Raw genomic sequence first — 144,179 nt, forward strand, 5'->3', positions numbered from 1 at the left:
ATATCAATTTGCACACATTTTTTTAGCTCGCACATCAAGCTTTCATTATTTTGTTTTTTTTTACACAAATTGTTAATGTGTATCAAAATGTTAGGCTTGCGCTGCATGATTGATTTGTGAGAAACCTATGCTCTTTGGAAATTCTTACCAAAATTTGTCAAAATGCTCCTTTATCATGTCAGTATATCAAAAAATTAAGCTCATGCTTCGTGCTCGCATTTAATTGTTTGAGACACACAGCTTGTTTATTTAAATAAAAACGCGCTTAGACTGTTCATTTTTTTCAGGTCGGAATATCAGAAATTTTGAACTCGCGCTTCGCACTCCTATTATATAATTGGTGATACTTGTATCCTCTTCATTAATCACTAAAACAGTCCTAATTGAGTCACTTTTCACGTTACTATATGATAAAATTTCGGCTCGCGCTTCGCGCTCGCATTGTTTAGTCGGATACTTATCTTTGTTCATGATTATAAAAACTGCTCTGAATCTTCAGTTCTAAGGACATAAAATATCAAAGATTTTTAGCTCGCGCTTCGCGCTCGCATTATGTATTAAGACCACATGAGATACCTTATATTGTTTATAGCAATAAATACTAAATATACTTAAAACTTCAGTCTTTAGTTAGGACTACCCCCTAAAAAACAACAAAAAAAGCTAGATTGTAGCGGCCAATCAAAAAAATGTTGATCAAAATATTTTTCGGCCCCCCCTATTGACGAAAGCTGGATCCGCCCCTGTATCTAATTTTTTTGCTAGCGCTACGCGCCAGAATTGCCTGTTCAATGAGATTCATATCTACTTGCTCAATAGGCTGATATGGAACAAGTTTTGAAATCAATACACAAAATATATTTTAGCTCGAACATCGAGCTTTCATTATTATTTTTTTTTCATTTACTAATATTTAAGTGCTCTGTAAAATGTCCGTTTAATGGTCTACATATCAGCATTTTAGGCTCACGCTGCGTGGTAACATTGTTTGATTTGCCAAGTTCCTATATATATATATATATATGTCTACGTGTATACCTTAAATAAATGTTCCATTAAACAAATGTATTCATAATGCCCAGATTTTATAGGACTAAATCTAAAACATGCACGATAGTCTGCATGCTCTTTATTTAAAGTGTACTTAAATCATCCAGTTTCACATCAGAATATCATTAATTGTCTGCTCACGCTTCACGATCGCATTATTAATGATACCCTATTAAATTACTACATTCTATTTATGATTTACAAAATATGAATAGAGTGTCCATGCAGCTTTTAGGTCTAAAATCTCAATTTTCTTCCTCTCCCGCTTTAAATTTGCTCGCGCTATAGCGTTCGCATTATTGAAATATACTACCGTCTTCATGGGTAACTGTAAGCTGTCCCTAACAGGTCCCTTTTCGATAATGCTAGAACAGTTAAAAATTTCTGCTCTCGCTTGGCGTTCGCAGTAACCATCTAGTTACATAGGAATCTTGTTCAGGATCACACATAACATTGCCCAGATTATTAAATTTTCAGGACAAAATACATGAAAGTAAAAAAAAGTGATAAAACTAAGAAGTGATCTGATCGTGGAAAATATAGGTGAAGATAATTTCAGGTCCCGTCCCCTATTGACGAAAGTCGGATCCGCCCCTGTGACACATACACAAATTACACACACACCGCAAAAAGTGCCCCCTGAAAAAGCAGGGACCCCCGGTGCCCCCAGGCCAAATCTATACGCCACTACTACTAATTGCTCGCCATGCGCGCTCACGTTATATGATTTGTCAAGTATATTCTCTTCATCAGGTTTAATTGTGTGATTGTCAAAACGTATCAGGTAGCGCTGCGCGCTCGCATTTTTATTTGTGAGATATACCTCCATAAAATCCCCTTGTCATGACAGTTTATAAAAAAAAATGTCGGCATTAATTGTAAAATAAGTTAAGCCTATGCAACCCAGAAGGCTTAAAGCAAATTTTCAACAATTGTTCGCGCTCTCATTATAGGCTTATTAGATTGATAATAAAAAAGATAACATTTTCATGAATTCCTAATAATATAGGTTGTCCCGTTTTCAGATCTGAATATCGACAATTTTTTTTTCGCTTATCGAAAGATAATCAAGATGGTTCACTTATGACAAAATGCCTTGTAGTATCTGGTCAAAATAATAATAATACAAAATCAAATAACGGGGGAAGGGCGGCCCCTGCCCCCTCCCCTCTAGACTACATGAAACAGGAAAATCAGCTCGCTCACAGTGCGTTCAAATTTTGGTTGTTTATTGAGATATACGGCTTGTTCTTTATTCAAAGTCATAAAATGTCCAGATTGTCAGGTCGCGGAATATTTCAGGTCGCACTGTCAGTGGCGAACCGTGACCCGGATGAGACAAAGCATTGGGGGGGGGGGCACAACATTGTTCACAGACAATGCAGTGCCCCCCAATGCTTTGTCTCCTCCGGGTCACGGACTCACGGTCCGCTACTGGGTCGCATCATTCACATCAGAAGGTACCCATAATTTATATGATTATAAAAATTGAATATATCTGTTCCCCGTTAAGGACTATAAATCTCTACTATTTCTGCTCGCACTACATGCTCGCAATATATGTTTCACTAGTTGAGACATTATCTTGTTCTTTATTGTCGCTTAAACTGTCCATTTTTTCATTTCATAGAGTCTGCTATAGCTTCAACTCTCATTTGTTTTATTTTATTAGATTAAGATGATATAATATTTTAAGTCAGTGGTGGATCCATGATTTTAGGAAAATTTGACAAGCAAAAAAAAAGGTCTGTTTCTGTAGTCACGACATTCCAATTTTTTTTTTCTAATTAAAAATATTTCCTGTGAATCTCAAAGGGGGGGGGGGGCACACTTGTGTATATACGGCATATTTACATAAAATATTTTTACTACATGCTCTCAAAAAGGTGGGGGTACGGAGCGGATGTGCCCCCCTGGATCTGCTTTCAGGGATTTCCCATTCCCCAAACATTATTTAGATATGCGCATTTAAAAAGATACTTCATTTTTCCACATACCTCATGTTGCTTCAGGGGGAAGGTAATTAACTATGACTGTCAGTTGAAAAACAAAATCCACTTCATTTAAATAATATTGAAATATCTCTGTTATAATTATTGATAACAATGTCCAAGATGATATACTGCATACAGAGATATCTCTGCTTGGGACCCGGGCTTGGGAGCAGAAGTAATGACCACAGCACTGCATTTTAATCATTTGTTATTTAGCACATCATATTTTACCATTTATCGTACGCTGAACAGTGTTATCATGTGATCCATGCATCTTCAATCAAACAAGCACGCTGATTGGGTAATTTTCCTCAGGTTCCATGTACTGTAACCAATTAAATTATAGTTGACAGTATTGATGTTTCGGGTCTACTGCTTTTCCCTCGTTATTCGCGTAGATTCTACGCTGTAAAGTTTAAAAGATTGTCATACACTTAATTCAATATATGTATTAGAATAAGCTTGTATTGCTTGCGCTTTTCGAATCTTCAATAGTGCGAAATTGCGTTATAACATGAGTTATTCCTTCAGAGAAAGAGCCAGCGCTAGCTGTGATTTTTGGAGGTGTGTCAAAATGGGCGTGGCTTATGCAAATCAGAAAGATGAAAATGCCGAGGATCTTCACGGCTCGACCTCTTTCGCAGTCTGCCGTCAGTGAGCAAGGACGTCCACGTGCTAATCCTCTTCAAAACTGTACTGCTACATAAATCATCATGTCTAACTCTAAGGCTAAGCCTCCATACAAAGTTGGTACGTATACGAGCATTTTTAACAACTCAATGACAATATGATTCGCAGTGCTGACATAAAACATCAGAAAAGCATGAAACAAGACTGGCTTTTTATTATTTTAAATCTCCCAGGCAATCTTCTGCTCGACGACGTCTATATTTGTGGTATAGCGCCATCTTGTGTTTCCATCTATATGTTTCTATATGTTATTCTACCCAACTTTGACAAAAGGAACAGTGACACAACACATCAATTGTTACTGTTTTGTGTTCCAGTTTTCATTTCTTTTCATATCACGATGGAAATGAGTAATTTTGATATTCACATTATTGTATTTTGGATATGTACCATATGTAAATTATCGCTGACTGTCATTGTCAAACTTAGTCACTCAATTTTTAGAGGTCTACACGGCCCTATAATATATCCTGGTCTTGTACGTTTCCTAATTTTTAAATTTCAGTTAAATTTTGTTCCCCCAAATTGGTAGGCCTAGGATGTACTATCAATATTGGAGCATTTTTTTGTGAGACACTAGGCCTAATTTTTTTTCTAAAAAAAAACAATTGTAAGTGGAAGTTCACCCCAAGAAAAGGTTTATTGTAAAAATTACAAAGAAATATTTATGAAGATATGAGGAAAATCCATCAAAGTTTAAGAAACTATTAGATTTTTTTTTCCTGACGTCATCAGCAGCTTCCCATTCGTTATGTACTGTGGCATACCTAGGATTTTCCAGGGGGGGGGGGGCAAAACTGTCCGCCCAAAACTTTGACAAGCAAAAGTCTTCAATCACAAATAAAGGATTTCGTACCAGAAAAAGAAAATTGACAAGAAGAAAAAACGAACCAAAAAAGGTCTTGAAAGCTTGTCAGGGGGGCAATAAAGGTCTGTTGGGGGGGGGGTCTTTCAAGCTCGTCGGGGGGCAGGGATATGTCCTTTGCATGGGTTGTGGCTCGTCAGGGGGGGCAGACTGCCCACCCCCCCACCCCGTAGGTATGCTAGTGGTTATGTGATATAAAATGCATAATTTTCTGAGAAAATGTCATTTTTTTAATGTACTGTATGATATGTTGGGGGAATCGAATCTGCTCTTATGAACTTACGAAATCAAATAATTAAAATTCTAATAACTCTTTGATAAAATTCTTTGATGGATTTTCCTCAAACTTTCACCAATATTTTTCATTGTTTTTTCTGTTATTACAAAAAAACTTTTTAGGGAGAATTTCCCCTTTAAGGAAGAAAATCATCATTTGGCACAAAGGCATACATTAATAAATTGTAGGAACTGATTGTGCCAAAGTTTTCTAGGTCTTAATATCCTCTAGATCAAGAAAAAAAATTAGGCCAAAATTGATAAATCCATTTCATGGTTATTATTCCATTGAACAGTTGATGAGTGATAATTTAGCTGACATTGATATTGCAAGGAGTCTTTGAATGTATACTTTATACATTTATATAGACTATAAGTTGCAATTTATGATATTTGTCTACTTTATATTCCTGTATTGATTTATTAGTATTAATGAGAAGGTAATGAAGAATGTGTATTGTTTTTCCAGGAATTTTTTTGTTACAACATTGTATTTCATTGGTGCTTCTGAATTGTCATCAAAATGAGTCAATATAAAATTAGAGACAAATGTAATGCAATTTGTTTGTAAATGAACTTTTAATAATTAATAAAAAACAGTCTAAAGATGGGTATTTTTGTTTGACAAAAGCAGCAAATCAGATTTAGAAACATTGCCATGATATCATCATGACAATGTTCCTGTTACGTGCAACCCTCCCCTTACACAGCTCAGAATTATTTTGTTGGAAAAAAATGGAAGTTAAATGATCCCATATTGACTGCATTTCTTTTGTACAGCTGACATCAATTTGGCCGAGTTTGGCCGCAAGGAGATGGAGCTTGCAGAGAATGAGATGCCTGGTTTGATGGAAATGAGGAAGAAGCATGGACCCAGTAAGCCACTTAAAGGGGCTCGTATTGCTGGATGTCTTCACATGACCATTCAGACGGCTGTTCTTATTGAAACTCTCACAGAGCTCGGAGCCGAGGTAAATGATTATTTGAAATATATTTGTGTTCTCCTGAAAATGAAGCTTGTTATTTATCCTTGGGAATAAGGAATCATAAAAGGGTTGAAGAAACATATAACGCAGGAATGCATACTAATTAAGTGTGTATTAAACATGCATAATATCTGATTGCTTGGGACTTCTGAGGCATAGGCCTATACAAAAATTCTTTGGGCCGGCAGAAGTTTTCAAAGCAGTGTGTATATAAATAACAGGTTTCTCGTATTCAGTCATCAACAAAACATCACTTGCAACAGGCTAGCAAAATGCTGAAACATTTTCTTTTGGGCAAGCGAAAGTTTTCAAAGCAGTGTGTTTTAAAAAACGGGTATCTGATATTCAATCATTTACAAAAGATCACGAGCAACAGGCTAGCAAAATGCTGAAACCTTTTTCTTATTTTTTTTCAAGTTCCAAATGTGTATCAACGTTGAATAGAATTAAAACAAAAATGTTCTCTATGGTTAGGGTTTTTTTTTATAATTTATTTTTACAGATAGTGCTTCATACAGGGCCTGGTTCAAGAAGATACTTCATACTATTTGTGTTTTATAAACACCAGCAAAAAATGCTGACCTGGCAGTTTTCATCCTTACAAAAGACCTTTGTGCAATGCCCTTCAAGCAAACATTGCATCCACGACTCACCTATAAATACTAGAATGTTTGTTTTAAAGATCACTGCAACCCTAGATTAAAGTTGGAAGGAAGGGACTTTGTACATCACTCGATGCTTGTTTGGATTTGGTCTTCTGTAAACAGCATTACAGAGCATTTTTAAGAGATCGATCAGATTGATTTAGAAAGACAAGAAAATACTTGCCTTTTAAACCTTGGTGTACATGACAAAATCCCATTTAATCAAAGATGTAAATTTTCCTTTGCTAATATAATAGTAGTTACCATGGGAACTGCTCAGCATGCATTAAACAAATAAGTCAACTTTGTTAAAAAAATAAAACAAAAGGGTTGTTGTAAAAGGGGAAGTGCACCCTGCTTTCTTCAGGCCCTGAAGAAAATTTTGATCTAACAACACTAGAAAAAAATGATATGAAATATTGGTGAACGTTTGAAGAAAATCTCTTAAAGATTAAGAAATTTATTAGAATTGTAAGTAGTTAGTATTGTGATGTCATATATGAGTGGAGCTTGCCCCATATAAAATGCATATAAATTTATTTCCTTTTTGGATTTGGTGTGAAATAAGTAGGTTTACTGAAGTTAGAATGAAATTGAAAACCCATTCTAATTTTTAGAAGAAAAAAAAATTATTGATTTTTTACCACATGATGTATACATTGGAAGTTGCTTGCCGCATATGAGGTGACAGATTAAAAAAGAATTCATTCTAATAACTTATTGATTATTTAATTATCCTCAAACCTTCAATAATTATATAATATTGACTGGCCTTGAGGGGAACATCAAATATATTGCCAGCAAAAGAATCATATTGGCCCGAGTCTTTAGACGAGGGCAATATGGGTCTTTTAAGGGCAATATATTTGATGTTCCCCGAAAGAAGAGCCAGTCAATATTTTTATTATCATCCAAATCAGATATCTAGAGCAAAAATAGTGATATTGGTGATATTTCTTTTTAAAATAGTTATATTGTGTCTTGTTAATATCAGGGTCTAGGCTCTGCACTTTACCATTATGACGTACTTGCAAGCGCTTGGATCCAGTGATGAATTTATTATGACGTATATTGTTGGCGTGCAGTTCCTTATGAAGCGTATCTCTTTATACGCATCCTCAAATGCTTGGATGTGAGACTAGGGAAAATACAAAGACCTGTATATTTTGCGTCGTCTCTGCATGCAAAGTAAATATGCGAATTGAGACCGAGGAAAATACAAATAATATACCTATCCCTTCCCGATATTTATGAAACTAGGGCAATACGGTTTTGTAAATGACCAGCTCAGATGTCTGATACGGGTGATAATATGTTTTATTACTTTTCTGCTATTTTTACAATAAACTTTTCTTCAGGGTAAACTACCCCTTTCATTGCTTCAGCTCACATGAAGATCTACTGGTAAAGAGGAATAATTTGAACTTCCAGAAGTTGAATATTCCTGCTCTATATTCCATTCCGCCACCAGCCTCATGAAATCTGGTGCCAATAGTTCCCATATTCTGTGAATATGCAGGTTGCAATTAATATTCATTTCATTGCCACTAATAGTTTCTTTCCTCCACCTCCTCCCCCCTTCCATAATGGATAGGTCACATGGTCCAGCTGCAACATATTCTCCACCCAGGATCATGCAGCCGCCGCCATTGCCAAGACGGGGGTGCCAGTGTATGCCTGGAAGGGTGAGACCGATGAGGAATACATCTGGTGCGTTGAGCAGACCATTGTCTTCCCCGACGGTCAACCACTTAATTTGATTCTTGATGATGGTGGTGATCTGACCAACCTTGTACACACCAAATACCCACAATTCCTTCCAGGTAATTCTATATACTTCTGATTAGACTAATGCTGCTATTAGCCATCTGTTTCTTATCTAGATTATTTTGCTTTCTTTGCTTATCTTTAAGTGCATAGACTAGATTACTAGTCTAGAGAAAACAATCTGTATAATATTCAATTACCCAACAAGGAATCTGCCTAAGTTTAATCGTTCATAGAACATAGAAATTTGTTAGACTTTGTGGCAAAATTTGACCTAGAAGGTGTAAATAGCAGGCGGATATGCTATTCTGAAATAAATGCTTCAACTTGGATGATTATTCGTCCTAAAGAACATTGACACTGAACACAGTCTTATCTAATGTTCTTTGACAAGAGCAAGTCGTTGCTTTTTTTCATCTTATTTTTTGCTCAATTTTGAACAGTATTTTGTCCTTGCCATGCACCTCAGTACATTTCTTGCCTAGCAATAGATATTTTAAATACTTTGTCTTAGCTTTATTCATTTCTTTACATAATCTTTCATTCATTGTTTCTAAGGCACTAACAAACATAAAAAACCCCACAGGATTATCGAAAATAACAAGTTATGAAGGTCCGTATTTGCAGTAAGTTAACCATTCCGTGGAAGAGGAAAGAAATAATTGTGTTAAAGCATACTGGTCCTTTTGACAAACCATCTGTCTGATATGAAAAACAAGTGCAACAGCCCAATAAATCATAGAATGGAAGCTTTATGTTCAAATTATATTTAGACATATTACATTAATTTATGTTAAGTTGTTGAGTGTCATATGGAATTTCAAGTTTATTTCCTGTTCAATTCCTAATGTGAATTATTTAGTCACAGACTTACATCCAAATGAGGCGTAGACTAAATAGACATCTGTTTATTTGCTTTTATTTCCATGTCATAAACCATGTATATAATTGCAGGTATCAAGGGGCTGTCTGAGGAGACTACCACTGGAGTCCATAATCTATACAAGATGATGGAGAAGGGAGAGCTCAAGATCCCAGCAATCAATGTCAATGATTCTGTAACTAAGGTGAGATGATCAACATCAATAAGAAAATTCTCTTTAAGAATTTTATTTATTACATTTATTATTTATTACATTTGTGCTTACTGAAAAATCTAAAAGAAATTGAACAAGAATTTTGAAAGCAAATAGCAAAAAAAGTTCATTTGTAATTATGAATGGGAAATTATTTGGAGCAAACTGCATTTTGTACTAGCCATGTCTCAAAACCCACTTTTTGAAGTGTCATGGGTTTGCCCCTGCAGACTAGCCAACATTTCCCATCATGCACTGCAAGTATTACATCATGTTTTTCATCCTCGGCTTATGCCTTTGCCAATTAGCCTAAGTGCCAATTTCTCATTCTCTTTTGTGAGCTTGTTATTAATGAAATGCTTTATATAGTATTAGCCTCGCAGGGGCACTTTGAAATGTTTTATGAAATCTGTGAATCGGATACAAATAACACCACAATGATAAACATGCATACATCTGATTTATTACAGAGCAAATTTGACAACCTTTACGGCTGCCGTGAGTCACTCGTCGATGGCATAAAGCGGGCGACGGACGTCATGTTGGCTGGAAAGACCTGTGTCGTTGCCGGTTACGGTGATGTGGGCAAGGGAAGCGCACAGTCTTTGAGAGCTTTCGGTGCCCGTGTGATCATCACAGAGGTCGATCCAATCAATGCTCTCCAGGCATCCATGGAAGGTGAGATTCAGTTTGAAGCTTTTATTTTAAGATTGAAGTTTTAAGTAGTACTAGTTTTAAGTTTTTCTAAGCACAAAACACTTAAAAGAAATAAGGATATGTAAATTTTGTTCAGGAGGGGTCTTGAACTTCTATGATTAAACATCAATTCTAGCTTTGGTGAGACCTCAAACAAATTAATACATTTTCTTAGGACTCTTGACTAGTAATTAGCAAGACCAAGGTCAAACAGTAATACTGTGGCATTTACCCCTTCCCCTGATTAAGGTAAATAATAACCTATAATAGGGCAAAAATAGGCCAGGTTTAAAAATTTATTCTAAATGTGTTTTCAAATGAAAGAAAGTTGCTTCAGCATTCTTTGCCCACTTTGAATACGATGAAAAGAAAATCCTTAGCATTTTTTGGTTGAAAGTCAAATTTTTTTTTTTTAAAGGACAAGTTGACCCCAGCAAAAAGTTGATGTGAAAAAAAGGAAAAAAAATCCAACAAGCAAAACAATGAAAATTTCATCAAAATCAGATGTAAAATAAGAAAGTTATGACATTTTAAAGTTTCGCTTCATTTCACAAAACAGTTATATGCACATCCTGGTCGGTATGCAAATTGGTAGACTGACGACGTTACCCACTCACTATTTCTTTTGTATTTTATTAAATGAAACAAGTGAAACAAATTTTTATTTCTCCCTGAACATTTGGAATTACCATTATTTTAAAAGTTTATGGTTAAGTTAAGTTGGTCCTTTTTGTCAAATATTGTATTATTCAAACAATAGAAAACATAAGAAATAGTGAGTGATGGACATCATCAACTCTCTCATTTGCATATCGCTGAGTTGTGCATTTAAAATGAAATTTGCAGCGTTATGCTTGTTCGATTCAAATAAACAATTTTCTAGGGTGGACTTGACCTTAAATGAAAATTTGAGATTAAACAGTCCATGGAATTCAAAAATCAACTACCAGTAACCAAATGCAATGCAGGTCACACTCGCAGTCTGAGTTTTCTTCTCATTCAGCCTGGGTGTGTTCACATCTGCGAGATAAAACTCCGCATAGAACAGGAAAGCAAGCAAGAGATACTGCATCATCCATTGCACTTGTCTCAGAGTCACCCTGTTCACATTGCTGGTTATAACCTTAATCTTGCTATTGATTAAAAAAAAACAATGTAATTTTCAATCTGTGTAGGGACAGTGATTTTCCGTTTAGAAAAATGGCCTTTTTCCATTTCTGGAAATCTGCTATTCCATTTCAAACATGTTCTGAAATGGTAATTCTGTTTCCTCATAGAAAGTTCACACAACTAAAACATGAATTCAATTTTGCAAATGTATGGCCAAACAGATTTTTCATTTTGATTCATGGGTAAACGGAAATCACTCCCTACTTTTACCAGTGGGCAATTCCATACGTGTCGTACGGGACGTTTTGACCATAATTTCTAGTTTCCTAGCTAAATGCTTGAGCAATAATATATTCTTTTTTTGTCAATGATAAAGTTATAGTGGGTAGTCAAGTGAAAAACTAATAACCAATACAAAAAATAATAATTATGGGTAAATTATAGGCGAAAATGTAGTGTGTCTTATGGGACACGGAAATGTCCTGTACGACACGCAAAATTTTAAGCTCTAATTCACCTATGGACAACTTATTTTTGTTGGTTTTCGTTTTTTTGCATGTCTACCCAGTAGTACTTTAATATTAGCACAAAGTAAATTGAAGTTCTTCGTTCGTTTGGACAGCAAGTTGAAAAATGTTGTGAAAATGGCTGATTTTTCTAGCATGGAATCTCCCCAGTGAATAGAGAGGTGTCATTGTGTTAACAAACCATCATCTCATGTTGCTAGGTAAGAAGAAAACAAGGGAATGTAAGAATACTGAGCGAAAAGTAGTGTTGTACTTGTAATATCTGATAATAGCTCAGCCGAGACAGAGAGGCATGTCAATTCCTAGATCAGAACAGAGATAGGACTATTCAAGATGAGACCAAGACCCAATCTAATAGGCATTTCATTGCTTGAAATTCTTTACCAATCCAAAATTAACCATTACCTCCTTTTTTTTTTTTGGTCAGGTTATGAAGTGACGACCATGGACGAGGCATGCTCAAAGGCTCACATCTTTGTTACCGCCAGTGGCTGCAGTGGAATCATCGAGGAGCGTCACTTCCTTCAGATGAAGAACGACTCTATCGTCTGCAACATCGGCCATTTTGACTGTGAGATCGATCTTGATTGGCTCAACAAGAATGCCAAAAAGGACACCATCAAACCACAGGTTTGTTGCTTTATCTTTAATAGGCACAGCCCTAATACACTATAAACTAATTATCAATGGTAAGAAAAGGGCTATTCTAAACAAACTAGTGAAAATATAGCATTGGATTGGCTCAGAGCAGATTTGCCATTTTAATTCCAGCATTTGAAGTGATAAAAATTTTTGTGAAACTGGACAGAGTGGTTAAAAGTTATTAGGCTTGGGGAGGGGTATGTGGTACAGGTGGATAATACTTGGAAATGTGCTTTGAATCGCAAATCAAAACAAAATTCATTTTGCGCTTGTTTGTTAGAGGCATTGGCAAGCAGTGTTTTGACTTTAATAGTGGCTCATCAAATATCCAATCAGGGAACTGGCGATTCTAAGCTTACATGCAAGCATAAACAATATATTTCTATGACAACCAATTTGTGCACAGTGTATGATGCAATGAAAAAAAAAAATTCTGGTGTTTAGTGAGGACCCACTAAAGATGAATTTATTAAACTGTTCTCTTGAAAAAGAAAAGGTGTGCCTCAGACATTCATATTGTATATATGAAACTCAAAAGTTGGAATCTACTTCATCAACTTCTGATAGCTTTGACTCGTTGACAAAGCTGTTCATGATCATCATGGCCAAACAGAGGATATCGTGTGTCAGGATTTCATGAAACATGAATTGGTCATTTTTTTAAAATGTGAATTTGTTCTTTTCCCATCCAAGGTTGACCGTTACACCATGCCCAGTGGGAAGCACATCATTGTCTTGGCCGAGGGTCGTCTTGTCAACCTTGGCTGCGCCATGGGTCATCCCAGCTTCGTCATGTCCAACTCTTTCACTAACCAGGTCTTGGCCCAGCTTGAGCTCTGGACAAATTCAGAGAAGTACAAGGTTGGAGTTGTTATGCTGCCCAAGACGGTAAGTTCATTCTTTCGGTTCCATGACATTTCCTCTGGCGACAGTTGCTCCAATAGAAAATCTGCATCTTGTGCCAAACATAAAATCTAACCTTCAACGTTGTTGTAGTATCAGATTGACATATACACACAGGGGCTACTATTGTTGCCTCAAAATTTGACATATATGAAGTACTTTCACACACTTTATCTTGTTATACTTTGAGGGTGTATGTTATCATCTCTATTGTCTTTGTCTTTTCCCTTGCAGCTTGATGAGGAGGTTGCCCGTCTTCATCTGGACCACCTTGATGTCAAACTGACCCATCTTACCGACGATCAATCCTCATACCTGGGACTGAAGAAAACTGGACCATTCAAACCCGATCATTACCGATACTAGACCCAGCGTGCATTCACATGCTCCATTTCTTTCATCCGAGGCGCGCGGTGGGTTGCATTTACACTGCACAAAATCCTGCGTTCGGAGAGGGGTTCCTCAGCGGGATGAATGGGAAGATGATTAGATCCTGATATCTGCAATTATTCAATCAATCTTCGTCCTCCTTATTAGAATTTTAGTTATTGTCTGTGGCACTGTTGCCGAAATTGAATTTTCTATCGTAGTTGTGATTACAGTATTCATATGAACACGATGTGAGTTTGTCTAACAACTCTCAAGTGTGAATTTAAGATAACTTCTGATATCGAAGATGTCATTAGAAAAACAAATAACTTTTTTGGTTTCTTCATCATCAGATTTGTATTCCTGGAGGAGGTTCTTCTCTCTGTAATTCTTCATCAATAGGAAAAGGTTCTCTCTGTAATTGTGTTTAATACAAGATCAAGTTATATGACACACAGTAGCATTGAATTTATTTTCTGTTTATTTCATTGATGATCTCCATGAAAATTGCTTCATTTATATGAAATAACAGCATTATACTATCTTTGCTTACATTCCAGAGATGTACCATATGAAATACCATACTTTTGTAGTGAACTATTCTGTAAGTGATAAAATAAATACTAAGGTCTATTTGAATAATTACTAAAACATGAAGCTAGATTAAACAGGTTTTATATAGTTCTATTGATATTACTTTGCATAGATATTTCATCTCTATGAGACTGTTTTATAAAAGACGGTTGACAGCTGATTTATGTGGTATTCACATATGTATGTTTATTATTGACAAGAAATGATGTACTATTTTCTTAGCAGTTCCGCGATGAATCCAATTTATGTGGAATTGGTGGTATCAAGATTTTGAAAATGATTAAATCGTGGACATAATTTATTATCTGACTTGAGTGTGTCAATTCCTTTCTTTTGAAACCATGGTTTGCTTTAGTGAATACAAAGAAATGTTTGATTTAAGCATGGAGGTACTAGACAGCTGCCAGCCGTCTGTTTCAAGGAGTTTTTTAAAAAACATTTTTAAAATTCCTACTCCTTGTATACAGATGCTCGCGATCGTGCAGGCGCCATGAGGGGGTTAACAATAAAAAAACAAAACAAAGGGGCTCTTCAATTTTTGTCTCTATTTCATAAAAACGCATAAAAAGAACTGGACCAAAATTAAGATTAATATTCCGTTTTGGCCTTAAATGCACCAAAACAGGAAAATACTAACAAAAAAGGAAAAAAAACAGTGACTTTGGCTGTTGCACAGCTCCCACTTCCCTGGTTTTTCTGAACTTAATACATAATTGTATGTCCATTGAGTCCCTGTATAGATCAAGTTAGAACTTCGGTCTCTGTAATTGGTGGGTGGAGCCAACGGAGTTCTGTAGAGCAACCAGTGAAAGAGAGACCAAAGCTTTTGGTCTAGGAGGTACTTGAACCTTCATCATTTGGGGACGATAGTAGGAACGTGGCTTAGCCTGAAAACTTCATGCTGAGCCATGAAAATCAATACATACATACCAAACGATATGGTCTTAATAATTGTATATTCTTACCCATAAAACCCTATTTCAGAATAAAACAATGCTCAATTTGGGGCTCAAAATGATTAAAATGATAATGCAATATGAATATAAGTAAGGAGAAAGGCAAGTACAACATGCAGATTGTGTGCATGGGTGTGTGTGAAAGAGAGATGGAGGGGGGGGGGGATTGGGAACAAGGTTGAATCCCCAGACCTGTTCAGATGATCAGACAGCGTTTCATGAAAGGACTTGGACGTTTTATTCGGCGAGTCCTGTTTATCCGACAGTTGCCATAGGAAAAGCACCTCTCAGCCAATCAAAATCAAGGAAAGATGTCGGAACTGACAACTTGTCAAACATGTTGATGAAATGCTCCCCAGGGCCTCTGTCATAAAGCTTGTTATATGAATAGTCTAAAGCTACTGAAATCATTTATTCTGATTTTCTAATAGTGAACTTGTATACAGAAATTGTCAATTTGTTATCAAAACAAGTTTTTATGAAACGGAACCCTTTTTCTCAATTACTTCAGTCTAATTTAGAGTGATGCTACAGTGAATCAGTGTACTCAAAGTAAAATTAAATATATATATATATATATATAAAATCTGAGACAGGTCTGCTGAACCCACCCCCCCACACCTTTCTGGCAGTCACGGTTTCAAGCTGGTGATAGGCCTAATTCTGGTTAAAGCTATGCTTTTTAATCTGTATCATGCATAAAATGATAGTGTAAAACATTAATTTAGTACTTCTTGTGCAGTTTAATTCAAGATATCTGTGACAGAAAAATCATTTGATTAATGTCTGGGGAGATTCATATAACACATGTCAGCATATGGAGCAAAATTAATATTCACTTTTGCATTTTTTCAGGTTTTAAGATTTTGAACCGATTTCGTAGACCATGTGAAAATGGGATGGACTTGCTTGCAGCTCAAAGTTTTTAAAGTAAATGAAAATCTGTATGTTTCTGGCAAAATCATTATTTGCGACAGTTTATAACACATCAAGAAAATGATTTCATATTTTACCGCTTTCCTTTTTATTTTCTTTGCTTTTCTTCGCTTCTCTTTCCCCCCTCAATTTTAAACATTTTATGGGGAGGCAAGTCCCTCATCTGTACGCTGGAGATTTTCAGAGTCAGTGATTTGTATCCAGGCAAATTGGAAAGTTTTCAATGTTGAATATGATAACAAATAATTAAATAAACAAATTATTTAAAAATGTTAAGATAATTTAATCACGGTCTAGAGCTGTGGTATGCGCTACCGGGGTTTAATTATCGAGAAATCTTGTCGTAGAGGGCTTCCTCAAACAGCGGCTGCGCCAGCTGCCGCGCCAAACATGTAATCTACGGTACATACACTGTCCAGCTCGCTCTATCCACCGGGTTTGTGCTTCGCCTGGGCGCCGGCACTGCTGGCCAGGGCCAATGGCAGAGTCCCGATATAGCTTCTGTACTCGACACTCCCGTACTTTCAGCCGGCGATTCGACGACGTGCAAGATGCTGCGCTGACCCCTTTATCGACGAGGATTTGACTGAATTGATTGAGATTATTGTTTGGGACAGCTCTCTGGATCGACACTCTCACCTGGGGTCAGGAAATTCGATTAAACCATGGCTGGAGCACTGTCACCTGAAAAACTGACCGAACTGAAGCAGATTATTCATAACCAGCTCAATCAGGTAGGTAACCCAGCCCCAGGGAACTCTCGCCCGCTGTACGCGGGCGGGAGCCCAGGATCGTATACCCAGTTGTTGTATGTCCGGACAGGTTGTGTGTCCGGACGATCAATTTTAGACAGTCATTTGGTCAAAAAATACAAGCCAAGTTTCATCAATAGTGCAAAATGTTAACAAATATATAGAGAACAATATAGAAGATGATTGCAACTATTGAATTCATATTTTTAGTGTAATCCAAAGACAAAAAAAGAAGGCTTTAAAAATATAGTGTCCGGACACCCGACCCCCCATCCTACGTGCAATTTGGCATACTCACCTGACAAGCGTGAAGTATGGTCAAAATAATTCTCCGAATAAATAGTTAAAACAGAAATCAAGCACTTACCAGGATTATATGGATGATGGTCTAACAAGTGGCAGTTTTTCTGACGTCTGGGCACAGACTGGAACCTCAAAAAACGAAAAGTTCTCTCCTAGAGTCCTACCCCCGTCTCGATCGGCCATTTTTGTTATGAGTTCCCTGGGTTATCAGGTAGGCTGGGGGTCGGGTGTTTGGTTACAGTTTGGACACTATTTTTTAAGCCTTTTTTTTCTTTGGATTACACTAAAAATATGAATTTAATATTTGTAATTGTATTCTAATTTGTTCTCTATAATATTTCCTAACATTTTGTACTAAAAATTGATGAAACTTTGATTGTATTTTTTTCCAAATGACTTTCTTATTATATTATAATTTGATATGATTTTAATCGTCCGAACACACAACCTGTCCGGACACACAACTCAATTGGGTATACTGAGGTAGATCTAGATGAATAACTTGAATGTTAAACCTATTTCAGGATTCAGAATGTCATGCATTGAATGTTTTTACACCTCCACTAAATTGCTAAAAGTGGAAAAAAGAATGTTTATCAAATAATCAAGTAATCAAAAAGAGATTTAGGAAGGAAAAGTTGGGCCCTTAACCTTAACGTCCAAGTAAATCATGGGGACGAACTTCAGACACACGCACCTCATCACTTATCTCTTAATATCGGCAATCTTTCTATGGAAGTCATGGTTGGAAGGTTTTGAAAAGTAAGCGACACAGTACTAATAGATTAAAAGCTTCTGTCTATATTTTCTATTTGGTTGTTCGATAACCCAGGGAGCTCCTGCCAGCTTCGCAGGCCGGAGCCCAGGACTCGTCAGTGTAACATAGTCATCGTCCGTGTAACATACAATAGATATACGATGGGGGGTCGGATGTCCGGACAGTTTATCTTTTTGAAGCCTTCTTCTTTGTCTTTGGATTACACTAAAAATATGGATTCAATTCTTGTAATCATCTTCTATTTTGTTCTTTATAATATTTCTTAACATTTTCTAAGCTTAACATTTTCTACTAAAAATTGATGAAACTTTGCTTGTGATTTTTTCCAAATGACTTTCGAAAATTGATCGTCCTGACACACAACCTGTCCGGACACACAACAACTGGGTATACTCTCCAAAATGGGGTAGAATGGTGTCGCAATAGCACTCCAAATAAAAGGGGGAAAATAAATTATGCACTTACCTCGACTATATGGATGAAGGTCTATTGTGACTCACTAATCATGTCATCGAGGCACAAACTGGACCCACTTAAGAGGAAACGTTCTGTCTCGTTCGTTCTTCTGTCAAAATTAAAAACAAAATGGCAGTGTGATAACAATACGAATGCAACATAGAACAACTTTTCCCTTTTATGAGGGTCCAGTTTGTGCCTTGATGTCAGTGTCAGGATTAATTTGTCATGAAAACCTTCATCCATATTATCGAGGTAAGTGCATGTAATTTATTTTTTCCCCTTTTATTAGGAGTGGGCTATAAATGGGTGATTTTTGGATTTACTGTGGGAACTGTTTTTTGTGTTCCTGTTACTTTATCTCAACATGAATTGACAATATTTTTTGTTTCGGGTCCGAGAATAAAGTGCTGGGCCAAGAAAATCCAATATGGCCGCCCAAACCCCCCAAATCACAGTTTTGTCCACAACTTTTTTATTTGGTGGTCAGTTTCTCTAGTTATGGTGTCTATTCATATGTTTTGGGGGGCAGACAATTTTTTTTTCCTATGATTAGTACTTTTAAACCATTATTTGTAGAGTTAAAAGGTAATTTTGTAGCCTCTTTTCAGCCATGAAGTAGGTTTTATCATCCTGGGGTTCTGGGATATTAGATGGTAAGAGGTCAACAATAGCAAGCAGCTTCATAAAGCTATATTGCTTTCATTCCTCTACTTCGGGTTTTACGGATATTTGTGAAATATATCTTATCAAATAAAAGAAAATGTAATTTATCCATAGGGGCTATACGGTATACAATGCACTGTACATACTACAGTAAAGCTTTGGTCTAAGCCTAGGGATGCCACAGTCAGGCAGTAAAGTTAACTTCAAATGTCAGATGTAAACTTTTGTTTCCTTTTCTGTTAAACTGGGCCTGAAACGATTTCAAAATGAGTTTGTATCTAGAATCCAATTCAATCAATGACAACCCTGGCTAAGATACATGTAACAAGTAGGGGAGATCGGGGTTGGTTGGAACGCTGGGTAAGTTGAAACATTGTAATTTTCTTTAACGCCTTTAAATAAATTTATGCAATACTGCCCTCAATTAATTTCTATTCTCAAAAGCCATCCATCATATTATTATTACATACTAGCCTGGTGAAGTTAGAAATTTTTTTTGTTTTTTTCACCTTCTGAGTAATTTTTTTTCTCTTTCAGAAATTTTTTATTATCTTAGAAGTTTATAGATCAAGTTTGCCTGTTGGGGGGTATAATGGACACTTGTACCAAGCTACAAGGACACGCTATAATGGACACTTGTACCAAGCTACAAAATATTGTTATATGCCATTACATGGTGAAGTCCCTTTTTTGTGTTGTAAGCTTATGTCAAGTGAGCCTCTGGGGTTAGTTAGAACAAAATTGAAGGGGCTAGTTAGAACATGTTCCAACTACCCTAAGGTATTTTATGAATAAAAAACATTAGAATATGAGAAAAAAAACGTATACAGTATTTCACACTCTTCTAAACATGTATAGTTTACCGTGCTTGTTTCTCATAATAGGTCTGAGTGTGCATTTTAGGCCTATTGTAGGCCCCTAATGCAATATTAACCCTTATCAAACTGGTTATATTACGTCGCTACTACTTTTAAGTCTTGCGCATCTTTTGAGACCAAATTTGCCATGCCTGGGTACGCAGTTTCCTAAGTCTTTGAATAAAAACTGTTTTGGATGGCATTTTAAAAAAAAATTTGTTGAAAAAAACGACAGGCAAGCATGATATTCTCCCTTTTTATTTTTTTAAATCAAATTTTATTTTTTTTTACGTGAAATCCTATGCCCAAGAACATTCTCAGCCATTTTGTACTGCTTTTTTAAGTCAAATGATAAAATTATCATGCAGACCCACTTTGAAAAATCACTTTCGATTTCTTTACCATGCAACAGCTTGTAACCCCACCTCGGAATTCGGTGGTGACGTAGTGACCCTCGGCTATTTTCAGATTTTATTTTCAGAGGGGGATATCATGCCTGCACAGGGAATCGTAGTCAATAAAAATCAAGAATTAATGTGAGACCTGAATGTATATAGTCTTCTGCATCAGACGTAGTGCTGACGTTCTGCATAGCAGCATCGTACAGACTCGTAAAGGCAAAGACAGAAGCTGCAGTCTCAACCTAACTTATTTCCCCCAAATCCTTAATCTTTTTCCTTCAATTGTCCTTTGATATTTATAGATGGATGTCCAGACGCGCATCCGAGACATTCTATCCGAATCCCTACAAGATGATGGAGAAGGGACTGGGTTTGGAGAGACAGAGCTCCTGGATGCGGTCCGCCAACGAGGCTTGGTCGAGGAGATCATGGCAAGGCTGGAAATCGGTGGAGAAGGAAGGAGCAGTATTGGGGCAAAGGTCGTGGGTCAGCCTTCTAGGGGTCAAGTCAAGAAGCCAGCTACTCACTTTCTTGATAAGGAGGGCCCATTGACTTCAGTTCCCCTGAAGAAAGGTTTGTATGCTTCAGTTGTGTCTGAAAATTTGAAGAATGTCTGTAGACACAGACTTATTTTCAAGTTTGGTTCATTATCTTAAAGGGGAATGAAACCTTTGGAACAAGATAGCTTGTGTGAAAACAGAAAAATCAAAGAAACAGATCAATGAAAGTTTGAGAAAAATCGGACAAATAATGAGAAAGTTATGAGCATTTGAATATTGCAATTACTAATGCTCTGGAGATCCTCGAATTGGCAATGCGACAAAGATGTGTGATGTCACTTGTGAACAACTCTTCCCATTACTTTAGTATATATTTTACTTAAATTGCCTTTTTTATCACATCTATCAGTAAATCATGTGTTCTTTCTATAGGAGGGCATTTAATACTGATTTTTAAAGAAAACATTATGGATAAAGAGATTGTATCACAATAAGGAAAAGCAAAAGAGACATTTTGAGGGTATTTTATAGTCCATCAAAGAGAAAGTTGTTCACATGTAACATCAAACATCCTTGTCGCGTTGCCAAAGGAAGTATCTCCATAGTATTAGTGATTGCAATATTCAAATGCTCACAACTTTCTCATTATTTGTCCGATTTTTCTCAAACTTTCTTTGTTCTTATTCTTTGAATTTTCTGTTTCGACACAAGCCTACTTATTCCAAAGGTTTCATTCCCCTTTAAAAAGATGTTGAAGAAGAGTTTGTTTTTGAGTGCTTGTAAACTTGAATGAGTTTGAATCGAATAAAATGGCCAATTATGTATTGAAATACAAATAAGTATGTGTCACTTGATTCTGATGCATTAGTGTGGAGAAATTATATTGCATAGTCCCACGTGTGATTGTCTGCTGTTGATTTTTCTGTGTGCTCAAAGTGCAATCCTGTAGAGATATATGATCATTCATGTAGAATGGGGGTTGGGCGTCTGGACACTTAGACCCGATTTCACAAAGGTGGTTTTGAAAACCCACTGTTGAGTCCATGGTTTATGCAGATTTCCTGTATAAATCACGCTTATTTTACCGCGTATAATAAAAAATGTCCAGTGCTGATGCGCGCTTTTGTCTCAGTGCACCAAATTGACGCCTGTTGCCGTGGTTATCCACGATATTTTATTCATTAGTCTACTGTTTTTATTCATGAGTCCACTCTTCACACAGTGGACTCATGAATAAAATTGCGCATCTTACCATGGTAACAGGCGTCAATTTGGCGCTCTGACAAAAGCGCGCATCAGCATTGGACATGTTTTATACACGCGCCTGATACGCGCTATATTAAGCGTAATTTATACAGGGAATCTGCATAAAACATGGATTCAACCTTAGGTTTTCAAAATCACTTTTGTGAATTCGGGCCATAATGATTATTGAGACCTCCCGTTTTTTATTTTGATTAAACAAAAACTATGAATTGAAAAACTGTTATTGTTTTTAATACATAATATAATGCCTAATAATTTGTACTAAAATTATAGAAAATTTGTATGCAAATTTTTTTTAAATGGCTGTTTAAAATTGACTGTCCGGATACACGACCTGTCAGGACACGCAACTGGGCATATATTCTTCACATTTGCTCGTATAATGGTAACTATCTCACCAGGCGAACATCTATGATCCACTGGTGTAAATCCGTGACGTCACACTATGCAAGTGGGGAATTATTATATATCATCCCCCTGAAAAATAATTTCACAGCTTGGATTCACATTGGCTCATATGGTAAAGTAACTATCCCACTAGGCCAAGACCTATGATCTGACTTTTCTAGAATCGAGGAAAAAAAAATTATGGATTTGGTGATATATACCCTGCTATTGGCTGAGCCGATGTAGATGCAGCTATATAACAGATTTCTATTCATTTTTAAAAAGTTTGGTGTCAGCAGATTGTAATCTGCTCCCATGAAATCTTATGGCAGACTTTTAATACTCTAAAGTTTGGTAAAATACTATTCATACTTGATTGCTTTGAAACAAGACCGAGCATACTGAAAGCAAGGTAACTGTTTCTGGCATGTCCAAATTAGATTACTTGGTCACATAGAATGGATGTGTTCGATTGCTCAATAATTTGTGTCTATGCCTTCATTTCCTACAGCCAACATAGACCCAACTCGACGCCAATTGTACCTCCAGATCCATGGTGGCAAGGCATTCCTGGAGCACTTGCAGGAACCAGAGGCCTTGCCCGGTCAAACCACGTCAAACTTCTCAATCCACATTCACTTCAGGGGTCAGAGGTTCAAATCAAGACCGGTCCCTTGTGCCTGCGAACCAGACTTTCAGGAGGGTTTCGTACTCGAGGTGCACAGGTGGAGTGGAGGTAAGAAAGAGACTCTGATAATCTTCCTCTGGTTGAATTTTCCTGTCATATCTTCAACTCATGACATGTTGCTATTCTGAATGTTTCTTCACCTATATGTGAAGAAACTTGGTTTGTAGTGTTCTTTCCTACGTCATTCTCCACTGCTTCAAATGATACTGTTTAGACAATCCTACTGGATGTAGATGTACCTGCAGTACATGTCTGATAATACACAAATGATGTAAAGCTGTGAGATGGGTTTAGTGCTGATACAGCTCACCTGTGGTCACTTACAATGTCTGACAATCATGAGGCTTTTGCCATTAACATTTGCATAACGTTGTGCATTGTGACAAGCTTGCATCACAAATTCAAACCTGGGTATTATTTGTTTTATAAAAATGTGTCGGCAGTAGTAATTTGTAGTGGAAAATTTGTTACAAAACCACTCAGAATTTCCTTGAACCACACAAATGCCCCTCTAAATTCATATCCAGGTATGATTGATATGAATGTTTAGCCCAAGGAGTAATACAGTTCAAATGCAATAATCGTCTTCACAGGAGATGCTGCAAGAATGGCCGATGCTGGAACCCTCCTTTCACTTGCTGAACCCATCCACATGGTACTCGTCAAGACGGATCCTTCGGGAGAGACGTCTCTCTTGTCATCACACTTTCTTGAGTGGAGAACTGTTCTTAGCACCCCTACCGGCAGTCAGAACATTCCTGTCGAACTTTTAGGTGTAGGTAAGTTGACAGGGGTGATCCGGCATCTTGCTTTCATGATTACTTAAGAACTACAGGCTGGTATTAGTTTCAGGTGAGTTTTGGAGGTCGACATAATAAGGAAATATTTCATGGGAGCAGCTTGTTGCTGGATTATTCGGATTAATGTTCATGAAATTTTCAAGCCAATACTATATGGTTCAGGTCCAGGTTCACCTGATGGCATTCAACAGCAGCCATCAACACTGACTGCCAGAAATATGCCGCATTCCCAATGCCAATTGAACACCAGCCTCATTTTCAAGTACGGTGTTGGTGTCAGTTCTGCCATCACCAGATTTCACTACTTGTCGTTTACATAACCTGTTGTATGTTCTCCATTTTTATCCAGGTTCTGAGTCTAAGGTTCCAGTGGGTATTCTCGAAGTCAAGTTAGAATTGCTGCCTAAAATGGACCAACTCCTGACTGACGAAGTTGTTGCTACTCAGGTAAGATATAAACCATTGCCTAAGGATCAGGATGAGGCTTTGGGTGTATAAGACCTTGGGCCAAGTAACACAAAGGTCAGTGATTAATCTCTAATTTGAAAAGCAATGTTCATTGGTTCCCAGTCAGTCTATTGAGCAAAATGCACATGCAAAGATGACCTTAATAGGCCATTTCATTTAGCGATTAATTGCTAACCTTTGTGTTACTGGTTCATGGGGATTGTTTCATAAAGCTGATTGTAAGTTTATATTTGTCTTTACAATTGGTTTTTACAGCTCCTTTTTGTGCTAAATCATATGCCCAAAATTTTCAATCTGATCATAGCACAAGGGGAGTGCATTTCCTGGAAGCTAGTCAAATTTTGAGAAATATGGAGTTGTCCATCCAGATCCTTGTGAACCATGCAACTTTTAATCTAAATAATGATCAATTTCATTTTTTGCTTAGATATTATTAGATTCTGAAATAGCACCTAAGAAAGGGTCACCAGCCACGCGTAAAGGGGAAGTTCACCCTGGCATGAAGTTGGTTTTAATAATAAGCAGAAAATGAAAACGATGTTAAGGTAGATTCACTGTGTTTATTGTGTTATAGATGTTTATGTTTGGGTTTTGTGATGTCATATGCAAGCAGCTCCCCATTGGTAATGTGAGAAACAAAATCCATAGATAATTGAGAATGTTTTTTCTTACCAATAAATCATATCATCAGACACATTATTTTGTATGTGTATGCTTCTTCAGTATAAGCAATTTATATTTCATTATTGTGAGCTTGTATTGTAAGTATGCATTTTAGATCAAATTAACCACTGCTTGTGAGGATCTATCAAGCTAATCATATCAAGTCATGTAAATAAAAGAATCTCAAATTTCAGATATCGTTGGAGAGAAACCGAATCGCTGAGCGAGAGCGACTGTTCTTGGTATATGCCAAGCAGTGGTGGAGAGAGTTCTTACAAATCAGACCTACTCATCAGAACAGACTAGTCAAAATATTTGCTCAGGTTAGTATCAATTTTTATTTGTTCTATTTTACCAAAGAACAGGATCTTGAATCACCATTGCATAAAGCAAATGATGCACGTCAGCCTTCGTTCATGACAGCTCTATCTGCTCTAGTTGAGGCTCTGTTTAATCCATGGCACTTGCCCCAAAATTTTGTGCAGTAGTTTGAAAAGAGCTCGAGTTTGTATAGATGGTATAATGAACTCAATTGTTAGCATTATTTGTATGATCATTTCAATAATTTTGTTGTAAGTTGATGATGGGGATCATGGTGGTGAAGGCTGCTGTGCAAACACTTCACTTGAATTAGGTGGTCTGACTATGTAGCCTACTGTGACTTTTATACTGAAGGCCCCCTCTCTCACGGTAATTTGCCAATTCGTCTACTGCCTACTCGTCCACTCACCACATGGTTTAATTTCATTTAGTCTAATGCCATTCCGTCCAACATTTCGTCTAACAACCATTTGGTCCAATCATCACTTCATCTAATCACCATTTCGTCTATGACCATTTCATCTCAACCATTCCATTTTCATTCATGCAACAGCTAACACTTTGTCCAATTAGACCAAATTGTATATGGACTAAATGGCTATTGGACCAACTGGTTATTAGAAGAAATGGTGAGTGGACGACTTGGCAATTAGACCTTGTGGATAGTGGACGAACTGATGGTACACCAAATGATACAAGACGAGTTGACAATTGGAAGAATTGGCATTAAAAGAATCAGAAATAAACCCCTCTCACAAGTTTTACATACATGTGCTAGTCTTGTCTTGTGTGAGGACCCACTTATTCATCAAAATTTCACTCAGGGTCTGTGCCTGCAGACTAGGTGAAGACAATAATGATAATTCTGGTTCTAAAGGGTTTACATCCTCATGCAGAGCAATCCAGTATTTGATCAAGCCCAATCCTTTTACTTTATCCTTTTACCTAATTCCTTTTCCTTTTTCTTCTTTTCTGTAATCAGGATGAGAATGGTGTGAACAGACCGGTGTGTGCCTTCGTGAAGCCAATGCGTGGGGGACGTCTCCTCGACTCAGCCCGTCATGCAGCCCGCTTTGTCAGTATCATAGGCTATGAGAGAGTATCTGCTGTAGGGGGTGGCCAATCTAGAGAGATGTGGAGTAGTGTCCATTCCTTCCTTTCCAAAAACAAAGGGGTATGTTTTACATGGTGGTTGTTTTTTTTTAGTACACTGTCCAGTAGACCATCAGTGCTGACATCACATCATGTATTTTGATTCTTGTCGTTCCGGGGGGGGGGGGGGGGGGGCATTATGTCCCCCTTAAGATCTCAGCCGCGGATTGCGCGATCACAACAAAAATTTGCATGACCCGGGCGTCATAAATTTTGTCTCAAAATTTGTGCGAGTTGAAAGTAAAAAGTCAGTGAGTGGCGAGGTCAAAAAATTTTGCGCAGTAGATATATCGTGAAAATTGTCGAGGGGGGCCATAACCCCCCCCCCCCGGGAGAGTTAGGGTTAAACAGAAATGCCAGTTGTAGTATTATCAATCTCAAAATGAGTTCAATCATAATCCTACAAACTGATCATCCAAGTGATGGTATATAAATAAAAAGTATTATATAGAAAAATATGTGCCAAATGGCTCTGGAAGAAAAGTGTGCAATTACTGAGAAATGAGTAAAACAAACACGTGTCTGGTACTTTCCCAAGCAAAATTAATACACTGTACCACATATGCTTTTCTATGTTAGTGTTGTCAGTTTTTTCTTAAGATTTCATGATTTCACAAAAATAAGTTTACGTTTATGTTTATGAGAGGTCTATGATGAAAGGGTGACAATTAACATTGCTTTCAAAGACTTTCTTATGAATTAATTTTTGGCTTTAACTGCAATCTTTAACCTTTTAAGTTTGGCATTTTGGCAGGTGTTAAAGCTGCCTAACTGAAAGTCATATTTTCTATAGTCACATAGTGTAGTAAGGAAAATTGAAAAAAGATTATTGTGTAGCTGTTATTCTTTTAGCCCGACAGGAAATGATCAGCTTCATAAAATGGTGTTTTGTATTTAAGAAGGAATGATTAAAAACAGTATTTTTCAGAAGTTAGCTAATGACATTACATGTATATGTTGTGATATGAAGTGTCTTTGCATGATGTTTTGTTTTTTTCCCATTGAGTAATGTTTGCAGATAATTCATATGATATCATAACAAAACAAATTTAATTTTGTAATAATTACACTATACATTCGTATAAAGTTTGATTATTTTAGTGATTATGTCATTGTAAAATTTCCCTCAAATTTACAAATATTTCAAATAAGTATCGTCACTGTCCCATTCTTTCCTCAGAGAAAGAAAGTACATATGCTCCCACTTCATTAATTCATATTTTATGTGTCAAATTCTCTTTCTGTCTTATCCAGGACTGCGAGGATCATGCTGTTTTACTGTGTAACTTCCTTCTGGGATTTGGTCTCAATGCCTTCGTTTGTGTAGGCACAAAGGGCAAAGGTCAGGCTCATTCTTGGGTCATGACCTTGGGGTCAGATGGCCTGGTCACTTTTTGGGAAAGCTTGACCTGTCAGAGGTAATATATCCATGCTTCTTTATAGCGACATTATTAAAAATTTGCATATGTTTATTTTATTCATATGATTGAGATTTGAAAAGGAGAGGAATTGCTCCGCATCAGAACGATTTCATGTCAGATGCAACATTCTTGAAGATGAAATGAAATCAACGTTAGTTCAGGGTATTTTATAACATTCCTTAATCAAATACCAGCTGATTCTAAAGTCTATTGAAGCCTTGGTATTTTCAGTCTATGCAACTGAATTTTGCCCTCTTTTTATGCCCTTTCTGTCATTGTATTCATCTAAAACAGCTCCATTTGATTGTAATTCTGTGGCATAGTGAGTAGGATTTATTCTATGTAGAATTTATTTCTTGAATGCATTAATTTTTTAGCTAGGTAATTTGATATTTGCTAAAGTGCTTACGAAGACGTAACTCTATGGAAATCCATCAGTGTCATAATTTTTCTATGAAAAAATTGCAGTGTCCTTTTTATGCAATGAGAAGCGCAGTGAATTTTCAAAAAAAAAATGAATGCATGAATATACATCACAGCTAGAAAAATATTTTGAAGAAACATACATAATAGATGTTGACGTTGCTGGCCGTCCATAGTTGCAATTTATCGGATCAATATCAACTCTTTGTACAACAGGGCCCTGATGTGCCTTGTAGATGGTAGATCATTATTAGGAACACTCCTTCATTAATCCATGTGAATTGAATGCATCATTAGATCATTATCAACAATGTTACATCATTAATCCATGTAAATTACTAAGTAAATGTAAATTCTGCGAGGTTGACTCACTACATGTATTGATGGACAATTCATGTTTGCACATCATTTATTTCTGTCAAGGTATATTCATCAACGAGTGAATCCAAATGATCCCCCATCAGTAGAACAACCTAGACCACAGTACCCTTACAGGACAGTGGGCTGCATCTTCAATCACAAGAACTTCTTTGCCAATTGCCAGGTAGGTAGAATATATGTGACCAACCACCCCCAAACCACCAATAAGTCGCCAGGGAAGGTTCTTGGTCTTCAAAAAGCCAAAATTAAAAACATAGCTGGTCTGAAGGAGTATTTCTTCATCTTCATATTGTAAAAAATTTCGAGTTGTAAAGTTGAATAGAAGACAAGATACAAGAGTTTCCTTGACACAAGTCTTTTCGGACTGCTTGGAAGTTTCATTGAAATGGCACAGTATGCACATCTCATGCTTTAGTGAACACAAACTTCAAATGTTGTTTTTTGCTTATTTTCTGAAGCTCTCGCTTTGTTTTCCCTGCATTCAATCAAGTATTTGGGTGAGTTATTGTTGATCAAGTTTGATGAACCATATATCATTTTAAAGCTTAGGATGTGCTTGTTCAAACTCAATAAAATTCTCCAAATTCATTTTGGGAAACTAATTGTGGTGGCTTGTTACATATACAAATATTCCATGATGTCTGAGGATCTGGCTAAAACTATTCACAACGAAGGAACATAAATAGAATGGTATAATCCATCTTCCTGAGTGTTATATTGGTGTTCTTGAGCTTGGTTTATAAACAACTAGTCAAATTAAATAAAACAAAAAAAAACCAGGGCTTTACCTTCTGGTTGCAAGCGTTAAAACCATTTCCAAGTCATCTATTACAGTGTAATAACAACACATTTCTTGTATAGCGCATATCACATTATGTCATAACGTCCCTATGCGCTTCCAAAGATGTCTTGGATATTATTACCATGGCTTTAGTCCTGCAGCTTTTTACAGCACAGTTGCATTTCAAGGAATAAATTCCTGCCAGGTACCCATTCATCTCACCTGGGTTGAGTGCAGCACAATGTGAATGAATTTTTTGCTGAAGGAAATTACGCCATGGCTGGGATTCAAACCCACGACCCTCTGTTTCATAGTCAGAAGACTAATTAATCCACTGGGCCACAACGCTCCAGTGTATCATCTGTGCAAATCTTGACTTTGGCATTATTTTGCTATCTTGTGAAGTATGAAAATAATTCAATTCAATTCAATTGAGAGAAGACTGTATTCTGCAGTGCTTTGTACAGTACAGTGGTATAATAATGGGTTATGTCGGTTAAGTTGTGGATTATAATTGACATTGTGCTTTGATTTTTACATCTTGTTGCAGCCATCTGATAACGTTGACCTGTGTTGTTTTGATCTGCAAGATTCATCACTCTGGAAAGCTATGAGTGCTGATGCTCTAGCATCTGTCTGTGCGTCATCAAGCAATGTAAGAAATTCCTCTTTTATATTTCAATTACCTCTGTCCAAGAATCTACTTCACTTTCATCGAACAATCACTGTATTACTTTCGTAGTCTTTATGCGTTGACCTGTGATACCCTTTTGTGTTGACAGTGACACAACATTGATCTCCAAATGAAGATGTGTGAGAGACATATTTCAAATTTCTCAGGTACTTTGTTGCCATTATAATGGAAAATGGAGGTAACTACTCTTCCTTATTGCTTGGGTAAAATTGGTACACATTGGCCTTGAAGTAAATATGTACATACATGGGTTCTAGGACAATTAACCCCCCGGACAACTACCCCTCGGACAATTACCCCCTGGACAACTACCCCCGGACAATTACCTCCCGGACTATTACCCCCCTAGGACAATAACCCCCAAGGACAACTACCCCCCCCCCCCCGACAACTACCCCCGAGGACAATTACCCCCTGGACAATTACCGTCTGAGGAAAGCTACCCTTCGAGGACAATTACTCTCCGAACAATTGCCTCTGAGGACCACCCTCCTCTCCGGCATCGATGTTAGAATTGAGTGGGACCCATTGTAAGTCTTGGCCGGTGGAACACGTTTTCAAAATATTTTCTACTTCATCTTATCTTAGTAACTTTCTCTTTCCTTTTTTCTTTTATATTGCTCTTTCTCCTTTTCTCTCTCTCTTTCTCACTAATTTTTTTTTTTACTTCAGGGCTTGCACCCCAAACCTCCCATTTGGTTATGCATATATGCATCAGACAATATGTAAAGTGTCCCTCATACTAGTTTTCATATTTTTTATAGAACAATTGAACATTCATGAAAGGACACAATTACACATAATAACCACAAATACTGAATATCACTGATTCAAACTGATCTGATTTTTAAAAATTGATTTTGGGTTTAATTTCAAGAAAAAAAATCAGGAAAATAGATAAATTGTTCAAAAGACACATTCATAGGTAGAAATAATGAAAGTCGATAACGCAACCATCAACACTAACACTGCTATTTAAAACAATTCAACAAATAAGAAGCTATGAATTATGAAACAATTGGTGCACATTTCCAGATTAAAATGTGACTTTATACAGACCTCCCAACATTTCCAAAAGAAAAATCCTAAAATAATTGCAACTGTACGAGGGAGCACAGCATCAGAGCGGTAGGGGCATTTTTTTTCGATTTTGGCCCCCAAATAGTTCAATCTAGTGCATACACTTGCATTAAATATATGCCTTTGTTACACAAGCAGGTTTCTCATGTATATCCTTAACTTGAACTAGTAAACAAAACCAAAATGAAAAGGTGAAAAGAGTAGAGCATGTATTAGAAAAAATTAATGAGAGAATTAATTTGAAAGACACTTTGTAAATCTTAACACTTGCCTTCATACCAATCTTAGTTTGAACTAGAAGTACTTGCACCAGCAACTGTTTGAAGATCCCTATAGGTTGCACTCTTGCACCGCTGTAACAGAGATGATGAGTGAGTTTGCCTATAGCAGACAGTACCTCGAGCAGCAATGAAGTACTTCTGGATTACAATGTCTCCAAGTGTTTCAGTGCTCATACTATCTCAGAATTTCGTCTGCCTTGGTTACAAAACTAAAGACTCTCTCGCAATCAGCATTGCTATGAAACACTATTAATATTGCCTTCATAAGTCCAGATAGTAAAGGGTACTTTATCTTCATGTTCAGATCTTTGAGCTGTCCTATCAGATGCCACTGTTCATCATCACGAGGGCAGTCAATCACTTCTTTTGGCAAGTCATCCACTTGGAAAGCTAGAAATTCTTCCTCCAGTTTGTCCATTTGAACATTAGTGTTCACACCAAGGCAGCTGAATCTTTCAGCAAAGTATCTAACACTCAAAATTCACATTCTCTCGTTTCCTTATATCTGCAAGCTCTGCATTACATATGACAGGATCCTTATATGGGAATTTCTGTCATAGCATCGTACAGACTTGAAGAAAGCTGCTATGTCTATGTTCCCATTTCCTTGCTGCTTCTCTAATAAACAAATCTTGATCATCTTTTTGGTGAACTGGGTCATCAAATGGTAGCTGATAAAATTTGTCTTTGTATGCATTCATTGCAACAGGTGTAAGGAACCTTACAAACAGAGTCTTCAGTATTTTTCCAGTAACACATTCTTCATCACATTTATGCATGGGGCATCAGTTTGCAGTGTTGTGTTTACCTTCTCAAAAATTGGTAAAGATGCAGATAAAAGAGACAGTAAAGTTTAGTACTGTCGGTACTTAGTGCCTTTACAACTCGTTCTGGTCTTGTCAGAGCAGGTTTATGGTCCACTTTCTTCCCTTCAGTTCCTTTAGGTTTTGCCTTCTCTCTTGTGTCCATCATTTTTTTTCTTTGTACCTTGCACAGATTTATTTAGAGATGCATCCTTGTTAGAACAAGCTCTCACTGATGACCTGGGTTTAACTGGATTACTTTTATTACCTGGAACAATTTTTTTGGTACATGTACTTGTGGTAGAAGCAACTCCTGGTGGATTTTTTGCAAAGAATGATATGCAAGATTGAGCTGGTTTGCTTTTCATGCCAGTTCCCTTCGTAGTACAGGTGCTAACCTTCACAGAAGTAACAGGTTTAGCTTTTACTGCTTTCATCACGCCTTTCACGGCAGATGTAGTTCTTGATGTAGTTCTTGATGAACCTGTAGAAGCAGCTCCTGAGTGAGTCTTACTTGTACTTGATGATAAACCTGTAGGAGTAGAAGCAGCTCCTGAGTGAGTCTTGCTTGTACTTGAGGATAAACCTGTAGGAGTAGAAGCAGCTCCTGAGTGAGTCTTACTTGTACTTGATGATAAATCTGTAGGAGTAGAAGCAGCTCCTGAGTGAGTCTTACTTGTACTTGATGATTAACCTGTAGGAGTAGAACCATCTCCTGAGTGAGTCTTACTTGTACTTGATGATAAACCTGTAGGAGTAGAAGCAGCTCCTGAGTGAGTCTTACTTGTTGTGCTTAATGACATATGATATGAATGATATACCAATCCTAAGGCAACATAAACATGATCAATATGTAAATCAATTGAGGTTATGGGCCATGCCCCTAAAGAAATCTAAAATTTCTCTTTGGTCATAGTTTGTCACCAGCCTGACGAGTCTTTTGGTAACATCTTGATAGACCTTCCTACTTGGTGGTGGTGGCATCCCCGCCTGTATTTGGCTGATCTGGACTTCGTTGACTGCCTGTTCTTGTTTGAACGCGGTCAGAAACCTCCAAAATGAAGGGTGGACACCGACACCCATCTGGAAACGTCGGTGCCAGCCCTCGACATGGTTGTTTGTCCTTAAATGTCCATCTTGAGTTGCCTGGTGCATGTTTCACATAAATGTAGGAAACCTCGCTGCCTGTCTTCCTCGTGCTGCATTCCGATGTGGTCGACCAATGTACGTAGGATGGTGTAAGCTGGAATATTCTTTATTCAGCATTTAAAAAACAATAACAACAACAACAAAATCCATTGTATCACTTTATACCTTCTTAATATAGTTGTACATTTTCATTCAAATCTCTTGTTCTTTCCCCCTCCATTTTAGCACGCCTGAACGCACGGGAAGTAGTGGTTATTGAGCTGCGCGACATTTACATTGCTTTTACCCAGCACATGGCGAGCCATGAAAAAATATAATAGACAACAAATTACCACCCATACATGTATTTAGTTCTTCATTTAACAAAAACAAAACTCTTCACAAATATCCCACACGTCAAATCAGATGAATTCCATTTACCACTACCCCGGACCATCTTTGCAAAATCAATTTTTACTTTTGAAGGCCCTAGACTCCGGGCAACGATTAATAATAACATCAAAGAATCACCAAGCCTTAATTCTTTCAAATATAAATTCCAAAAAATTCTCCAAGATTGAATTTAACTCTTCATCACTCAAACTCTTGTATTTTTTTAATCAAACATGATTATCATGTGACATACACTTTTCCATCTCGTTTGTTTTCCTGTTGATCATCGAGGTCTATTTGTGAGTGCTGGGGCTGGATTCTGGAGACCTTTAAACTCTCTCTTTTTCTTATTTCCTTTTTTATTTAATTTCCCCTAATTCTTTTTAATTTAACTGGTTCATGCTCAAGTTGTTATTTTGTTATTTTGATTTTTATATGCTATGTAACTACAAGAATATTTATTAGGAAGATGCACTCTACAAGCTCCGCTTTTTAGCAGCCTCCTCCATTATATTCAATAATCTTGAATATAATTGTTGTACATAGTAGAGCGGATTAGCCGAACAATTGTGCAAAATTTGACTAAAGCATGAAACTTTCACAAGTATTAGTATATGCCGTAAGATTTATTTTAAAGATGGGAGGTAAATTTAAAAATGCCATTTTCCGCCGTTGCCATGGCAACGGAATAATTTCTCAGAAATGACATACATTCCCATGTAAATGGTAAATAAACATGATATAGATGAATAAAATGATAATTTTCAAGCTTCTGATAAAATATATATAGAATTTAGAAACATTCAAAATCAACAAGATAGTTCCATTTGGTACGTTGCCATGGCAACGGCTTGTTTTTCCCCAGAAAAATAAAATTTTGATTAAAAAAACGTTGTAGAATATGATTTATCTTTAATTTCCCCTAATTTTACAGTGTTAAACAAAGATATTTTGGTTGCTAGATGTTAAATTATATCTCAAGCCATTGCCATGGCAACCAAATAACAACTGATTTACAAAAATAACATGGTTGACAAGACAATGGGCAGGTGGAAAAATCAACTGGAATTGACTTAATCTGTATGCTTTAGTTTTGACCCCCTCATTTGAACCAAAACTACAGAAAGTGTTCTGCAGGAGTTCTTTATAAAGATAAAACTTTATGTTGCATTGGTAATGCTTGAATTAAATTTAAAAAAAACAATGTTGCAAAGATCCCGTTGCCATGGCAACAGCTTATTTCCCTCTAGTAAAGTAAAAATATTGATAAAAATGTAGAATACATGTATGATCATCAGTCCATTTTCAACCATTTTTGAGGTACTAATCGGGATATGCTTGTGACTAAATTATAAATATAACATCTTAAGTCATTGCCATGGCAACCAGATAACATCTAATTAAAAACAACAACAACAGGGATGACAAGGTTATGGAAAGGTGAAAAGTACAATAAACATTAACTTATATATACATGCATAAGGTTTGACCTACTCAATTAATTTAGGGGAAATAATGCAGTGAGTGTTCTGCATGAACTAATTGGAATGATACAGATTGATGTTGCCTTGGTAATACTTGAATTAAATAAAAAGAAACAATGTTGCAAAGAACCCGTTGCCATGGCAACAGCTTATTTTCCTCTAGTAAAGTAAAAATATTGATAAAAATGTAGAATACATGTATGATCATCAGTCCATTTTCAATCATTTTTTAGGTACTAATCGGGATATGCTTGTGACTAAATTTATAAATATAACATCTTAAGTCATTGCCATGACAACCAGATAACATCTAATTAAAAACAACAACAACAGTGATGACAAGGTTATGGAAAGGTGAAAAGTACAATAAAAATTAACTTATATTTACATGCATAAGGTTTGACCTACTCAATTAATTTAGGGGAAATAATACAGTGAGTGTTCTGCATGAACTAATTGGAATGATACAGATCGATGTTGCCTTGGTAATACTTGAATCAAATGAAAAGAAACAATGTTGTAAAGAACCCGTTGCCATGGCAACAGCTTATTTCCCTCTAGAAAGGAAAAAAAATGATAAAAATGTAGAATACATGTATGATCATCATTCCATTTTCAATAATTTTTTAAGTACTAATCGAGATATGTTTGTGACTAAATTTATAAATATAACATCTTAAGTCATTGCCATGGCAACCAGATAACATCTAATTTAAAAAAAGAAACAACAGGGATTACTAGGTTATGGACAGGTGAAAAGTACAATAAACATTAACTTATATATACATGCGTAAAGTTTGACCTCATCAATTAATTTAGGGGAAATGATACAGTGAGTGTTCTGCATGAACTAATTGGAATGATTCAGATTGATGTTGCCTTGGTAATACTTGAATTCAAGGATAAAAATCAATGTTGCAAATGGCCTGTTGCCATAGCAACGGATCATTTAGTACCAATTTTTATTAAAAAAGACTATAGAATCTTATTTTTCTTGCATTTCCCCTAATCTTAGTGTGTTAAACATCGATATGTTTGGTGCAAAATGTTTAAATAACATCTAAAGCTATTGACATGACAACCAAATAATATCTAATTTACAAAAATATTAATTTGGATGACAATATCATGGACAGGTGGAAAATACAATATAACTCAATGTGTGAAAGGTTTGGCCAGTCATTTAATTTTGGACAAAAAAAGTATTCTGCAGTTAATTAGAATAATAAATTGATGTTGCCTTGGTAATACTTGAATTTAATGATAAATATTAGTAATTCAAATGTTAGTAATTCAAATGTTCCCCTCCTCCCAGAAAAGTATAAGCAACTTTGATAAACAAAAACATGGTAAAATTTGATTTTTCTTTCATTTCACCTAATTTTAGGGTGCTAAGCATATGTGCTTCTTGTTAATATGTAGATAACATCTTCAGCCATTGAGATTAAGATGTAATTTATAAATACAAAAAAATTACACTGTTGAAATGATAATGGTCAGGTGGAATGTAAAATAAAATTTTACTTAATCTACATAATGTTTGAACAGTCATTAAGTTTTGAACAAAAATTACAGTGAGTGTTCTGCATGAGTACAATAGCATGATAAAACTGATGCTGCCTTGGTAACGGTTGAACTTAATGATATCAATGTTTGCAAATGTGTGTTCGGTTGCCATGGCAACGGATCATTTTTCCTCCAGAAAAGACCATCTTTGATTAAAAAAATACCTAGTAGAATCTTATATTTCATTTATTTTTTACTAAAGTTAGGGTGCCAAAGATACGCGTACATTTTTGTTGTTTATAAATAACATATTGAGTCATTAATATTGCAATAACATAACATTTAATTTACCAAAAAAAACTATAGCTGACAAAATAATGGACAGACGGAAAATACAATAAAATTAACTTAATATGCACAAGATTGGACCTGCTCTTTTACATGTAATTTTGAACAAGAGTTACATTAAGTGTTATGCATTGTTCCATTAGGTTGACAAAAATACTTATGTTTTGGTAATGCTGAACATAAAGATGAATATTAATGATGCAAATGGCTCCAAAAAAGTACCGATTTCGATAAAAATATGTTTATTTATTTATTTTTTCCTCTTTTAGGGGGGTGCTGAACATAAAAATGCTAAATGATAAGCACAATCTTGTTTCATTATACATGGCATCGAAATAAGACCAACAAAACTTGTATCAGAGTTTTGTGGGCTCAAATAAATGCCCGAAACTCGATGCTGGACAATTTCGTTCAAAGTATTCGCAGGCGGCCATTTTGAAGAAGCGTCTTGGGGTGATATGTGTTTTAAAGCTGTTCAACATATCAATATATAAGGGGATTATAGGGGTTGATAACTCAAAATCTTAGGTCTATGTAAGGAGTCGACATGGTCTTGATATCCAAATCAAGGTAAATACAGTAAATCATCTTTTACATGGAGATCATTGAAATCATGCCTTGTCTGACTGTTTTAGCATACTTGGCTTGAAATATGATAGCAAAGCACTATTAAGCATCATCTGCCAGGATATGCCTATTTCCTGCATATAAATATCAGAAAATTGTTACTTTTTGAAAATTCCCATCATCTTTTTTTAATTCCTGAAAATTGCCAAAAATTAAAAAAAATTCCCACAAAAGTCAAATTTATTCCCATGGAAAGTTTCCATCAAGAAAATTCCCAGTAATTTAGCAACCCTTCTCCCCCCCAAAAAAAATCATTACTAAAAAAATAAAGAGAAAGTGAAAGAGAGATGGATGAAATATTATTTTACGAATAATGTACCCAAAATGAAAAACAAAATGAAATTTTTTGCTTTGTCGCTGGCTCGGTGAGAACATTTAAAGTAAATTTTGCTCGATACGTCATATCTGGCCCCCTCAAAATTACACTGCTGATTTTGACGAAGAAAATTTTGTAATACTGTGATAATTTTTAAAGTAACGTTTGAATCTATTCAACACGAAGTTTAATCTATTCACTGGTTATTTTACATGAAAAGTAGTCTGGTCAAATACGATAAAAATACCCTTACTGGTTGAAAGGTTAAAAATAATTTAAGCACTCAAGGGTGTTCCAAGATGATGCCCTCACTGGCTGCCGTGAGCTAAAAATCCACAATTTATCCATTACTTGATAAAATGGCTTTAATTTGGTTTCTATTCATTGGTTTTAAGGATCAAGTAGTACATTTGGCCAAATACAAGGACAGCCAGTGGTTTGGAATGTCCAAAAATCCAAGATGGCTTCGAAAAATTGAATCTAGAGTGGTTGCTGATACCTAAAGCGTACATAGCTCATTTCATATTGGCCTAGAGGATGATATATTGGTGTCTAAATCATTGGTTTCAAGAGTCTAACAATATTAGGACAAGTTACAATGACAGGTGTGTTTGAAAATCCAATATGGCTTCCAAAAACTATTCTAAAACGGTTGCTGATACTTGGAAATGGAATAGCTCCTTTTATATTCACTTGTGAGATATGATTTTGGTGTTGAAACCATAGCTTCAAGAGTCAAATAATAAATTAGGATATAGTTTGCTCAATATCTGTCTGGGGAATATGATTTGTTATTTCAACGGTAAATACATAAGGACAAGCTACATGGACAGTCAGTGGTCTAGTATGTCCACATTTCCAAGATGGCTTACAAAAAAAGTTTTGTAAAACCATATCTAATGTTACTTACAAATAAACATTGGTTGTTCAATATCTGTCTGGGGAATATTATGTTGCTGTCTAAACCATAGTTTTAAGGGTCGAGTAATGCATTAAGACAAGTTACAAGGACAGTCATTGGTCTGGTATGTAAAAAAACGCAAGGTGACTTACAAAAATGGGGTCTAAAATTGACTGTTTTTAATCAAATCTGACGTAGATCATTCTATATCCGCCTGTGAAATGTGATTCTGGTGTCTAAACCATAGTTACAAGAGTCAAATAATAAATTAGGACATAGTTTGTTCAATATCTGTCTGGGGAATATGATCTTGATGTCTCAACCATTATCATAAAACCATTTTTTAATGCATTAGAACAAGTTACAAGGACAATCAATGGAATGATATGTTAAAAATCCAAGATGGCCTACAAAATGGGGTCTAAATTGACTGTTGTTACTTCAAAATGGACATATAGTTCATTACTAATACACATTGGGGATATGATTTTGGTGTCTACAGAAGTGTTTCAAGGGTCAACTAATACTGTACATTGTGTCCAGTTGAACAGACAGTCAGGCGTCAATATGTGTCCAAAAATTCAAAGATTGTTTGAAAATGGGGGTTTAATGTTACTTAAAAGTGGACATAGTACATTAAATACACATTGAGATGTTGTTTTGGTGTCTACACTAGGATTTCAAGGATCAAATGATACGTTGGGACTAATTGTCCATTTTGCCTGAAAATCCAAGATGGCTTCCATAAATAGATTCTAAAATGGCGACTGTTACTTTGAAGTGGATATGATATCCACTTGTGAGAATCTACCTTGGATTTTGGACAAAATTGAAAACTAACCATCCTTGTTACTTGTCCTAATGTAATAATGGACACTTCATACCACAGTGTAGACACCAAAATTGTTTCTTACAGGTTTTATGAACTCTGATAATTTTTGAGTGATAGAAGTCATTTTGGATGCCATTTCGGAAAACCCCTCTTGGATTTTTAGGCAAAATGGACAACTGGATATCATTGTAACAAGTCTAAACGTATCTTTTAAAACTTGAAACCAAAGTGTGAACACCAAAATCAGTTTTCCTTGGTGGATTTAAATGAACTATGTCAATTTTTAAGGAACAGGCTCCAATTCAATAGACCCCGATTGTTTGAAGCCATCTTGGATGTTGGAACATACTGGATTACTGACTGTCCTTGTGTCCTTGTAACTTGTTCCAATGTACATGATGTATTTACTGACTTTTAAAACCATGATTTAGATATCAAAATAATATGCACTTGGCAGATATTACACGAAATATGTCCATTTGTTAGTAACAGGGGCTATTCTATATTCCATTTTTTGAAGCCACCTTGGATTTTTGGACATACTTGAACACTAACTGTTCTTGTAACTTATGTATAATTTGACACATTTCACTATGGCATAAACTTATTCCAGGATATTAAAGAAACTACAGTGGCAGTCAGCAATCTTTGAGCATAGTTTACACTCGAATTTACACTCGAGTCCAGAACAATAGAGTGACCAAGCCAGAACAAAAGGAGAACAATAGATTCACTGGACCATTTCCTTTGTTCTTGCTCGAGTGTAAAATCAAGTGTAAATTATGCTCAAAGATTGCTGACTGGGTCTGTACGCTTTTTAATGCAGCAACAGCAATTTTAGACTCCATTTTCAAAGCCATCTTGGATTTCTTTTAATATACAGGACAACTGACTGTCCGTGTAACTTGTCATAATGTATTACTTGACCATTGAAACCATAGTCTAGACACGAAATCATATAATTATCCCAGACGGATATGAAGTGAGCTATGTCCATTTATATATCAACAGCCGTTTTAAACTCCATTTTTGGAAGCCGTCTCAAGGTCTTGGACACATCAGACCACTACAGTTTTTTTAATCAAAACTGGTACTTTTCTTGGGAAAATGAGTAGTTGCTATGACAACAGATCATTTGCAACGTTGATATTTATCATTGAATTCAAGTATTACCAAGCCATCATCAATGTTTATCATTCTAATTAGTTCATGCAGAACACTCATTGTATTGTTTCCCCTAGATTGAGGTCAAACCTTATGCATGCACATTAAGTGAATTTTTCACCTGTCCATAGTCTCCATACCCTTGCCATCCATGTTGTTTTTGAAAAAAATAGATGTTATCGGGTTGCCATGGCAATGGCTTAAAATGTTATATTTATAAATCTAGTCACAAACATATCTTGATCAGTACCTTAAAATAATTGAAAATGGAAAGATGATCATACATGTCTGTATTCTACATTTTTATCAATATATTTACCTTTCTATAGGGAAATAAGCTGTTGCCATGGCAACGAGCCCTTTGCAACATTTTAAAAAGAATTTAATTCAAGCGTAACCAAGGCAACATAATTTTTTATCTTTCTAAAGAACTCCTGCAGAACTCATTCTATACTTTATGTTCAAATGAGGGGTTCAAAACTTAAGCATATACAGAATAATTCTAATTGCATTTTCCACCTGTCCATTGTGTTGTCAACCATGTTTTTTTTTCAAATTCGATGTAATTTGGTTGCCATGACAATGGCTTCAGATATTATTTGTATGTTAACAGCAAACATATCAATTCTTATCACAAAATTAGGAGAAATGAAAGAAAAATCAGAGTCTATAGTCATTTTTCTAATCAAAACTGGTACTTTTCTTGTGTAAATGAGCCGTTGCTATGGCAACAGGTCATTTGCAACATTGATATTTATCGTGGAATTCAAGTATTGCTAAGGCAACATCAATGTTGGACATTCTAATGAGTTCATGCAAAACACTAACTTTATTATTTCCCCTAAATTAATTGAGTAGGTCAAACCTTATGCATAAAAGTTATTTTCATTGTATTATTCACCTATCCATAACCTTGTCATCCCTGTTTTGTTGTTTTTTAAATTGAATGTTATCTGGTTGCCATGGCAATGACTTAAGATGTTTTATATATATATATAAATTTAGTCACAAACATATCTCGATTAGTACCTAAAAATTATTGAAAATGGACTGATGATCATACATGTATTCTACATTTTTATCAATAATTTTACCTTTCTAGAGGAAAATAAGCTGTTGCCATGGCAACGGGTTCTTTGCAACATTGTTTCTTTTTATTTAATTCAAGCATTACCAATGCAACATAAAGTTTTATATTTATAAAGAACTCCTGCAGAACACTTTCTGTATTTTTGGTTCAAATCAGGGGGTCAAAACTAAAGCATACATATAAAGTCAATTCCAGTTGATTTTTCCACCTGCCCATTGTCTTGTCAACCATGTTATTTTTGTAAATCAGTTGTTATTTGATTGCCATGGCAATGGTTTGAGATATAATTTATACATCTAGCAACCAAAATATCTTTGTTTAACACTGTAAAATTAGGGAAAATTAAAGATAAATCATATTCTACAACATTTTTTTAATCAAATTTTTTTATTTTTCTGGGGAAAAACAAGCCGTTGCCATGGCAATGGACCGATTGGAACTATCTTGTTGATTTTGAATGTTTCTAAATTTTATATATATTCAATTGGAAGCTTGAAAGTTATCATTTTATTCATCTATATCATGTTTATTTACCATTTACATGGGAATGTAAGTCAGTTTTGAGAAATTATTCCGTTGCCATGGCAACGGCCGAAAATGGCATTTTGAAATTTACCTCCCATCTTTAAAATAAATCTTACGGCATATACTAATACTTGTGAAAGTTTCATGCTTTAGTCAAATTTTGCACAATTCTTGTGATTTTTGGAGCTTATCCGCTCTACTAACAGGGGATACTTGAAATATGTTTTGTGATTTATATGTCAAAATGTACAAAACAAACTAATTATTTAAAATGGAAATAAACAAAATGAAATGTTGATGTTGCTGGCTTTCCGTAGTTGTAGTTGATTAGATCAATAGCAACTCTTTGTAAGATGGGGCCCTGGATTACAGGCTTGTCTCACACTCCCAGGCCTGACATGATTTTTTCCCCCACTGGTGAACAATATAGATCAATGTATTTGTTCCACATAGCTGTTATTAATGTTATACATTGTGAAATGCCAAAATGTTAGCCCAAAGTTGTATTTGGTGACATATTAATACACTACAACTGTAGTGTGACTATTTCAAGCTTAATGAAAAAAAAAAATTGAAAAATCAAAACATTTATTCATCTGTAAATTCTGTTTTGCACTTGCATTTTTTATTTTGTAGGATATTCAACCTTCCATGCTTTAATATAGAAATGTGTTTTTAATTTTCTTTTAAAAAGTCCCTGGAACACTTAAGTTTCAATTTTAGTGAATTCATATCAGAAAACTACAAATAAAGATTATATACTGAAATTTGTATCCCTTTCTTTGACAGAGATATGGTTTTATACCCAAAAGGAAAATATGCAGGATATTTAGAATTATTTGATTTTTTGTGTAAAATCATGAAAGACTATTTAAAAGTTGACTAAATCATGCCATATGCTACCACATTTATGCTGTCACTCTTAGCCCTTTGTGAAAGCACCCCCTGATGTGTTTGATTCCAGACTCATTGGCCTAACAGCCCACCATTGGTACCATCCCATCTGGATTCATCACTGGTTAGCAATGAACTGGAGCTGCAGCTTAGAGCTCTCACCATGGACCACAGGAAGGTGAGGTCATATTCATTTTAACTGTTCAGTTCAATGTTATTTCACTTCGCAATAAACGTAGGCCTACATGACAAAGTATTACGATGCTTAACAATTCACTCGTAAAAGTAAATATATGAGAACATAAATAGCAACACTGTAAAGGAGAACACTTCCAAAGTTGCCAACAGAAAGGCACTGCCCGTATGGTGGGCCCTAATGATATCAACCCATTGGATGCGTGGCTATGGTCATAATCGGACTTGGAGGTAGGGAAGCTCTCTTTCCCAAAGCTAACATAGAGGGCCTCTGTGTTAGCTTTGGGAAAGAGAGCTTTCATGGGAGTCAAGGCCCTCTGTGTTAGCTTTGTGAAAGAAACCTTCCATGTAGAAAAAAATTATGACACTGATGGATTTCCATAGAGTTACAATTGATTGGATCGATCGTAACTCTTTGTAATGTAGCGGCACAGCTTTGCAAGACGGCCGGTGGCCGCCCACCGTCTTGCGCTGCCCACGTACAAAAAAAGGACGGGAGTCAAAGAATGACAAGTTCGATGAAGTTAAGTTGTGTATCAGGTTTTATTCTAAATCAAAGTCAAATTACATGCTGGATAATAATAAATGTCGCATCTCTGGGCTGGACGACCGACGACAGACAAAAATCAAACCGACATGGCCTACGGCGGCAAAACAAATCGGGAACGAAAAACTGCCCCTTGTCAACTAAACACTCCCTTTTTATCCCCTTTCTGGGTCAAACACCGCGTGGCGAAAAAAGCCTTTCCCCAAGTCGACCCTATCACTTTTGGTGTAATGCGCGAAATTAATCCGCCTATAATGTAAGTATATAAAACGGAACTTAATTATTGTGTACTCCGATTCCAAATTCAAGTTCTTCGGCTTTCCATTATTCTTCCAACTTACGTAACTCTCTCTACCACTCCCCCAACTGCTCTCTCGGTCAATTAATCCTCTTTTGCGACTCTTGTCACTTCAGCCACTCCCACTCACAGCTCACTTCCACCAAGGAATTCACTCCTTGCTTCCACACCTGTTCACACTCTCGCTCTCTCTCTCTCTTTAATCACTGAAGAATGCAAGCGAGCCGAAGAACATGAATATGAAGCAAAGTAGTAAATAACTGAAGTTCCAATGGACTTTCTATTAGTCCTGAACGCCTAGCAACCCAGTCAGTTTGCCCTCTTTCACTTCCACATTCCAATCGCTAGCCTGGCCCAGAAAAACTAGCAAACGAAATCAACACCTTTAAGGAATGTAAACAATGGAAGAAGGCGAACGAACTTCTTTACCCAAACAAACAAATCTCTATTTTCCATCCCGCTATAACTCTCCCCTACTGAATCGATCTGTTCCATAAGATCGCAAAAAATAAGGAAAAAAAGATTTGATACTGACGGTCGTCCATCCATGACACTTACAATTTGTCATAAACAATATAAACATTTCAACATCGTTCTATATTCATGCCAAATATTGTTATTTCAAAATCTTCCCCTTTTTTGGTAAATAGATTGCATGTATATACATTGTACCTGTACCTTCTTCAATTAAAAATAGGATTTGGAGAGCTTCCATCAGGGGAATGTCAACGTATAGGCATTGGGAAGTGGATGACCCAAGCTTCCTGCTGCTTCATCGATGACATCACCCCTTCAAAGATGAACTTTCCAGACCCCCAAAAAAATGAATTGAAAGGTTTAGTTACAAATTCAACCTCTAAACATCTATTAAACCTTCATTATACCTCTTATGCACAACTAGTTATGTCAAAAATACTACAGGTACATAAACTTACATGTACAGTAGTAATAATAGCAATGATACATGTGAAAAGTAAAATTATCCATATCCGTATCTGTATCCACCTTACAAAATGAAAACCAACAGCAGTAAATCTGGTCATCTTATATATATAAAAAAAAACTATAAATAACCTTAGTTAACAAGTGCATGTTTCATGTCCAAAATGATACTAAAAAAATCTTTTGCATCAGCATACTTGTATAATGCCCTAGTAAAAGTGTTTATTAATCAATTGAACATTAATCAATGGATGGGTTGTAATTGTAAACCATGAACAATCAACTTCAGGCATTATATATCAACCATGAACATGTATCATAGACAGTAAACAGTAAATATTTTGATATTGGACAGCATGCATGCACATGTTAGACCTCGCTCTGCTATGGTTACAAATAATGACGCTTATTCTGAAAGTTACTATTATTTTGTGTTATACTTTCAGAATCATTACTTTACAGTGTTTTTTTTTATGTACAATTCATCCTTTGCTTCCAAACAGATGACATAGTGCACCTCTAGGGTAAACCTCCACATTAAAAAGATAAACAATTGTTTTTATAAAATCCTTTCTTTCATTCATTCAGATTTTAGAAGTCCTTTTACATGGACAAAAAAAATAACCCAAACATTACTTGTTTTCTACCATTTACCAAGACTTTGGGATGATATCAAAACTACCATCAGAGGTGGATATCCCATGCCTCCTCCAGTTCCGTTTGACACCATCCTGCCGTCTGATATGTAGTTTTCCTATAAGGACAAATATAATTACATATTTACAGATTAATTAATATCACAAAATATATTAAATGATCCATGTCGGCAAACCAAACTGGGCCAGTCAATCAATAGAACCAAGCAATCATACATATAACCCATAATCACTGATGTACATCATTTATCCCACAATAAAAAACTAATTAAATCCAAAAATGTGTCTGACAAAAACTTACTATTCTACGTAGGTATAGCTCCTTCCCCCTTTCTGTTATGGGGTGCATCCGGCAGGGAACGATGCTCCCAAACCCAGAACATATCCCTATGTATTTGTATTATGTACCATTCTTTCAAAGTTGAGTTCCCTTCTCCAAAACTTCTCAATATTAGTTATTTACCACCTACTTCCAAATTCATGCTCCTTACCCCACTCCCTACTAATCGTTTCACAAATAATAAAACTGTCATCGTCATAAATAATTGAAGGCGGAGTCCAGCCCAGAGACCCAAGGTAAATTTTTAATTTTTTACTTATTACTTTATTTTTCCAATACAGACTTAGGCAAGTTGTATGGATTAGAATGAATGCCTTTATTTTGTCTTTAAGATCTCATCTGGACAACACTTGTTCCGCCTCTGGTACGCCCACTTGTACGCCCCCATCCGTACTCTGGTTAGACCAGTACTCTCCCCTACTGTTTCTGTAGTTACTCTTTCTGGTACTAAAACATATTCATCCTCAAAATCTTTTCTAGAATCCTTGTAGCTAGCAATGATTTTCCTTCTCTCATAACCCAAAATCTTCCATATTTTGGTCAACCACATCTGATTCAGAAGGTACTTTCCTTACTAGCCTACGATTCACTATCTTTGGATTACCTCCATTAAGGTCGGATACGATAAATATCCTCAGTAAGATTTATCCAAACAACATATAATTCATCAAAATAAACATTCTCCAACTTGTGTCTTTTACTAAAAGCACACTTCTTTAAGTAAACAAGAGATCCTATGCCCAGGGGAGGGGACTTGCAGAGATATTTGCATCAGCTCGGGCCTTATTCCGGGCTGCTACCTTGTCAGTTCTTTCTTTGGCAACTTTTTGAGCCCTCTCAACCAACTCGGCTTGTTCTTTAACAAAGTCTTGTTCCCATTCTACATCAGACACACCCAACAAATGATAAAGGAATACGCTCTTTCCTACCAAACATAAGAGCAAAAGGGCTGACCCTCGTAGTTTCGTGGGGGGTGGTATTGTACATGTAGACAAGATGAGGCAATAATTCAGGCCATCTACGTCTATCACGCTGATCCAGCGATTTGATTAGGCCAAATAATCTTTCAGCCTGAGCATTACCCTCAGGATGATATGGTGTTGTACGAGTCTTACGTATACCATAAAGCCTACATAATTCTTTTATCACCTGACCCACAAAATTACGTCCCTGATCACTATGAATTCTATTTGGAATTCCATACTTTGTGAACCAGTGCTCTTGTAGAGCTTTAGCTACTGTTGAGGCGTGTTGATTTCTACAAGGGATTGCCTGAGCTAATTTCGTATATACATCTGTAATAACAAGTACATCCTCAAATCCTCCCTTACCAGGATCTAACTTAACAAAATCAATAGCAATAATTTCCAATGGACTAAATGCCATTAGATGTCTCATTGGGGTTCTTACCCGAGGCTGCATCTCCTTTGCCTTAGCACATTTAATACATCTTTTAACATAAAATTTTATATCACGAGCCATGCCAGGCCAATAAACTCTTGACCTAGCTAATTGTTGAGTTTTATTTCTACCTTGATGTCCCCATTCATCATGACATCCAACTAAAATACTCTTTACGCAAACACTGTGGGAGTAAAATTTGAAATATATTACCAAATAAAGGATCAAGAACCTTCCTTCCTAATATTCCATCTTTAACAGTAAAATTAGACCATTGATATAACCATTGTTTCAAACTATCCGGTTCTGAAAAACGTGCGGGAAATTCATCCCCCGGTTTCCAGTGCGCACTCCACCGTTCCCACACAAATCTCAGTTCTGGGTCAATTTTCTGCATTTGAATGAGTCGTTCAGGCGAAAAGGAAGGAAACAAATTTAAAAAAGTGGTCCCTAACAATTTTTCCTGGTCAGAAACACCAGACTTCGATTGGATTTCATAATAGGCTTGCTGCAAAGATTGCACAGTTTGTTTCTTTCCAAAATGTTTTTGAAATAGTTCAATAATACTTTTAGTATCTTATTTCCCCGAAAAACAACTTTTTTACGTGCTGCACCTTCCAAATTTGCTTCGATTATGCCGCACTTTTGAGTTTCAGAGATTTGGTATTGTTCACAATAAAGATCTATTTCTTCTAACCATTCGGTAAGGGAAATGCCACCTTGTCCAGAAAATCTCTCAAGTCTGGTACTTCTATCACTAGGGGTAAACCTACAACCTTGTAATGCTCCGGTTAAACCGGTTACTAAATCTTCAACTAACTTTTCAGCCATAATTTTACTATGTATATGTGAATACTACTGAAAGGAGATGCAACCTCAACTACGATAAACCTTCAGTTATAACACTTATAAAATAGTCTACTATCTAACTCTGGGAGAGAAAGGTAACCAATCGAACCAGACGCAGAACCTAGGAAAAAAGGCATTTAGTTAAAATTGTGAAATGTGTAAGTCCAGATCACAATAAACATTGGGGGTCTGACATAAAGGTAAGCACAAAAGACTGCAAATTCTATATAGATTTTCTGAAGATGTATTTTCACGTGTTGCCAAAGAACACTATCAAAATCTAGATTTTTACTATTATTCTGTCTAGTGGTGTATTTGCAGAATTTATTTGTGCTATCCCCTTCAGATCCCAATGCACACTAATGCAAAACAGACATAATAACAAACTGCATAGCTACACACATATCTTAACACATCGTCATGTTGAGAAGATAACGAGTTCATATCTTTTCAGATACATATCAAGCATATCTTATAGTTTGTAATATGAGAGTCTATCTACATTAAATGTGAATGACTGTTCTGGAAAAATCTTAACAAGGGCTTCACTACATACCAGCGACTCCTGCTGCTTCACTCGCCAAGGCTATCGGCTTCCAAACGACAGTGCCAGCTTCCACCGTCGAAGATATCGAAGACAGGGTCTACCACACCACGTCGATGACGAAGATGAAGGGCCGTGACGAAGCGTTGGTTGGAAGAACGATGTCTCGGAGCTCCTCGATAGCGTCCAACTCCCCGAGCCGGACTAGCGCCTGCGGCCTCCAGTTCCTAACCTCAATCCATCCTCATGAGACGACCAAAGGAAAAGCAATCGCCCTGCTGAGTTCCTTTACAGCCCCTTCCAAGACGATTCTCGCGCAGTTAAACGACTCCTCTCACCGCAGTGTAATGTGAAATCACCAGACTTCGTCGGTACCAACTAATCCGGAGGGTTTTAGTGGAAACCAGCTATGCTACCCCGTCAGGTCTATTTGCAGTGGTTTTCACAGGTCCCTCGACTCCTCGCTACAATGCAGCCACGCGTGAGTCCCAGGACGAAGGGTTCTTTCTCCTGAGCTCAACGGCACATGTAAGGTCCCAACGTCGAAAACCCGGGCGATGTGGGGGCTCAATCCAACCCCTGCAGCTGAATTTCTCTCTCCAACGTTAAAGTTAAAATAATATCAATTCACATCCTCGAACAAAAAATAAGCCGGAACCGGTGACATGAAGTGAAGCTCTCCTTGTTGAATTTATCTCAATGTCCGATAAACATTGTGTTTATGCGTAAAACCAGACTGAAGGACTAAAACGTTCCCCGAACATGCTGAAGATGACGGTCGACCCCATCCGTACTACCAATTTTGTAGCGGCACAGCTTTGCAAGACGGCCGGTGGCCGCCCACCGTCTTGCGCTGCCCACGTACAAAAAAAGGACGGGAGTCAAAGAATGACAAGTTCGATGAAGTTAAGTTGTGTATCAGGTTTTATTCTAAATCAAAGTCAAATTACATGCTGGATAATAATAAATGTCGCATCTCTGGGCTGGACGACCGACGACAGACAAAAATCAAACCGACATGGCCTACGGCGGCAAAACAAATCGGAAACGAAAAACTGCCCCTTGTCAACTAAACACTCCCTTTTTATCCCCTTTCTGGGTCAAACACCGCATGGCGAAAAAAGCCTTTCTCCAAGTCGACCCTATCACTTTTGGTGTAATGCGCGAAATTAATCCGCCTATAATGTAAGTATATAAAACGGAACTTAATTATTGTGTACTCCGATTCCAAATTCAAGTTCTTCGGCTTTCCATTATTCTTCCAACTTACGTAACTCTCTCTACCACTCCCCCAACTGCTCTCTCGGTCAATTAATCCTCTTTTGCGACTCTTGTCACTTCAGCCACTCCCACTCACAGCTCACTTCCACCAAGGAATTCACTCCTTGCTTCCACACCTGTTCACACTCTCGCTCTCTCTCTCTTTAATCACTGAAGAATGCAAGCGAGCCGAAGAACATGAATAAGAAGCAAAGTAGTAAATAACTGAAGTTCCAATGGACTTCTATTAGTCCTGAACGCCTAGCAACCCAGTCAGTTTGCCCTCTTTCACTTCCACATTCCAATCGCTAGCCTGGCCCAGAAAAACTAGCAAACGAAATCAACACCTTTAAGGAATGTAAACAATGGAAGAAGGCGAGCGAACTTCTTTACCCAAACAAACAAATCTCTATTTTCCATCCCGCTATAGTAATATGGGACCCTGGGCCCTGTCTTACAAAGAGTTACGGTGGATCTTATCAATGTCAACTGTATGGAAATCCATCCATACCATTATTTTTTCTACAAGAAATTTGCATAATGTCCTTTTTAAACAAAGAGAAGCACAGTGAATTTTCAAGAAAACAAAGAATGCATGAATATACATCATATCTGGAAAATATTTCAAACAAATTTGCATTTTAGATGTTGATGTCGCTGACCATCCATAGCTGTGTAGATGTTGATCAGATCAATCGTTAGGCCTACTCTTTGTTAGATGGGGCCCTGCTATTCTGCTTCCTTCGTCAGTAAATTCTTCCTGAGAGGTGAATATTGAAATAAGTAGCTCTGCATCCTCATCTTATTCTTCATGACTCTTCATGTCATCATCGTCCCTGATCATAATCACCATCAATCATAACATTTATCATCTACATCATCAAAATTTATCATGTTCATTGCCCCCATCTCCTTGTTATCGTCTTTGTGGTCGCGTATTGGTCTAATGGTTCTGCTGACTCTTGCATTTTAAACAGAGGGTCGTGGGTTCGAATCCTAGCCATGGCATGTTTTTCTTCAGCAAGAAATTTATCCACACTGTGCTGCACTCAACCCAGGTGAGGTGAATGGGTAACCAGCAGGATGATTTCCTTGAAAGCACTGAGTGCCGGTGATGGTAGCTCGAGCTAAAGCCGCGGTAATAATAGCAGCGCTTTGTATCCTTAGGCAAAAAGCGCTTTATAAATCCAGCTATTATTATTGTTATTATTCATCATCAGCAGCAAAAGCAGTAGTGTCTTTCAGCATAACAGCGCCATTACTGTCATAATGAAGCATTTTTAAAGTACAATATCATCATATTATCGTAAATTCGTAATCATCAGATGGAAAATTTATATTTTAAAAGGTTTTTTTCGTTCTTCTTGTTTGAAAATTATTTTGTATTGAAACAATTGCATCCAAAAGGGGTTCAAAATTACCCGGAGCCACTGTGTATTTGTGGAGTTGAACATTCAAACTGAAATAATAGCAATTTGCAAAATAGAGTGCTATAATTTACGAATTATCCTGCTAAATTTCTACAATTTCACGGAAATGGCCCTTTGAATGTTGCTTTTCCAAACGGAAAATCATGGAAACGTATTTTTCCTCAAACTGCACAGAATAGCAACAGAAATTACTCCAAAATCTCAACAAAATACAAATTCAAAATAATAGCCACAAAACACATTCTCACCCTGACTTTGCTATTATTATAGCTAAGTGGGGGTGAGATCGTGACAATCCGAATATTGTGACTGCATTCGATTGATTCGAAAACATCACAAGCGCAAGCTCAATTTTAGCAAACTACCAACTAATGTAGAAGGCAGCTATCACACATTTTTTTTCACCCCCTTCCAATAAATTTAAATCTCTTGTTCAATAAAGTCAGCATTTGGAACCTGGCATTGTCAATCTATGAATAGGTCCTGATCTCACCCTCTGGCATTCAATAGGGCTGTCTGCACCATCCCGAGTTTTTAAATAATCACGCTATTTCTCATCCAGAAAATTATACCAATATGAACAATCTCTTGTAATGGAGACTAAGTCAACTTGCAGGTGTAGGCGCACTCGAGATTTCCTCGGGATTATTTATTCACTGTGTCAGATCATAATGCATCAAGCATGAATTGCTTAAGTTGCACTGGTGGAGATGGGGTTTCTTGAATCTCTACATTAATCGCGTAGTGAGTTGTTCGGGCTTAAATCTCAAGATTAAGCAAACTCGGGCTGGTGCAGCACTGCCTACTGCAGCCATTCTCAATTAAATTTTGTTGAAGCGCCAAATTTCTTGTTGAGAATCTGGACTGCTCCACTATCCAACACGCGAAGAGCGAAATATTGTGGTATGGGGGGGGGGATGCAGGACCACTTGAAGAGCAGAAAGCCTTTTAAATGGCCGAGAGGGGTTCTCAATCAACAGAAGATATAAAAATACCAACATACTACACAATTTATTTCAAAAAATGATAAGCGACTTGCTCAAATTAGTGTTAATTATTATGTTTCTGTATTAAGATTTGTTCTTGATGAGGGTCGTGTTTAAAAAGCAAAGCGGGTATGTTGATCAGTGGTAGAGCGTCAGCCTCATGAACGGGAGGCCGTTGGTTCGATCACCAACAGAGTCATACAAAAATATATATAGGAATGGAACCTCGATCTGCCTTCTTGCTTGGTGCACAGCATGTAGATTGGAGAAGGGTAGTAATACCATACTGGAAATGCTGGGCCAGCTGCAGTTCCCTAACCGAAATGGCTACCCTGAGTAGATAAAACGTAATTATGATTATTATTGCTATTATTAAAAGCACTGTTCACAAATCTATGTTCACATATTATGTACCTAGTCTTTGAATTGTACCAATCGTAAATAAATACATTAAATAGATCCTCCATAATACTAATAGGGGTTATTGAATGCTAGATTGCACAAAATCAGAGGCAATCAAATAGCATTTAGATTTAAAAAAGAGCTGAGTTTTTATTTTCCCTTTGTAACTAAATGATCAAGCCTCAATCCCAGATTAATAGTTGATCAACCTTTTATTTTATTTTTTTTTCTATACCGGCTCCCACACGCCACTCCCGAAGGCTCGGTGTGCCATAAGTGGCGCACGCCACTATCCCCCAACCTATTCAATTGACCTCTTAAATCTAGTAATCTATTTCACCTTATCTCAATACCATGTTAATGCATGGTGCAGATTTGCATGCACTGCCATTTAATTACATGTAGCTTTAAGGTATTCATTTCCTGTCAGATGAGGATTTTCAGGGGATATTTCTGCATGCATAATGAAAAGGCAGGTAAAATTCTTCATTTGCTTTTCTGTAAAATTTTATTTGAATAATTTGTGTAGGTGGAAGCGTTTCAATTAGAAGCCAACTGAAGGTCTCAGATGTAATCTGTAAGCGCTTCCATAGTAATCCTGCAAACCTTTGAGTTCATTGAAAATAAATCGGTGTTGTAAGTCTACAAACCTATGCTGGATTTTTTTTCGTATCCTTCTGTACACTCGTTCTTTCAACCTTCCGAGCATTGTATATCTTTGAAATATCTTGCTTCAGATCTTTATTTCTAAAAAAAGAATTCATATCATCTGTTTAAAGGTCAGGTCCACCCCAGGAAAATGTTGATTTGAATCAATAGAGAAAAATCACACAAATATAACGCTGAAAATTTCATCAAAATCAGATGGAAAATAAACAAGTTATGATATATATGTAGTAAAGTTTTGCTTATTTTCATAAAACAGCTTTATGTACGACTCAGTGATATGCAAATGAGAGAGTCGATGATGTGCCTCACTTTTTCTTTTGTTTTTCATTGTTTGAATTATTGTTTGAATTTTTCCAATTTTACACATTCGACAACAATGACCAACTTGACTGAACCACAAAATGTTAAACGATAGTAATTCCACATTTCAGGGAGGAAAAAGACTGATTCCCTCATTTGCCTACTGACCAGGATGTGCATATAACTGTTTTGCAAAATTAAGTGGAATTTAAGAATATATTTTTGTCTCACCTGCGAAGCAAAGTGAGACTATAGGCGCCGCTTTTCCGACGGCGACGGCGGCGGCGGCGTCAACATCAAATCTTAACCTGAGGTTAAGTTTTTGAAATGACGTCATAACTTAGAAAGTATATGGACCTAGTTAATAAAACTTGGCCATAAGGTTAATCAAGTATTACTGAACATCCTATTAGAGTTTCATGTCACATGACCAAGGTCAAAGGTCATTTAGGTTCAATGAACTTAGACCATGTTGGAGGAATCAACATCGAAATCTTAACCTGAGTTTAATTGTTTGAATTATTGTTTGAATTTTTCCAATTTTACACATTCGACAACAATGACCAACTTGACTAAACCACAAAAAGTTAAACGATAGTAATTCCACATTTCAGGGAGGAAAAAGACTGATTCCCTCATTTGCCTACTGACCAGGATATGCATATAACTGTTTTGCAAAATTAAGTGGAATTTAAGAATATATTTTTGTCTCACCTGCGAAGCAAAGTGAGACTATAGGCGCCGCTTTTCCGACGGCGGCGGCGGCGTCAACATCAAATCTTAACCTGAGGTTAAGTTTTTGAAATGTCATCATAACTTAGAAAATATATGGACCTAGTTCATGAAACTTGGACATAAGGTTAATCAAGTATCACTGAACATCCTGCATGAGTTTCACGTCACATGACCAAGGTCAAAGGTCATTTAGGGTCAATGAACTTTGGCCGAATTGGGGATATCTGTTGAATTCCCATCATAACTTTGAAAGTTTATGGATCTGATTCATGAAACTTGGACATAATAGTAATCAAGCATCACTGAAAATTTTGTGCAAGTTTCAGGTCTCATGATTAAGGTCAAAGGTCATTTAGGGTCAATGAACTTTGGCCGAATCGGGGGTATCTGTTGAATTACCATCATAACTTTGAAAGTTTATTGGTCTAGTTCATTAAACTTGGACATTAGAGTAATCAAGTATCACTGAACATCCTGTGTGCGTTTCAGGTCACATGACCAAGGTCAAAGGTCAATGAACTTTGGCCGAATTGGGTGTATCTGTTGAATTGCCATCATAACTTTGAAAGTTTATGGATCTGATTCATGAAACTTGTACATAAGAGTAATCAAGTATCACTGAACATCCTGTTCGAGTTTCAGGTCACATGATCAAGGTCAAAGGTCATGTAAGGTCAATGAACTTGACCATGGCCATGTTGGGGTTTTTTTGTTGAATAACCATCATATCTCTGTAAGTTTATTGGTCTAGTTCATTAAAAAGGGAAATAAGAGTAACCATGTATCACTGAACATCTTGTGCGAGTTAGAGTAGTATTCAAAGTAAGCACTGCTGCTATATTGAACCGCGTGATGCAGGTGAGACGGCCAGAGGCATTCCACTTGTTCTTATTTTACATCTGATTTTAATGAAATTTTTACTGTGACGCTGGTTGGGTTTTTCTCTTATTCAAATCAACATTTTGTTTGGGTGGATTTGTCCTGTAAAGGTTATGAAAAATTTGTCAAATTTGTTTTTCCTTTCAATGAGTTATGTCTAAAGGCCCTGTCACATTGATGGTGTGCAGATAATGTCACAGAAGTTAATGTTGTATTTCGTGGAGATGAACTATGCTCTGACATGAAGTCTAGCTTGAAACTCTTGAGTTTGAAGTTCTGATGATCTTGAAGCACTTTCCACTGTACTGGAAGCTTCTAGTATTGTCTTTAACCCTAATTCTCCCGGGGGGGGGGGGCCATAATGGCCCCCCCTCAACAATTTTCGCGATATACATGTATCTGCTGCGCGAAATTTTTTCACCTCGCAGCTCACTGACTTTTTACATTCAAGTCTCGCGCAAATTTTGAGACCAAAGTTGTGACGCCCGGGTACGCGGTTACGACATTACGCAACATTATGCAAGTGCATGTCAGACCCAAAATTGCTCATAAACGTGATTTCATGTACAAATCCAATGCAAATTGCGTATTTAGCCAAAATTCATAAATGTATCATTATTTCTACTTTTACTGATTAAACTTAATTAATTTTGCCTTGTTCATGATCAGAATTATGTCTGGAACAATTTCCATTGAAAAAACAATAAAAAACAAAAAGTAAAAAAACAAAGAAATACATAAGAAATTCATAAGAAATTCATAAAACAATAAAATACATAAGAAATTTATTTCCAAACCAAAGTTTTTTTGAATTACGATTGTTAAGAATGCTACAAAGAAAATTTTTACCAAAAATTAGCATTCTAGGAGCTTTATTTAGTGAATTAGAGCAAAAAGTATGATTTATGCATAAATTAACATAATTAATTCATATAAAATAAAATCTCATTATTTTGGAAAATTTTACCATACAGCCTTGTAGATTACATCGCACACTACCAGCGTGCAAATTTTTGCGTCGCTCGCGCGATCTGCGGCCGAGATCTTAAGGGGGGGCCATAATGGCCCCCCCCCCGGGAATGACAAGAATCAAAATACCCCGGGAGATTTAGGGTTAAAGGTCAAGTCCACCACCCCAGAATTATGATGATTTGAATAAATAGAGAAAAATCCAACGAGCAAAACGCTAAAAATTTCATCAAAATCGGATGTAAAATAAGAAAGTTATGACATTTTAAAATTTCACTTATTTTTCACAAAACAGTCGATGATGTCTATCACTCACTATTTCTTTTGTTTTTTATTGTTTGAATTATACAATATTTCATTCTTTTACAGATTTGACAATAAGGACCAACTTGAAAAAAATGTGCTATTCCGTGACGTCAATGATGGAATAGTCGACTATTTCATCATTGACGTCACAGATCAAAATGGCGCAAGCACTAATACGCGTTCTGCGCACTGAGCGCGTAGTTAAGCACTGCAGGAAAAGTTGGTCAGTAGCTCAGGTTTGTGGTTTTCATGAGAAAAATGAAATTTGCAAAACAAGTAAAGTTACTGCAAATTTCGTTTTTTTGTCAAATAAAGTTTTTTTTACTAAAAAAAAATACTGATTCAAATTTGATCGAATTTGGAAGTACTTGTAGGATTTTTTGTATTTTTAGACCTATTTTTATACCCCTGCCAATTAAAGTTTGACAGGAGTTCATGTATAGAATCAATGTACGGTCGGTCGGTTGTTCCGTCGGTCCGTTGGAAAATTTGCGCTTCAACAACTTCCTCAATTTTTAACCAATTCTCATGAAATTTGGCCCCCACTTTGGTCGTGATGTATAGATGTGCAAGACATCTTTTTTGTGTGTGTCGGAAATCGTGTTGCCATGGTAACAACATATATATGCAAAATTAGCTGAAAACCTTATGCTTCAAACTACTTTAAAATTTTGGATTTGTGACATGTCATAAACGAGCAGTTGCCCCATATGTTATGTAATATAAAATGCATAGATTTCAATTTTTTAATGGTTCGTGGGACTTAGTGATGAATTATTTTGTTTTCTTTTTAGAAAGGGGTTATGAAATGATTGTCTATTGATATACTGAAGGTACAGTAAAATTCATTGTCAATTTTATGAGAAAATGACATTTCATTGTTCTTTCAACCATATGATATATATAGGAAGCTGCTTGCATAGATGTCACAAATCAAGTACTAGTAACTGAAATTCTTATAAATTTTTATTCTTTGAAGGATTTTTCTCAAATATATTTAATGTTTTTTTTCTGCTCTTTTTACAATAAACTTTTTCCAGGGTGAACTTTCCCTTTAAATTGGTATTCTGAAAATTGCCTTGTCTCTGTAAGGACGTCCCCTGTTTTATCTCTGAAACCCCCAATATTTTGTCATCAACCAATTAAGTTGTTATATGCTATAGGTCTACCAACAGAAGAATCTTTCCTGTAAAAACCATTAGCGGATTATTGACATGAGGCGTAATTTCTCTTGCATCTCTGATGCTTATGGTTGTGGGTACTGTGCTAAAAATACACGTGGCTCTTCTTCCAAGCACGTTTTCTTCGAAAAGGTTCATCATCTCAAATTAGATCTGGATTATCTCCATAATGTCTCCTTTTGTGCAGGATGCAGCTAGAAATTATTAATTTTGGTGGAGAAATATTGCATGCAGCATAAAGTTACAATAGCCCCCTACCTCTTGTAAATATTTCTAAAGGATTTAACATTTTAAAGAAAAGATAAAAGAATTTTCAGAAAACCTTTTATCTCGATGTATTATCTTGTGCTCATAGAAATTTATGCGATGTTTTTAGCTTGATGCATATTTTGCTCTGATATCATGCTCACTCAACGAAAGATAGAAGAAAAGATGCAAGAATTTTCAGAATACTAATTTTATGGAACTCTGAAGATACAAGAATATTTGTCTTAAAGGGGAATTAAATCTTTGGAACAAGTGGGCTTGTGTGGAAACAGAGAAATCAAAGGAAGTTTGAGAAAAATTGGACAAATAATGAAAAAGTTATGAGCATTTCAATATTGTGATCACTAATGCTATAAAGATCCTCCCATTGGCAATCTGACAAGGATGTGTCATGTCACATGTGAACAACTTTCCCTTTGATGGACTATAAAATACCCCCACAATGTCTTTTTGCTCTTTCTTATAGTGATACAAACTGTTTATCCATAATGTATTCTTTGAAAATATGTATTACTTGCCCTCCTATTTAGTCCTATAAAAAGAATGCATGATCTATGGAAGATAAGGTAAAAGAGGTAGTTTAACGTGAAATATATACAAAAGTAATGGGAAGGCTGTTCACATGTGACATCACTCATCTTTGTCACATTGCCAATGGGAGGATCTACATTACAATAATGATCTAAACTTCAAATGCTCATAACTTATTATTTATTCAATTTTTCCGAAATTTTCGTTGATTGGTTTCTTTGATTTTTGTTGTTGTCTCACCTGCATAGCAGAGTGAGACTATAGGCGCCGCTTTTCCGACGGCGGCGGCGTCAACATCAAATCTTAACCTGAGGTTAAGTTTTTGAAATGACATAACTTAGAAAGTATGTGGACCTAGTTCATGAAACTTGGCCATAAGGTTAATCAAGTATTACTGAACATCCTATCAGAGTTTCATGTCACATGACCAAGGTCAAAGGTCATTTAGGGTCAATGAACTTAGACCATGTTGGAGGAATCAACATCGAAATCTTAACCTGAGGTTAAATTTTTGAAATGTCATCATAACTTAAAAAATATATGGACCTAGTTCATGAAACTTGGACATAAGGTTAATTAATTATCACTGAACATCCTGCGTGAGTTTTACGTCACATGACCAAGGTCAAAGGTCATTTAGGGTCAATGAACTTTGGCCGAATTGGGGGTATCTGTTGAATTCTCATCATAACTTTGAAAGTTTATGGATCTGATTCATGAAACATGGACATAATAGTAATCAAGCATCACTGAACATTTTGTGCAAGTTGCAGGTCTCATGATTAAGGTCAAAGGTCATTTAGGGTCAATGAACTTTGGCCGAATTGGGGGGTATTTGTTGAATTACCATCATAACTTTGAAAGTATGTTGGTCTAGTTCATAAAACTTGGACATTAGAGTAATCAACTATCACTGAACATCCTGTGTGCATTTTAGGTCACATGACCAGGGTCAAAGGTCAATGAACTTTGGCCATAATGGGGGTATCTGTTGAATTACCATCATAACTTTGCAAGTTTATTGATCTGACTTTTGAAACTTGGACATAAGAGTAATCAAGTATCCTGAACATCCTGTGCGAGTTCAAGTCACACGATCAAGGTCGAAGGTCATGTAAGGTCAATGAACTTTGGCCGCATTGGGGGTATTTGTTGAATTACCATCCTATCTCTGTAAGTGTATAGGTCTAATTCATAAAACGTGGAAATAAGAGTAACCATGTATCACTGAACATCTTGTGTGAGTTATAGTAGTTTTCAAAGTCAGCACTGCTGCTATGTTGAATCGTGTGATGCAGGTGAGACGGCCAGAGGCATTCCACTTGTTTGCACAAGCTATCTTGTTCTAAAGGTTTCATTTTATTTTAAGACTATCTTTAGTATACAGTTTCTTGTCATTGTGGGTGATCTTTCAGTTTAAGTGTTTTTTATTTTATCTTATTCAGATTCAGTTTTCTTTGAGATGAAGATTACCTAAAACCTTTTACAATTACAAGATAAATCCACTGAGATAAATTTGCACTTGAAAAAGAAATGAAAGGTATTCTGATCAGGCAATTTTCCCCTCGTATCTGATAGCAATATCTCTCTTCTTAGTCTTTTAAAACATTCCCCCAGATTTTTCTTCAATATTCCATTAAATCATGAAAAGACTGTAATGATGACATCATTTTCTCTATGTTCTCTAGTTGTAAAAGAATACTCTTCCTTTTTACACATTGTTCTTCTAAAGTTATAATTATTCAGCTGCGTTGACAGCATTGAATTCTTACCTAAGGTTAAGTTTTAGAAATGCCATCATAACTTTAAAAAAAAAAATAGGACACAAGGGTAATAGTATGCCACCAAACATCATGCCCGAGTTTCAGGTCACATGACCAAGATCAAAGGTCATTTACAGTCACTGAACTTTGGTCATGTTGGGGATATTTGTTGAATTTCCACCATAGCTTTGAAAGTTTTAAAATTTCTCTGGTCAGCATCTAAATATTTTTGTTTCATATTTGAAGTTTAGAAATGAAATGAAGAATGTTCAGTTTTCTTCAGGAAAGATCTATTGAAGGCTAAATAATTGCCCAGATCTGTTTTCTTAGATTGACAATGATTTAATTCCTAAACTAAAGTGTGAATTGTTTACTTTTGACCATGCTGTTAGAAATCCCTGTATTTTAGAGTAAAATAAAAAAAAGTTCACTATTTTTGAACATATAATGATAACTGAATATTTAAGATAATCATCTGAGCAGCTTGCAATATTTGGAAGTGTAATCACTCACTTGACAGGCTTATGAATCAAAATAAATACTTCTACAAGAACTAAAACAAACCCCCAAAAAACTCATAAATTTTTATGATCAGAGAAGCTATGGTACTTGCAAATCCTTGCAATGAAATTTGAAAATGAAAACCCTTTCTTATTAAAAAGGCTTAGAAATCTGGTAGATTTAGTTACAAATTCAATCCAAACAACTAAATATATCATAATATGACCTGGAAATCAAATTAAATGCAGAAAGAACCAAGACAAAATTAGAGCAGGTAGGATTAATAATGATCATGCCAATTACAAATCTTGTATTGAAAGAAATCCAGAATTTCTGTTTATTCAGAGATTTATATAAATATATATATATATACAGTGCGTATAAAAAAAACGGGACAGATTTGAAAAGTCTATAAAATTTTAGTTTCAAATTATTATTTCTATATTTTGGTGTTAATAGGTGCTCTAATGTCTGGTCTTTCAAATGCTATTAAAAAAATTTAGTTTCCTTCATGCTTGAGCGAACACGGGACGTTTTTGTTGGGGGTTCAAAAAGAGGCTTGCGCCAGAATTGCAGAATATGAGTAATATGATGATCGGACTTCTTGCTTATTAGCAGACTTCCTCTTAACCTTTTCATTATCTTTGCCATAATTTTCAAATCATGCGGTCAAAATTCATTTTCAGATCTATTTATTTGCTTGAATTATTCTGTTATTTCTTTTTAATATGCTCTCTGTTAGCTTTGAATATTCCTTCTTCAAGCTAAAATTTTTTTCAACCGAATTATGGGAGAGCATGGATTTTTTTATTCAAATCCTTTCATTATGTGCTACAAAGATTATGGTGCCTTTTGAACAAAGCCACACAGATGGTTGGGCGCTCGGGTTGCTCCCCCCCAATTAAAAAAATCATGACCAAAAAAAAGTGGACAGGAAATAAAAGGACAGATAGAAAGTAAAATATATTATTTTCTGAATATTATGTCAAAATCTATCACAAAATTTGATATTGTAATTAAAAAAGTGGGAATATTTGCGTGCTCACTTCGCTCGCTCACAACTTTTTAATACATTTTACCCGATCTGCCATATCTAGCTCCTTCAAAATTGACTCAATACACCATTGTCATTGAAAGACATGAATCCCTTCCTGTGTTTCCTGTCAAGCAATTAAACTTGGTCAAGGAATTAATGACCCATTGAAAAATAGATTCATGTCTTTAAAGGTACATAACATTATTTGTTTCACATAATAAAACGATTTTAATAATCACAAGTTTTCCCAATTAATCATTCAAATCTTCTTGCTTGGGTTGACAAAAAAAATCTTCTTTTCTCAGTTACTTATGAAGGAAAATTAAAAGGTAAGAGAAGATTAAATGAAAAAACGAAATAATTCAATTAAATAAATAACTTTGTAAATGAAATTTGAGAGCATAATTTGAAAATTGTGGCACAGATAATGAAAAGGTCAAGAGGAAGTCTCCTGATTAGCAAGAAGTCTGATCATTGTATTACACAAATTCTGCAATTCTGGCGCAAGCCTCTTTTTGAACCCCCAACAAAAAAATGTCCCGTGTTCGCTCAAGCATGAATAAAATTTATTTTTTTAAATTGCATTTCAAAGATAAGACCTTAGAGCATCTATTAACACCAAAATATAGACATCATTATTTGAAACAAAAATTTTATAGACTTTTCAAATCTGTCCCGTTTTTTTTTATACGCACTTTATATATATATATATATATATATCTATCGACGGCCTGATGATTGCTTCTTAAGCATGCAACTGGCAGTAGCCGTGTTGATTTAACCATAGAGCTATTAACATATATATATATATATATATATGGGGAATGAGATCATATATTTCGAAATTTAATAGAAAAATATTTGTATATTTGTGTCAACTGGATTTACCTACTTATTTAAAAACAAATCAGACATAAGGAATGGAAATGGACGATGCAGATAATTGCAGGATGATTATCAGAGCCACTTGCAAAATCTTGGGCCTTTTCACACATGAATCTTCAATCATCATTGTGATGATTCCCGGGGGGGCCACTTACATTGACGAGTGGATACCATGCGCGACCAAAAAAACACGTAAAAAGGATGTCTTTTTCACGATAGGGCACGTTACGTACGTAACGTGATAAGGGTGTCAAAAACACAAAAATGATATAAAAAGGGTATCTATTTCGCTCGGAAAATTACGTGTTTAGGGTCGAATTTGCGGGGATGATAAAACAAAATTAAAATGTTTTATAAAGGGTGTCTTTTTTGCCCCAACACTACGTGTTTAGAGTCCGATTTGCACGAGGTGTAGAAGGTGGGGTTTACTAAACCAAATAAGGTAAAGCCGACGACCGAAGGACCCGTAACAATAAAACATTCCTGTACTTGTTTAGGGGTTCATTTCAGGGAATATTTGCCAAGACTATCGTTTTGTTTCCAATACTTGTTAAGGGTAGGGTTTCACACGCCAATACTTGTTAAGGGGTGCATTTTCAGAATATGGAAAATACGTGTTTAGGGTGCTTTTCGAGACCCCATGGTCGCGCATGGTATCCACTCGTGAATGGAAGTGGCCCCCCCCGGGTGATGATCGCAATTCATCTTTAGAGTCATTGGACTTTTCACACAGAAAAATTGTACCATAATTTAATTGACACTTAACTGGAATTCACCTCCGGAGTAGAATTTGAGTTTGTCATATCAAGTCCTTTTATGCCTTTTGGAACCCTTGCGCACGCCAATGCTCAGCGGCGCACGCACAGTCGCACAAGCGCAGCCCGGCCCGGCTAGCGCTAGGGCTATACGCTAGGGCACGGCGGCCGTGGCCCCTGCCTGCTGCACTGCATATTACGCGCCCGGCCCGAATATGACAACTATTGCCACTGGCTTGTGGTCTGACACATGTTTATCTAAAGCTAAAACGCGAACGCAAAGTTTGACCAATGAACATCATTCTTACATCATCGTAAAGCTTAGAAAAAACTGCACAATGACTCATGGGAACTAAGCTGTACGATACCATCAAGCGAAATTGGAACGAGGGGAAATCGTTTGTGGTGACATAAAGTAGGATTTTACGTTGAGTTTCATCCTATTTTTGATATGAAAGGGATGTTTTTGTCCCTAAAACGCGAATGTAATTAACATCTTTGCAAAAATTTCAATTATTTAATGGAAATTATATGATATCATCAGTATTATATCATTGGAACTAGGGATAAAAGTGGGAACTTTTTTCAGGAATGACAAAATTGTTAAAACATGAAATTTCCAATGGTATTTCCATAGAGTGGTAGACACGCGCGGAAAGCACGCGCAGTTAGTGTCCCGTAGGATTCGATATGGATTGTGATTAGCGTTTGTGATTCTAGTTATGTTTCACATGTGCTAAAAATTTGTCATTGGCCTTATTTTTCACTGGAATCATTCAAATAACAATTTTTTTTTACCGTGTGAAAGGGTGGCTTGTGTGACATTTTATAAGGGTAAAAAAATGCTTTGTTTATGTAAATCCCTTTCTTATCAGGCTTATGAAATGAACGAAAAAAAACAAACTTGTTCTCAAATCAGGACCTTGGATTGACAAGTGTGTGGGATGAAGAGCTAAGCTACCTGCTGAATCCTGCTTTAGCGTCTTACGAGACAGAGAGAATGACGGGATTGTCTACAGGAAATGAGGAGTTCCAGCAAGCCATCAGACTGGCTGTTCCAGATGGACATACCTTCAAGGGTTTTCCTATTCAGTTTGTTCATCGAAACGCAAGGAGGGTATTCTCCTTGTGCCTCAGGTAATGCAATACCCATATCAAAAGCCCAAATTAATTTACCCACAGATGCGGTGAATGGGTACTCTGTAGAAAGAAATTTCTTGAACGCTTGACTGCCTAGGCAGCCCAGCTAAAACCTGGAGCCTGTAACAATAAAGGACTTGCACCTGTTGTAACTTTGCCATAATGGCAACTTCCATGGTAACAGGGCTCAGCAGCCAATCATAATTGAGGTTACCATGGTAGTTGCCATAATGGCAAGGTTACAACAATTGCAAGTCCTTTATGAAATGGGCCCTTGGTAATAATAATAATAGCAGGCTTTGTTGTGTTGACAAGTTAAAGTTTCTTAATTGGAGGCGAAAGTAGATACTCAGATTCCTTAATGCTTACATCATCATCATCATACTGGTTATGTTAATAATCGATGGTTGCCAATTAGCAGTTTGAAAACAAATTAAATGTTTATAACATTCTTGAAAAATGATTTGGCACTGGTGTGGTTTCATGAATTCAGTGACAGTATGATACATCCAATAAACACTTGAGGGTGTGGGGCAGGAAACATTCTTTGTTGCAGTACCACACTTAATCAAGTTCTTTAAATACCTGACTACAGATTTTTGAGTCAATCAAGTTCTTAAAAAAGTCAAGGTCAAAATAATTTCTGTCCAAATTTGCAAAGATAAACTGTTGGGCCCGTATTATAAAGAATACTTAGGCCAATTCTGAAGTCAGGTCTAACTAAGACCATGGTCTAATTCTGTGCTAAAATTATGGGAAACTTAAGTGTCAAATTTTTTTTATTGCACTGTATGTTTCTTAAAGTTTACTGTGCTCTTCCTGGTTCTTCGATAGTGAAGACAATCATTTGTTTATACTACTTACACAACTATTAATGATTTGAGAGCCAAATGAGCTTGAATATTATATCTCTACTGTTAGTTATTTATGTAACGTCCATACTCAAACCACGACTTTAAACCTAAGTTACCAGACTTCAGAATATGGGCCTTGGAATCTCATTATTTATGAAATCAAAGATGTTGTGGTGACATTGTATAGACTTTCATATTGCAGGTTTTTAAAAAGATTTGTAAATGAGAGTTAATCTGTCTGATGGCAGTGAAGCAGACAACTTGTCTCATGTCTTGAAAACTGTACATAAAAGATTGCTTTATACCTTTGTTATGCTATGTCTTAATAACCTTACCATGCAGCTATTGCAATTTGCAAGGCTTATATAGTGATAAAGAACTTAATATGAATAGCGATTGTAAATTGATCTTGTAAGTTGAGCTGCCACTCATTGGATGTATTTTGCATAATTGAATGTTTATTTTTATTTTCTGCATAGAAGAGTGATACCTTTCTTTTACTTCTTTTATTGGAAAGAATAATCAACCTACATCTAGATTACAGAAATTTTCCCTAAATAACATAGTATATCATAGAAAGATGTATTATGATAGATCCAGACCAGATTTCTGGCTATGGACAAGTCAATAAAGTGATCATCCTTTTTGTATGTCTGACCCCATTTTTCTCAAGTTTTACTTCACTTTATAGTCCTTAGAGAATTATTACAGACTGTCATAAGAACAAGAAATTGTAAATTGATTTTAAGTTGAGCTGCCACTCATTGGATATATTTTACATATAATTGAATGTTTATTTATATTTCCTGCATAGAAGAGTGAGACAATAACCTTTCTTTTTCTTCTATTGTAAAGAATAATTAACATACATCTAGATGATGGAAATTTTCCCCAGATAAGTCCTTGTAAACTCAATAACTTCAGTTTAACCTAACCTAGGCTCATATAAATTGACGTGTATAATACTAGGATTGATCCCAGGGAGCCTTTTGATTTTGAGGTCAAAGGTCAAGGTCACAGTGACATATTTTCATCTTACCCTTCTACTTTCTACAGTCTTTGTAAACGCGATAACTTCAGTTTATTAACTTGGGCTCATGCAATTTGCAATGCTCATATAGTTATAAAGGAAATAAATGAAATAGCATTTGTAAATTGATCTTCAGTTGAGCTGCCATATATATATTCAACATGTAATTGAATGTGTAATTATATTTTCTGCATAGAAGAGTGAGACAATAACCTTTCTTTTTCTTTTATTATCGGAAAGAATATTTAACCTGCATCTAGATTATAGAAATTTTCCCTAAAATAATATAGTTATATCATAGAAAGATGTATTGTGATAGATCCAGCATAGCTGCCAAGTAGTACTGATTTTCAGTATTTAGTACTGAAAAATGAGAAGAATACTGATGGTTTCATACAAAATACTGATTTCTAAAGTTCAGCTTTATGTTTTGTCCTATGGCATATCTTTGAAATTACTGATTTCCTCACTAAAATACTGATTTTCAGCTTTTAAAATACTGAAATGTACTTGTTCAGGTTGGCAGCTCTGATCCAGACCAGATCTTTATAAGCCAGTCCTAGGACAGGACGTACATGTAGTATCACGCTCGATGTCCATCTGTCCTTCCATTAACTTTTCCTTGTAAACATGATAACTTTAGTTTAACTTAACCTAAATGTAGGCTTATATAATTTGAGGTGTATGATAATAGTATGGATCCCAGGAAGCATTTTGATTTTGAGGTCAGAAGTTCAAGGTCACAGTGCCATATTTTCATCTTACCCTTCAGCAGTCATTGTAACATGATAACTTTAGTTTAACTTAACCTTGGCTAATATAATTTGGTGTGTATGATACTAGCAGCCATCCCAGGAAGCCTACTGATTTGAGGTCAAAGTCACAGTGACATGTTTTCATCTTGCCCTTCTGAAGTCCTTGTAAACGCGATAACTGGAGTTTAACTTAACCTAGGCTCATATAATTTAGTGTGTGTAGTACTAAAATGGATCCTAGGAAGCTTATTGATTTTGAGGTCAAAGGTCAAGGTGACATGTTTTCATCTTACCATTCTGCATCCCTTGTAAACTTGATAAATTCAGTTTAACTCAACTTAGGCTCATCTAATTTGGTGTTTATGATAGCATAGATCTCGGGAATTCTATTGATTTTTAGGTCAGAAGGTCAAAGGTGAAGTCGCCACCTTCCACTTTTCTTGCATGACTCCATTTTCCGCGTTACAGGTGGGCGTGTTTTGTGCTTGCCTTTGTGACACACTTTATATTTTCTGCTTTGAAGAGTGAGATAATAATCATTCTCTTTCTTCTAGTATTGGAAAGAATAATTAACCTACATCTAGACTATAGAAATTTTCCTGAGATAACAGTTATATCATAGAAAGATGTATTATGATAGATCCAGACCAGATTTTTGTCTCGCCCACCAGAGGTGAAGACGAGACTTAGGGATCCAAATGTCGTCCGTCGGTCACAAACCTGTAGACACATAACTCCACAACCGTAAGTTGCTTTTCAACCAAACTGGTAGATAGACTTGAAGGACCTGCATGTTTTGCTGCAGTCTGAGGTCACATGGTAAGGTCAAAGGTCATTTTCAGGTCAACGTTAAAGTTTACATGCAAGACTCTCTTATGACACCTAACTCCGCAACCGTAAGTCGGTTTTCAACCAAACTTGGATGGTAGATAGACTTGGGGGACCTGCATGTTATGCTGCAGTCTGATGTCACATGGTAAGGTCAAAGGTCATTTTCAGGTCAATGTTAAAGTTTACATGCAAGACTCTCTTATGACACCTAACTCCGCAACCGTAAGTCGCTTTTCAACCAAGCTTGGGTGGTAGATGGACTTGGGGGACCTGCATGTTATGCTGCAGTCGGAGGTCACATGGTAAGGTCAGAGGTCGTTTTCAGGTCAACGTTAAAGTTTACATGCAAGACTTTTATGACACCTAACTCCGCAACTGTAAGTCACTTTTCAACCAAACTTGGATGTTAGATGTACTTAGGCGACCTGCATGTTATGTTGCAGTCGGAGGTCACATGGTAAGGTCAAAGGTCATTTTCAGGTCAACATTAAAGTTTACGTGCAGGGCTCTTATGACAAGTGTTATTCCATCCCAGTCATTTCACAATGAAGTTTTGATATAATTATCTTGCGTGCCCTCGCAAATCACAATTTCTGGTTATTTTCATAAGTGGGCGAGACACAAAATTGCTTTTGCCTTGTTTGGCTAGATGAATTTACAGTGTTTGAAAGGGGTAGGGGTGGTTTATGTTGCATATAATTTATTTATAATAGATAAGGCTAATTATTTGTCTACCATGTATTGATTCTACAAATTCTACAGATCACCTGTCTGTGAAGAAATCATCTGTTGCCGTGGTGACCATGTAAGGCTGGCTGTGCGGGTTCGAACTTTCACCTATCCAGAGTCCGCTTGTGCAGTCTGGGTGATGTTTGCCTGCAAATACAAGTCAGTTCTCTAGATGACAAGTCATCCTTTCAGAGCAAGAAAAGTGTTCCCTCATAGCAGGCAGAGAAATATTTATTTTATTTATTTTTAGATGTATTTATTCATTCATTTTCCAATCCTTTTCCAATTCTCTTGTTTCCCCCAAAGTTTCCAAAACCTAGGGTGAAAGATCATTTGTTTACTCATCCTCTAAGCTATGGAATAGCCTCCCTCATAACATTAAACAGTGCTTGACTTCTGAAACTTTCAAAAATTGCCTCAAAACATTTCTGTTCAACTCTCAATTTCTTTTATAATTTCTGAAAAAAGCGCCTTGAGCACTTTACAGAGTGAATTTGGCGTGATATAAGTCTAATTATTATTATTACAGTGTATTTATTTGTTCATTTATTTTACTTTTTTTTGGGGGAGGGGGCTACTTTTTACAAATTACTGACTAAATCTGCAACATTGGATAAGATTTGTTTAGATTCCAGGACTCTGTTTGATTTTCCCTGTTTCTATTTACCTTTATTTTTGTTTGTAATCTTCTGGAGACAAATATCTGAATGTTTCACTTTCAGGTGTATTTGATAATACCTCATTGATTTTATTCATTTTCATTGTCGGGTGGATTTAGCCTGGGAAACGAGACCAGTAGTCTTCCTAACACTATAAGAAAACCTGATTTTGATATGTGCAGTTTTAGATTTCAAAATGAATTCATTACTGCTCAATGATTTTGTATATATAGGGAGACCGGGGTTAGTTGGAACATTTTTGACAAAAATGGCTGTAAAATCCAAATTGATTTTATTCGAGAAACAATCAATATATCAGCTTGAAGCATATATCTCAGGGCTTCAAATGTACCCCATAAAATTTTTAACTCTATTATGGTTACTGAAAAAATCCACCTTGAACAAGACCATCGCAAATGTTCCAACTTACCCCCATATCGGGGTAAGTTGGAACATGGTATGGGGTAAGTTGGAACACTGCATGGTCAATTAAGAATTATACTAAAACTACTTGAAACTGTAATATTACATGGTTTTAGCCTTTTTGCTTTATCTTATTCAAGTTCAAAACATTAAAGTGTGGATTCGTTGAACTTAATGTTTTCTATTATACAGCCACTCACGCAAGCAGACTGTGTAGTAGAATTCCGGATATTTGGGTGCATTTGAGTTTACATGCAATTAAGTGTACTATTAGCAATTTCATGTACTTCTGCATCAAATCTATAAGACAAAATTCAATTGTTTATATTTTTTTCATAATTAATTATGCAAATAAGTATATAAAATTTTTCCTGAAATTTTTTTTTGTTTTTGCCTTTAACTCTATTAAGCTAGTAGAATGCTAATTTTTGGTGAGAGTATCAATTTTCACATTTATAACAAATATCCACCAAAAAATGAAAAAAAAATTGATTTCTTGTGCATATTTTTTTTTTTTTCAAACTTTGTTTTTTCTGATGAAATTTGTCAGGAGTCTTTTGTGATCATACATGTAAATAGCATAATGAATCTATTTGAGCCAGCAAAAGTAGAAAATTAATCATACATTTATGACTTGGTTGAAAAACACAATTTGCATTGACCTTGTACATGGAATCACGTATTTGAACAATTTTGGGTCCGAAAATGCACGTACAATTTGTTTCGTAATTTTGAAACCGCGCACACAGGCATCGCAAATTTGGTCTCAAATGATGCGCAAGATTGGAAAGTGAAAAAAGGCATTGAGCAGTGTAGTCGAAAAATTTCGTGCAACGGCGTAGTGAAGAAATTTCTTGAGGGGGGCTCAAATTGACCCCCCCCCCCATTTTGATAAGGGTTAACATTTCATTAGGTGCCTACAATAGGCCTTAAATGCACACTCAGACCTAACTGATAAACAAAACAAGCATGGTGTACAATACATGTTCAGAAGAGTGTGAAATACTTTGTTTTTTTTTTCTCATATCCAATGTTTTCATTCATAATTATGTTTGGGGTAAGTTGGAACATGTTCCAACTAGCCCCTTCAATTTTATTCCAACTAAACCCGGAGGCCCATTTGACGTTTATAAGCTTACAGCACAAAAAAGGGACTTCACCATGGCATATTAATAACCTCATTTTGTAGCTTGGTATAAGTGTCTGTTATACCCCCAAACTAGCCAAATTGATCTATACACAACAAAAAAAGTAAGTCCCCCTTAAACAACTTTCAATAATTTCCGAACAAATGCGAGTTTTTAGTATATTTTTACATGAGCGTGTAGGTAATTTTATAAGCTACCCTCTGAGTAAATGCTGTGGACTTATTTTGCGTCATGCTTCAGTGAGCACCGTCAGAAGGCAAAAATGTCACTTTTCAAAAGTCACAAGCCAAATATCATGACTTTGATTCCATTTTCCTCGAACTAATTCCACATTCTTATCATGAAAAATAGTCAGAAGGCTTGTAAAAGGTACTTTCTAAAGTACGATACAACTTCTTTGGCTAAATTTCACGGTTGAATAAACACAAGTCCAAATTTGCAATAATTGGATTTTTTACACATTTATATCAGTAAGAATGAAAGAATATGATGACAGTTATTTTGGGGAAGAGTATCTTCAACAATATTCATCGTTTCACGGTTCAATGAACATTTATTTAAAACAAAAAATACGATTTTCAAATATCATAGGCAAGTATTGTTTCATTTTGGTAACTGAAAATGATCTTTTCTCAACTTTTTCGTTATGTTCACGACCATTTAACATGCTTCAATGATTCAAAGGCGTTTAATTAAACATTTACGCTTGAATGAACATGTGGAATGTAATGCTCTCTTTTTTACGTTATTGGAAAAAATACAATTCGTAACTATTGATATCTGTTAAAAACCTCCTTGTATAGTTCATTTGATTTGATTTTTATGAAAATCCCGATGTTTAATGCATCAGTGAGCACACAATATTCGAAAATTATGCAAATGAGAAGAAAGTTCAAAGCCTTGGCCCCACTCTATGCAGTGTTGAATGGTTATTTTGATGTGCGCACCTTTTGGATAGTGTTACTCTGAAGCAATGTGCGAAGTTTCATGAAATAACTGTTGGCAGAAGTAGCAAAAACCGTCCATGAAACAAACCCTCATTTCATATTTGTGAAAATTTTGACTTCTCTCATAGACTTGTGTACATTATGGGTGCATATGTTTAAGAATAAGTAACCCCTCATTCAATATGGTGGAACTTTTTTTCAAGGCTGTCTTTAGCAATGCCATTTGGCAGTAATGTTTATCAACCTATGGGCAGAATTCTGTGCAAAAATGAAATCGATATGTTTATTCATGGATGAGTGAGCACGCATCAAAGTGGGAAAATTGGTATTTTCAATGTCACAGACTCGTTTTAAAGGGTAATAAAGTGAATATTGAGGGCAAATTCGGTTTCAAATGTTTTTGTTGTATCATCCATTATTTCTATCACCACACACTTTCCGAACTTAAAACATTTTCATGGTTGAGCGAGCACATTCGAAAACTTAGGAATGAATACTCTTTATACGGCATAAATGTATTCTTTTCGTAACAATTTCTCATGATCAGTTTAATTTATGGGCAAATTAGTGGTGGACCGAGAATTTCAAAATGGGGGAGGGGCCTATAATCGGGGGAGCCACCAACATTTTCAAATTTTAACATGATCTAGCAAGTTGTAAAGGATACTACCATAACCCCCTATGATAATACGTCACAATACAGGGGCCGCGGAACGGTTTTCAAAGGGGGGGGGGGAGCTGAGCCAAAAGTGGGAGGGTGGGAGCTGACCATGCAAAAAATCACAATCGTATGGTCATTTTTACATTTTTGTACATGCTTTTTTAAAAAGGGGGGGGGGGGCTGAAACCCCCTCCCCCGCTTCCGCGGCCCCTGCAATACAATGTGCTCACTCAACCATGAACATACGATATCAAAATTGTGTGTGGAGTGGAATAATGATGGATAGTAAACCAGTATAACACCATAAAATTCACCAAAAAACAACTTTTGTCCAACATTGTATTTGCACAATCTGAAACACGACTCTTGTGACTTTCAAAAATGGTCATTTTTAATTCAATCTTTGATTACTCATGCATGAATCAACCGATCAATCTCATATTTCCCCAGGAGTTGCCTAATGAGTGTAGAAAACCACCCACGAAATATCATATCTTGAAATAATTCCGTTCAAAAGTTACAGCAATTTGATTTAGGGGGGACTTACTTTTTTTGTTGTGTATATAAACTTCTCTGAGATAATCAAACATTTCTGAACGAGAAAAAAAACTACTCAGAAGGTCAAAAAACTAAAATTTGTTTTTGTCTCGCTTGCATAGCAGAGTGAGACTATAGGCGCCGCTTTTCTGACGGCGGCGGCGTCAACATCAAATCTTAACCTGAGGTTAAGTTTTTGAAATGACATCATAACTTTATGGACCTAGTTCATGAAACTTGGCCATAAGGTTAATCAAGTATTACTGAACATCCTATTAGTTTCATGTCACATGACCAAGGTCAAAGGTCATTTAGGGTCAATGAACTTAGACCATGTTGGGGGAATCAACATCAAAATCTTAACCTGAGGTTAAGTTTTTAAAATGTCATCATAACTTAGAAAATATATGGACCTAGTTCATTAAACTTGGACATAAGGTTAATCAAGTATCACCAAACATCCTGCATGAGTTTCAGGTCACATGATCAAGGTCAAAGGTCATTTAGGGTCAATGAACTTTGGCCGAATTGGGGGTATTTGTTGAATTACCATCATAACTTTAAAAGTATGTTGGTCTAGTTCATAAAACTTGGACATAAGAGTAATCAAGTATCACTGAACATCCTGTGCGCATTTTAGCATTTTTTTGTCACATGACCAAGATCAAAGGTCAATGAACTTTGGCCGTAATGGGGTATCTGTTGAATTACCATCATAACTTCGCGAGTTTATTGATCTGACTTTTGAAACTTGGACATAAGAGTAATCAAGTATCACTGAATATCCTGTCCTAGTTTCAGGGCACATGATCAAGGTCAAAGGTCATGTGAGGTCAATGAACTTTGGCCACATTGAGGGTATTTGTTGAATTACCATCCTATCTCTGTAAAGTGTATTGGTCTAGTTCATAAAAGGTGGAAATAAGAGTAACCAAGTATCACTGAACATCTTGTGCGAATTATAGTAGTTTTCAAAGTCAGCACTGCTGCTATGTTGAATCGCGTGATGCAGGTGAGACGGCCAGAGGCATTCCACTTGTTAACTTCACCAGGCTTGTTGCACATGTGTTGTCTGTAATATGGTGGATGGCTGTTGATAATGACAATAAATTGAGGGCAGTATTGCAGAAATTTATTTAAAGACGTTAAAGAAAATTGCAATGTTTCAACTTACCCCATGTTCCAATTAACCCCGGTCTCCCCTACATGTATATGATGAAATATTTTTTATATTCTTAAAATTTTGATGTTTGTCACAGTTGATACGTATTGTAATTAAATTTCATTGATTCATGGAATTCTAGTCTTTGTCTGTTGCAAATACTGTTTGTATTTTGGGATTACTTTCATTTGTGTATTTCTTATTATGCTGTGGTTTGACATGGATGTGCCATGTTCAACACATGTGTTGAGATGGGAAAATTATGAAGCTATGAAGAGAGCAGGGGATTTAAAAGTTGATGGAATTGCAATGAAAGATATGGTGAAGGAGGAGAGCACAAAGCAGTAAGGTTGGTCTGACGAGGAGGATGCTTTAACCCTAACTTTCCGGGGGGGGGGGGGGCCTTTTCAGCCCCCTCAACATTTTTTGGGATATATCCACTTACCAAATTTTTTTGATCGCGCTGCTCACTGACATTTTACCTTAACCCTATCTAGGCCGGGGTATTTTGGGAGTTCATATGGCATTATTTGTTAAATTTCGATAAAGCTTGTAGAAAATTCAATCCAACTTTGTTGAAACACCAGAAAATATTGGGTATCCCATTCACAAGAATGGGCTGGATGCCTCTGATGGCCTCCTTTTCATTTCTCATTTCACTGGCGTACAGGCTGCGGGAGGGATACTTGAAGACAGTTGCCCCAAAGTTCACCTAAAAAGTTCCATGACCGAGGAAAAGAAAAGGTGAAATATACTAGTTAGTTTGTGCCAAAAAATTGTATCACAAATTATCACAGGTCAAGATCTTCTTCCGCTTGCGACTTCATAGAAATTTCACTCCATGCGGCATGTACTTTTATACCAAATCTTTGATTCATTGCGTCACTGCTCATTTTTTTTACCACACACTCTAAATTAGTATTGTTCAGAGATCCCAAATGATTATTCAGATCCAAATCAATCACTGGTGAATACATGACCAAACAATGGCGTAAAATTAGGGGCATTTTCCCCCTCCCCCTCATCCGCCTGCAAAAAAATAGAGAGAATGAAACACAAAAAAAGAGGAGGGAAAAAGAGAGGAAAATGAAGAGACACTTTGTGAAAAGAAAATTAGAAAATACTATGGCAAGTCAATTTGTTTTATTGATTTCGATCCCTACGATATATAAGATCTTTTAAATTTACCACCCCCTCAAAAAAAACCCAAACATAATGTTAACTAAAAATAAAGTACATTTATTTTTATAACTAACCAAAAGAATTTACAACTAAACAAAATGAAACTGTCATAATATGCCGATTAAAAATATAATATTAAAGTACTAAAACCAGTTAATTTAATAACAAGAAAATGTAGGTTGTGGGTATGAAGCTCTATGCCATGGAAATAAAACACGGTCATATTATACAAACATAGAATCGATGAAACGCGAAAAGTGGATTAATAACAGGATAGTTTTTTTTTCAATATTACTATAATTACATACCACTGTTTGACCATAGAAGTGAACCTTGATGAGGAGGGAAGATTTTTGCTTCCGGTTTGCATTTAAAGAGCACGAAAAGAGGAGTCTCATTGGCAAGAAAATAGAAATGATAAAAATGTTGACCCCCGAAAAAAATGTGACGTGCAAAAAAGTTACCGCTACAATAATAGGCCTAATTGTCTGCCTAATAGAAACACATCAAACATCACGGTTTAGAATAACTCAGTAAGCATGAAACTGAATGCTCTAAACATAATATGCGTATCTCTGGCGGGATCTCTAGAAATAATTCATTTCTACCATGGCCTCTTTCTAATTCTAGTTTTTGATTTCTGGAAATGTAATGTGTAATTCTAAGTTAAATATGCTTGAGATGACAGAATCAGACACTGACGAAATTGACTTAATCTTCATGTTTTTGAAATCTTTCCTTGAAATCTAATGTAAGGGATATTTGCATGTTGATTATGGAGACTGATCATCTCTGATCAGATTTTAAAGTGACTTTTACAGTCGCCCTATTGCTATCAGCATGAATTTAATGTCGGTTAGTTGCTGGCAACCACCCCCATATCAGACAATCAGTAAGAAATATGCATTGTCAGCCGAAGCTTTGAAAATACAAATCACCTTCTTATAGTATACCTCATGCACTTGACTGATAGCCATTAAAATGTCATTATCCGAGCTAAGCTCAACTAAAATGAAACTGGTGTTTGGTGATTATTATTTTAGTCTACATGATCTACGGCCATGTCAAGTTATTCCTTACATTAAAACTGGAACAATAACACAAAGTATTGAATAATAAAAAATGTAGATGAAGTGCTTTCTCCCTGCCGACCAACTACTGTTGTAATCATATCAGGCAATGAATGAAGGACAAGTCCACCCCCAAAAAAAAAGAAACCGAATGTATAGGAACAGAAATTGGAGGTAAAACAAATGTTTTGAGATTTTTTTTAAATTTTACTTATTCCAAAACAGATAATGCACAATACAGTGGTATGCAAATGATAGAGGAGTCGACTATTTCACCCACATTCTTTATTTTCTATCCTAGTTGAATTTAAACAATTTTTATTTTTATGTAGAATTGACAATTGTGAGATCTTAAATTACAACTGAATTGCAAGTTCAAAGAGGAATCAATCTTTGTTTTACATATATTATGAGGAGACATACAAATCAATATTTTCATAATGAAATACAGGGGCGTTGGAGCGAATTTGAAAGTGGGGGGGGGGGGCACAGGGAAAAGGGCACCAATTTTCTTTTTAAAAGGGCACCATCTTAAAACAAAGGGGAAAAATACTTATATCCCACTCGATCATACGACTCTTGAAACTGGCACGTATTATTATTTATTCCTTCATAATTAACATATAAAAATGAGAATACTGCTTTTTTGTTTCTTCCAATATGATACTGATAATTTATTTATGAGAATTTGCCAAACTATTGCAAACGTATGTACCTGTTTAAAACAGCCTCATATTACTCCAGATACTTCTGTTGTGAAATTCATCAATTTAAAATGATCCACAATCATATAATAGGAACACTTAATTGTTTCAAAGGAGACGCCATCAGAACATTAACAGACTGAACATTTTGAACAATATAAAAGGCATACATCAAAAGTAAATTAGGGCATATTCAAATAGGGCATTTAAATTTAAAAGCCGTGGGGGCGGTTTTGATTTATTATCTTTTTTATAACACAACACGTAATAGACAATGGTTATCTTTTCCCCTTTTTTTTTGACATGTTTATTGAAAAGGTGCATGGGGGCTCAAGCCTGCAATGAGGTTTATTTCCAATTCATCTAATGCCAACTCTATCATTTTGTCTACCATCAGTTCGTCCATTTACCACATGCACATGGTCTATTGTGTTTGTACTTTATTTCAACGATACCATAGCTAGGGCCCCGTAGCAACATACGGTCGATCGGCTCCAGCGTAATCTCGCCGGGAGCGACGCCGGGCCGGCTGGCCGGGTACCTGCATGCAAAATCGATCCGCCGTGCCTAAGCTGGACGTGACGACGACGGACATGACGCGACGCGGCATCGCTATCAGGAACAACCAATTCTGTTCGAGATTGACTATAATGGAGCCGATTTCGGGCTAAATTGATCAAACCAACAAAACTAAAGGACACATCATCTACGGTACCGGTTCCGTAGCCATAGGCATAGGCTACTGTAGGCCACTTTTCCCTTTTATTTTAAGTTCGAGGACCATGAACATGATGAAGTTGTTGATGTCACGCCAAGGCTGAGCTGAGACGAGGTGGGTAGCTAAGGTATTCGCACGGGAACGTTGTGGGCGTGGGCTTGGGCGCTTGTCCGTAAAGGACAGAAATCTCGGGTTGTTGCTAACTAGGCGAGTACGGAGTAGGGGGGACGGGACAACTCGGACCACGGGACATCTCGGACCGCGGGCCGAGTTGTCCCACCCAGTACGAGATTTTTTTTCCACAAGTTTGCGTCTATTTTTCCGTCATTTCGAAATTTCTTGTAAAGATTTTCTAGAGATATGGTCTGATGGTAATGTTCTTCACTTTCTATTACTTTTTTTTCGCTGAAATAAAAAAAAAAGTGTAATTTTAGGCGTTTTTCGACAGCTCGCGATTCCCATAGGCGCGCGTGTATTAACTGTGTCGGTGCTCGGCTCGGCCCCGCTCAATAACTGACTTGATTTTGTGATCATTTCTCCTCAAAGTACCACTTTTATCGCAGAAGATGGACTTTGTTGTATTCCATTACCTCCATTTTCTCATCACAAGGATAAAATTTGGTGTATTTGCACGATTTTGATCAAGTTTTTCACCTTTTTCTCTCTGGTCGCAAGAAGCGAACAACCGATGAACGGTCCGCTGCTCTTCATCGTAATTCTCCGTAGCTCGGCCTCCTAAACTGGCGGGGTGGGATTTAGCCCGAATCCACAATGGAAGTGGGCGTGCACAGCAAAGAGCTGAGCTTGACTGAGAGAGAGAGTGAACTAGAGTTTGAAGCTTGGCAGTGTCGGATAGGCTCTGCTTTTTTTTTAAATATATATTTTTCAATTTTTTCTATATTGATTTTCCCTGGTTTCGAGCTCTAAGATTGTAATGATATAATTATGCTTCAATTTCTTTGACTGAGTGTGACTATGGTGTGGATGTTTGAGTTGCTCAAAAATATTTTTACGTGGGTGGGGGCTCGGGGCGATTTCACTCTTGCCCCCGAAATGCGAAAAAAATATATTCGGGGTGTAGCTGTGTGGGCATGCCGGGCTGAGGCTAGCCATCAATTTTTTTTCTTTTTTTTTGGAGAGGGGGGGGGCTTAATTTTTCACTTTAAATTGATCATTTTTAGGCCTTTTTTTCCATTTTATTTTTAATATTGAACTTCCCTGGTGAAGAGAGTTGAGTTTTAAGTTGCAATAATTAATATGCTTCAGTTTCTTTGATTTTGAGTGTGACTGTGGTGTGGATGTTTGAGCCGAACAAAAAATACGTGGATGGGGGCTCCGAGCATTTTCACTCCTGCCCCCGAAATGTGATAATGTTCTAGGTGTATCTGTGTGGGCATGCCAATTTCATTTTTAATTTTTATATTAAGTTTCCTTTGTGTAGAGAGCAAAGTTTTGGATATAGGGTAAAAGGGACGACGATGTGAGGGATGGCGATGATAGCATACCGGCGATAACGAGGGGTGGGCCTTGATGAGAGGGACGAGGAGGTGAGAGATGGTGATGATAAGAGGGATGAGGATCTTTGATGACTCTTGATGAGGGGGGGGGGATGATGAGAGGGACAAAGGGAAAGAGATGGAGATGAGGATGTGAGGGATGGCGATGATAAGGGGTGGGCCTTGATGATGAGAGGGAAGAGGAGGTGCATGAGGGATATAAATAAGAGAGATGATGATGATGACTCTTGATAAGAGGGGTGCATGAGATGGTGAGGACGAGGATGTGAGGGATGATTATGGGAGGAAATCGGGGGGGGGGGACGTGTCCCCCTACCAAAAATAGGGGGACACAATACCAAATGTCCACCCTACTATTTTTCTTCATGGAGAACAAAATAATGAATCATTCACAATTGAAATGATACATGTGTTTAGGACTAAATGACCTTTTATTATTGAAAACCCCCTCTTTTTTCTTGTCAATTGTTTTGGGGTTAAAAATTACCCTACATTTGGGCGATAACCTTTTTTTTAAATGTTTGTCAAATTTTGCAGCCTGTGGTCCCCTCTACCTTTGCGGACAGTTTTGCGCCCAAGGGGATGATGATAGGGATGAGGATGATGGGGAGGGATGGGGATAAGGTGAATAGCCGGCAGAGATAGATTTAAGAAGAAAAATCCGTCCCACGAATGCCGCCATGTAGATTCCGTCCCACATAACCCCAAAATATGGCTTGATTTTTGTTCAAAATCATGTCATGTGATGAAAAATCATATTAGGCCCTACAAGTATTTTGGTTACATTGAAAGAAAATAGGGGTAATCCTTTTTTCCAATTATAAATAAATTAAATTCTTCATTCAATAAAAATGATGAATTTATGATTTTAAATTTAATTTCTTTTACATAGCATGTGGTTTTTCTTTTTGATTAAATTCATTTTATTGCTTTATTCTTCATCACATTATCAAGGTCAAGGGTCATGTAAGGTCAATGAACTTTGGCCACATTGGGGGTATTTGTTGAATTACCATCATATCTCTTTAAAGGGGAAGTTCACCCTGAAGAAAACTTTGTTGTAAAAATAGCAGAAATAATAGTAAAAAATATTGGTGAAGGTTTGAGGAAAATCCGTTAAAGAGTAAGAAAGTTATTAGAGTTCAAAATTTTGAATTTGTGACGTCATAAACGAGCAGCTGCCCCATGTGTTACATAATATAAAATGTATGAATTTAAAATTTTGTATGGTTCCTGATAACTTAATTTTGTTTTCTTTTCATGATCGGGTGTGAAATTATTTGTCTATTGATACAGAAAAGTTACAGTGAAAACCATTTTCAATTTTCTGAGAAAATGACATTTCATTGATTTTTTACCATTCGCTATGTAGGAATGCTGCTCGCATATGACGTCACAAATCAAATAATTGAAATTCTAATAACTTTTTAATTATTTGATGATTTTTTCTCAAACCTTCGGCAATATTTTTTATTATTTTTTCTGCTATTTTTACAATAAACTTTTTGTCAGGGTGAACTTCCCCTTTAAGTGTATTGGTATATTTCATAAGACATGGAAATAAGAGTAATAATGTAGACATAGCAACATTCACATATCAAAGTGCTTATTTCATAAAAATCTGATAACAAATAGCGGGGTTATTGAATTCAACTTTAAAAAATTAATCTAATTTCACATAATAAAATACAAAGAACAAGTGAGGATATGACATCATGTATGAGGTTGCTGATTGAATATCCATGAAGAAACGCCAGACCTGTTTCACCAGAAAAATACAAATCATTCTTTAAAATGCAGCGATAATATTGTTTTTCCTTATCCGATTTTGATCAAGTTTCTTTGCTCAAATCATATCATTATCAGCCTCGGGTTCCCCATTGTCACTTATATATAGCTCATTAATCTTGCCACAATTTGGTCCAGTTGTTCAAATTATCTAGTAAATACAATATATTTATTAATTGCAGAAGCTTGTCTTAAGAGTCATTGAGAAGGTGATCATACCTGCAACTTGCATGATTAATGTAAATATATAACAAAAGTCAACAATTTTCTAACTGGTACACCTTAAATGATTTCATCCATACATGATACAAGGAACTAGAAAATGTAGATTGGAAAACAACACTAGGGCAACTTAGTGTTAGATACAAAGTTCACTTTCTAGAATGGGTGAAACAAAAACAACATCACTCCAAAGGAACTGCAAAAATTATTTGATAAAAACCAAACCCTCTTCATAGTTGCTATTTGCAATATTGTATTGACGACTCTTCTCCTGTTTTTAAAACCTAGACAAGAATGACTTGTTGTTACCCGCCCCCCCTCCTTGTACCTGTCATTTCTTTGTATTTTCCCTCTTTTTTGTTTTTTTTCTATTGATCGATGTTTCATTGTTGAGTATTGTCTTTTTTTATTCCAGTAATAGAATATAAATTTAATTGAAATGAGAGTGATAAACATAATGAGAAAGGGAGACAATGATAAGATAAGAATGGAGATAAAATATGATTTGAAAATATTACAATTTACAGAATATAACATATTATTTTCTATTTATATTCAAAGTTCATAATTCATTTTTTATTCAGGTTTGCATTTTAAATTCAAACAAGTTAATTAGGTGATGCATTTTGGAACAATACTAAATTAAATACATTTTACTTGAATAAACAATAATTGGTAAAAATGCAAAACATAAAACTTATTTAATTTGGTATTCTTTCCTCCTGTAAAAATTAAAACTAAATAATATGGACATAAGTTCTAGTGGCGAATCGAGGGAGGGGGTACATTCGCCCCCCCTTAAAAAGTACTGAAAAGGCAACTTACATTTTTTTCTTTTTTTTTTGCTTGTCAAATTTTTCCTGAGAAAAAATTACTGTGATTTGGCAGTAAAGACCTTTTGTCAAAAATTCCTAGACAAAATGCCCCCCGGCCCTGTAGGGAAATTTTGGATCCGGCCCTGATTATATTTCAAATGGGAATAAGACTGAGTGGCCTAAAACTTGATTAAAAAATATTCTAAGCTGTAGGGCAAGGCTTCAGTCTCCAAGCTCACGACTGTACAAGTATGTCCACTTCCATTGGCAATTGTGGCTGAATTCCATCCCGGCAGCCTGACATCCACCCTTGAGACCAAGAAATGAAATTAAAGTAAATCAGTTTTATTTTAAATCCTGTAAAAAATACAAATAATTAATTTAATTAAAAATCAAGCCCCCAAATAAAACACTTTTTTAATTGATGGCTACCCTCAGCCTGACATGCCCACACAGATACACTTAGATCATTTTCATATTTCGGAGGCAGAGTGAAATCGCCCTGAGCCACCACCCTAGCTCGTAAAAGTATTTTGTTCGACTCAAAACATCCACACCACGGTCACACTCAAAGTCAAAGAAATTGAAGCATATTAATTATTGCAACTTAAAACTCAACTCTCTACACCAGGGAAACTCAATATGAAAAATAGAATGTACAAAAAATAGGCCTAAAAATAATAAATTTAAAGTGAAAAATTAAGCCCCCCCCCAAAAAAACCATTTTTTTATTGAGGGCTACCCTCAGCCCGGCATGCCCACACAGCTACATCCCGAATATTTTTCGCATTTAGGGGGCAGGAGTGAAATCGCCCCGAGCCCCCACCCACGTAAAGGTATTTTTTGTTCGACTCAAACATCCACACCACAGTCACATTCAAAGTCAAAGAAATTAAAGCATATTGATTATTGCAACTTAAAACTCAACTCTACACCACGGAAATTCAATATTAAAAATAAAATGGAAAAAAAAAGGCCTAAAAATGATCAATTTAAAGTGAAAAAATTAAGCCCCCCCCCCTCTCCAAAAAAAAAAAAATATTGATGGCTAGCCTCAGCCCGGCATGCCCACACAGCTACACCCCGAATATATTTTTTTCGCATTTCGGGGGCAAGAGTGAAATCGCCCCGAGCCCCCACCCACGTAAAAATATTTTTGAGCAACTCAAACATCCACACCATAGTCACACTCAGTCAAAGAAATTGAAGCATAATTATATCATTACAATCTTAGAGCTCGAAACCAGGGAAAATCAATATAGAAAAAATTGAAAAATATATATTTACAAAAAAAGGCAGAGCCTATACGACACTGCCAAGCTTCAAACTCTAGTTCACTCTCTCAGTCAAGCTCAGCTCTTTGCTGTGCACGCCCACTTCCATTGTGGATTCGGGCTAAATCCCACCCCGCCAGTTTAGGAGGCCGAGCTACGGAGAATTACGATGAAGAGCAGCGGACCGTTCATCGGTTGTTCGCTTCTTGCGACCAGAGAGAAAAAGGTGAAAAACTTGATCAAAATCGTGCAAATACACCAAATTTTATCCTTGTGATGAGAAAATGGAGGTAATGGAATACAACAAAGTCCATCTTCTGCGATAAAAGTGGTACTTTGAGGAGAAATGATCACAAAATCAAGTCAGTTATTGAGCGGGGCCGAGCCGAGCACCGACACAGTTAATACACGCGCGCCTATGGGAATCGCGAGCTGTCGAAAAACGCCTAAAATTACACTTTTTTTTTATTTCAGCGAAAAAAAAGTAATAGAAAGTGAAGAACATTACCATTAGACCATATCTCTAGAAAATCTTTACAAGAAATTTCGAAATGACGGAAAAATAGACGCAAATTTGTGAGAAAAAAATCTCGTAATGGGTGGGACAACTCGGCCCGCGGTCCGAGATGTCCCGTGGTCCGAGTTGTCCCTGATTCGGAGTAGGTACGGTATGATAATAGGCCAAATCGTTGTTTTGGGAACCACTCGTAGATTTGTGTATGTGCACTTGTGTACAAAGTGAATGGAGGTGGAAATAGGGAACCGTGCGTGTGACTGAATAAAGCGTAGACAGCTGGCAGCCGTCTGTTTCGAGGAGTACGTTTGTTAATATTTTTTTTTTCTCGTACAAAGTCACAGACGGCGCGCTATCGTGCAGCCACCATTAGGGGACTTGCAATGCAAAATCCCCCCGTCGGGGCTCTTCAATTTTTGTCTTTAATGGATAAAAATTTTGAAAATGAACGCGACCAAAATGCAAATTTATAATTATATTCCCTCTTGACATTACCGTAAGTAACGGTGTATTAACCGCACCCGTGTATTAACCGCACCCCCAACTTTGGACTAAAAAAAAAAAAAAAAATACTTCTCACATTTACATGCATATTTGAGGTACGAAGAAACAAAAACTAAGTTTAAGATTTCAAAGTTAAGTATCCAAAGAGATTACCGGTATGCGGAAATCTGCTGTTCTTGATCAATTCATCTACAAATGTTAGAAAGAAAGAACGGTCCCGCCAATATTGGCCACTTACACACTCACTCACAGTCACAGTGTACACACACACAGAACTGCCATTTCATTGCAAACTACATACAGTAGCAGTCATGCCAATACATCTTATCAAATTATGATCCGTGTCTTTCCCAGCGTAGGAGGAAGAAACATTCACATTTCTTGCATCACAACCTCACAATCACTTTCAGAAATTTGATGTTTTAGCATGAATTTTGGATACGGGATTACAGGAAAGTTCAAGAAACAAAGAAATTGACATTTTTTTCCAGTTGTTTTTTACGGCTTCGTGCCGTCTCTCTCTCTCGTGCGTGGTTTACATGGTATCTTATGAAGAGCAAACAGGAAGGAAAAAAACGAGCTGGCGCGAAACGGAACTTTTAATAGCGCCAGCTTAAGTCGCACTAACCATTACAACGCAATCTCTAAGCTCACTCAACTCCCGCTCAGCGGTGACAAAATTTTACCGAGTATGCTTGGCGTCCCTTTTAACTTAGCCAGGGAACTTCACTACTTTGAATTGGCATTGAATTGAGAATAAAGTCAAAATTAGTGTCATGAAGGTGGGTGCGTTTGTTTTTGACAATATCTAATTAAGATCGTAATAATTGCTTCCCATTACCCGCGGCTCATACCCCTGTAAACGACATTGCCTGGGCGGCTACGCCCGGCCACTCGATGTGTTGTGAACTGGCAGACATCGTACATGTACGGGAGGGGTTACGGCGGGCCGGCTCAAACCCGTCACCGTGTATAAACCGCACCCCCGACTTTTGCTTCTATCCCGCCGAGAAAAAGGTGCGGTTAATACACCGTTACTTACGGTAATTGCCACCAAAAACAGAAAAATGAAGTTAAAACTTAAAAAGGAACAAAAACAGTGACTGACCTCGGCTGTCGCGCAAATTCACTTCCCCGTTTTATCCGATCTTAAGTACATAGACATATGGCCATTGAGTCCCCTGTACAGATCGTGCTAAAACTTCGGTGTCTGTATTTGGTGAGTGAAGCCAATGGAGTTCAGCTGAACAACCAACAAAACAGAGACCGAAGCTTTTGGTCTAAATGAAGCGCTGCTGTATGAAGTGAATGGTGGTTCCCAATATCACGATAATGCCTGATTATAATATGACTAGATCTATGAGTAACTTAGTATGGTACAATTAGGAGTTCGGTGAAATGCCACTTTCAGAATTTGTATCTGTCTCCCGGGTGGGGGGGGAGACACTTCCAATTCCATTTACGAGTGGATTATGGATACCATGCATGACCATCGCATCGATTCTTGGAAAGCATCCTAATTCCTAGGCCTACCCTAAATTAGGCCTGACAAAATTTTCCATATTCCGAAAATGCACCCCTTAACAGCTGGCAGCCGTCTTTCGAGTTTTTTAATATTTTTAAAAAATCTTTTAAAAATTTCTCCTTGTATTTGGTAAGTAGAGCCAACAGTTCAGTGGAACACATTAACAGAGACTGATAAGCTTTTGGTCTATGGTCTAAATATTTCTCCAAATGAATTATGAAAATAGAAATTATGCACTTACCATGATTATATGGATGAAGGTCTAAAGAGTGGCAGTTTCCTGACATCGGGGCTCAGACTAGAACCCCCCAAAAACGAAAAGTTCTCTCCTATGCCAGTCTCAATCGGCCATTTTGTTATGATTCATAGCTCCCTGGGTTAACGTATTCCGAGATTAGTATACTAATCTCAGAGATGCCAAGTTCAAAGACCAGCTATGCGTGAGATTTTCTGTGAATCTGAGTGAGATCACAGACATTGTATGAGGATAAGCTGTGATAGTTGCATGAGACAGAGATTTGAGGGGATGAACAAGACTCCAAAATGCTTGAGTCTCACGCATAATGCATTGGCATTTTTGGCAGTAGAGTCTATTCCCTGAATCGAAACCCTAAACAAGTAGGATGAGGGGTTGAGTGTGTCCGGACAGTTTATCTTTTTGAAGCCTTCTTTTTGTCTTTGGATTTCACTAAAAATATGAATTCAATACTTGTAATCATCGTCTATTTTGTTCTTTATAATATTTCTTAGCATTTTGTACTAAAAATTGATGACACTTCGCTTGTAATTTTTTCCAAATGACTTTCTAAAATTGATCGCCAGACACACAACAACTGGGTATACAGCAATATATGTCACGGATGTTGGTTTTACCTTTTCCTGCATCATTGGGTTTAGTACGGCCACACCTCGCGTTAATATCCATGTAGTGTGACTTTTGGGCCTGGGGCAAAAAGTACATCCTTTATAACAAATTTTAGTCTTTTATTTTTTCATACCCTCGCAAATTTGACCATAAACACGTACATTTCCTAGCGAAATAGATACCCTTTTTTCATCATTTTAGTGTTTTTGACACCTTTATTATGTTACGTACGTAACGTGCCATATCGTGAAAAAGACATCCTTTTTACGTGTTTTTTTGGTCGCGCAAGGTATCCACTCGTCAATGTAAGTGCCCCCCTCCCCCCCCCCTGATCTGTCTGTGCACCCATGTATGGTACGAAACAAGTACGAAGCAATTAAAAGAGGAGAAAAAATATCTAGTGGTATAAAAAGCCAAATTCATTCCTCAAGGGGGGGGGGACACTTGTGTAAAAACGGCACAGGCCTACATGTACATGTATCTATTTACATGAAAAATATTGACAAGACCTAAACTCTATTAATATGCCATGGCTCTCAAGGGGGGGGGGGGAGTCAAAGGCTGGATGTGCCCCCCTGGATCTGCCACTGATTATTTGCTAATTTATGGCTGCTAATTAAAAAAAATGCCCAAGTTTAATATTGACAAGGTGGTAAGAAAGCTACATGTACATGTACTTCAAAACCCATCTAACAAAATAGATACAAAATCAACAAAATAAGATAGTCAATAATCTACAATACAAATTAACAAAAACTTTGTAGTTTGTACTAACAACTTTTCCACTCATTCAATGAACAAGGTTATGATATAACCTTGTTCTCAGTTACATCTCTATGTGTGGCAAAATAATGTTGACAATGTTTGGATTATTTTCTTTTTTTCTTTTGGACAAATGCTTGATTTTTTTTACACTGACAGTTTCCATTACAGCTTTTCATTATATAACTTTGCTCTTATGCAAATTTGATTCTTTAGAATATTTTTTCTTCATTAAAGATAGAGCTTGAAAAATAAAAATTTTCTTGCCATATTGCTTTCCACCAATAGAGGGCGTACACAAAAATATGCCCAAAATCCAAGTTTTTGAGCGCTCTGGTCAATACAAAAATTATTCTAAGTTACTAATGAAAATTGAATTGCAACTTTATGGAAATTGATAATTTTGGTCACAAAAGTGATATTGTAATGATTTTTTAAGGTACATATATGTGCTCAAAACAGCATTGGCATACATGTACCATAGTCCTACCTTTAGATTCTCCACAGGCAGGATGGTAGCACTGAACAAGTGAACTTGTCCAGGTATGGAAGACTTCTACTGGACTACAATTGACCCTTCTCTTATCTTCCATAATTTAGACAGCCTGTGAGTGTGAGTCCATGAGAAGAGTTAAGACAACAGTCGCATGAACTGGATGTACTGTTACTGCAGTGACAGACTGAGTTAATTAGCAGCAGGAACCACTCTGATGTACTTTTGATAATCATCATCGAGATCCATTTCATGATTTCCCATTGAGACGATGCCTGGAAAGAAAAAGGGAAAGGGAAAGAAGAAGGGAGGGAAGAAGAAACCCAAGCTTACCAAGGAGGAGAAAATCCAGGTAAGAGTTACAACAAATATTCTAGGTCTCACTCTCAGTTTATGATAGCACTTTTTCTGTATCAGTGGTCACTCTTTCAATATCTTAGGAGTCCTGATGCACTCTGAACTGATCTGGGGCCCATAACACAAAATTAAGCAATGATCGTACAACATTTTTCTATGATTGATTCCATTTACTTCAATATACAATCAATCGTGACACTCAAGTGTACGATCAATCACTAACCCTTGTGTTACGGGACCCACATATGTTTAGTCTTTGTTAGAAGTGGAAGTCCAACCTTACAAACATTAGATTTCACAACAGCAGAATATAAACTTTTGGCCAAATTCCATAAACAATATTAACAGTTATTTTTTTTAAATTGTATGCAAGTAGCGAGACAGTCAACCTCTTCCCCTCTCTTATTTAAAAAAAAAACTTGTGCTGACATATTATGTTTATTAGGAGTTTGCAGCACATGGTTTCTTCCTAGCTATTGAATGGTACAAAGTTCACCCTAACTTACCTTTACATGTAAATCTTAGTTTGGCAAAAAAAATATATCAAGAAATATGAAAAGTTTTTTATATTGTGACATCACATGCGACTGCGTGCAAATTTCATCTTAACTCATAATGATTTGTTTTGTAAAGAAAAAAATATTTAGTAAAGCTTCAATGTCAAACTGAAATATGATGATGTTTGAACCTCGGAAATAGTCTGTTATTATTATTACTTATTCGGCAAATAATACAAAAATACATTTCATTATAAACAATACAAAAAAAGAAATATCAGCCATTGGAATGCCAGGGACAAAAAAGTTAACTGAATTACTGTGGCATAAAGCCTCCTGTCCCAATTCCAATGGTTGAGTTAGAGTATAGGCCTATATTAATAACTAAACAGTAATAAAGTACTAGTAATGGAAGGGGTGTAGCATGTGGCAAGAGTGATCGAAAACAATATGTGATATAGATAATATAAAACTATATGGACGAATTCTGGGCAAAGATAAGTCATAACCGTACCCCCTCTACAGTCTGTCATGAAACATTGTCATTCAAATTGCTTCACATCCATTTCTGGGACAGGAGCAGAAGGATTGAAGAATATTTTTTCCCTTCAACTGTCACTGATGGATTCACACTGAAATAGATTATGCATGCCTCCTTTTTTTAAAAGAGTGTATTAAAGCTGAATGTAAAACTTTGATCCAACTTTCACATCGTAAGTTGAGCACCTATGTGTACTCCAGGGGGCCAGTCAAATGTAGGCCTATTGCTGTACATGTATGCGTGACCAAATAGTATCCAAACACCCCCCCAACGAGTTTTTCTCTGTGTGCAATATACCCCCGTAAACAAGTTTTTTGCAGGCTTTATTTACACACTTTGGCCCAAAACAAGTTGTCGCCAGAATATGACCCGGGGAAAAAGCTTGGGGAAGAAACATTCCTTAAATATGTTTGACCCGGCGATTGACCATTGACCAGTCTTTCAAAACCACCCTTTTATTTGAAAATCTTCGTTTTTGGTACCCTTAACGAGTGCACATGCAGCCCGTATAAAAAAACCTCCCCGGATATGTACCAAATCATGCTATTTGAGATTTATGTCATTGAGTTTGCACAAACTTTTGAAATTACAAATTTGTCACGTTGATGCTGCCACATTCATGGGACTTACATCCTCATTTTGTTCTCTGGAAATAACAAAGATGAGGTCAAGCGTGGCTTAGCCTATTGCCCTTATATTCAAGTGAGACAGCATGGGTGAATGGTTTTTAGAAGCGATTCATGAGAAGCCAACAATATAACACATGGTTGATTGATTGGTAAAGAAAACACAGTTAACCCATTGATGACAGAATTGTGCAGCTCCCATAGACTTTGTAGTGGGTCCACTCAGAGGAGACCACAGGTTGATGGATTATCAGGAAACCTTAGTCTTAGAGGCCAAACATCACCACTAGTTACTCATAAACATGTACTGCGTGCATGTAGATCGTACTAAAATTTTGGCCTGCAGTTTTCCTCAGGCTCCTAAATAAGGAATGGATAAAAAACAGGCATCTAGGTTGGAGACAAAAATTGTAAGTTGTTTCTCTTAGATAATATGTTTCTGCTTCGTTCATTCACTTTAACAGCTATTACAAGACATCATACATATTTTAGTCTGTTTTAGTTGTTTCTTGTGTACGTGTATGTATGATGACTGCTTACAACAATTATTTTATTGTTATAGTTTTATTGGTGATGGTTGGATAGATTTTATATTAACTGATCAGGGCAATCCTTGGTTGGAAACACACAAAGTATGATTTTTATCATTTATGGAATGGCGTGATCAATGCTTAATGGTATGTTGAAGTATATATAATCTCAAATTATCATTTACAGCTTAAACTGAACAAAGCATGTGCCTTGATAACAGAACAGAAAGATGTCTACCAGAACTTCCTGGATCGGATGGACCGATGGCTTGCTGCAAACAACCTGAAGGCTAAAGAGCTCTATCAAAGATTTGACAAAAATGGAGACGGTGTCCTTACTTTTGATGAATTCAAAGCAGGTAAGTCATCTGGGGAGTGTTTCACGAAAGGACTTGTCAGACGTTTTATCCGACAAGTACTGTTTTATCTGACAGCTACTATGGTAACAGTTCCTGTCAGCCAATCATTATCAAGGAGAGTTGTCAGACCTGACAACTTCTCGGACGAAATTGTTGATGTAATGCTGCCAAGATGTTCCAAGCTATTTGTTCTCCTACAATTCAAATATAATTACTTCCCCAACTCTGCTTTGTAAGCTGCTTTAATATCTTTTTCCATTCTCTACCCCTAGGTTTAAGTGGAGTCGCGTCAGATATCAATATAATAAAGGTACATGTATGCTGTACAGAACAGAATGCACTTACATGTACCATGTACATGGAGATTAGCAATATTTTTTTTCATTGAAACTTATATTAGGGGTATGATTGTACTATTATCTTATATTTCCTGATTAATGTTTTTTCCTATCTTAGGTATGCTTGATTTGGATGCTCCTTGCAATGCCATAGAGCTTGAAGTGTTGGCTAGGAGACTGGACAAAGACTCGAGCAACACCATTGATTATAGGGAATTCTCCAAAGGTCTATTTGCAAGGTCTGTACTTTCAACTACAAGGGATCATATGTATGAAGTGTCAATATAATTGATGCAGAAATACAGCAATGAGAGCAATTTGGAAAAAAAACTTGACCTTTTGACCCATAGATGAGCTTTGACCCCAACACCCTCATTGAAACACATGTGATATTATCCAAGAATCATATGTACCAAGTGTCAACATAATTGATGCAGAAATAAAGAAATGAGAGCAAGTTGAACAAAACTTTAACATTTTTGGATCAGACATGACTTCCTTATCATTTGATCTTTTGACCCCTTGATGACCTCTGACCCCATTAACCTCATGGACAAATATGTATATTACCCAAAGATCCTATATACCAAGTATGAACTTAATTAATGCAGAAATAAAGAAATTAGAGCAAGTTGATACTGATAAAAAACTTAACATTTTGGAACAGACTAATCGACTAAGACACTCACAGGAAAAGTGATTACTAGGTCTCTACCGAACTTTTTTCAGGCGAGGCAAAAATTGTGTTCTATTTTTTTGTAATTCTAACTTGAATTTTTACAGTATCAAAATTTCATTACTTCCTCTTTATCCAAATAAAGGGCAACTCTTCTTTGTAACAATAGATTGTCATGGGTACCGTATCGTAAATCAAGTGCCCACATGATTTTGTATCACATCCCAAATATCCACCTTGGGGGCCGTTTCATAAAGCTGTTCGTAAGTTAAAAGCGACTTTAAGAACAACTGGTGATCCTTTCTTATGCACTAAACCATCGCCAATTCAAGATACCACTTACCGCAAGAAGGGATCACCGGTCGTTCTTAAAGTCGCTCTTAATTTACGAACAACTTTATGAAATACCCACCTGTGCATGACCATGTAGTATCCTTACCTTGACATGACTATTAACAGCTGCATCGTGAAGGGAGTATCTCCAGGTTGTATCAGTGGGGGGGGGGGAAGGGGCTCCAGTTTTTGCCAGTCTCTTGCATGGATCAGTGAACCTGAAAATAAACGAGTTCCAAGAGCAAATATGTTTCTTTGTTTAGATTGCACACATGATTTTCATTGTGTTCCCACCAGCCTGACTTGCTTTTGCTCTCACGAAAATTGTATGCTATCTCAAGGGGGGGAGGGGGGTAAAGGTGAATATAGTGCTTTGTGAATATAAGCATTTGCTATTCTGAACTTTTGCTAGGCTTGAGCTTCATTTACAATGTATTTGCTTTGTTTCTACAATAGCAGTTACAGTGATGAGAGAAAAAAGGAAGAAATATAGAGCAATCCTCCCCTCTTCTAGAATCGAATACCCTTCTTAATGCAAATTTTGTTTTTGTGTGAAAAACTGTGTACAAGATTTTATTTTCTGATATGTCAACGTATTCCATGATTTTTGTCTCAACTTAACACATTTATAAAACTTCAGTTTTTTTTATCAGTTCATAAACATTATGCTGTTTTGAAATATCGCCCAAGATGATTTAGGGATCAACTTTAAATTTGGATTTAATATGTATTAGATGCTCAAGGGACTTAAGAGCATTATAGGAAGAGAAAAAGAATGTATCTCTGATCTGGCAGTTGACTGACCAATGCATAGAATTGAATCCATCTAGTTTCATCCTCATTTGATCTCTTGAAAAGAAAACCCTAAATTTTTAATTTAAAAATTTGCACCAAAACTTTACATCTTGTGGAAAACTCACAATTACTGACAAATCTTCATTGTATTTTTTATCTTTGTTTTTCTTGCAGTGAAAGTGAGAACGCAGAGGAACCCCCGACGCTAGTGACCAGACAAGCCTTGTGCCATCCAAGTTGTAGCCTAGGCCATTGGAGAGATCACATAGAGCGACATCCTAGGTAAGGTCATACAAGTAAACACAGTTTATAGTAACCTGGGGTGCATTTCATCAAATTTTTTTTTTTGACAAGTGTCACAAGTTGTCAGATCTGACAACTTTCCCTGATTCTGATTGGCTGAGAGGCACTGTTACTATGGTATTTGTTGGACAAAACAGGACTTGTACTGTTTTATCCGACAGTTACTATGGTAACACTGCCTGTCAGCCAATTTTTAATCAAAGAATGTTGTCAGACCTGAGAACTTGTCGGTTGTGTGGTGCTCTGCACATACAGGGTAACTCTGCCGGAGTCGAACAGTTCTCTCTGGTCCCAAGAGATTCGTCTTAGGCAGAGTAAACTGTATTTTACGCGATGAACATTGATTAAATTAGCCGCTACTATCAGCTATTATTTCTGCCATTTGTGGATATGTTAGAATATAAAGCTAATGAGTGAAAGAACCCTCTTTTAAATGTTTTACATTTCAAGTATACATTTTCTGCTATTTTACAAATATAATGAATTTGACATGTATATCGAATGCCCCCCCAAAAGACCTGATAAATGTTGATTTTCATATAAATCTGCATTTTTCCATTAAAACACATTTTATTTCATGTGCTTTACAATTACATCATAGCTGTTGTAGGGCATACCAGTACATTTTTCTACATACCTATTAACTATTTTTTTTGTGAAAGACAGCTACTTCAAAATTAAAGGAAACTCTGCAATGTGTTTTAAGCCACGGTCTTCACATTTTTCCCAACTCCTTTGATTTCAGGGTTGACTGTAACAGAGTAGAATAGTGACCCATATCACATTAGGGTGTGATTTGCCAAATGTCAAGTTTTTATGATATCTCAAATGCCACTAAAAATTTCCATGGAAAAATTAAGATAAAAAATTAAAAGATAAACGAGTCTTATTTCAGAAATGAATTTCAAATGTATTTCTTCATACTACAAAGATTGTCTATACGATGAGAGCCATAAGTACCTGTCCATTTCAAGCATAAATTAGTATGATAAAGTGGATATATTTTGAAATCTGACTAATTTTTGTAGATCATCGTGGGCGATGTTCATGTGTTGGGGCAGTATTTCACGCTACTGCGTGGTTGAGAGTGTCGGATCCCAGGCCTCAGGCTTCAGTCATATTGTTTTTCTTACTCTTAGATAGATTTTGAGAGTCATAGATATTAAAGTAAAAGGATATCCACTTGGAATTAATTACAAGTATGTTTATCCAACTGTTCATATTATTTCAAGTCGTTTTTCTTTTCTTTGCCTTCACACTCCTGGGAATGAGATCAGTGCCTGTGCTTTATTTTTAAGCACACTATGGAGTTTAGATATCATTAAATTCTATGAAAAATTGCAGTTTTTTTAGTTGGTAAAACAATTATCACGTTGATTTTTTTTTAATCACATTTCTTAATGCATTGTCATATTCAGGAAAGTTTTTTAGTATAGCTGAATTAGGATATATTGCATTTTGGGAAATTTTATGATTGAAAGAGAAAAAAAAATTAATTTGATGATTTTGTAATATTTTTTTAGGAGGGATACATAGAGGTTTTGTCCATCATATATAGAAATTCTGTGAAAGATATGCTGGAAATGTAATGGCATCATCTTGCCATTCTATATATCTCCATCCTATCTCAATGGTAGAGCGGGGTTTTGGGATTCTGGTGACCCGGGTTTGATTCCCACTTGGTGCGCTAGTGACCTTTGGTAAGGCATTTATCCTCATTACCAGGTCCCTTGGAGAGGACCTTAAGCCGTTGGTCCCCTGGCTGCTTGCTCACAGGCATTCATGCCTTTTTTGTAGTCAGGTAAAAAAACCTCGGTATAACATATAACAAACTAAGTGCTCTGTAATCTTGTAATGGGATGTACCAAGGTATGCATACTTCAGTATCAGTAATGTTTAAAAAAAAAAATTCTTTGATATTACGTAACTCCTGATACACCTAATTGTATCCTATCTCCCAGGTATGTGCGTGTGCTTTTGCGGTCCATCACTTTCGATCACCTGAAGATGTATCCCGGCCACTTCAGCAAGGTCGTCCTGTCCCACTCCACGATCCTGTCACTCTGTGGGATCATTAAGGAGGAACTAGCCCTCACCACCACCACCCTCCTCATTTACCATGACAAGACCAAGGATGCCCTGGCCCTGGATCCGGCCCGGACTCTGGAAGACTACGGCATCAAGGGCAGGACAAGAGAGGATCCGGAGGAGGTTGTCCTCTTCTACAACTACACCACAGAATTCCATGATTGTTCGCTGCTATCAGCAGATTACTACTTTATCAAATGATTGCCACCTGTTATATAAAACAGAAAAAAATCAAGTGATTGGAACAGTTGAGTCTGCATTTATAGGTCTATGACCCTGTTCTCAGGAGCACCTCGCAAAAAGCGGTCTATTTTTTATGAGAACGCTCTTAGTGGGTCAAATGTTTTGCGTGAAATTTGAAATTGCAGAGCCCAAAATGTTCAAAGATTACTTCCTGAAGAATGGTAGTGTCCTCACCTAGGCTTAAACTGGTTTAAAGAGGCAAAGCAGTCTTGAAAACCACGTTGCAAGGTTGTTTTCCAAAGATTTTCCAAGATCGCTTGCAAGACCGTTTCATGTTAAACTAGTTTCCACTAAACTGGTTTCCATTAGTAATTTAATGATTGTAATGAAAAGTTGCAAAGTTGAAACAAATTTCCAGAACAGATGATGGAGAATTTGTGTTGCTATTTCTAAGTCTAGAATATTTTTGTGATTCAAAGAGATTGCATCCATGCAGACTCTCCTGATAAGTAAATATTTCATTTGGCAAAGAACTATACAGTATGTGTGTGTGAGAGAGTGTGGGTTTGAAACAATCATGGATGAGAATTGACAGAGGCTAAGGCCAAGACAATTGTACCTGAGACAGAAACCACATTATACTAGTAATACCATAAGTCGATTTATATAACACTTTTTGCCAAAGGATACAGAGCAGATGTATTATTGCCCCAGCTATAAATCGAGCAACTTCTTTATCATCAGCGCTCAGTGCTTTTAAGGAGTCGGTCCTACCATGTATCCATTAACTTCACCTTGGTCGAGTGCAGCACAATGTGGATAAATTTCTTGTTATTAAAGGAAAACATGCCATGGCTGGGATTCAAACACATGACCCTGAGTTTTAAAGACTGTAGTCAGAACCACTACATCACAACATGCCCATGCTTGATGTGTATATACTGGGAGTTCATTTTGTCATAATGCTTCCGTCCAATTTTGATGAAAACTATAGTTGTATGTACAATATGATATATTTTTTTGCAATGCATTATTATTACTAGATGTATTGTGTTAAGGTTCATAAATTACTCTCTTTATATAAGGTCTGACAGAAAAATGAAGTTGGGATTAAATTCTTTTATGATAATTTTATTATTTTTATTATTTAATAATGTAAATACATGTAGTTATCATCAAGTGATTGGTATCAGGGTCCTGTCTTAAAAAGAGTTAAGATTGATGCGATCAATCTCAAGTATATGGAAATCCATTAATCAATGTCATCATTTTTTCTTGGGGAAATTTGCACAATGTCCTTTGTAAACAAAGAGAAGCACACTGAATTTTCAAGAAAAATATGAACATATGAATATACATCAAATCTAGAAAATATTCCAAACAAACATGTACTTTAGATGTTGTTGCTGGTTTTCCATAGTTGTGGTTGATGGGATCAATCATAACTCTTTGTAAGGCGGGGTCCTGGTTTAAAGGGAATGTAGGTATGCTAGCTGAAGTGAATATGATCAGGTTATTTTTTTTCCTTTTAGATTAATCAACACTTGTATTAAGTTTAACAAAATGTTTGGAATAATAGTCTAAACCCCCCAAGTATACTTTCTGGTTGTCAAGAACAGAGTGTATTTGAAATGTATGAAAATATGAAGTATTCTACTAGTCATGTAGTGTTACAGTTTATTGAAAGGAAGTAAAGTATTCTACATGAAAATTGAAAGTGATAAAAGTAAGAAAGTGAACAGGTTTGCTTTCAAATATTCCGTCCAGTTTCATGTAAATGCTGTTTTATATATTTATTGTATTAAGCATATTTATGTAATATTTCAATCAGGTATTTTTTGATTCTTTTATATTGTATGAAATTCTACGAAATTGGATCCCTAGTGATATCTAACATAACAAATCATGTGACGCAATTTACATGTTGTGCTATCGAGGTCAATGATGATATCGGAATCAATAATTCTTGTAAGACTTAATCTTCAGTTTAGTTGACAGAAATTTTACCCATGTGTCAAAAGTAATATATGAATCTATACATGTATTAACAATTTCATAGATGAACTTTTAGACAAGGATCAATAAAAATTATGTGAAATGTCCTTAAAAATAATAATTATTCTTGCTTGTGTAGCAAAGTATCTTAATGCTCTACAGTTACACTGCATAATAACCGTGACTTTAGCAGAGCAGCTGTTATGCGCACTGCATTTCAAGGAATAAATTCCAACCAGGTACCCAATCACCTCACGTGGGTTGAGTGCAGCAAAATATAAATGGTAAATGGAAGTGATTTTTGACTTGATTGCTAAGAAAGCATGAATGCTTGTAAGCAAGCAACCAAAGGTCTGATGGCTGATGGAAGTAACAACTTTTTTTTCCCCCATTGAGAGCCTGATTTTCTACAAGCTCTGCTTTTTATTTAGGCTCCTCACTTTTTTTTTTACATTTTGTAGTGTACCTTATGCTTAAATACTTATGTTAGATACTTAAATTTATCATTGATACACTATGTTATTGTTTATGAACACATTTGTTTTGTATATTATATTTGTTTTAAAAGTGGAATCAATAAATTAATGAAAGGTACTCTTGGAGGGACCCGGTAATGAGGATTATTGCCTTACCATAGGTCACAAGTGCACCAAGGGGGAATTGAACCCAGGTTACCGGAATCCGAAATCCCCTCTCTATAGACTGAGCTATCGCGTGGGTAAATTTCTTGCTGAAGAAAAACAATGGCTTGGAATCAAAGTCATGCATCTCAGATTGAAAGACAAGAGTCATTGAAAGACAAGAGTCATCCACAAGACTACAACACCCCGACATGTCCATGTCTTAATGGCAACAGTATTGTTAATTGCAAAATGGAGGTGAAACCACCAGTGGTTTTCAGTGTTGTAGAACTTGTTATTAAAGGAACGAACACCAAAGGCCAAGGCTAGGCTATGAAACTAAGGGCATTAAGAAGTATACAATAAATGAGAAGTACTGTACAACAGATGCATGATCTGATGTTTATTCAGAAGTCGAAGAGTATAATCTGTGCATAATTTCATAGTGGATCGCGAACCAACAAAATAGAGTGAAATAGAATAATGAATTGAATGGCAGTTTGTATGTATTCCCCAGTGAAACTGAGCAGTACTAACTTACGACATGTCCTCACACAAGGAGACATTTCCATGAAGAGGCAATTGTAGGTGAGGGGGTTCCATGACATTTGTTTTGGCGACAATTGCTCCACACACTTCTAACTTCAACCCTGAATTTAACACTTTACCCTATCCTAAACCCAACTCTAAATCTAACATAAAACACTATTGCAACCCTAACCCTACATCTTGGACGAAAATTAAGCCCGGAGCAATTGTTGTATCATTGGTGAAGGACCATAGCAGCTGAGTTAGAAAAAAAAATGCAATTGTTATTAGTAAAGATATAAAGCATGTGCAAAAAAAAGGTTTGTCACAAGGGAGTGAATAAGCAAGCTGGTATGTTTACCATCACCAAAGAAATTTAGCATGCCATAAATATTAATACAATGCACGGTTAGGCAAAGGAATGTAAGTCAAGGTGACTGAGGGAGAACATTTTCAGAAGTCACATTATGGAGCACTCATGCCAGAGCAGTGAGGACACCCTTTTTGCAGTTTTAATTTCCCATTTTTGTAAATCTGTTTTAGTCTGTTTATATTTTTTTGTCAAACTAAGGTGCAAAAATTTCATATGAAATGTCAAATGAACAGGAAGCTGTAAAAATGTGGTTTATCAGGAATAAAGAGGCAGTTGCTTGCTTACCATAATAGTTCTTCATAGTATTCCCATTTACACATACATATAGTTGCCCTGTATGCTTGGTAAGTGCTAAAGGGCAAGGCCTTTTCAAGTCTATTTTAGACAGGCATTTGATTTGCCTTAACTTTAAGGCTCCTAAATGTCAAGTCCGAGCTTCAGTGTACCACAACACTGCTTTGTATTTCATAGCGGATAATTACCTCTCTGTATAAATCTGATGGTTGTCATGGAAACATGCAATTGTAGTGTAAGTAAACTTTATTAGTAACATTAATTTTTTTTTGTAGTACCAGAGTTTTATAATTGCAATCATTGTTCGATAATCCTTCAATATAAGTTTGATAGCTCATTTTATGGTTGTAAATCCTTGTACCTTAACCTCATTAATATGATAAAAATGGATTATAACCATCTCTGGGATTTATGATTTGCAAATGGTGATATTGCATTAAGATAGAGATTGACACAGACCCCGCCCACTCTCTCACTGCACTTTTACATGAATACTTAAAATTCATCAATTCTTCATCATGGCAAAGGGTGACTCTGATTGCTTCTATTTCGGAGGGTCTTTTTAAAAAAAATCTTGTTCTTGTCAATAAATTTGCATTAATCGGAGATGTCACTTTCCCAACATTGGCCAAGTTCCAAATTTTCTTGGAAAAAAAAAGGATTCATTTTTTTTTTGCAGTTGTCCCAGAATGCCACTAATTTAACACTTAGGTTAATCGTGTATAAAGTTGATTTGGTAGTTTTTAATGTTTTTTTTTTTAACTTTGAAGCAAGGCCCCCTTGAACCCCTTCTAGGGCACTGTCCTAAGACCCCCCCAAAAATATATATATTCATACTATTTAAGAAGACCTAGTGACCACCCAAATCATTACAAGCAGTTTCCCAGTGCTCCGAGATTGGAAATCATTTCCAAGTTTGATATTTTCCCACAGGTGTACTTTACCATGTACAGTGTGATGCAGATTCTAAATCTTATTCTAAATTGAATAAATTGATAAAACTACACAATTTTGGATAATGATAAAAACATTGAAGAAATAGTGCAGTGAAGGGAAGAGTGAGCTTAATAAAAAAAAGTGACATATCTTTGAAAGATATAAGAAAGAAAATCTACATTTCATCAAGTCTCCACATTTCTTGAACTTCCACTTTACATAGTTGCCCATAGTTGTCATGGTTGTAGGAGCACTTGCAGATTCGCTTTTCTTGGCACTTTCATTTGCGGAACTGACAATCCTTGGGATACATTTTTTCGAGTAATTTTGCAAATTAGACGAGCGTGTAAGAGTGTCACCACCCCTTCCCTTCTTGGAACAAGAAAAACAAAAACATTAAAAAAGGGATACGGTCGAGACATTTCTGGTGTGCCTGGCAACTAATGTAATGATAGCTTGACTGTGCAATAATTTTGTAACTGACTTCAATTACTGTTGGTAATCTGTGTTAGAAAATCCTCTGATTTTTGTTAAATCTGTTCTATATCATCTCATCAATATATTAAAATGTGCATTATGACAATTACACGGGCAATTACAATGACTTCAGGATTTTCAAGTGATCTCAATCAAATGTATTTAGCATAATCACGTTTTATTTTCGTATTCTTGTTAGCTTATACAATTTTCTACATGTAATTCACGAAAATTGCTTCACCTTATTATTATCGCCAGTTACGTGAAAGGGAATAACTTTATTGGTATGTTTTGCTGACTACTTTTTATTATGATACCGCTAAGCAAGTTTTTAAATTACTGCATGTGATTCCCATAATGCAACTTTTAACATATTGATTGGGTTGAAATCTGAAAGATTTAACATACACAAATCAGAGGATTTCCTCTTACGGAATGAGGGATTTACAAATAGTGATTATAGAGTGAACAAATTCAGTTGGCAGGCACTCTGAAAGTATTACCACCTTTTCTCTCGTTTCTTTAGAAAAGGTTACGTTGGGCCCCATTGAGAGCTGAACGCTCCAGAACTTTTATTTCCGCCGAGAGCAACTGAAAATGAGATAAAATAAGAAACTGTATTCGGCAAAGAAAAGCTATAAAAATGTTAAGGGGGATGGTATAGTAGAATCCCCATGTGGAAAGGATTAATTGGCTAATCATTTTCAGGGGCAAAAAGATGGCGTATGGGTATAGTTTTATTAGAATTAAAAATAAAATCGCGAGTGAGTGAGTGAACAATTGTGGCCTCTTGTAAATGATAATATTATTTTGAAATAGATTTTTGCCATAACAGTGAGAGATGAAATAATATTTACACTTTTCTGTTTCCTTTTTTTTTCGTGGTTATGGAACATTTCCTGGATCTGAGCCCCAATGTAAATGCCAAGGAAGACTTGTCGAAAGATCATGTAAAAAGAAACTAAAAGCTTATACCTCGTATACTCAAATATGACACGATAGCCAAAAATCATTTTTGTTTTAAATTAAAAGCTGGGTGTAGCGTTGCTGACTGATATTTCCCCCTCTCTTGAATCTAATCGCTGAAAAAGGGCACAATATTTTGTTTTGTCATCACATGTTATATCAAGATCCTATAAAGTATTCAATTGTCGAATGGAATAAAATATTTTACGGACTTTAAGGAATTAAAACTAATTTTATGATGTAATGGTTGAAAGGTGATAGGGTTCACGCTATCAGTAGTAGATATTAATCGTATCCCAAAAACATCGCGATATAGAATTTAAAAAAATCAGTTGAAAAACAATCGGTAAAAATCCAGTAGGCAAATGAATACTCAATTTCGTGTATTTTATAACTTTAAATCTACTAGGCTTACATAAACTGTCGGTTAATAAGGGGGGGGGGGGAGGCATAGGCGGCGGAAGGGGGATATGGGGACAGATCCCCCCTTAATTCTAGTTGATAGCCTTTTTTTATGTTTGTTTGCTTGTCAAGTTTTTTACCTGTGTCCATCACAAAATTTCAGGTGGGCCCCTCCTAATTTTGTTGGCTTCCGCCGCCAATGGGGGGGGGGGGGCGAAACGAATGTATATGAAATTGCAATTTACACAAAGTGGGCCGCTGGATTATCCTCAGTAACAAGAGTGACAAAGATGATCAAGTCTAATTAATGGAATCAAAATTCAATTCCACAATTTAAGTGATTCGATGGCAAATGAACGTTTGACATTTGACTGTAGACCTAATATTTTAGTGGTATAGGGATATACATTTTAGACTTGTTCCGCTTCACCCTTAATTGTTATTTTCAATCCAAGGTGATATCTGCCCCCTCCAAATTGGTACCGCAAAGTAATGCAAAAGATTTTGGATGGATTTTAATTTTTGTGCGAGTCGATGATACTAAGATACTGATCAGGTTTGAATTCGGAATCCACTTGTCAATCATCTAATGGTATTGGTAAGTTTTTTTTTTTCTTAATGGACGGATCTTGAAAATTTGTAATATGTAATATGGTGACCCTTTCTACAGGTCAAATTCGGAGTCCACACGTCAAAATTTGCAGCGAATTTTGCAATGTATTTATAATTTGTTTCTGCACCGTCTCATTATGCATTCTATTCGGTTTCCAGACCCCCAGTTTAGAACATGAAACTTCGAAATGCCCACTGGTTGAGTCAGGGGCGGAGCCAGAATTTTCCCGAGGAAAATTCGACAAGCAAAAAAAAATGATTATGCCTCTAAAGGGGGGCACCGGCCGGATGTGCCCCCATTCTTGGATCCGCCAGTGGGTTGAGTAGTACATTAGAGTCTGTCTTATGCAGGAATAAATCTATAGAAATTGAGACATTCCCATTTTAACATTTTAGTAATAACTTCGCACTATTAAATTTAACGAATAAGCCCAACAATCTTTGAAAAAAAATCCATGCTTGAGAACAAAATTGTTTCAATTTCATTGTGTATATATATGTAAAAATAGAGAAAAATTGCATCCCTGTAGATAACACCTTAATCCCTCCCCCAAAATAGATACGTTGTGGAGGAGCTGTAACAAATTTTGAAAATTATGAAAATTTTGTGACTGAGTATATCTTTCAGTGAATTCACTCTGAATCAGGATTTAAAAAATAAGAATAAATTGTAGTTAGGCAATTTAGGACTAGTTTCTGCTCTGCTCAGTCAGATGATATATGGTGGCCTTAGGAATGAGAGTGAATGTTATCAGTTCTAAAATTAATGTAGCTTTGGTCGGTCAGTGGATGAGTTTGAGTTATGATACTCATGAGAATTGTCCAACCACGCGGCTCTATTCCAGTAAAGCTAATGTGATTTATGTTTCACGCTTTTTAGTTTCTATAAATGAATCTAAAAGAAGACATCTTAATCATGTGTGTGTGTTTTTTTGGAATCCCTGTTTCTACGTGCACATCAGAGAACTGTCCATGAAGGTGATTTGTTTATTACCGGACAAACGGGGCAAGTATGTTTTTGGTTTACTTTCTTGCTGTCCTATAATGGTTAACATGGTTAAGATAAACAAAAGTTGCTTGGATCTAGGGCTACTTAAGAATTCAATTGAGTCTGAGAGGGAATAAATGGGGTACAGAGGGTCGGAGGAGGCGGGGGGGGGGGGGGGCATTATTACCCATTATTATAAGTCTATTTTACTCAACGTTTGACTAAAATATGGATTAAACTGAAGCAAGATGTTTATTAATTTATTAGAGAAAGGATTAATAGCGGTTTACATGTATGTTGATTTTTTTTAAGATTCATGTTGTTTACAACGATTCATACTTGCGGTATAAGCTGTGCTGTAAACTTTACTCCGTGAAGATAGTGCTTAAAACGAATTTCAGTAATATTTCTGTTCTATATTTTTTTTACTCTTGATTGTGTAACAATGGAATTGATATTTTCTAGGCATTGGCGACACCATGACATTTCGATAAGACCAAGACGATCTTATGATGACGTCATTTAACTTATTATTAGGGGGGAAGAGAATAATACTCTTTTCAAGCTTTCCTTTCTTTTTTTCTCAAAACTTGAAAAAAATCATAGCATCAGCAATAGGAGCATAAGAAGAAAGATGAAAAAAGGATGACAAGGACACGAATAAGAAAGAGAAAGAGAGAAAAAAAGAAGGAGAAGAAATATAACAAAATGGGCAGGGAGAATAAGAGGAAGAGTAAAAAAAGTAGAGCAGTGGTATGAGAAGAAAAAGAAGAAGGAATTCAAAGAAAAGTGGAAGGAGGAGGAGGAGAAGAAGAAGAAGAATCACTGAGGTTGAGGAAAGAAAAAAAATGGAGAACGGAGAGCAAAACGACGATGAATAGGAGGTAAGTATTATTAGTGGTATTTTTTTCTTTTAGACTCGGCTCAACCATCTGGTTAAAAAAGGAATACTAAGAAGAAGGCGATGAAAACAGGATGATGAGGAGAAAATGAATGAATACACTATTAAGATCGGGTATGTAATATTGACGGTATGATAAATAAGCCAGGGTTCAGGATTGAAATTAATAATTTATTTCCCATGTCTTCGCCTTTCTTAACTTGGCAGTCTTTTCATCCTCAATCATGTACGTTTATATATCTTTATCAGTTTTTAGGAAACGATCAGGATTTTGTTAAATTTCAGATAGTACCGAGACGGGACACATTTCCCGACTTAAGACCATACTGTTACGAAATTTATATAAGGGGATTGGAAATTATTAAATCACTAAAGTGTAGGCTCTCACAGATCTCACTGAGTTCACAAGTGTTCGCTTTCTCCCCTCTCACTGTCTCTGTATAAAAGTTCTCACTTCAATTCTTTCAGTTCTCTCAGAACGTAAATCAACTATCCGTACATCTATTCTCTCAAAAGTGTGGAACAGCAGAGTGAAACAATCAGAGCTGACTTTTAGGTTAGACTGTCCGTTTATTATAATAACGCGTTCGAGGAATAAGACACAATCCAACTATACAATCGATTGAAATGGACTCCAAGACGTGCCCCGAGAATCTCTCTCGAAATGCGAATTACCACCCCTTTTATAGAGAGCTAAATCGAGCAAAGCATCCTTGAGCTAGTTTCTATCCCTCTCCCAAGAACAACATTCGTCCTCGGCCGAGATGGGCTGCACGCGACTGAGAGTCGGTCCTTGATGTTGCATAACACAAGGGCAGACTCTGTTTACGAGCGAGCGAGACCCTGGACTTATGCAAAACAGAACTGTCCTCGGCGTGAGGTCAGGCGAGGTCGCACGCGACAGAGATCTGTCATCGCTGGGCGAGGTCGCACGCGACTGAGAGACTATCCTCGCCGTTACGTAAGCGAAGGACAGTCGCTCTTGACGAGCGAGGCCCAGGTAATAAATAATGTTTGACCTCAGCTGGGAATGTTGGAAGGACGCTCAGGCAGAGCGAGATGTAGACATCCCGCATGCTGTGCGATTTACAAGCTCAAGAAGGCTCTGCTCTCAATGGATATCATTTAGACAGTATAGTACAAATGAATACCAAGAATGACAGTATAATACAAATACAAATTCGTGACACTATCCCCCCTCCCCGGAAAAGTCACTGTCCTCAGTGACAGATTCAAACCTATTGACTGTGCAAAGCATAATGACGCAAAATCATCTAAAATAAACATTACCAAAAAGTAAAGAAAAATGGAGTCGTAATTAACCTCTATCTACAACATACACTATTATTATTAGCAATATTTAACTCAATTACATGTGTGACTGGGTCTGTACAAATGGATATGCCTATTAAACATAAGCTAATTATCTAAAGCTAGCTATGGATTGTCGGATCTCTTTGCTGAATTTCGTGCTTGACGGTTGCGTGTCGCCAACAGCATTAGTGACAGGGCAGTAAGTCCGACATTCAACACAAGAGAACCAATTAAACATTAAAAAATGGCTACGCAAGAAAAATATCAACATCAATAAACCAAGAGAGCCAGGAATATCCTGATCTATATGTAAGTAGTATAATGGACACGTATGAATTAAAACAAAATAAATGAATAGTTTGAAAAACGAACCATGATATAAGATAACAAACACCGTTGTAAAAACATGCAGGCATGACGAAAGTGAATACAACAAAGCAAATTAATGATAGAGAATAAGAAAGAGGCATAAAGAATGTAGAAGACAGAGAAAACAAAATAAAATGATCAAATCATCTGTCAATGTTAAGTCAATTTCAACGTACCGGAACCTGGCTTGGTCGGACGGCTGTATAAAGTAAAATAGTAACATGCCTAACACTGTGTCCCAATGCCATTTTTTTAAATACCTGAGATATAACTGCATACTGTAATTGCTGTATGACAAATCCATACTGCGCATTCCTGCATCAATGCGACCTTTGTGATCAAAGTGTACACAATCATAATGCAAGGAATACAAAAAATGTATATGGTTACAACAATGAGAGAGAAAAGTCCTTAAAACTAACTTAAAGTTCTATATACAGCAATAGCGGACAGGTCTATTACGAAAAGTGTTCCTTTATTCTTCTCTTTTCAATGCCGAAACAATGTCTTCAAGTCCGAATTGTGAAACTGCTGCAGTCCTTCATGATCATAGAATACAATGAAATATCTCCTTCATGTCCATTACAGCTCCGTCGTCCTGAAATGCGACTGTCAATGAAGTAGAAATGAAGACCAAAAAAAATTATATAACATTTTACTTTTCTGGAATACCGCTAGGGATAACAGATGTATAATCAATTGTCCTTGCTGGACGGGGGAGGGGCACTCAACAGGTCATGTAAAATCGTCGATGCTTGTTGTAGCTGTTCCCGTCTACCCTTCACTAGACCGGACACGTGGTTTATTCCTTTGACCAAGTCCATCTGAATGTGTTCCGTGTAAATTCTCGCTTCGCCACCTTGTTGGTCAACCTTTCTGTTCAAATTATCAACAGAACATTTGAGGGTCTCTATATCCTTCCTAAGAGACGATAATTCGGCTGAGAACCGTCTCTCCATAGATGCTATGGCCTCCAAAATTATTTCGCTATCGTTGTTTGTTTGCTCCTCTATCTTCCGTTTGTGCCCCTTCTCACGTGTCTGTTTCACAGGGAGGGGCGTGTGGGTAAAAATGAATCCCTCTCCCTTATTGTTCTCAACATCGATGCTTTGCGATTCTCCATTGGAAACTGATATCGGAGAATAAGTGTTCTCATCGCATATTGGCGTCGGGGGTGATGCGAATCCACTGTCGCTCCCGTTGCCCCCATCATGCCCATGGAGTAAACCCGGTAGGTACTGGAATGCCATCGGTGATTTTCGTTTAGAAGAGAATGAAAGCGGAACGTCCGAACTGGCTGAATGTTAGAGTGAGAATGAGGATATAGTGAAGGTCGGGGAAGAGGGTAGTGGCAAAAATATGCAGTTTATGACCCAAAATTTACAAGTTGAGCCGAGTCGGCTGCCGTGTCCTTCGGCCGCTCTTCCGCGTCTCGAGATAATCTTTGGGGCTAGTCTGGGTACCAGCCTGCCGTCGATTTTGACAGGCCAAGGCTTTGCGAACATTTAGAGACAATTCCGTCACCCAGGATGGTACATTAGAAGAAGTGAATGGTTTTAGCCGGTCGTGGTGGAGAATCGTTGATTTTCCACGTTGGTTACTGCGAACCTCAAAAATTAGTTCACTCAACTTCCTGGTGATAACACAGGGGCCGACCCATCGTTCACGCTTTAATTTTGGAGATAGACCCTTGTGCCTGCAAGAATCAAGTCTGTAGACTAAGTCGCCTACTTCGTAATTGTTGACCGACATTCGGAGGTCATAATTCCGTTTCTGCCTCGACACATTCATTCCAGTATGCTCGCGAGCTATCTTTTGAGATTGTTTCATTGTCTGGGCCATATTGCAAACAAACGTTCCAATGTCATTTGGCTCATCGTCCGGATTCTCAATGTCGAGTGCAAACTCTAGGGGAGTCCTTACGTCACGACCGAGCATTAGAAAATTAGGAGAAAAGCCTGTAGTCTCGTGTGAAGTACTTCTATACCCCGCTGTCAAAAGGGGTAGATTTAAGTCCCAGTCTTTCTGGTTTTGATCCACGAAAGAGGCAATCATGTTTGCAAGTGTCAGATTGAACCTCTCAATCATTCCATTCGAAGAGGGATGGTAAGGGGTAGTTCTAGTCTTTGTAATCCCAAGCAATTTGCATACATCTTGAAATACAGTAGATTCAAATGTTCTGCCCTGGTCGGAATGAAGTTCCAGGGGCGCCCCAAATCGAGATATGAATTCATTTACTAGCTTCTCCGCTACCGTCTCTGCAGTCTGATCGGGGATAGCATATGCCTCGATCCATTTTGTGAATGCATCGCCGACTACCAAGATGTATTTATTTCCATTGTCACTCACGGGTAGTGGTCCCATAATATCGATAGCAACTCGATCCATGGGGTGGCCGACATTATATTCGCCCAGCGGTGCTCTTGGTTTTGACACTGGCCGCTTCCTTGACCCGCATATCACACAATTTCCAATGAAAGCCCGGACCGATTCGCTCATATTAAACCAGTAAAAGCTGCGTGATATTCGACTCAATGTCTTTTTAACTCCCAGGTGGCCAGCAAATACAGATGTATGATTTGCCTCCATTACAACATGCTGTAACTCATCCGGTACAACAAGCTGCAGTCTTGTCGAGAGCTTCGAATTAGTATCATGACGTTTGTACAGCAAACCATCAACAATTTCCAACTGTTGCCATGACAACCAGAGATTCCTTACAGTCGGACTCTTATCATGTGCAAGGCTGCGAGCTGGTCTGTCCGGGGACTTGGTGAGCCAGTCAAGTACAATTGACACATCAGGATCGTCTCGTTGCATTTTGAGCAATTTATCATGTGTGAGATTTCCAACTATGACACCTTGGTTTACACTAATTTTATTCTTATCCACCTTTGTCTTCTGCTGCTTTGAAACACTACTTGCTCTAGTAAGTCTACTTGGGGTCGACCAGGACCTCCCACTAAATAACTTTGCTGCTCCATCCATAACACAGGCAATACTAACATTATACCAGCACACTGCGACGACTCCAATTAAACACATTAATATAATTCCAAACATAACTCTGTATCTTGACAATACACGACTAACACCTGTAGCAAACGCGACGACGACGACGACAACTACTGCAGCTAACCACTTAATACAAGATAAATTCTTCTTCACATATGGAGCTCCTTCTTTGGCTGAAGAAGCTGTTTGAGTTTGGGTGGATACCGACAGTTCCTCTGTGGGCCGGACACCCTTCACAGAAAGAGGGACGACATCGTCCTCTTCGAAGAAGACAGACCATTCGCGATGTCGCTTCTCACATGTACTACATCCACCGCACGGTAATTCCTCGATTATTGACACTCCATCATAACAATCACAAACATCGGGTTCGCATGGAATTCTAGATAATGCATCGGCATTACCATGCTTCCTCCCATCTCGGTGCTCGATCACGAAGTCAAACTGGGACAGGATTTCGATCCACCTGGCCATTTGATCAGTAGGCTCTCGAAACGACATTATCCATCGTAGGGATGAATGGTCAGTTCTAATCAAGAATTTCCTACCGAGCAGATAATGACGAAAGTGGCTGACGAATGAGACAACTGCTAATAATTCACGGCGTGTGGTGCAGTACCGCCGCTGTGTCTTGGTAAGGGAGCGGCTAGCAAAGGCTATGGGTCTTTCCAAATCACACTGGGCAGTGTCATCCCATTGAATCTGCGAGAGAACCGCCCCGACACCAGTTGATGACGCATCAGTATCAAGAATGAACATACCCTTATCATTTGGATATGCCATAATATTGTTGCTTGTGACTGCCGACTTAAGCTCATCAAATGCGACTTGACACCTGCCGTCCCACTCGAATGTGCTAGATTTCCCCATAAGGTTGGTAAGGGGAGCCGCGATGGATGAAAACCCGCGAATGAATCTTCGGTAATAGGAGCAAAGACCCACAAAGGATCTTATATCACTGACTGACTTGGGTGTAGGCCATTGATTAATCCTACGTATCTTCTCTGGGTCAGGCTTTATTCCTTCAGCATTCACTACATGTCCCAGATAATTAACCTCAGGTTTCATCAGGTGACATTTACTGGGTTTAAGTTTGAGACCAGCTATGCCGAGACGATTAAGTACCTCATCCAGCCTCTCGATGTGCTCATCGAAGGTTGAACCGAGAACAATTATATCATCAAGATAAAGGAGCAAAGTCTTCCACTGTAAACCCTTCATGATCAGCTCCATGGCCCGCTCGAATGTGCTTGGTGCATTACATAATCCAAACGGCATTGTAATGTACTCGTAGTGTCCGCTTCTTGTGCTAAATGCTGTCTTCTCTCGATCCTCCTCCTTTATTTCTATCTGCCAGTATCCTGATTGTAAGTCCAAAGTGCTAAAAACTCTAGAGCCTCCTATACAATCGAGACAATCCTCGATACGTGGCAGGGGATAAGCGTCTTTAGTAGTTACTTCATTTAGCTTGCGATAATCGACGCAGGGTCTTGTTGTCCCATCTCGTTTCTTGACGTACACCAACGGACTGGACCATGCGCTTGTCGATTCGCGGATTATTCCTGAGCGTAATTGAGTTTGAATTATCTCCTCCTCTTCATCTGCAAACGCCCGTGGTGGCCGCCTGGGCCTTTGCTTAATCGGTGTAGCATCACCGGTGTCGATGGCATGTTTCACTAATGATGCCCTCCCCAAGTCAGTTGGAGAAGCTGCAAAAGTTGACTTATGTTTATCAAGTAATTTAGCTAACTTCTCCTTCTCATCTGCAGATAAGTCCTTACAGCTTCTGTCATATAATGACTTTAGGTCAGCAGCCCAATCCTCAAACGCCGGGGTTCCAGAGTTACTTTTCACCACTTTAACAGGCAGCGGAATTAAAGCCTCATCCATACAATCCCCGTACACATCGTCTACTTGTTGAAGGTTTGCAATCTTTGTCCCAGCATGCACATGTATATCCTCATCAAGTGCATTGGCCACGCGTACAGGTAAATCAATATCATTCCTACTAATATCGATTAAGCAACTAGCTACATGTATCGGCTGCAAGGTCTCTCTGTCACCCATGGGTTCAATTAATCCATATGGCAAATCTCCTGGTTCTAACTTAGAAGTATCAGCGATACCGGCAATGATTAACTCTGAGTTAGCTGGGACGATGACGTCACTTTTCACTGTCACACTGCAGCTTACTTGATCGCACACAATCCGACAGCGAAACAGTCGATCATTCAGGCGGAGCCCACGCCTCGGTTCGAGAACAAAATTAAAGTGGTGTATGAAATCAAATCCGAGAAGGCCCTCGTCACTTATATCGGCAATAAATACATTCCACTTAAATGTTTTATCCTCAATTGTTATGTCAATATCAGCAGTTCCGTGAATATTAAGCAGCCCATCGCCTGCTGCCTGGAGTTGGATGTTTTCTGTCAGTTTCATTAGATTTGGGCGCGAGCCTTCGGGTATACTATAATACACTTTAGATGACATGACAGTTACTGCTGCTCCAGAGTCGACCAAAAAATTAGCATTAGCACCATGAATACTCACTCCAATAAAGGCAGATATCCCCGTACTTTTAATGAGCTTGATGATTCTTTGTGCACCGCCTACTTTATTTTTAAGGGCCGAAACCTGGTCGATTGGATCGGCCCCTCCTAGTTTCCCGCATCAGAATGGTCTCTAGGGGGTAGGGGAGCATCCTGCATTTGATGCATGGCCTGAGGGGGTGGGGGCGGTGGTGTTGGCTGAGCCCACATCTGTTGTGGGTGGGGTCTCGACTGCATGTGCTGTGGCGGAGCCCATGGCTGGGGTGCAAAATATGTTGGTTGTGGTGGGTAGCGTCGACTATCATAGCGATGAACATTTGGGCAATTGCGAGCTAAATGTCCTTCCCTATCACACTCATAGCATCGGCTGTGCAGTGGTCTATTACCCCGAGGAATGCGCCCTCTATCGTCATTACCTCGTCTACCTTGGCGAACGTCTCCCGACTGCGATTGCCTCTCGACCTGTTCTTTCAGAAGAGAAGAAAGAGTATCGAGTCTTTTGTCAATGGAGGTAACTCGACGCTCAAAATCAGCCAGACGATCATCGCATACGTTGATCGAGGAGGATGACAAAGCCCTAATCGGTCGGTAGCTGCTGCGACCATTCTCCTCTCTCAAATTCATATACCGTTCCGCTATTTCCCTGGCCTCTTGTAGGGATTTAGGCTCGTGCATTCCGACGGCAAGGATCATATTTTGATCACCCAGTCCTCTTAAGAAATGGCGCGTACTAATGGTCTCTATTGTCTCAACGTCTGCACTTGGGTAGCCGAAAGTTGTGAGCCTTCTAACGTCGGCGGCGTAATCAGCAATTAGTTCTTTAGGCCCAAGACGTCTTGCTTCCAGCTGAGAAACGAATGATGCTGGGGTCTTCCTATTTTCAAATCGTTCACTTAATGCTGCTACAAGCTTATCAAAGTTTCCCGTCACATCGGAAGTCAGCTGTTGGAAGGCAAAATCGGCAGCATCTCCTCGTAGACATGCCAGCATCCGAAATCGTTTTTCGTTCGCATTCCAATCACAAGCTTCAGCGATGTTGTGGAACGAAAATATGAAACTCTCCCAGGGGCGCGTCCCATCAAAATATTCCTGATGTGGAAGTTGAATAGCAGCCCTGCGGTCATGGTAGTTGTTGGGGCCGATAATTTTAACCTCGCTGTCAGAATCATCCTCATCTGAAACTTGAGAATGTAGTCTCGCCTGATCAAGCTCAACTTTCAGCTGCTTGATCTCTTGTTCTAAATCTGTTTTTCTTCTCCTCCCAGGCATATCGACAAACGTGTTGAAGTCCAGTATCCCACCGCTGCCACCAGTGTTACGAAATTTATATAAGGGGATTGGAAATTATTAAATCACTAAAGTGTAGGCTCTCACAGATCTCACTGAGTTCACAAGTGTTCGCTTTCTCCCCTCTCACTGTCTCTGTATAAAAGTTCTCACTTCAATTCTTTCAGTTCTCTCAGAACGTAAATCAACTATCCGTACATCTATTCTCTCAAAAGTGTGGAACAGCAGAGTGAAACAATCAGAGCTGACTTTTAGGTTAGACTGTCCGTTTATTATAATAACGCGTTCGAGGAATAAGACACAATCCAACTATACAATCGATTGAAATGGACTCCAAGACGTGCCCCGAGAATCTCTCTCGAAATGCGAATTACCACCCCTTTTATAGAGAGCTAAATCGAGCAAAGCATCCTTGAGCTAGTTTCTATCCCTCTCCCAAGAACAACATTCGTCCTCGGCCGAGATGGGCTGCACGCGACTGAGAGTCGGTCCTTGATGTTGCATAACACAAGGGCAGACTCTGTTTACGAGCGAGCGAGACCCTGGACTTATGCAAAACAGAACTGTCCTCGGCGTGAGGTCAGGCGAGGTCGCACGCGACAGAGATCTGTCATCGCTGGGCGAGGTCGCACGCGACTGAGAGACTATCCTCGCCGTTACGTAAGCGAAGGACAGTCGCTCTTGACGAACGAGCGAGGCCCAGGTAATAAATAATGTTTGACCTCAGCTGGGAATGTTGGAAGGACGCTCAGGCAGAGCGAGATGTAGACATCCCGCATGCTGTGCGATTTACAAGCTCAAGAAGGCTCTGCTCTCAATGGATATCATTTAGACAGTATAGTACAAATGAATACCAAGAATGACAGTATAATACAAATACAAATTCGTGACAATACATATAGTGTCTTGTGCAAAAAAGTATATGAACAAAGGTCAACGAACTAGACCGCCGAACGAAACTTGGTTGAGACCCCCTCGATCCTAGTGATGTTTAGAAGTATTATAATAGTCTTCTTGTTAGTGAAGCGGAGAGATTCGATTGAAATAATACACGCTGATGAGATCGTATTGCGGACGAATAATTCAATGATCAGGACGATACAGAAATATTTTTATGCTATTTTAAGAACTTTTTTAATGACAATGCAAGATGTTTTCACTCATTAAAGTGGGATGTCGATAATCATTGATTAGCTATTTTGAGTATGGATCAGTATACTGGTCATCTCACTGTGAGTATGTATCAGAAGGTTCTGTGTTTGGAAGTATTACAGCAAATTTTTGTACTTTTTGGCAGGAATCTGAATTACGAAATGGAGTTAAAGTTTTAGGTGATTACAGACTTTCTTGATTAAATCATGTAATAGGTCCATTATTAAATGGAGTCTAGAATTTGTAAAGTTGTTTAAAGCGTTATGTATTAAAATGTGATCATTTCAAAAGGATCGAAGGAGTTGTGTGAGTTTGAAGAAAGTTTATTTCTAATACATAATGTGACTATAAGGAATTCGAATCAGCACATGATCCTTCATGATATTGTAGGAAAAGAATGTATTTTCAGGATAATTTTATAATTGAATAGTTACATGAAACTTTGAAGTTTATGGTCATCAGTATATTCAGTTGTGAAGATATACATTTTAAGGCATGTGTCGAGGCAAGTTTAAATTATTCAGGGGTAATCAATGCAAGATCTTTACTGAGGTTAAAGGACTAGGTCTATTTGAAGTGTCGGGATTTTATTTTTGTAAAATAATCTGATACTTTTCTTCGGAATGGAAAGATAGGCCTGTTATAACTGGCATTGGGAATGATTAATAATAATGTTTTATTTACCCAGGGTAGCCACTTAAATCATAAGACTGCTCTTCCAGCGGGCCCTGCCTAACATAATATGTTATTATTACTCTTCACCAGTCTAAATGCTGAGCGCCAAAGAAGGCCGAAGGTCCCATTTTTTTAAAGTCTTTGGTATGACTCGGCCGTGGATCGAACCAACGATCTCCCATTCGAGAGGCGGACGCTCTACCACTGAGCCAACATGCCCGATTCGTGGTATTCTGAAAAAAAAATGTAAATAGATTGATATAGAATTATTAAATATTAATTCCGTACGAGTATATCCATATGACATTGAGAGTGTGCGTGTGTGAGGTGGGGGGGGGGGGGGGGGGGTGTGTGTGGGGGGGTATAATGTCAATGTACTTTTTTTATTGTATAAAACAACTAAATGTCAAATTGATTAAGGTGCAGCGATAACATGTTTTTTTTCTGCAAAACTTTCAACATTAATCATATGTATTATTAGGTGGCATAGGGTTAATTTTATGTATGTATGTATGTATGTATATATATATATATATATATATATATATATACATTTCTTTTTAAGGTATTTCATTCCATCACTATTTGCTTTTTTGGAAACATTTTTGTATTTTGTTATTGATATAAAATGAGTTCTTGTCAATCTTGCTTGTGTTTACCTCGAGTTTATTTGAATGAAAACCATTATAAAAAAAATGTTGAAAAAAAGATCATTCCCCCAGTTCAATCTTCATCCAGTGACTCCCCAATGATTTTCAAGTTGATTTCACAATTCGTCACACCAAGATCTTGAAAGCATACCAAGGATCATCGTCTAATTGCTTAGGCACAAAGATCAGACTCCTAACTGTCTCACCTCAGCAACTCTCTCTACACTTCACCCACTCTTAACGGATATTCCCTTCCCAAGGTAATGGGAATCAATTATTCATTCCATTACATAAATAATACATCATTCCTGCGGTTTCTCGAAAGCCTACTGCAATATTTTACTCGAATTTAAATGCTCTATTGCTTGCATTTATTAGCCATGTAGTTCAATTGGATTTAGTGTTATTTTCATGAATTGTGCTTTTCCATCTTTCAAGTGCGTTATTTTTCTTTCTGTCGCAATTAAAATCGTTATCTCTCAGTTACCAATAAAAAAACGCGATGTCATATAGGCCCACTGATTCATCAGTTCTCTCGTTCAATCAGTAGGTCTGATAATAGAGTATGAGAAGTGGTAGGGACCACTCTCCAATTAATTTAGTCATGTACCCAATAATGATGATAATCAGAAATTTGTTACAGACGGTTAATATAGAAATCTTAAATAGATAGCGAATATGTATTCATTAAAGTTTAATCATTCCGAGTAAAAATTTTTGAAGTAGATGACGTGTTAATAGTATACTTTATATTGGAGCAACTTGTAGTCCTCAACAGCTCACATCGATCATAATGCAACATTCTGAGCTGTGCATAGGTCCACTTGACTGATAAAACATTATTTCATCACTAAATACATCCATACCACACAAATTAAATTACCACGTAACAAAACTTTTATCTCAAACACATTTTAGTCTATCTGTATGAATAAAATTATTCTCTCTATTATTGATTGTTACCTCAAAATGTATATTTTTAAAGACTTATTGAGAGACCACACAAAGTTTTGGTTTGAGTCCTTAATTTCCTTCACCCACCCAGGTGAGGAAAATCGGAACCAAGTAGGATTTATTCCTTGAACGCTTTTGGGGGCTCAGCTACAGCAGGGGTGATTATGATTAGTCCTGTGCCAATTTCAGAGAATTGTTAAGTGTGAAAATTGGTCTAGAGTTTTTCATGTACAACATATAAATGTATTTATATAATCACTGAACTGCAGGATTTAAATTATAGCGTCTAAGCGTCCCATACGTAATACGAAAAAATAAAATCCATAAGCTCACGCACGCACCAACCCCTGCATGCACGCACCGAAAACACACACACTCTCGCCCACGTTTCCGCGCGTACCCCCCATATACACGCATAAACATGTATCACCACTACCTCACAAGACTCACCAACAAACTCTGCCACCCCCTGACATACGTCACTGTTGTTTTAAGTCGGACTGGTCCATTTTTTTCACCTCAATATGATCACATGAAACCTGCCAGACGATATGAATAATCAATTATACTTGCTTCCCAGAAAAAAGAAAAGAAAAAGAAAACGAGTCCTGTTTTTAGACAAAGGATATCACAATCATCAAAAATGTTTTTATTGTAAGCCATCACTGATTTGAGCAGGAAGTAAATTAAGTTCATCGATTTGAAACCAAATAAATGGGTATGTCAGAAACGATTTGCGCATTGATATGCGTGTAAATCCGTATCCAAATTCCCTTCGAGATTAGAGAAACTCAATGACAAAGAATATAAAAGAAATGCTATATGTTAGGCAACTTTTCATATGCTATAGTCACACAAGCACAAACAGGCTCGAAACCGACTGAGTGTTCATATATTCTAGTCGCAATCGCCAGAATCTAATAAAGTATTTGAATTAGATCAAAGTTTGTATCAGGTGGTGTTGTGTCTTCTTGTGTTGTGCAATTTACGTGGTCAGGTGTGTATAAATCATTATACACAACAATGACTGTGCATAAAAAAAAAATAAAGGTGACAAAAATTCTGATGATCATTAATGCAGGATTTCGATTTACTACTGGTACCTGAGTGATACGGATCTTGTAATTAGCATACTATCTTTCTACGATCTCGGACTTTTTACCAGCATTTATGTCAGCCTAGACTCCTGATTAGAATTTTATCGTGCTTTGACTTCAAAAAGACAATGAATTATCTCTTAACTTCAGATATTCACAGAATTTACTGCCATTGTGAACAACGTGAAAAATAAAAAAGATAATAATCCTGACAATAACTTTACAATGCTTTTATTGGCAATTAATTTAATGATAATGAAATTACTGATAATAGTATAATAATGATTAATTTGATGATGATGGAAATTACAGTAACGTGTAAGTTCTATATACTGTCTCCAAGCCGTTCATATGTAATATGCGCATTACGTCTGTCCAAAATTTTAGCAGGAAGCCTTGTCTAAAAAGTGTGGGACTTCAGATCACATAGTTAACCACACAATTACCCACATAGTTGGGTAACAAACACAGTGTTGCCACAGTGTGTTCACACAGTTGACTATGGGTGTGTTAATCATGTGGTCACAGTGTTTTCACATTGTGGACTTCAGATCACATAATAAACCACATGATTAACCACATAGTTAGATAACAAACAGTGTTGCCACAGTGTGTTCACATAGTTGACTATGTGTGTGTTAATCATGTGGTCACAGTGTTGTCACATTGTGGACTTCAGATCACATAGTAAACCACATGATTAACCACATAGTTAGATAACAAACAGTGTTGCCATTGTGTGTTCACATAGTTGACTATGTGTGTGTTAATCATGTGGTCACAGTGTTGTCACATTGTGGACTTCAGATCACATAGTTAACCACATAATTGCCCACATAGTTGGGTAACAAACGCAGTGTTGCCACAGTGTGTTCACACAGTTGACTATGTGTAAATTGTGTGTTAACCATGTGGTCACACTGTTGTCAAAGTGTGAGACATCAGATCACAAAGCCATAGTTAACCACATAATTACCCACATTGCTGGGTAACAAACATAGTTCTGCCACAGCGTGTTCACATAGATGATTATGTGTAACTTGTGTGTTAACTATGTGGTCATTGTTGTCACAGTATGGGACTTCAGATCACATAGTTAACCACATAGTTAGATAACAAACACAGTGTTGCCACAGTGTGTTCACACAGTTGACTGTGGGTGTGTTAATCATGTGGTCACAGTGTTGTCACATTGTGGACTTCAGATCACATAGTAAGCCACATGATTAACCACATAGATAACAAACAGTGTTGCCACAGTGTGTTCACATAGTTGACTATGTGTGTGTTAATCATGTGGTCACACAGTGTGGGACTTCAGATCACATATTTAACCACATAATTACCCACATAGTTGGGTAACAAACACAGTGTTGCCACAGTGTGTTCACACAGTTGACCATGTGTAAATTGTGTGTTAACCATGTGGTCACACTGTTGTCAAAGTGTGAGACATCAGATCACAAAGCCATAGTTAACCACATAATTGCCCACATTGCTGGGTAACAAACATAGTTCTACCACAGCGTGTTCACATAGATGATTATGTGTAACTTGTGTGTTAACCATGTCGTCACACTGTTGTCATAGTGTGGGACTTTAGATCACATAGTTAACCACATAATTAACCACATAGTTGTCATTCCGAACACAGAGTGGCATATGAAACTACAGTGTTGTGTGCATAAAACTATGTGTAAATCCTATGTTCAGTGTTGCCACAGTCTGAAATTTCAGTTTATGTAGTTTTCCACATAAATTCTACATAGTTGGTATATTGAACACAGTAGGGTATATTTTGAACAATTTTTAGACACCGTGTGCTCATAGTGTTGTCACACTGTGTGAGTTCAGATCATTCATTTACCACATATCATCACCACAGACTTGGCACACTGAACACAAGTGATTGGATCTTAGAAGTTCCAGCCCAGTAAATAAAGAAAAAGAAGGGATACAAAAAGGAACATACAAAGACAAAAACACACAAGGGTAAAACAAACATTAACAAAGTGAAAATGAAGAGTTTGCGTTTCAAGAAAAATGATAGAAAAGGGGTAAAGCACAAGCGTGTGTGGAGGGTCACAGAAAATCGACTGGTGGAATCAGTGAAAATATAAGTATAAGGGCAAACACAGAAATTAAAATCATGTTACAGTTACTTAGCTGTTTTTTTTGGAATTCATTAATCTACGAGGAGTAAATTTGCATCGACACCTTGATATGAAGTAATGAAATGGAAGAAAAAAATCAATGTTTTATTTGAATTTGAAGTGACGATTTATTGATTAATCAACGAGTAAATGTTAAATGACCAGGGCGCCGTAACACAAAGGTTAGCGATTAATCGCTAAATGAAATGACCAATCAAGATCCTCGTTGCAAGCGCATTTTGTTAAGTAGACTGACTATGAACCAATCAGAACTATTCTTTGAATTTTTTTTTTGAAATTCAGATACCCCCGCCAAATGAGTTTTTGGTATCCTTTCTTCAAATTGTTTTTGCTCACTCATGCGTGAATGAGGAATATTCGAAGTAATATCAGATGAAAGGGGAGATTCTAAGCTTACATTGGTGGGTCATAATTTGTCTATTGTATTTGTCATTAAGTTATGATAAATCATCGCTTAATCTCGGTTTCGTTTTTCTGGGACGCACTGTGTGTGTATGTATATATATATATATATATACATGTAAAGAAATGGATGAAGAGAACAATGGTAGACGTAGCTTAAATCAAGGTTCCCCAGAGCTATCTACCCTTTGGAAAATTTTCCAAAGGGTAGATAGCTCTGGGGAACCTTGATTTAAGCTACGTCTACCATTGTTCTCTTCATCCATTTCTTTACAATATTTAAATAAAAGAGTTGCCAAAGCTGTTGTACATGTATAGCTTCACACATTTGTATACTTTCTCACATACGTGTACTGTATCGAAGCAATAGCTTTGATCCAGCTGAGGCATGACGGCTTGTCATTGTTCAAAACCCACCTTCACCCGACAAAGGTAATTGGTATAGTGTCGAAAATCTGTCTTTCTGACGGTCAATCGGATCTCGGTCGGCCTAGCCACTAGCCCGTCTCTGTGGTCTAGTGGTTAAGGCACCGGCGTGCAAAGCTGGGGGCCCGGGTTCGATTCCCGGCAGAGACATTTTTCGGCATAACCAAATTTTCCAAAGGGTAGATAGCTCTGGGGAACCTTGATTTAAGCTACGTCTACCATTGTTCTCTTCATCCATTTCTTTACAATATTTAAATAAAAGAGTTGCCAAAGCTGTTGTACATGTATAGCTTCACACATTTATATATATACATGTATATATACAGTGCGTATAAAAAAAGGGACAGATTTGAAAAGTCTATAAAATTTTTGTTTCAAATTATGATCCGTATATTTTGGTGTCAATACGTGCTCTGGAGTCTTATCCTTCAAATGCCATTACAATAATTTAGTTTCGTTCATGCTTGAGCGAACATGGAATGTTTTTGTCTGGGGTAAAAATGGAGGCTTGCGCCAAAATGGCATAAAATGATGAATATGATGGTCGGACTTCTTGCTAATCAGCAGACTTCCTCTTAACCTTTTCATAATCTTTGCCATAATTTTCGAATTATGCGGTCAAAATTAATTTCCAAATCTACTTATTTGCTTAAATAGTTTTGTTGTTGTTCCTTTTTAATATGTTATCTTTTAGCTTTGAATATTCATTCTTTAGGCAAGAACATTTTTTTTAATAACCAAAGTATGGGAGAGCGTGTTTTGTTTTTCAAATCCTTTCATTGTGTGCTACAAAGGTTATGGATCCTTTGAACAGTGGCATAATGAGGGTAGGGGCTCGGGGAGCTCCCCCATAAAAAATTATGACCAAGGAAAAAAAGTGGAAAAGAAAATAACAAAAATATAACAAAATATATTGCACACATGTGTCACACGCTGCGGTACACACTGTTACCACACGTCTCCAAAACATATATTGCACACATTGTGTCACACGCTGCGGTACACACTGTTACCGCACGTCCCAACAACATACAGTGCGTCCCAGAAAAAACGAAACCGAGATTTAGCGATGATTTATCATAACTTATCATAAATAAAATAGACAAATGACCTATCAATGTAAAGCTTAGAGTCTCCTCTTTCATCTAGTATTACTTAAATTATTCCTCATTCATGAGTGAGTAAAGACAATTCGAAGAGAGGATGCCAAAAACTCACTTGGCGGGGGGTATCTGAATTTCAAAAAGAAAATCACATGACTAAAAAGTTCAATATCTGCTCTTTTCTTTGATACTTCAATCACAGAAAATGGACAAGAATTAAAAAAGTTATGATCCCTCGAAATAATGGTTGTATTTCCCTAATTTCATTAAATAAACTTGTTTTCACCGGTTTCCCACAGAAGCTATCGCACGGTAACAAAAGACTTCATGCATGGCTGATCGTCAACAAAACGGAGTGTCGAGTTAGTTTGAACGCGAGCCTGTAAAACCTCTTAATTTTCTGAAATTATTGAAATTCAAGCCTTATTTCAAATAACCAGAACTTTGTCATTTCTTGACCATTTTCTGTAATTGAGGTATCAAATTAAAGAGCAGATATTGAACTTTTTCAAAATGAGATTTTCTTTTTAAAACACAGATACGGCCCGCCAAGTGACTTTTTGGTACCCCCTTTTCAAATTGTTTTTGCTCACTCATGCGTGAATTAGAAATAATCTAAGTAATACCAGATGAAAGAGGAGATTCTAAGCTTTACATTGATAGGTCATTTGTCTATTTTATTTATGATTAAGTCATGATAAATCATCGCTAAATCTCGGTTTCGTTTTTTCTGGGACGCACTGTATATTGCACACATGTGTCACACGCTGCGGTACACACTGTTACCACACGTCCCCAGAACATACATTGCACATTATGTGTCACACGCTGCGGTACACACTGTCACCGCACGTCCCAACAACTTATATTGCACACATGTGTCACACGCTGCGGTACACACTGTTACCACACGTCCCAACAACATATATTGCACACATGTGTCACACGCTGCGGTACACACTGTTACCACACGTCCCAACAACTTATATTGCACACATGTGTCACACGCTGCGGTACACACTGTTACCACACGTCTCCAAAACATATATTGCACACTATGTGTCACACACTGGTAGACCTGTTACCACACGTCCCCAGAATATACTTTGCACACATGTGTCACATGTTGCGGTACACACTATTACCACACGTCCCAACAAAATATATTGCACACATGTGTCACACGCTGCGGTACACACTGTTACCACACGTCTCCAAAACATATATTGCACACATGTGTCACACGCTGCGGTACACACTGTTACCACCCGTCCCCAGAACATACATTGCACATTATGTGTCACACGCTATGGTACACACTGTTACCACACGCCCCCAAAACATATATTGCACACATGTGTCACACACTGTGGTATGGTAGGGCATGGAGCTCTATGGGTAGGGGGTCCTAAAGCTACGCGGGTCCTAAAGCTACGCACCACTCATCGCGCATGCAGTTTTCAATGGCAAATGCGCACTCTGTGTGTGGAACTGTGACTGCATTCCTATTCATTTTTTTAACAGAGGCTGCAATAAATCTCTAAATGCAGAGAAAACCAATGGCTGTTTGGAATTTCGGAGTTATATTTACTTTAATTTCATATATCCTATAATAATGTGAACATAATTTAAAAATTGAGGCCCAGGAAATACTATTTTTTTGCATGATAAATCGAGTGCGTAGCTTTAGGACCCCCTCTACATCGGGCGGTGAAATCAAGAGGTGTTCGGAAAACACAGCGGGATTTTCGTATTAGTGAGTTCTGTGATATTTTCTTCTATGGTTAATGCTCTTTAGAATATTTACCACAAATTAGTGAAAGATATTTTGTTCAAATATTGAATTTGGCATAGTTTTTATCGTTTGAAAACAAACTGCGTAGCTTTAGGTCCCCCCATCACACACACTGTTGCCATGCACACGTCCCCAAAGCATATTGCACACATGTGTCACATACTTTGGTACACATTGTGTTGAATAGTGTGGTTCTATGTGATCTTTCCATAAGGGCTTACACACGGTGACTTCTTCACAATAATCTTTTCCCACTAGAATCTTGATTTGTACAATAATAATTGGCACTGAAACTCACTTGCAATTTCTCTATTGTTCCAGATATTTATACCCCGATTACCAAGGTTACTGGATAGTTGAATGTATTCAAATGAATCACATCAAATACCGACGTAATTATATCCCCTTTGCCGACTGCATGCTAATACGGAAACGGCTAACTAAAATTGTACTTCATTTTGTTTCATCAATATAATGTCAAAGTTTTGAGATGGCTTGAGACTCATTTTTTTTTTATACATGAGGAAAAGGATTGAAACTTGAAATTTGAAATTCATAGCAAATAGTGGAGATGGTTTGATTAAGGATGTGCTACCTACAAAGGCTTGCTCCTATATACTTTTTTGTGCAATTATTGTAATTTTCTTTTTCATTTGGATTCATTAGACTGGCATTTCAACGCCTTAGGAAGACTTCTTTTGATATTACCTTGCCTAATCTCTGAGGCTTGAAACGGATTATTTTGTAACGCATTTAGAACTAAGGCAATGTGCGATTTTTGTTTGTTCGTGTACTGTACTACATGCTTCAAACCTTATCTTAAAGATGGATTTATACATGTTTATTTTAATAATGGTATTTTGTGATAGAAAATTTATTGAGATCACTCCTCCAGTTTGACCCATCTTCTTCAGGCCATCTGATGAGAGCTAGAGTGCTGCAAAATCGGGTTAACATACAAGGAGATTTTCATCATTATTTTGTGTGTACGTGCATATAGAGAGCGCAAAAGCTCTAAGCTTTCAGGGCAAGTTTTTATGCCCGATGCAATGAAGATACAGATAACGAATGAGCACACAGACGACACGTTTATTCATAGGATTTGGTTAACAACAATTGCTTGCTATGAAACGATGAAATTAAAAACAAAACTTTTAAATTCCCAGTAGCTCAATAAGAACACATGGAAATAATTATAAAAGAGCACCTATATTGCAAAGTACACTTGATAAACTAGATAGGTCATGGGCACTCGAGACTAAATTTCCTTCAAGTTGCTCAATAATTCCATTATCATCGTCGACACATACACTAGTAATATTTCTGTTAAACATGATTTCGTCAAGCATCACTTCATGAAAGACCAGGGGCCTGTTGCAGAAAGAGCTGCAATCAATCGCAACTCTGTAAAATCATGTGCAGCTTAATTTTCAACCAATCAACAACGCGCATTTGGGACTTGCGACAGATTTTTTGTCTTGCGTTTAAACGCAACTCTTTCTGCAACGGACCCCTGAACTATTCCATTCTTCTTTATTTTTTTCACCTGCTTTATCATGAGAGCGTGACAATAATGCAGATTATTATAAACTTAGTTAATCTATAAGCGGGAGCAGTGTTTTTCTTTGCGGGTCCATGCCCCCCCGACTAGTAATTGCTTTATAGAATCGTATTAACTTTGAAGAGAACACTGGTATGCATCTGCCAAAGTTATCTGGAGAAAAAGTTTCCCTGTTCAATTTCAAGATATTGTAATGTTATTATTTCTTGTCCTTTTCTAGTAGTACAGATGGGAATGAATGAATGATTTTTTCAGTTAACAACTGTAAACTTTCTTTGAAAGGAGAGCAGTAAATATTTCTAGCGTCGTGAATTGTAAATCGAAAGGAATTAATAGTATTTTAAGGACACAATAAAAATCGAGGTTGAGCCACTTCTCTATTCGTTTGAGTGACCAACATATACAACCTTATCATGAGGTAAAATCACAATTTTGTGACGGTTGCGGATAACTTTTTTGCACTTTATTCACTTCATTATAAACCTGAAATTCATCACAAATCTTTCCAAATTTCCAAATTTAGTTTATACAATTCCCTTTTAAAATCATGCGATTAGATGGGATCGTTGAAAGTGCACCCTGATAATTTTAGACAATGACATCGCCCGTCCTACTAGAAAATCTAAAAATGCAGCCTACTTCCAAACTTTTCTGATTGGAATGACGTACATTTCTCTTGGTGTTTTCTATGCTAATCATACACAGACAAGTTTGACGATGAGCGCGTCTTGGTGGATTTCAAGCGCTATACGTCAGCATATATTAAGAAAAACTCCACTTCAGGTTATAGTAAAGATCGAATTGGTCGGTGAGAAAGAGAGCGATATAAAGTAGTATGCTCCAATACCCCGGCCGTAACGCTATATTGCATCGAACGTTCTTCTTCGTTCAATGACTCTTGACACTCCGTTCTCCAATGCGACACGATAGCACCATAACAATTAGCAGATCGTCAAAAGTGATATCCGTCGGCTCTCTTTTAAGGTGAGTTATTGCAGCCTGTATTGATAATGTATGTACGAATCAAACAATAGTTTTGCTCGAATAAGAGGGGAAAATGTAGCTCTGGTATAAGCTCCTATCACTCACAAAGTCACTTTTTTCATTTACGTTTTGGAGCTTGTCGTTTAATTAAGATTATGTAGCAATTAGCAATTTAATATTGTGAGAAGTTTTAATGGTCATTATTTGACACTTTTTGACAGTTAAGTTTTTTGAGCTTGTGGTTTAATCAAGATTATATAGCAATTAGCAATGTAGGCCTTATATTGTGAGAAGTAATAATGGCGTTTATATATACATATCAATTGAAGAAATTCATGAAAATAAAGAAAAATATTGCAACGTATAGTGGTATAATTCATAGAATTACACTTTGGTTCAAACTAAACACAAGTCAATCGAAATATTGGTTACTATTTCTGATAAGCCAACTCTATCCTAGTTCTTTCTGGACAAACGAAATTTAGTTTGGGAATTAATTTCTAAATTATAGTAGAAAAAACTTAGTGATCGAGACAGAGATGAAGGTTTCCTTGCAGGCAGCCTTCTGGTGGCCTACTCTAACAAAGTAGATTGAATAATAGCTGTGATGGAAAAAATTGTTTGCCACATTATTTTCTAAAATTAATAAACATGATTAAAAGATATCTATACTAATTAAGAACAGTACTTATCGAAAAGAATGAATGAAATTTGGAATGATGATAATCTTTGAAAGTGAAGTATTCGATCCTGTCAAGCATACAGGCCGTTTTGGTTAATAGAACATTGGACTCGTGATTGTAAGGTTGTGAGTTCGAATCCCGCTCGTCCATTATCTCCACTTTGACCAAAAAGGCCTGAGAGTAACTTCTGTCGTCTGTAAGGTCAGCCACTATGACTGATTTACTCAGACGTAAAATGTTTACTTTTTAATTGGGTGAACCTGACTGGTGTTAATGCGGCGGAAAACTGCGCGACCGAGATCCTACGGGAGTTACTTCAGCAGAAACATTACTTGAAAATAAGCGCGATACACACATAAAATGTTGGGCAACATACTGTCCACTGTGTTGGGTAATGTTGGTAAAAGATATTCTGGGCAATTATCAAATTGAGCAAATATATTACCCAATTATTCGTTTTTGTTACCCAATTCGGACAGATTTTAACAAATAATTGTGTGGATTGTTGGTTATTTTTTGCCCAACTATTTTAAGAACGTAAATGGTACAGTCACTCCAATGAATCACTGACATAAGCTTCTTTATGATGGTACAATACTGCGGTGCAAAAAAGAAGTATGATTAATAAAGGGAGTATAGTATTTGTTTTTAAGAGGGTGCAGATTCGCACCCTGAGTTTTTAGATAAAATAGCATTTTTTCTACCAGGCAAAGAAAAAAAAATCTGTGTGATTTAATATGGTAATCTGCCGAACATAGTTTCGCAAATGACTCTGTGTGTAGATGGGCTTTCCAAAGACTTTCAGGGCTAAAAATATGTACTTTTTTTTGCATTTTCTACCCTGAAAATGTGCTTTAGCATGTTTAGTCTTCAAAAGGACAGTTGTGAAACGTGATGGGATATGATTGGTGACACACATTTCTTCACTAGTATACCCTTTTCGGAATTATTAACAGGCTTCTAATACATAATATAACAAATGCAATGAATATCTAATAAAAAGGAAATTGAATGTAAAATGGACAGTTGAAATAGAAAGTTTACATTGTTAATTAATCTTAGTGTGTTTTCATATATCTAGTAGCTTGGAATAGATATGACCAATATAATAGAAATTCAGAGATGGCAGCAAATGGAGTATTGATCATGGTCCACAAATATACAATTAGCGTCCAAAATAATTCGACATTGCATGTGAATTTATTGGGACTTTCCCAGGACCATCGAAAGGAATTGAAAAGTGGTACGGTAAAATTCGAAATTTCCGAACCTGATAACTTTGTTTCTAAATTAATCATGGGAGCACGAAGCGCCAGCCTAATATATTCTTTACTTTATTAGTCCTTGCATGATTATTCGTGAGCATGAAACATAAACCGGACATCATTTCAATACACAAATGCCATTTGTATTGCGAGTGCGATGCTCGATTCGAAATTTGTGTTACACTAGGCTGAAAAGGATCGATATTTCAAGCACATTAGCGCGAACATGATATAAAGATATATTAACCTGAAAGAGAATATACATATAAACACATGTTTATAATCGTGAACGTAATCTCCGAGAACGAGAAATAGATATTGAGAGCGCGAAGGGAGAGCTGATTTTTTTTATCATTGACCTGACAAAATATTTTTAAAGACCACTCGCGAAAATTTATGAATATGACACGTATCTCAATAAATGAATAATGCCAGTGGGGAGCGCGAGCTGATTTGTTTTTTATATTTACCTGAATGATAATTTATTGGAAGATTCTATAATTATAAACGTGAAACAAATCTCCGAAATCGAAAATAAATAATGCGAACGTGAAGCGCGATCTGGATTTTCGGGGGGTTATAATGACAAACGACTTTTGTAAGGATTATTTGAAGATGAAGTTAAAGTGAATAGATACGTATTTCACTCAATGAATAGGGTATGATGTGTGTGCGAATGAGCGAGCTGAAAAATTGATACATTGGTGCTTTTGAGCTCATTTTCTCAATCTTGAACATGAAACATTTTCTCGGGATAAAATAAAGAATCAGGATGTAATGACCTGCAAACGGGTCCTGTTTGTTGAGTATGTTTTGTATTCATGAACATGAAATTTATCCCTTGAACATGACTCTTTAAATCGCGAACTAAAATATTTGATACTTGACCCATAGACGGGACATTTTAAGGAATATATTATACTGTATTTGCAGCCTGACACATTTTGGATTTAATTGAAATAAAAAGAAAAAGCGCGGCGACCCTCTTTTGTTTGTAGACTTTTCATTTTAAACCTATGATATGATATAAATATAGCAATGAGAGAGGGTTTAGCTGAAAGTTCACCTACAAAAAATGAATGTAAGATGCGAGGGAACGTAGTGTCCGATCAAGATATTCCCCCCCCACTTCAATTGTGGAACGTTTTTTTTCCAACCTGTAATTTAGTTTTTTGCGCGAATGAGTTCTGTGCCTTAGCCAGTTAGCACTCAAAAGGGATTATACACAGGAGTGTATAAAGAACTAGAAAGGCAATTTTACAAATACTCAGTCTTACTTTATTTTCTTTGAAGACGTATGGAAATTGCGAGTGTGTGCTATGATGTGGGAGGCCAAGGGGAACTAGCTTCGTGGTGAGTTTGCATATTTGTTAAAGACCAACACTGTGTCTAGTGTCATTAACTGTTTGTTATAAATAGCCAGTTTCAGATATATTCTTTGAGATAGATATACTCAACAAAAAAGTAAACTCCTGTATCAAAATTTTATATATCTTGAACAGAATGAATCAAAGTTTTGTTTTAAATCTGGCGTTTTTACACACGTTAAACAACTTTTGTGTAAAAAAATGGAAATGATCGGCTGAGGCATGCATGGTTGATCAAAATTTTTTTTTCGAAACGGCCACATAGAAGGGGTCGATCCTTGTTTTGTTTTAGATATACAATAACTGCATGTAGCTTTCACAAGAGTAAGAACCATAAAATTAATGTAACTGTAGTGATAACCATTTTTTTTGGGGGGGGGGGCTGTACGAGTGAAATATTGTCTGAAAACACGCTTTCTAGCGAAACATGTCATTTCATTTGTCTTGCATGAGATAAATGTTGCATTTTAAAATTCAAAATGGCCCCATGGGCCCATACAGTATTTTTTACAATGTAAATGGGGACATATAATTTTGGTAAGAATTAGGATTTGCTTGACTATGAAACCCGTATAATTCTGTTGTGTGAGTAAAACATTGTTTGAAAACGTAATTTTTATGAAATATAGCATTTCTTCTCCCATGTAGGTGATAAATACTGTATTTTGACTTTCAAAATGGCCGCTAAAAGTCCTAACTAAATTTTTTAACATGCGCAAAAGGAAACTAATTTCCACAATAAAAAGAACGAATCATGCACGTAACTGTGATGTATAAGAAAATATTGTCTTGAATATATGATTTCTAACTAAAACACATCACATATTAGTCATGAAGGTGATAACCGCCTCACTTTGAAATTCAAAATGGCTGCCATAGGCCCCCAAAGTATGATGTACATTGTAACTGGGGACAGATAATTTTAAAAGCATTTTGCTTTGTTTGCCTGTAAAAATTGCTTAATTTTGATGTAGTCGTAAAGTATTATCTAAGCCCATGAATTCTCATGAAATATATTATATCTTTACGAGGACCCCTGGATAGACCAGCAGCACCATGATTGATGCTGCTGAATAGGGCCATCCTCCCGTTTTTTTTTCAATTCACATGTATCATTGTATGTGAATTGTTATTTGTGTTTTTAACGTCAATCAATCAATCAATCAATCAATCAATCAATCAATCAATCAATCAATCAATCAATCAATCAATCAATCAATCAATCAATCAATCAATCAATCAATCAATCAATCATCAATCAATCAATCAATCAATCAATCAATCAATCAATCAATCAATCAATCAATCAATCAATCAATCAATCAATCAATCAATCAATCAATCAATCAATCTTAAAGGTAATGAATGCATACATTTTGAAATTAAAAAGGCCGCTATAGGCCCTTAAATTTGAATTAGGAAGGATAATCTCCAAAAGAGGGCATATTGCAGTCATTTTGAATGTTTGAAATAAAGCATTTATCACTAAAATAACACAAGAAATTATACATTTCGTTGGAAATCATATTTTCAGACAATGTTTCACTCATACATGTAACACCATTTTAGTCAAGCAAAACCAAATTCTGATAATTGTTTTTATCTCACATTGTATATAATCCTGTTAGGGGTTATAGCGACCATTTTTTTCTTTCAAAATACATTATTTATCACCTACCAATTGCAGAAGAAATGAGATATCTTGTTCGATATTATATTTTCAGGTAATATTTTACTCATATATCAAAATCATATGCATTTTATTGTGCTAAACCCTGTGAAAATTGGTTTCCAGATCGATTGTACATAATACAGTCAATGATTTTGGCGGCTATTTTGAAAGTCAAAATACAGTATTTAACACAAACATGAAACCCGAATAATATATTTCGTTGACAATTATATTTTAAGGCAGTATTCCATTAATTTACCAAAAAACATGCATCTTAGCGCTCACCTTATGATTGTTTTTGTCCTCTCTAACATCGTACATTATACTTTTATGGCATCTGGCGGCCATTTTGAATATCAAATTACAGGATTTATCACATAAATGGTATGTTAAATAATAAGTAAATATTTTACTCGTTTATCTTAAAAGGGCATTTTAGTATGTGAGCAAGTTTATGATTTTCATGGGTAATTTGCATATTTTGGCGGTCATAATGGATTTTGCCAATTTGCATAAAAGCTCAAGGTTACATGAGTGGCATCATTCAGATTCGGAATCAACACCCTCGAATTGACAAGAAACCACACACAAAAAAAATTGTACATCTTAAAAAAAACAAGGTTCGACTCTTATCCTGGAATAAAGAGTAAGTTTTGGGTTTGTGTCAGTACGGAGGTAGGGGATTTTTTTTGGGTGCACAGTGCTTATATTGTTTCACTTTATACACACAAAATCTTGAGAACGTATCTTTCAAGGGTGAAATTTAGAGTAAACAGTTGTTTCGTATACACCTTTTACAATTCGTTTCCATAGAATGGAATCAAAGTCCTGATACTACGCTTTTGACTTAAAAAAGTGATATTGTTATGCAGCCTTATAACTCCAGAGTTATTCACCTTTGTTACTTAATCAATTTAGTTTCATAAAATTATTTTACCCGTATTCTTGTACATAATACAGTCCATGAAGTTGATCTAAATTAAAGATGATTAAATTGAAGTTTTATTTCCGAGATTCTGCTAGGATTGAAAGCTTAAGCCCCTTTTGAAGTCTTATTTCTGTCATTAAAAAACCCCTTTAATCCTTTTTTAAACTTAAACATAAAACCATTTAATAAGGTTCTGCGTTAGCTAAATTGAGTGGATGTGTGTGTGTTTGGGGGAGGGAAGGTGGGCTTGCGCCTTTGAAGGAAACATGGTTTTCTATTTTACCGTAAGAAAAAAGTTATGCGATCATGACCGTGACGCACACTTTTTTTAGGTGGGGGGCAGGACGCGAAAGCCTTGAAAAAATCAAAAGCGAGGGAGCGCAGCGACCGAGCTTGTCATTTGGGCACTTTTGCATTTTGTAAAGCGAAATTAAAGGATTTCGTGCATAATTTAAGTGAATTTTGTGAACATTTTCAATAAAGAATGTAAGTTTTCTGCCCCCGCCCCCATGCTGCGTGTGACCATGGATGCGATGTTCATTATCCTACCCATTTACGAAATTACCCACGACTTAAATATGTATATGTATTCCTCGAAGACTTTCTACATTAGATTCAAAGTACGTTAACGTTTGTGAGTCAAGTTGTCAACCAAATATACCTCTTAAGATATTACTTACTTCTTGTCAGGCACTCAGCTGATTACGATCCTCTGCGAGGCTTGCTATTTATTTTTGCACCTGATCTATCGATAAACCGCCTGAAACATGTCTTTCTTTTAATTAAGAGTGTAGTTACTTTAAAATAAACAATAATTGAGGAACGCTGTGGTCTTGTGGTTCCGACTCTTGCCTTTGAAACAGGGTGTCACGGGAGCAAATACTATCTATCTATCTATGAGATTTTCGACACTATACCAATTATATATTCACCCGACAAAGGAATCTAATTGGTATAGTGTCGAAAATCTGTATATCTGACGGTCAATCGGATCGGGCTCGCCCTAGCTACTAACCGTCTCTGTGGTCTAGTGGTTAAGGCACCGGCGTTCAAAGCTGGGGGCCCGGGTTCGATTCCCGGCAGAGACATTTTTTCGGCATCACCAATTTTTCCAAAGGGTAGATAGCTCTGGGGAACCTTGATTTAAGCTACGCCTACCATTGTTCTCTTCATCCATTTCTTACTATATATATATAAATATATATATACACATATACTGTATATATATATATTCCGCCACATGTTTCAATTATTAAAAGACAGAAATTTTCAAGTATAATCATATTTTGATATTCACTATGTTATGCAGAAAAAAATTAATATACTTGTATATGCTCTTGTTGTTTTAATGGGGAAATAAAATAGAATAATATCAAATCTCGAGCGAATTTGTGACAAATTAGGAAATGCTGTTCTTTTTTAAAATTTTCTTTCCAAATCAGAAGAAAAATTAAAAAATTATGTGCTAGCGCTATGGGTATCAATAATGGTGCGGCAAACAGAAGGCGCTATATTGTGAATACCTCATAAGCCTCTACATCAATGATTCTTAACTATGATATAAACATGAGACCAGTCTTAAAGTATACCAAAATATCAACGAATGTTTCTATGGTATTAGGAAGTGAAAAATATCAATTTCAGATAGCGATGTCATTCTTTATCATCTTTTTTTTTATACCTGTCATTTCCGACATTCTTTGTTTATAGATCTCCTCATGGTACCTAATAAGATGGTGTTACGTTTGCATTCATTTTAGTTATGTTTGGTTAAATTTGCACGTGTACGTGCAAATTGTACGTGTTAAAATCTGAATCAATATTTGGAACGATCCCCCCATATCCAATTATTTTCATCATTTTTAGTTGGTGTCAGGGTCAGGTTCTGATAGCTCCTAATTACAAGATTTAATACATTTATTACTTCCGCGATCACTGTTTCTGTCGAACATCAGCGCAATTATTTTTTTTACCTGTAGTCCTCTCAAGATCATCTTCGTTTCTTTCAATAATATATCCACTCTCATATCCTCGCGGCATCGCCATTATCAGCATCTCCCAGTTAGTTTCATAATAATGACCGTATTTACAACTAAAGGCGCATACTCCCCGTTAATATTGTATATTTTTGTGTTTTAAAAAAAAATTGAATGTTTCCATCATTCACCAGTAAATAAAGACAACCTAACAAATGCTACCTGTCTGTTTATCTCTTAGACAATTCTTGACCGAGGTACTTAATATTTACCTATGAATGAAAGTAGTATCTCTCTTCTGCGGACGCTAATTAATTTTATACTGTACATGGACAATTCATTGCATTCCGTAAGAGATATCCGATTAAAAAAAATCATTAGTGGTCAGTCGGATAGGGGACAAATATTTGAGATCGAGACCGTTGACCTTTTCACAAGAAATTAGATGTTTTGGTATACGTAAGGTCTAAGAATTGGGCATTTCTTTAATGGAAATAATGGATCATAACACGGTTTCTGATTGAGCAAAGTATTTTTTCTAAGCTTGATTGCGACATCTCACTTTTCGTGAAGACAATGACTAGATATGCCTATAAGACACCATGTACTCTTTAGCTTTCTTACTTAGTTTATTTACGCTCCTATTTTATTTTACTTTCCTTCTGTATTCTGACGATCAGATTCGGTTGTGATGGGAGTGTACCTGAAGCTGCCAAATTTCAACTCCCATCGGAAGAAAAAAAAAATCCCAAAACAAAATACTAAAAATAAGTAGTTTAATGAATGGATACGTTGATTATAAAGAAGGAAATATAGTTTAAATTTACGAGCAAGAGCTATTTGACCCTCAGCACGTTTTCTATGGATCTGTTCTTGTTCGGGAGGGATGCTTAAAAAAACGTCAAATCAGTTAGGTTTGAGAGAGAAAATAAATTCTAACATGTTGGACATGGTCGTAAAATACTTTGTCATTTATGGGAGGGGGTTCTCCCGAACAGCTGCCCTCACATGGAGATGTCCTGGGAGGGAGTTGCCTCAGGAGGAGCTCTCGACCGGGAGAGTTGTCTGGTGAGGTTTTTTTTTCAGGGGGATTTTTTTTGAAAACATCTTGTTCATAATTATTTTCAAACGTAACTTCAGAAACTTTATGTTTGATAATTAAACCTGTTTGTAATTTTTTAATATAATCTTAATCTTACCATTTGTATATCTATGCCTTGTATTGTCTTCTAATTGTTTTTGTTTTTGTCTTACCTTCATAGCAGATTGAGACTATAGGCGCCGCTTTTCCGACGGCGGCGGCGGCGTCAACATCAAATCTTAACCTGAGGTTAAGTTTTTGAAATGACATCATAACATAGAAAGTATATAGACATAGTTCATGTAACATAGCCATAAGGTTAATCAAGTATTACTTAACATCCTATTAGAGTTTCATGTCACATGACCAAGATCAAAGGTCATTTAGGGTCATTGAACTTAGACCATGTTGGAGGAATCAACATCGAAATCTTAACCTGAGGTTAAGTTTTTGAAATGTCATCATAACTTAGAAAATATATGGACCTAGTTCATGAAACTTGGACATAAGATTAATCAATTATCACTGAACATCCTGCGTGAGTTTTATGTCACATGACCAAGGTCAAAGGTCATTTAGGGTCAATGAACTTTGGCCGAATTGGGGGTATCTGTTGAATTCCCATCATAACTTTGAAAGTTTATGGATCTGATTCATGAAACATGGACATTAGAGTAATCACGTATCACTGAACACCGTGTGGGCATTTCAGGTCACATGACCAAGGTCAAAGGTCAATGAACTGTGGCCTAATTGGGTGTATCTGTTGAACTACCATCATAACTTTGAAAGTTTATGGATCTGATTTATGAATCTTGGACATAAGAGTAATCAAGTATCACTGAACATCCTGTGCGAGTTTCAAGTCACATGATCAAGGTCAAAGGTCATGTAAGGTCAATGAACCTTGGCCATGTTGGGTTTTTTTGTTGAATAACCATATCTCTGTAAGTTTATTGGTTTGGTTCATAAAAAGTGGACGTAAGAGTAACCATGCATCACTGAACATCTTGTGCGAGTTAGAGTAGTTTTCAAAGTCAGCACTGCTGCTATTGAACCGCGTGATGCAGGTGAGACGGCCAGAGGCACTCCACTTGTTTACTTTTGATATTGTCAATACTTATTATTCTTTATAAAATAAGTTGGGTCGACCATTTCATAAGGATATCCTTTTCCTTTTTTGGCTATTTCCTTCTCAATGCTTTTTTGTATTACTTTTATGTTTTGATGTTATGTAAACTTCGAAAAACTTTTTTTATTTAACTCTTAGCGCTTTATGCGCCTTGAGCACTCTACAGAGTGGATTTGGCGCTTTATAAGTCACATTATTATTATCATTACTTGTTCCCATGTATTTTACCACAATTATGTTCATTTTTATGCAGAGAGCAAAATAAAATGGAATTGAATTTAATTGAATTCTGAGGAAGACGTTCTGATACATACGACCTATCATTTTTTTAGTTGTATAATTCTAAGATTAAAACACAATGTCACAAATGAAGAACGCAGCAGATTTACATGTTATACTCATCTAAATGAGAATCTCAGGAATGGAGACTCGATACAGTTTAAAGTTTTGAATGTGATAAACAGTCACAAAACATAAATTCTATACTAATCAAGTTCGGCATTTTCAAACTATGCCTAATCAATATCAGGGAATTTATTTTAGTCTCTTCAAAGCCGAGAAGAAACTATAACTCAGATTTAAAAATATCTTATTCCATTTTACCTCTATCGTTCATATCAAAATAATTTGACGATTTAAATCCTTCTCTTTTGGGCTAACACTGATTAATTAAGTCTTAAGATGATGTAAATGAAAAAATAATGCTCCTTAATTCCATAGGATTCGATGCTGAATTTTATCAGAATCACCGCGAACTGGTTCAAAAATTCAAGTAATATCACTATTGTATCCAGCCTAGTCGCATTATTCTATCCTATCAGCATAAAACGTCTGAATTATTTGTTAGAGTAAAATCTAAAAATGGAGATTTAAACATTTGAAATGGTAAAAGTCAACAGTTGGTTGTGTCGACTGATACCAATAAGTTGGGTAACCATTGGTAATCTTTTAGTGGCGAGAATTTGGCAGTGCGTCTATATACTTCTCCGACGCTTAGCTGTGTGTGTGTGTGCGTGCGTGCGGGTGTATGTATTTAACATTGAAAAATAAAAAAAACATTAATTTGAATTTTACAGATGTTGAAATAAATTGTGTAATAGGTTTTCCCAAACCAGGAGCACAACGTTGATTAGGAAACAAAGAGAATTCCAGTTCTTACTTTTACACGGGGCGATTTATACCAAAGAACATTTATTGAGATTTGGGTATGTTAAAGACAGTTTATGCTCTTTTTGTGGCAGGGAAACCGAATCATACATTCATATTTTTCTAAATTGTTCCAAGATGAATCCTTCATGGGATTTTTTTTTTACTAACAATTTCTGTATGTATGAATTTAGAATGGAGAGATATATATTTAGGATTATCTGGAAGTGCGAATAGAAACATTTTCATCAAATATGCCATTTTCCAATCCAGAACCAATAGTCAGGTTCCTTCCTGCCATAAAATACAAAAATATATTGCGGAACGTAGGGAGGAAGAAAAATGCTTAGCTATAAAATCGGGCAAATTGAGTTTGCATGTAAAGAAATGGGAAGAACTGAAGGTGAATGAGGCAGTGAATGCAAACAGGTGTGATGTGTCTGCTGGTGCTGAGAGTGTGTAATGGTATGTCCGCGTGTGAATGCGAGTGTGCAATGGTATGTCCGCGTGTGAATGCGAGTGCTTGCTGCCAGGGATGGGAGGGGGGGGGGTCTTCCTATTTCCATGATTAGCAAAAGATATGTTTGAGTAGATCCCAGAAAAGAGAGAATATTTTTTTTGGGGGGTGTGGAAAAGGTTTTGTTTGTTTTGTTTTTGTGTGTGTGTTTCATATATAAAATATTTATTCAGATTATTGTATACTTTCTAAGAATGAACATAGAGACTTAATTTTTTATTTTTGGTATTGTCTTACAAAAGTTGGAGGCATTTATATACATGTATAAGTACCTTTTTTTATGTGGGAAAACCTCTCCACTTAAAAAGTCTTTACTTTTGATTTTTCATCATACAATCATGACAATACGGTATTATTATACATTAAATACTTGTGAAATTACGAGGTTTTTGTTATTGGTATTAAAGGTTATCATAATATTTGTTCAAAAAATAAGGTTAGCTAAATCGCTAGACTACACTCTAAATGCAAAGAGCTAATCTGGTCCTAGACAGCTGGCAGCCGTCTGTATCGAGGAGCTTTTTTTTTACATTTTATTTTATTTCTTTCTTTATTTCTCCTCGTACACAGGCGGCACGCTATCGTGCATCCACCATTAGGGGGTTAACAATGCAAAATCCCCCAACGGGGCTCATCCATTTTTTTTCTTTATTGAGACGAGGGACCAATCATCTCGGTTGGAGTGGAATAAAAAATTTTCTTGAGAGTGCATTATAGCTCCTTCTTGAGTGAACAGAGCATATTTTTAATATATATTTATTTTTTCAGACAATTTCAATCCAGAAAGAACTGTAATGAACTCTAAAAAATTGTAAATTCCACTCCAAAATGACAGGCCACCATCGTCTCACTCTGGACAGGAGTGGTATTGGGGACCAGATCTTTTGCATTTAGAGAGTATCAAGATAATCGTAGCGTGCACATTTTGCTCCGTAGACTGCGCTAGAACCATTTAGAACTGTTATTTCAAATTGCTGATCAATTGCAAGTTTTGTGTTAAGGAGCCAAGGAGACATTTTATCATTTTTTTTCAACCGGGGACATGGGGCAACCAAAGATGTCCCCTTCCAGATAGCAATCCGTCCTCATCTCATTGCAAGAGTTTTCAAAAAGTCAACTCATGATTGGTAAACAGTTCACTAACTTTCCTCATGCAGGCCAATTAAACTTGTGTTGTGTAGTTGTGTGTGTGTGTGTAGAGCGGATACATTGAAGCATTCCCGGTTATCGAAGTATGTACTCAATATGTCAAAATAAAAAAAAACGAGCGCGTCAAAATAATGTTTAAATTATTTATTTAATGCGTGGGCTCGCAAACATGCATCCCACTTCGGCGATCAAAAGATAATTGAGTCCCCGATTTTTAACTTGCATGTGTTTATACGCACATTTTAATCATTTGCAAGGGTTTTAGACTCATATTTTAGGTCGAGAGCTAGTGAATATGAACTACGTTGTGAACAGACTTTCTTCATTCTCATACACCTTAAATAATATATGTCACATAAATATGCCTAGATATAATTCTACCCTGCCAACGGTAAGATTGATCAAATAGGTGGGACTGAACTGCCCTTGTAACAATGTCAATTCCGAGGGACGTGACTTATTCTAGATTGATAAACTAATACCGTGAGTTCAGGTGGATTATTTAGATATTTTTTAATCCCTCATATCGCAGGCTATTAGAGTTCTAATCAAAATATGCCCTTTTCAGATTTTTCATGAATAGGAAATTGGAAGAGAACAATGAAATCATTAGCCCACTAAGGTATTGTATTAGATTTTCACTCTCCAATCAAAATGATCATACTTATTACTGCAACTTATTTATTTGATCAGTCTTGGGTAAAAAAAATCTTTTTAATTTTGTTTCATCTATATTCAGACTAGTAAGAACTTTGGGTATTATTTTTATATATAAATAAGAACCTTATAAAGAATATTATTAATTATAAAGAAAAATACGAAAAAAACACACATCTTAATTTCATACGAATCACTCATGACTAAGCGACTGTGATTTTATTACTGTATGTAATATTTTCGATTGGTAATACAGGGTTGACAAATTTATTCCATATACATCACACATTTTGCGTACATTAATTATCATTCAAACACTTCATGAAAAAAAATTTGAAAGCGAAACACAAAATATAGAGACAACAATAATCAATAATCATCTTTATTCATTTAATGACAAACTCAGACAACGTTCACGCGATCACACCTCCTACTATTTTGCAGATTTATGATATTGGAACACACCATAAATATCATTATCGTGGCGTCACCTTCTCCCAAGCGATTGACACCCCAAGAAAATAAAAACCACATTCTTTAGCAAGAAAGTCATGGGGCTTACCGCAAGACACTGTCTTTGGTCCTATGCATTTCAATTTACATTATTGCTCATAAATGATGCAGGGGCGGGAACAGAAAATACATTTTCGATAACACACAATCAAGTTTTAAAAATCTTTCATTTTCAACCCCCCCCCCCAAAAAAAACAACTAAGACCAGTATCCGCTAAAATTTTCTTAGTAAACTATAGATTAAATGAGGAGGAGGACATTTATAAAGAGGTAACACATAAACTTGTATATCATAATTTGTATTGATCTTGATTTGAACCTTTTCAACTTTGGTTCACACGGCAATCTAAACCACGCTAAGACATAATTTTTTTGCGCATCTTGGAAAAATGAGAAATGTTACATCCCTTGGTTCTCAGGAATTATCAGATTATCTCGACCTCATAAAAAATCCCCAATTTTTTTATTCATGAAAATATGTGTAATCTCTGTATATGAATCTTCAGATTAGATATTTTTATCAACTTAACTTATACTCATGAGAATAAATTACTAATCCCTTCGTATAATCGAAGAAACTGTCTTAGTATTTACATTTGATGGGATTGGGTAGAGTTGAAATCACCCAACATCATTGTAGTTGATTGACATTCAAACAATAATAAGACGGAGAAGTTCAACTGATTTCAGTTTAAAATGTTTTATTCAAATAGAACTTAAACCAATAGGAGATAACGCTACGCTCCTCACACAAACAACAATTTCCACTTCACTATACCTCTCACTACGCACCATGAGACTGAAATTTCAAAGAAAATGAAAGTTCAAAGATATGTCAGTGCTGACGTGGACTCACTTAAAAGTGATTTTTTCCTCCCCTATCAAGACATTTAATCCAGGCTCAAGGAGACATAAGCTTGTTTTTTCATACTTCATTTCATTTATTTCATTTCCAAAAAAATATAAATCAAATAAATACAATCATAACAAGTCAACATCATAAAAAATAGAACAAAGTTATGAAATCAACTTGAAAAAGACATGTTATAAGAAAGTTACATACAAAATAATCATGTGTATTTGTGAAAATGGAGGATCCCACTAAAAAGCATGGCTTATATATTGTGGGCTCCTCAAAATATGACACGTGAGAAATAAAATTTATATATACATATTTTTTTATGGTTTCTTCAGAATTCTTCTCAATCCCGGGGTGCTGATTCCAAATGTGATTGATGTCCCTCGTTTAACTCGTTACTATTGCGAGGCACAACTTCCAGAAGTTTCACAGTGAACAAACTATACTATGATTTAACACAATCATTCCTGTAAAAACAATCACTAATAACTAGAAATCTAAGCAAGTTTCTGTGTGTTCTCTGTACCAACATGTTCACATCTACAGAAGATTAAAATAATGGATATCATCGTTATTAGAGATAAAAAGGGCACATTATTAGAAAGATAATTGCACCGTTGAAAAAATACAATTTACAGGAAATAGAAGTATAATCGTTTTATAAGAATTAAATGGACTCTTGATACTAGGTGAAAGGGTAAATACTATACATGTGAATAAAAAGGGTATTTATGCAACATATATTTTACTATCAAAAGGAGAACTTTCAGTACCATTGATCAATATGATCAAAAAGGCATTTTGGTGCGGGGGTACGATGTGGCCCTGTCCACGGGTGCGCAACCGATTGTTTGAATGACAGGATTTGAAAAAAAAATGAAATGGGAAACGGCAAGTACAATACATTTCTAAAGATCTCTCTAAATATCTTGTTCAGAGAGAGAAAAAACGCGTCTTTCCGCCATCTCTGAGTGAGACACAAAAATATAAAGGTGTTGTCCGATGTGAGGATGGTGAAACGGATGAATGACCCAAATGCCCCACTTACGAGTGACCAGAAATCCATTCTGTCATCGGATACAACATTCATCCCCCAAAACGGTGCAAGTGTGGAAACTCAGTAATAGGATCCACAAAAATACACCTTAACGATCGTCCTATTACAGCACGTTTTAAGTTTATTGGTAAAAGTGGTGCAACAACAGTCCATGTGTTCGATCTGTTGACATTCTGTGTCCAGAGCGAATGGACGAAACTGAGTTTGATCTTATGGATCAAGATTTGGAAGTGATTATTGACAATGGTATATACAAAAACAGAACTTAGATGTATTCAAAGTTACGTATATTATTTTGCTCTATGATGTAATCAAGCGGTTTCATATTTTGGACAAAAATTATCTTCTGGCTTCAACATCAAGATATAGAAAAAATACAATATTATGGCCCCAAAATACAGCTCCCTATTTAATGAAGATATGAATAAGAACTATAAAATGAGTTCTATTTGAATTGAAAACATTATTTAGTTATCGTGTTGGGTGGGTTATGTAATTCAGTGTATATTTACATGACCTTGTATTTACAAACTAAGATGGAACGCGGCTTTGCTATAAATTAAGCATCTGAAAATAAAATTGAATATATTTCATGTACCTCTTTTAAACTATTTAGCTGTGAATTTGAATCGGAGAAAAGGAAACGCGTTTCTCTGTTGTGATTATAAATAAATACGAAGTATATCTGGATCAGCACGTAAGCAACACTGCTTCTCTTCAAGGCCGTGAATGACTTTTAACAGAGTGCTAGTTTAAATTTGATAAGCAAAAAAAAAAAATAAATGACAATAATAATAAAAAAGGTTTCACTACAAAATGGAGGTGATTTTGGTCCAGGAAAAAAAAATGACAAGCATACTAGTGGATCTAGGGGGGGGGGGTGTT

General features: G+C 36.6%; 3 protein-coding genes, 1 long non-coding RNA gene and 1 other non-coding gene across 6 annotated transcripts; 4 read left to right on the top strand and 1 right to left on the bottom strand.

Moving 5' to 3' along the window:
- The first annotated feature begins 3,677 nt into the window (after window positions 1-3,677).
- LOC121407906 (adenosylhomocysteinase A-like) lies at window positions 3,678-14,490 on the top strand. Its single transcript, XM_041599149.1, has 8 exons — window positions 3,678-3,794; window positions 5,656-5,846; window positions 8,100-8,328; window positions 9,227-9,339; window positions 9,819-10,026; window positions 12,109-12,311; window positions 13,017-13,211; window positions 13,461-14,490. The coding sequence occupies exons 1-8, from the start codon at window positions 3,758-3,760 to the stop codon at window positions 13,590-13,592; spliced, it is 1,308 nt and encodes a 435-aa protein (XP_041455083.1). The 5' UTR covers window positions 3,678-3,757; the 3' UTR covers window positions 13,593-14,490.
- Window positions 14,491-16,450: 1,960 nt separating this feature from the next.
- On the top strand, window positions 16,451-69,875 carry LOC121407908 (centrosomal protein of 76 kDa-like). Its single transcript, XM_041599151.1, has 13 exons — window positions 16,451-16,815; window positions 20,597-20,867; window positions 22,959-23,183; window positions 23,729-23,914; window positions 24,285-24,382; window positions 25,261-25,389; window positions 26,370-26,561; window positions 27,794-27,957; window positions 28,807-28,927; window positions 30,096-30,200; window positions 43,682-43,789; window positions 65,158-65,375; window positions 69,611-69,875. The coding sequence occupies exons 1-13, from the start codon at window positions 16,747-16,749 to the stop codon at window positions 69,747-69,749; spliced, it is 2,025 nt and encodes a 674-aa protein (XP_041455085.1). The 5' UTR covers window positions 16,451-16,746; the 3' UTR covers window positions 69,750-69,875.
- Window positions 44,336-50,866, bottom strand: LOC121407909. The gene is made up of 2 exons (XR_005968963.1): window positions 49,396-50,866; window positions 44,336-46,347 (listed from the first exon to the last, which is right to left on the bottom strand). It is a non-coding gene; the product is annotated as an uncharacterized LOC121407909 (long non-coding RNA).
- An 8,746-nt stretch (window positions 69,876-78,621) lies between the features above and the next one.
- Window positions 78,622-96,731, top strand: LOC121407910. Of its 2 annotated transcripts, XM_041599152.1 has the most exons (6): window positions 78,622-78,902; window positions 89,175-89,419; window positions 91,806-91,977; window positions 92,434-92,554; window positions 94,294-94,401; window positions 96,384-96,731. In XM_041599152.1, the coding sequence occupies exons 2-6, from the start codon at window positions 89,339-89,341 to the stop codon at window positions 96,709-96,711; spliced, it is 810 nt and encodes a 269-aa protein (XP_041455086.1). In that variant the 5' UTR covers window positions 78,622-78,902; window positions 89,175-89,338; the 3' UTR covers window positions 96,712-96,731. The 2 variants fall into 2 exon arrangements, with proteins under 2 accessions (XP_041455086.1, XP_041455087.1); XM_041599153.1 differs by lacking the exons at window positions 78,622-78,902; window positions 89,175-89,419 and adding an exon at window positions 91,276-91,498.
- Window positions 96,732-121,927: 25,196 nt separating this feature from the next.
- Window positions 121,928-121,999, top strand: TRNAC-GCA. Its single transcript has one exon. It is a non-coding gene; the product is annotated as a tRNA-Cys (tRNA).
- The last annotated feature ends 22,180 nt before the right edge of the window (window positions 122,000-144,179 follow it).

The sequence above is a fragment of the Lytechinus variegatus genome, chromosome 2 (genome assembly GCF_018143015.1).
Source record: "Lytechinus variegatus isolate NC3 chromosome 2, Lvar_3.0, whole genome shotgun sequence".
Taxonomy (NCBI): Eukaryota; Metazoa; Echinodermata; class Echinoidea; order Temnopleuroida; family Toxopneustidae; genus Lytechinus; species Lytechinus variegatus.

Bases quoted from the DNA above. Each gene is read 5' to 3' on its own strand.
- LOC121407906 (XM_041599149.1), top strand. From the start codon at position 3,758: ATGTCTAACTCTAAGGCTAAGCCTCCATACAAAGTTG. The intron at 5,847-8,099 runs GTAAATGATTAT...CATAATGGATAG, and splicing joins TCACAGAGCTCGGAGCCGAG to GTCACATGGTCCAGCTGCAA. The intron at 8,329-9,226 runs GTAATTCTATAT...ATATAATTGCAG, and splicing joins ATACCCACAATTCCTTCCAG to GTATCAAGGGGCTGTCTGAG.
- LOC121407910 (XM_041599152.1), top strand. From the start codon at position 89,339: ATGCCTGGAAAGAAAAAGGGAAAGGGAAAGAAGAAGGGAGGGAAGAAG. The intron at 91,978-92,433 runs GTAAGTCATCTG...TTCCTATCTTAG, and splicing joins TTTTGATGAATTCAAAGCAG to GTATGCTTGATTTGGATGCT. The intron at 94,402-96,383 runs GTAAGGTCATAC...CCTATCTCCCAG, and splicing joins CACATAGAGCGACATCCTAG to GTATGTGCGTGTGCTTTTGC.
- LOC121407908 (XM_041599151.1), top strand. From the start codon at position 16,747: ATGGCTGGAGCACTGTCACCTGAAAAACTGACCGAACTGAAGCAGATT. The intron at 23,915-24,284 runs GTAAGTTGACAG...ATTTTTATCCAG, and splicing joins TGTCGAACTTTTAGGTGTAG to GTTCTGAGTCTAAGGTTCCA. The intron at 25,390-26,369 runs GTTAGTATCAAT...TTCTGTAATCAG, and splicing joins TAGTCAAAATATTTGCTCAG to GATGAGAATGGTGTGAACAG.